The following is a 112,160-nucleotide window of genomic DNA, read 5'->3' as shown; positions in this document are numbered from 1 at the left end:
CTTTTTTTCATTTATATTTCTGTCTGCTGTTCTGATTGGGTGATTTCCATTATTCTATCTTCCAGATCACATGTGCATTCTTCTGTGTCATTTAGTCTGCTATTAGTTGCTTCTAGAGTGCTTTCTATCTCAGAAATTGAATTATCTGTTTTTAATTAGGTCTTCTTTATAGTTTCTTATTCCTTGTTAAAATGATCTGTGCTTAGATTCTCTTTCTTAATTCCATTGACATTTTTATTACCAAATTTTTAAACTCATTGTCTGGTAGACCGATTATCTCTTTCATTATTTTTTTTCAGAGTTTTTCTATTGCTCTTTCAATTGAAAAGGCAAGTAGTTCCTCTGCCTCTTCATTTTACTTAACTTTATCTGCCTTTATGAATTTAGGTGAAACAGTTCTTTATTTTTGTCCTGAAAGAGTTTTTATGTGATAGCATCCCTCTGTAGACTGCTTGTGACTAATGACATTGGTGTGAGGGTTGGATTTGACATGGATGCCAGCCATGTCGTTTCTCAAGGTGTACTGTCCACTATCACCTTGATAGGAGGTGTGGCTGGTGTTAGAGGAGCTGGAGTGTGTTCAGGGTCTCAGGAAGGACTTCCTCTCTGGTCAGTGGCATTTGCCACCCTGTCAGGAGTGGGGTCTGCTCCCAAGTTGCTGGAATGGAAGTCCTGAGGGTCAGGCTTGAGCTGACTCTATTCCCTTTAAGTGTGTGTTTTTCCTTCTCCCCACATTGGGACATTTGCTGCAAAGGAGGGGAGTGCTGAAACAAGTGGGGCTTGTGCACTTACAGAGTTCCAATGCACTGCCTGTATAGGCATCTGCAGCTCCACTTAGATGCAGCCTAAAGTTGCATCTTTTCCCGTTATGGTCATCTGACATCGAGTGTAAGGTTGCAGTGTAGAGCGGGTAGAGCCCGAGGATTTGCTCAGCTGAAGGTGGGATCATGGTGTGTTGGTCACAAGAGTTCACGCAGCCGTGCTACTTCAGAAGTCTGGGCTGCTTCTGAGGCACTGTTTGAGAAAGTGTCAACAATGGCCATGGCTGCCCCACCTGGACCACTCCCTGGGCCCCCAGGTTGCCTCTGCATCCCTAGATCAAGTCTTTTCTCAGGTCTGGCTGCCCTAGATCCAGTGCCAAGCTGTGCTGTGGAGTAAGTGGGGCCCGGGTATTTGCTCAGCTCAGATTGGGGAGTGCAGCAAAGTGGCAGCCACTAGGGCAGACCTCTCTCTGCCATAGCTGGTGGCAAGCCAGCACTCACACACTTCTCACAAGTGGAGTCTAGGCTTCTCCAGCCTTTCTCTCTGTCCCAGCGGTTCCCCAAGCAGCCGAGGGTGCTTGTCTCCTCAGCATAGGGCCCCAGGACTGGGGCTCGACCCACTCACTCCCAGGGTGAGTGTCTACCCCATGTGATCACCCTTTTCCTCTTAGTTCCCTTGCAGGGACACAGGTCCTGACCCAGTGCTTTTCTTCCCATCCTACACGATTATGTGGGAATCTTTCTTGCAACCTTGGTTGTATACGTGTTCTTTTGCCAGTTTCCAGTTAGTTTTCCATGAGAATTGTTCCACGTGTAGATGTATTTTTGATGTGTTTGTCAGGGGAGGTGAGCTCCATGTCCTCTTACTCTACCGTCTTGATCCCCCCTGCCCAAAAAAAATTTCTTATTATACAATCACTATTAAAGGATCTGTTTTTTTTAAAACTGGCTCATTTCCAAAATACTTAACCATTGTTTCAAAATGTTCATTTGAAAAATATAAGCCTTAGATTCTTACTTTTTCATTTTTAAATTCTGTGGCTCAGTAGCTTTTTTAATTTTATTTTATTTTTTAAAAAATTGATGATTTCATTGATTTTATTATCTCTAGCAAAGGAAAAACACCTCACATAATATTTGTCATGATGGTAATGGAATACATAGTTCTATGAAACAAATCTTCAAGAGATCAGAAAGGGAAAGTTCTTTGAAAACAGCATTTGAATTTAAAGAAATGATTGATTAAATTGAGGTTAATCACAAACAAAAAGTAATTACTAAAATGTAGTTAGTCACAGTAACTAACTCTAATTAACAAGAGTTAATTAGAGCATGAGCAGCATTTTAAAAACAACTGGAAAGTTTGACTTGTTTCTGATATATAAAGGTAGGGCCAAAAATATACATTGTGAGAATTCTTTCTCACCACTGTCTCTTGAAGCCACTAGTGAGGCTACAGGGCAGTTGGCCCTCCATCCTCAATTTGTACCCACATATTCAGCCAACCCATCCAGAAACCAAGCCCAGATTTTTTCTCTGTCAGCTGGTCATAGGTATTAGCCAAAGGAGGGGCACTGGTCCAACATTATCTAACATTGCTGGCTGAAATGGAAGTCTGGGCCCACTGTCATGCAGCTTGCCTTCTGATACTGTTCATGCTGTCTCTATGTACCACTTTCATATTATGCTGGATTGCTGCTAGGCCTGACCAACTTTATGACATGATGAATCTGACCCATCCCAGCTCATGACTGGCTTTTGTGGATGCATGATCAATCTATTGGTATCTCATGGTCAGGGGCTCCATCTCTATCACAGCATGCTGTGAGTTGTTTTCCAGAAGGCAAATTTCATGGCCTTGCTCCAAAAACCTCAGGAACCCACATATGATTCCCCCATGTGGGTTTGCCATGAGTTACACTGGTCATCTGTATCATCACCAATACCTCTAACACCTCGAGATTGCGTGACCCTAGCAGCAGAACTGCTTACATTATACTCTAGACCTGTAGCAGAAGTCCTTCCTGCTCTAGGTCCCACCAAAGCTGGTAGCCATTAGTGTCATCCAGCATGTGGGCCACCAGCAGTATTCTCAGGTTTGGAATAGTGGAATATGCTGTCTCCATAACTCAGAGATACTGACCAGGTTACTTAAGCTTCCTTTTTTGTTGTGCAGAGTGCAACATGTGATAATTTGTCTTTTATTTTGGAGTGAATATCCTGGCATGCCTCTGTCCATAGGAACCCTAAACATTTTACTAATGAGAAGGCTCTGAATCTCTTTCAGTTTATCTCCCATCCTCTAGAACACATGTATCTTACCAAGGAGCATGATAGCAACATCTTGCTTATCTGCCCCAATTAACATAATGGCATCGATGTAGTGAATCAACTAGTAATGTTCTGCAGAATGTTCAAATGGTCCAGAAGGCAGGAGAACTAACATTGCCCTAGAGCAAAAGAAGAAATGTATATTATTACCTATTCCATGTGGATGAGAAGTCCTTCTGATCCTTTTTTCTCTCTGGAAGAGAAAGGATGCATTCACCATATCAATGTCTTTATATCATGAACCTGAGGACATATTGATCTTCTCTACCAAAAATATCACATCTTGGCATGGCCATGCAATTGGGATTATGACTTTGTTGAGTTTGCGGTGGCCTGCTGTCATCTTTCCAAGATTCTTCCAGTTTTGGCAAGGGTCATAATGGTGAATTAAATGGAGATTTGATAGGGACCAACACCCCTGCATCCTCTAGATTCTTAAGGGTGACACTAATTTCCACCATCCCCCTTGGGATGTAACATTGTTTTTGTTTTATTATCTTGGCTGAGTTTGGGGAGCAGTTTTAGAAGCCTCTACTTGGGTGTAATTATCCTTATCCCATAGACCAAGAACTCAAAGTGGAGCTTGTGCTAATTATTTATTATGTTATTCTCAATTATACTGTCAGGGACAGGAAAATAACTGCTGGATAGATCTGAATAGTGGACCCATCACAAGCCAGATGTTTTTCAGGACTCAATTAATTACCTGACCCCCATGTGCCCTCACTCTAATAGAAGGACCATAATAGTGCTTCAAGCTTCCAGGTATCGCTGTCAGTTCAGACTGTGTCCAACAGTTCTTGAAATATTGGCTATTCCCCTTTCCGCAACATATAGTACTGAAGTGACCAGCTCATCCCAGCTTGCTCTTACCAATTAAAAAAAAGAAATGTTCAATGTCCCAAGAAACCCCTGAATTCTGGGAAAACTGTGATTGTTAGCCACTCTAACAGTCACCCAAGTAAACAATTTGGGGGCAATAGTGGGGAAATCATGACTGAGTATATTTTCTGTGCTCTTGCAATTTCCTTCCTATTAGGGACTTGGCCTCCTCTTCAGTCAAGGGGTTCTGGGTCTGAAAACAACCTCAGATCCAGAAACTTGGCACTAGATTGTAACTTTTAATTAAGGCAATTGCCCTTGGCCTCTTGGTCATCTGTTCTTCATTTCTTATGATACTGCAAGCTGATTAGGATACCTTTGTTGGATTCCCATCTATTTTGCCCCTAGTGACAAAACAGACATTTAATCTGATTAACCATCTCCAACTATTGTGTCAGGCCTCCTGGCTGCTACTTTGATGCTACCAGTTATTACAATATTTTTATCCACCTGGATTTTGGCAGTTAAGTGCTACCACCTGGCCTTTATTTGGGTCCAATCATCCCCATTGCTATAAGTGATCCTAACAGTAGGAGCCTATCCTACCATCAGCCTTGGGTTATAGAAGAGAACCACCACTGAACTCTTAGTGATTCTAGTGCCCCACACCAACACATTATTTATGGCTTTGGTAAATAGTGTATTGCCTTCCCGTAGAACATAACCATCTGGTAGGGCTCCTAGACTTACAAAGTATATTCATTCCAGCATGCTGGCTTCCATGGGTTTTTTAATCCCCTATTCTATTGTCTACTATGGCATTCTAGCATATCAACTTCAATTAGCTTTGGCCATTGCTTTTTCTAGGCCTCTAGGAGTCACCTCAGTAGTGAGTATGCACCATCAGCTGGAGCCCTCACCAAACTGTTAAATCCAAAATCAGTAGAAAGCTCCTAAGTAAATAAGCTCTCTTGACCAATCTTATTGTCTAGTCCCCTTAATTAAGCACTCTTAGAATTCAGACCCACAGGTTCTCCTCCAGCACCTGAAAATACACAATGGCTAAATTTTGTTTCTTCTTTAGGATATTAGGTATTATTAACACCAGTGTATCACTGGCTGAGTTATGCTATGACTTAACGCTAATTATATACACTAATGGCCGTAACAAAAGGTAAAGGCAAATCCTGAAAGGCAGGAGGCACATGATATTTCTTGGGGAGAGAACTCTGCTTTGCCTTCAAGCAAGGGGGGTGGGCAGGCTTGCCCTCAAGACAAAGGAAGGAAGGGTGGCTCACTTCTGCATTACAGAGAGTTCAGAAGAGTCTGGAGGTTCAGAATGTTCAGGATCTTCCACCCAGATGTTCTCTTTCCAAATGTCAGGATCCCATTTTATCCCAGCCAGGCCCTGATCTTGTCATAACCAACCTGCCTTGATTGGGCATTTAGTCTTATCTGAAGCTCTACCACTCCATTAACTCCTGGTTCTCAGCTTCTTCTGCCTTCCTGCCGCAGGAGACTGTTTTCGTAAGCTATCAGGAAGGTTACTGCACTGACTTTCACGCTTGGTGATCAGTTGCCCACACCTTTCCATGATCTTTTTCTAGGGTTATCAATGGGCTTAACAAGAGCCGTTCATTCCCATTATTTTTAAAGTTTGTTTCCCACTTCTTCTCAGAGGTCTGATACTTTACACCAGCTAATGCATACTCCCCTCCCCCAGTGGTATACATCATAATTCATCAATGGAGAGAGTTTTAATAACTGGACATCCACCTTATGTCCGGGCATGTCTGTGTTCCCCTTACCAATGACAGGGTCCTCAACGCCAGCTGGGCTGAAAGTCATCTTACTCCCAACCCCCATCTTATCATCTGTTTTCAGACACCTCCCATTACCAACTGGCATAAGTTATTCCAAAAACAGGTGCTTAAATAGAATTTGATGTACAAGCTACTTATTAAGCATTAACACCTGTGGAAAGGGAGAGCCTGATTCTGTTTTTATTTAAAACACTGTTGTTTTGTTCATCATCTTTCCTCACCCTAGTCCCTTCCCTGGGGAAAGAAAACCAAATTTGTTGGAGAAAGAAGTAGAACTGTAAAGCCTTGGTCATACTCCTGCCACAATCAATCATGGGATGTTGCCATAGCAGGAAGGGTGTGCTCTTGGCCTAGGTAGCGCTCTGCAGCTGAGGCAGATTCGGGAGATGCTGACAGCTGCAGGCTGTCTTCTAACTGCAATCCCAGCAGCCCGGGCAACAAGTCCTTCCGGGAAGGCCGATCTGTGGGCAGTGCGTCTCCTGTTTACCGTAAGTATAGATGGAGAAATTACTGAATTAAAGAAACATTTAGAGGTTGTTGGTAAAGGAAAGGAGGAAAAAGAAGTCTAAAATAATTCTTTTTGTGGTAGATATTACTCATGCTCGTCAATATCTGGTTCCTTTCTGGGCCTTTGGGAAACCACACTCCCTAGCCCCATTGTAGTCAGGTAGAGCTCTGTGACTAGCTCAGGACAAATGAAATGTGAGACAAGCTGAAGTACCTCACTGCCAGCCAGAGACAGTGAAAAGCTCCCTCACCATCCAGTCTCTCTTCCCCAGCTACTGTATTTGGGAAGACGTATTCCAGGTGGTACAGCAACAAAAGAGTGGATCCTCCAGCAGCCTGAGTCCTTGAGGTAAGCACTTAAATGTAAGTTTGGAGCTCAGAAGAGGTCTGGGGTGAGATTTTAAATTTAGGCGTTATAGGCATGTAGACGAAAATTGTGTGACATCTAGTGTGTCAGGATCAGCTATCAGCTAAGGAGAGAATACAAGTAAACAGAGGGCATTGGACAGAGCTCTAGAGAGCTCCAACATTTAAAACCTGGGAGAAGACTGTAGCAAAGGAGGCTGAGAAAGAGTGATAAATACTCTAATTTGGGATCTAATATAACTATTCTACTATTTTCATAACACTTTTGAAGACTATATGACATTACTTAATCCCTCCTCCCTTAAAATGTAAGGTACTCAGGGGCAAAGACCTTGTTTTTTTCGCTGTTAACATGCTCAACATACAGTGCTTGACATACATGGATATTCTATAATATTTGTTGAACTATTGAATTATAAAGAAAAATGGCCAGATAAGAAGTGGAGGGGAAAGAACAAATATGTGGTATTAGAAAACCAAAGAAAGAAAGTGTAGTCAGCTAGCAGGGACTGGTCAATAAGAACAGCACTGAGGGATGCAGTTTTGCTTTAGCCGTAAGCAGGGCATTCCTGATCCTGGCTAGGAGACTTTTAGTGGAGTGGTGGGAGCGAAGTCCAGGTTGGGTTGGGGTGAAGACAGAATGGCAGGTGCGGACACAGAAACAGGATGTATACATAACTATCATTATGAATAAAGGGATAAAAGTAACTGGAAGAGGGTGTTTGTTTCAGGGGTTTTTTAAAACTAAGACTCAAATATGTTTAAGAGTCACTAAGATACAGCTGGTGATAATTGATACTAACAAGGATCTAGAGCACAGGTGCTGGGGGGTAGCCTATGGTAGGATGCAGGGACATATCCCCTATAACAGAAGGAAGATGGGGGGCCAGGGGAGGGTATTACAGATGTAGGCAGGTTTGGATATTTGCTGGCAGGAGGTGGTAAAGTTGTAATCTAGGTCAACAGAGAGTGAGTAAAGAATTAAGAGGTTCACAGTCATCGAAAAATATTAAAGAACCTTTTATTTTCCTCAGAGAAAAAGAAAGTGAACTGACTACTGACACATGACAGAAATTCAGGCAATTTTAAAGTCCTTTTAAGTTTGTTGGCTATGAATTTATATAGTTACCAATCTGACTTCCTTGGATGATTTTTAGCTGCCAAAACAATCTTTGTGCAAGCACAGAGAAGTTGAAGAGTTGGATTCACTCACAGTTGCAGTTTTGGTAGGCAGTAGGAATTAAAAGAAAATGGACAAGAAAGTTTGGGACCTCAACAAGGGAGTGATTGAAGACGGAGACTCAAAATCTAAACTGGATTAGAAGAGAACCCAGAAGAAGGCTGACCCATAGGTAAAATAAATGAGTAAATGAATCAGAGGACAAAGATTGGTCAAAAAAGAGTACTTAGGCAGGCAAGCTTCAAAAATAGGAAGTTTGGATCAGAGAAGGTAACGCCTGAAGAAGAGGTTTCAGAGGTGGGGCAGGTTTGAGTGAGGTCCCAGGTGTGGCCATGGGTTGGGGGAGGTAACAGAGAGAGGGCTGCTGGGGTGAAAACACAAAGGAAACTGAGCAGCAGTGGCGATAACTGGGTCAGCCTCTTAGACATTACGTCCGTCTCGATAACAAGAGTTAGGGAGGAAAGAAAGTTTGTAAACCCGTTGCCAAAAATCCTCAGTGATGGAATGTCTATAATGTCTACAGATGAGGGGATATAAAGGGAGAGACATAAAAAATGGTAAACCCCTCAAAGGAACTGGCATTTTTATAAGAATGTCTGGAGCTGTGATCTGAAATAAGAGGAAAGAAGGTGGGACTTAACTTGAGAAGTGACGGAGAAATGGGAATCTGAGGCAGAGAGAACAGGTCATTTCAAAGATTATTAAGAGTTTTTGTCCCTGCTGGGTTGTGGCGAGGTGGAGAGATCCACAGGTGGATGTGAGCTTTAGCACTGTATGCTCCCGATCCTCAGTCTTTCGGCAGCAAATTTGAGGCCCAATCGTGTTGCCAAGTGTTACGGCAGAAAAACATATAGAGAGGCAGCAGGAGCCTAAGTGAACAGGAGGCTGGTGGTCAGCGGGGCTGAGCAACAGTAAAAAGGTCCAAGAGGGGATCACAGTAGGAGACTTGGGTGAAAGGAGACTGGAGGCCAGCGGCTGGCTCAAACCCTTTTCTGTGGTCTCCTAATTTCCCTTAGCCTTTCGCCAGAGTCACAAAGTTTAAGAGCTGAAAGAATTTTGGGAAACCCTGTTTTCTTTATGAGGAAAATGAAGTTTAAAGGGCTTTAATATTTTACCCAAGATAAGGAGCCAAAGCTATACCCCAAAAATCCACATTTCCTTGCTCCTAGTTTGACGTTCTCTCTCTCTCAACTTTTTCCTTCTCCCTCTTTCAATCTCTCGCAGCTTTAAATTGAGGGAGTGTTGTATTATCCGATTTTAAACTAATCTTCTTATTATGGCTAGAGAATGTTTTCTGGAGTTTGTAAAGGCAAAATTTTGCTCTTAACAGTGGGGTGTAGTTAACTTTTATAGAGTCAGTATTATAGTGAATAAATACCTTCATGAGTATTATCATGATTAGTAACTACATATATATATATACATATATATATATATATGCTTGTACATATGGTAATAAGTATTTTATTCAAATAAGCCATTATAATGAAATATTCAGTGACATGATTGCAGGAACATTTAAAAAAGCAATTAGAGGATTCAAAACTGATGGAAATGCTTTTTTCTAAGTGATGACTACTGTGAAACAAGTTCTACCTTTAATGTGCTCTTTAAAGAAGATGACCAATTTCTTTTAAGTTAAAATGTCGTTATTATTGGGTGAGTGACTGATCTCCCTGGAGTAGAGGAAGCATTTTCAAATTTGAATAGAAAACACTGTTTCATCTAAAAGACAATTTGACATACCACAGAGGTTTAAATCACTGAAAAGGCTCTCGTGTTTAAAAGTTGGATTTCAGTTTCTAAATAAATTGTACTGTTTTGTGGCCATCTGTTTCATAATTAAAATACATTTCCAAAATGTATGCTTGTTCAAACATTAAAATCCTGAGAATAAGGGCTAGAAGATGTAACACTAAGGATCAAATTGTGCTTCAGATACAACTTTAATTTAGTAGTTATGTACTAGTCTATTATTCTTATAGTATAAAGGAGCAAGATAAGAAAGAAAATGTAAATTTTTTTAAGTAGTTGCTTTTATTTGAAAAATGCCAACCATGGACTAGAGGTATGTTTCAATGATATTTCAGTAATATCTGAGTAAAACAATCAAAGTAAACTAACAAAAATTCCTCTCTCCAAAAAAATACTACCATATGAGTTATAAATTTAGGAGAAACATGTTCAAGCTAGAAATAATAACATATGTTCCTTTTACACCTTATAAAAATACTAGACTATAATAGTTAATTTTCCAAAAATTTACATGCCTGTCACTGGTTAATTAAAACAGAAATGATTTGCTTATTAATTTTTTCTCATTATGAATAGTAACTTTAAAATGCTAAAATTCTAAATGTTCATTACAGAAGAAAAATAGAATAAGAATCTAATAGTCAAAGTTTTCAAATGCAAAATTTCAAATATCAGTTATTTTGAACAAAAGAAAATTATTAAAATGACTAGATGCTGATTATTTCAATTTGTAGTACTAATTATATAATTACTTTAAAGTAAAATAGTAAAACCATTATAAATGTGACACAGATTTTGAAAATAAAATATGGAAACAGCACTAATTTGTATACTTTTGTTTATAAGAAAACTTTCAAAAAAATATAATTTAAAAAAACCCAGTTCCTGATTTTACTATACACTGTAGACTGCTATGGGATCGTGCGTTAAAAAAAAAAAAAAAAAAAAAAACAAGAATATGATCATGATAATTCTCAAATGTAATATTTTTAACCTTCCATTGATTATTTTGGCAATAGGGAGTTTTAAAATGTATTATTTTTCTGAAATATAGTCAATTGATTTACAATATTATATCAGTTTCAGATGTACAACAAAATGATTCAATATTTTTATAGATTATAAACCTTTTAAAGTTATTATAAAATATTGGCTATGTTCCCTGTGCTATACAATATATCCTTGTAGCTTATTTATTTTATACATAGTAATTTGTACTTCTTAATCCTCTGCCTTTATCATGCCTGTCCCCTGCTTTCCTCTCCCCACTGGTAACTACTAGTTTATTCTCTATATCTGTGAGTTTGTTTCTGTTTTGTTATACTCATTCATTTGTTTTGTTTTTTAGATTCCACACATAAGTGATAACATACAGTATTTTTTTTGTCTTTCTCTGTCTGACATATTTCACTAAGTGTAATACCCTCCAGGTATTATGTGGATGACCACATTTTTGCAAATGGCAAAATTTCATTCTTTTTTATGGCTGAGTTGTATTCCATTGTGTACATGTGTATGTGCCGTGTGGTATGTGTATCTTTATCCATTCATCTGTTGGACACTGAGGTTGTTTCCATATCTTAGCTTGGCGATCGTAAATAATGCTGCTATGAACATTGAGATGTATGTGTCTTTTCAAATTAGTGTTTTCATTTTATTCAGGTATATATCCAGGAGTGAAATTTCTGGATCATACTGTAGGCCTATTTTTAGGTTTCTGAGGAATCTCCATAATGTTTTCCACACTGGCTGTACCAATTTATATTCCCACCAACAGTGTACTAGGGTTCCCTTTTCTCCACATCCTCGCCAACATTCGTTATTTGTGTTTCTCTTGATGATAGCCATTCTGATAAGTGTGAAGTGATATCTCATTGTGGTTTGATTTGCATTTCTCTGATGATTAACGGTGTTGAGCATCTTTTCATGTGCCTTTTAGCCATCTATATGTCTTCTTTGGAAAAATGTCTAGTCAGGTCTTCTGCCCATTTTTTGATTGTTTGTTTTTTTGATATTGAGTTGTGTGAGTTGTTTATATATCAAGGATATTAACACTATATTAGTTATATCATTTGCAAATCTTTTCTCCCATTCAGTAGGTTGTCTTTTCATTTTGTCAATGGTTCCCTTTGCCATGCAAGCTTTTTTCAAAATTTTTATTGAAATATAGTTGATTTACAATGTTGTGTTAGTTTCAAGTGTACAGTAAAGTGATCCAGTTATACAAATATATATAAATATATACTTTTTTACATTCTCTTTCATTATAGTTTGTTACAAGATATTGAGTATAGTTCCCTGTGCTATACAGTAGGTCCTTTGTTGATTATCTATTTTATAGATAGTGTGTATATTTTAATCCCAAACTCCTAATTTAACACCCCATTTTGGTAACCATAAGTTTTCTATGTCTGTGAGTTCTTCACAACTATATGATTTATAATCTGTCATTTTATAATCTGACCTTAAACTACTTGTTCTGCCTACATTCCCATCACTCATTTTCTCAATCAGCCTTTATTCCACTCCTGTTTGACATCTTAATATTTCCAAATATTCATTGTTCATGTTTTAGCATGTGCTATTCTCCAGGGTTTTCACTGCCCTTTTTGTTTTGTGTGTATATTTTAATCCCAAACTCCTAATTTAACACTTTCTACCTCCCCTTTGGTAACCACAGTTTGTTTCTATGTCTATGAGTCTATTTCTGTTCTGTAAATAAGTTCATTTGTATCCTTTTTTTAGATTCCACATATAAGTGATATCATATGATATTTGTCTTTCTCTGTCTGGCTTACTACACTTAGTATGATAATCTCTAGGTCCATTTGTGTTGCTGCAAATGGCATTATTTCATTCTTTTTTATGGCTGAGTAATATTCCATTGTATATATATACCGCATCTTCTTTATCCATTCATCTGTTGATGAACACTTATGTTGCTTCTGTGTCTTGGCTATCGTAAATAGTGTTGCTATGAACATTGGGGTGCATGTATCTTTTCAAATTATGGTTTCCTCCTGATATATGCCCAGGAGTGGGATTGCTGGATCATATGGTAGCTCTATTTTGACTTTTTTAAGGAACATCCATATGGTTCTCCATAGTGGCTGCACCAATGTACATTCCCACCAACAGTGTAGGAGGGTTCCATTTTCTCTGCACCCTCTCCAGCACTTACTGTTTGTAGACTTTTTGATGAGGGCCATCCTGACTGGTGTAAGGTGATACCTCATTATAGTTTTTTGTTTTGTTTTGTTTTAATTTTTATTTATTTTTGTCTGTGTTGGGTCTTCATTGCTGCACGCGGGCTTTCTCTAGTTGTGGCGAGCAAGGGCTACTCTTCATTGCAGTGTGCAGGCTTCTCATTGCAGTGGCTTCTCTTGTTGCAGAGCATGGGCTCTAGGCATGCAGGCTTCAGTAGTTGTGGCTCGCAGGCTCTAGAGGGCAGGCTTAGTAGTTGTGGTGCACAGGCCTAGTTGCTCCACGACATGTGGGATCTTCCCGGACCAGGGATCGAACCCATGTTCCCTGCCTTGGCAGGCAGATTCCTATCCACTGCGCCACCAGGGAAGCCCCTCATTATAGTTTTGATTTTCGTTTCTCTAATAATTAATGACGATGAGCATATTTTCATGTGCCTTTTGGCCATCTGTATGTCTTCTTTGGAGAAATGTCTTTTTTAAATCTTCTCCCCATTTTTTGACTGGGCTGGGTTTTTTTAATATATTGAGCTGTGTGAGCTGTTTGTATATTTTGGAGATCAATCCCTTGTTAGTTGCATTGTTTGCAAATATTTTCTCCCATTCTGTAAGTTGTCTTTTTGTTTATGGTTCCCTTTACTGTGCAAAAGCCTTTAAGTTTAATTAGGTCCCATTTGTTTATTTTTGCTTTTGTTTCCTTTGCCTTAGGATACAGGTCCAAAAATAATTGCTGCAATTTATGTCAAAGAGTGTTCTGCCTATGTTTTCTTCTAGGAGTTTTATGGTTTCTGATCTTATGTTTAGGCCTTTAATCCATTTTGAGTTTATTTTTGTATATGATTGAGCAAATATTTTAACTGCATTCTTTTACATGCAGCTTTCCAGTTTTCCCAGCACCAGTTGTTGAAGAGACTGTCTTTGCTCCATTGTATATTCTTGACTCCTTTTTCATAGATTAATTGGCCATAAGTACCTGGGGTTATTTCTGAGATGTCTTTTCTGTTCCACTGATCTATGTGTCTGTTTTTGTGCCAGTACCATGCTGATTTGATTACTGTAGCTTTGTAGTATAGTCTGAAGTCAGGGAGCATGATACCTCCAGCTTTGTTCTGTTTTTTCAAGATTGCTTTGGCAATTTGGGGTATTTTGTGGTTTCAAAAAAATTTTAGAATTGTTTGTTCTAGTTCTGTTAAAAATGTCTTGGGTATTTTGATAGGGATTACATTACATCTATAGATTGCTTTGGGTAGTATGGACATTTTAGCAATATTAATTCTTCAAATCCATAAACACAGGATATCTTTTCATTTCTTTGTATCATCTTCAATTTCCTTCACCAGTGTTTTCAGAGTATAAGCCCTTCACCTCCTTGATTAAGTTTATTACCAGATATTTTATTCTTTTTGATGCAATTTTAAACAGGATTGTTTTCTTGTTTTCTCTTTCTGATATTTCATTATTAGTGTATAGAAAAGCAACACATTTCTGTATATTAATTTTGTATCCTGAAACTTTACTGAGTTCATTTATTAATTCTAATAGTTTTGGGGTGGAGACTTTAGAGTTTTCTACATATAGTATCATGTCATCTGCAAATAGTGACAATTTTACTTCTTCCCTTCCAATTTAGATGCCTTTTATTTCTTTTTCTTGTCTGATTGCTGTGACTAGGACTTCTGATACTATGTTAAATAGAAGTGGTGAGAGTGGGCATCCTTGCTTTTTCCTGATTTAAGAGGAAAAGCTTTCAGCTTTTTACCATTGAGTATGATGTTAGCTGTGAGTTTGCCATACATGGCCTTTATCATGTTGAGATATGTTCCCTCTATACCCACTTTGATGAGAGTTTTTTTTTTTTTTTTTGATGAGAGTTTTTATCATGAATGGATGTTGAATTTTGTCAAATGCTTTTTCTTCATCTATTGAGGGGATCATGTGATCTTCATCATTCCTTTTGTTAATGTAGTGTATCACATTGATTAAGTATACTGAACTATCCTTGCATCCCTGAGATAAATCCCACTTGAATATAGTGTATGATCCTTTTTATATATTGTTGAATTAGGCTTACTAATATTTTGTTGAGGATTTTTTGCATCTAAATTCATCAGAGATATTGGCCTATAATTCTTTTTCTGTAGTGTCTTTGTCTAGTTTCGGTAACAGGGTAATCGTGGCTTCATAGAATGAATTTGGGAGTCTTCCCTCCTCTTCAATTTTTTAGAATAGTATGAGAAGGGTAAGTATAAGCTCTTCTTTATATGTTTTGTAGAATTCCCCTGTGAATCCATCCAGTCCAGGCCTTTTGCTTACTGGGAAATTTTTTATTACTAATTCAATTTCACTACTAGTGATTGGTCTGTTCAGATTATCTGTTTCTTCCTGATTCATTCTTGAAAGGTTGTATATTCTAGAAATTTGTCCATGTCTTCTAGTCTGTCCAGTTTGTTGGCATATAACTGTTTGTTTTATTCTCTTATGATTTTTTGTATCTCTGTGATATAAGTTGTTATTTCTCCTCTTTCATTTCTTATTTTGTTTATTTGGGGCCTCTCTTTTCTTCTTGATGATCCTGGTTAAAGGCTTATCAATTTTGTTTATCTTTTCAAAAATCAGCTCTTGGTTTCATTGATCTTTTCTATTTTTGGTTTTTTTGGGAGGAGGGGCATCTCTATTTTGTTCATTTCCTCTTTAATCTTTATTATTTCCTTCCTTCTGCTGTCTTTGGGCTTTGTTTATTCTTCTTTTTCTAATTCCTTTAGATTATATGTTAGGTTGTTTATTTGACATTTTTCTTGTTTCTTGAGAAAGGCCTGTATCATTGTAAACTTCCCTCTTAGAACTGATTTTTTTCACATACCATAGATTTTGGAAAGTTGTGTTTTTATTTTCATTGTCTCAAGTTATTTTTTGATTTCTTTATTAACCCATCAGTATTTTAGTGGCATATTGTTTAGTCTCAACATGTTTGTGTTTTTCCCATTTTTTTTTTCTGTAGTTGATTTCTAGTTTCACACCATTGTGGGTAAAAAAAAACGCTTGATATAATTTCTATCCTCTTAAATTTATTGAGACTTCTTTTGTGGCCTAGCATGTGATCTATCCTGCAGAATGTTCCATGTGCACTTGAAAAGAGTGTGTATTCTGTTGTTTTGGGGTGGAATGTCATGTAGATATCTTTAAGTCCAACTGGTTTAATGTGTCATTTAAGACTACTGTTTCCTTGAATGTAAATTGATGCAGCCACTATGGAGAACAGTATGGAGGTTCCTTAAAAAACTAAAAATAGAATTACCATATGACCCAACAATCCCACTACTGGGCATATATCCAGAGAAAACCATAATTCAAAAAGACACATGCACCCCAATGTTCATTGCAGCACTATTTACAATAGCCAGGTCATGGAAACCATTTAATGCCCATTGACAGAGGAATGGATAAAGAAGATGTGGTACATATATACAATGGAATATTACTCAGCCATAAAAAGGAACAAAACTGGGTCATTTGTAGAGACATGGATGGACCTAGAGACTGTCATACAGAGTGAAGTAAGTCAGAAAGAGAAAAATGAATATCATATATTAATGCATATATGTGGAATCTAGAAAAATGGTACAGATGAACTGGTTTGCAAGGCAGAAATAGACACACAAATGTAGAGAACAAACATATGGACACTAAGGGGGGAAAGCGGGGGTGCGGTGTGGTGGGATGAATTGGGAGATTGGGATTGACATATATACACTAATAAGTATAAAATAGATAACAAATAAGAACCTGCTGTATAAAAAAATTTAATTTAATTTTTAGAAAAAGACTACTGTTTCCTTGTTGATTTTCTGGCTGAATGATCTGTCCATTGACATCAGTGGGATATTAAAGTTTCCTATATTGTTATATTATTGTCAGTTTCTCCCTTTTTGTCTGTTAATATTTGCTTTATATATTTAAGTGCTCCTATATTAGGTGCATATATGTTAACGAGTGTTATATCCTTTTCTTGTTTTGATTGCTTTATCATTATAGAGTGCCCTTCTTTGTCTTTTTTTATAGCCTTTGCTTTAAAGTATGTTTTGTCTAATATGAATATTGCTATCCCTGCTTTCTTGTTGTTTTCATTTGCATAAAATATTTTTCCATCCCCTCACTTTCGTGTGTCTTTCTCTCTGAGATGAATCTCTTGTAAGCAGCATATAGGGTCTTGTATTTTTATCTAATCAGCCACCCTATGTCTTTTGATTGGAGCATTTAGTCCATTGACATTTAAAGTAATTACTGATAGCTTTATACTTACTGCCATTTTGTTACTCGTTCTCTTGTTTTTTTAATTCTTCTCTGTTCTTTCCTTCTTCTTTTAGTTTCTTCCCTTGTGGTTTGATTATTTTCTTTAGTGGTATGCTTCTGTTCCTTCCTCTCTAGTTTTTGTATATCTATTTTAAGTTTTTGATGTGGTTAACATGGGGTTTATATATTTTGCCATAAAACTAAATTTGTTTTAAACGGGTAGTCATTTAACTTCAAGCATATTCTAAAAGATCTACATGTTTTTACTCATTTCCCCCACGTTTTGTGGTTTTTATGTCATATTTTACATCTTCATTTTTGTCCCTTCACTGTTTATTGTAGTTATCGTTGATTTTCAATTTTTTTGTCTTTTAATCCTTATATTAGCTTATTTAAGTAGTTGATCACAGCCTTTACTGTATATTTACCTTTTCTAGAGGGATTTTTACCCCTTATATACATTCTTCTTGTTGTAGCCTTTTCTTTTCCACTTAGATAAAACCCTTTAACCTTTCTTTTAGGGTCTGTTTTCTATTGATGAACTCTTAGTTTTCTCTTGTCTGAGAATTCTTTTATCTCTCCTTCAATTCTGAATGATAATCTTGCCAGGTGAGTATTCTAGGTTGTAATATTTTCCCTTTTTCACTTTAAATATATCATACCACTCCCTTCTGGCCTTCAAAATTTCTGCAGAAAAATCAGCTGATACCTTCTTGGGGTTCCCTTGTATGTGACTCATTGTATTTCTCTTGCTGCCTTTACAATTCTCTCTTTAACTTTAACTTAGCCATTTTAATTATGAAAGGTCTTGGTATGGGTTTCTTTGGGTTCATCTTGTTTGGGTCTCTCTCTGCTTCCTGTACCTGGATATCTGTTTCCTTCTTCAGGTTCAGGAATGTTTCAATCATAATTTTATCATATATATTTTCAACCCCTTTCTCTCTTCTCCTGGAACCCTTGTAATGCAAGTGTTGGTATGCTTGATATTGTCTCAGATATCCCTTGAACTGTTCTCATTTTTTTTTAATTTGTTTTACTTTTTGCTATTCTGATTGGATGATTTCCACTATTCTATCTTCCAGATCACTTATGTGTTTTTTTGTATCACCTAGTCTGCTGTTTATTCCTTCTGGTGTGTTTTTCATTTTGGTCATTGTATTCTTCAGCTCTGACTGATTCTTTTTCATATTTTCTAGTTCCTTATTAAAATTCTCACTGTATTTATCTATTCTTTTCCCTGGTTCAGTTAGCATTCTTATTACTAATGCTTTGAACTCCTTATCTGGTAAATTATCTCTGTTTCATTAGTTGTTTTTCAGGGGTTTTTTTTCTTTTATTTGAAACAAACTCCTTTGTCTTCTCATTTTGTTCCACCTTCTCTCTCTCCATGAGATTAGGTGAAACAGTTACCTATCGCAGTCTCAAAAGGATGTCCTTGTATGGGTACATCCCTATACAGTCTGAAAGTGCCCAGTGTCTTTGGTGGGAGAGCTGAATCTGAAGTGAGCAAGAGACATGTCTTCCCCCAGGGTGTGCTAGTGGCTATCACCTTGCTGGGAAGTGGGGTTAGAGATGGAGGGGCTAGAGCCAGAACCAGGTGTGAGTCAGGACTTCTCCTATGCTTAGTGACTGACACCATCCTACTGGGGACAAGGTCAGGTCCCAAGGAGCTGAAGCAGAAGCCCTGAGGGTCAGGGACTGGCTCTGTTCCCTCTAGTTGTGTGTTCTCCCCCATCCCAGCATTGGCACCTTTGCCCCAGAAGAGAGCAACATCTGGAGAAAGAGGGGCTGGATCGGGCACCCAGTGCATGCTACTGCACATGCTGGGGTGGTCCCAGCACACCAGTCAGAATTCCAGACTGCTCCTGATCTGCTGCCTCCTAGCATGCCAGCAATGGCCACCCCTGCCCCCTTCAGATGTACTGCCAGGTCCTAGACAGCACTGTCCCTCACAACTGAGCACTCTCATCAGCAGTGACAACCTTCACCCTAGTGGGGAGCTGCATCATGGAGCAGGAGGGGCAAGACTGAGCACTTGACATCGGCAAGAGCATGCACTGGGGCCATCACAGGAAACTGGCCAGAGTCCCAGGCACTCTCATTCTGCTTCCTCCATCTTGTTTTGGAAGCGAGCAGGCATGTGTATGCTCTTTATGAATGAAGTTCATGTTGCTCAAGCAACACTGACAATCCCACTAGTTTTCAAACTAGCCAAGGGGACAAGTTTCCTAGTGTTGAACCCCAGGGCTTGGGTACCCCATATGTGTTTCAAACTGCTCACTCACCAGGGAGGATATCTGAGCCTGTGTAATCCCCCCTTTCTGTGTCCCCTCCTAGAGGTGCATGTCCCTACGTGATCACTTCTCTTCCCTTCCTACCTAACTCCAAGTGGATATTTCTTTACAGCTTTCTTTGTATAAGAGTCTTTCTCCCAGTTTCCAGTTTGCTTTCAGTAAGAATTGCTACATATGTAGATATATTTTTGATGTGGTCATGGGGGAAGGTAAGCTCAGCATCCTCCTACTCTGCCATCTTAATCTCCTCCCCTAAAATATATTAACTTTATGTTGTAACCAGTGTAAATTCACTCATATTACCTTTAGACAATTAGTATTTTATCTGATGTTTAAAGCATTTTTAAAAAATTAAATCTGAAATGCATCATATCTGCATGTATTCTCTAACTATCCAAATGCCTTCAGTATTTTTAAAGGATGGTATAAAAATGACAATACCTGATTTCCTAGAAGCCAGGGAGTCCTGGACTTTAATGAGAGAGTATTACATAATTTAATGGGAAAGAATGTTGTCTAGAGAAAAATATAACCAAAGGAATATGCAAGAACGTATCTTTAATATTCTGTATGAGAATTTAGCTATACAACTCCTAGTAGTTCTCCACATAATTCACTAAAGATTAACTTTCTTATTTTTTTCAGCTTTATTGAGATATAATTAACAAATAAAATTGTAAGATATTTAAAGTGTACATCATATGTTTGTCAATGTATATGTATTGACAGACATATACATTGTGAAAGGATTCCTCTCATCTAGTAATACATACATATATATGTATGTGTACATATATATACACTTATGTGTATTTACATATACACATACATATATATATAAACATTTAAGTTCTACTCTCTTAGCAAATTTCAATTATATGATACAGAGTTATCAACTATAGTCACCATAACATGTTATTTTTGAGGAACCTCCAAACTGTTTTCCATAGGGACTGCACCCGTTTAATCCGAAAACAGTGCACAAGGGTTCCCTTTCTGCCACATCCTTGCTAACACTTGTTCTCTTTTTGGTGATAACCATGCTAATAGGTGTGAAGTGATCTCTCATTATGACATTGATTTGCATTTTCCCTGATGATTATTGATGTTGAGTCCCTTTTCATGCACCTATTGGCCATCTGTATGTATTCTTTGGAAATATGTCTATTCAGATCCTCTGCCCATTTTTTTATCATATTTTTTGTTTTGCTCTTGAGTTTTGTGAGTTCTTTATATATTTTGAATATTAACCCCTTATCAGATATATGATTTGCAAATATTTTCTCCCCTTTAATAGGTTGCCTTTTCATTTTATTACTGGTTTCCTTTGGTGTGCAGAAGCATTTAGTTTGATGTAATCCCACTTGTTTATTTTTGCTTTTGTTGCCTTGTCTTTGGTATCAAATGCAAAAAATCATTGTCAAGATCAATGTCAAGGAGCTTACCACCTATGGTTTCTTCTAGACATTTTATGGATTCAGGTCTTACATTCAGGACTTTAGTCCATTTTTGAGTTGATTTTTGTGTATGGTGTAATATGGTGTAACATAGTGGTCGAGTTTCATTCTTTTTCCCAACACCACTGATAGGAGACACTGTTATTTCCCCATTGTGTATCCTTGCCTCCTTTATCATAAATTAATTGACAATATATGCATAGGTTTATTTCTGGGCTCTCTGTTCTGTTCCACTTATCTATGTGTCTCTTTTTATGCCAGTAACAAACTGTTTTGATTACTATAGCTTTGTAATATACTTTGAAATAAGGAAGTGTGATACTCCAGATTTGTTGTTCTTTCTCAATTTTGCTTTGGTTCTTCAGGGTCTTTACTGGTTTCATACAAGTTTTACAGTTATTAGTTTTATTTCTGTGAAAAACAATGCCATTTAATTTTTATAGGGATTGCATTGATTCTGTAGAATATTTTGGGTAGTATGGACATTTTAACAATATCCTTCCAATCCATTTGCCTTATCTTCAGTTTCTTTCATCAGTGTCTTATAGTTTTCAGCATACAGGCCTTTCACCTCCTTGGTTAAATTTATTCCTAGGTATTTTATTCATTTTGATGCAATTGTAAATGGGATTGTTTTCTTAATTTCTTCTGACAGATTGTTATTAGTGTATAGAAATGCAACTGATTTTTGTATATTGATTTTGTATCTTACAACTTTACTCAATTTTGTTATTAGTTCTAACAGTTTTCTGGTGGAGTCCTTAGAGTGTTTATACATAATATCATTTCATTTGCAAACTATGGCAGTTTTGTTGCTTCCTTTCTGACTTGGATGCCTTTTATTTCTTGCTTAATTGCTCTGGCTAGAACTTATAATACTGTATTGAATAAAAGTGTTGAGAGTGGGCATCCTTGTCTTGTTCCTGATCTTGGAGGAAAAACTTTCAGCTTTGCATCAATGAGTACTATGGTAGTTGTGGGCTTGTCATGTATGGACTTTATGTTGAGGTATGTTGCCTATGTATCCACTTTGTTGAGAGTTTTAATCGTAAAGAATGTTGAATCTGATCAAAAGGTTTTTCTGTATCTATTGAGATGATCATATGATTTTTATCCTTCATTTTGTTAATGTGATGTATCACATTGATTTTGTGGATGTTGAACCAATCTTGCACCCCTGGAATAAACCCACTTGATCATGGTATATCATCCTTCTAATGTATTGTTGAATTCAGTTTCTTAATATTTGGTTGAGGAATTTGTATGTTTTTTGTCCAGTTTTATTGAGATATAATTGACATACAACACTGTATAAGTTTAAGGTGTACAGCAAAATGATTTGACTTACATAATGGTGAAATGATTACCGCAATAAATTTTGATAACATTCATTATCTCAGATACAATAAGGGAAAGAAATAGAAAAAATATTTTGTGCCTTGTGATGACAACTCAGAATTTACTCTCTTAACATTTTTCATATATACCATACAACAGGGTTAACTTTAGTCATCATGTTGTACATTATATCTCTAGTACTTTTTAATCTTATAACTGGAAATTTGTACCTTTGACTCCTTTCATCCAGTTTCCCCTCCTCTCACCTCTGGTAACCACAGGTCTGATCTCTTTTTATGAGTTTTGTTTTTGGTTTTTTTTGATTATACACATAAGTGAGATGACACAGTATTTGTCTTTCTCTTTTAGACTTGTTTCATTTGGCATAATGCCCTCTATGTCCATCCATGCTGTCACAAATTGCAGGATTTTCTCTTTTATTCATGTTGGATTAATATTCTGTCATATATATATATATATATATATATATATATATATATATATATATCACAATCTCTTTATCCATTCATTTGTCAAAACACTTAGGATGGTTTCATGTCTTGAAAATTGGAAAGAATTTTCCTATAAACATGGAGGTGCAGATATCTCTTCAACATAGTGTTTTTCTTTCCTTTAAGTATATTTGCAGAAATAGAATTGCTCGATCATATGGTAGTTCTATTTTTAGTTTTTTAAGGAACTTCCATGCTGTTTTCTATATTGGCTGGGATTGGCCACTTTTCAATACCTCCAACAGGCATAAGGGTTCCCTTTCTTCCCCAACCCCACCAGCCATGTTATCTCTTGTTTTTTTGATGTTATCCATTCTAGCAGGTATGAGGTGATATATCACTGTGGTTTTGATTTGCATTTCCCTAATTTTCAGTAATGTTGAGCATCTTTTCCTGTATCTATTGGCCATTCATATAACTTATTTGGAAAAATATCAATTCATGTCCTTTGCCCATTTTAAAATTGGATTATTTGGGGGGGTTTTGCTATTGAGTTATATAAGTTCTTTTTATATTTTGGATGTTAAGCCCTTATCACATATAGGCATAACCCAGAGATATTGCAGATTTGGTTCCAGACCACTGCAATAAGGCAAATATCACAATAAAGCAAATCACACAAATTTTTTGGTTTCCCAATACATATAAAAGTTATGATTATTATCCAGTAATCCTACTCCTGGGCATATACCTGGAGAAGAATATGGTTCAAAAGGATACATGTCCCCCAGTATTCACTGCAGCACTATTTACAATAGCCAAAACACGGAAGCAACCTAAATGTCCATCAACAAAGGAATAAATAAAGAAGATGTGTTACATATATACAATGGAATATTACTCAGCCATAAAAAAGAATGAAATAATGCCATTTGCAGCAACATGAATGGAATTATCATACTAAGTGAAGTGAGTCAGACAGAAAAAGACAAATATCATACGATATCACTCATATGAGGAATCTAATTTTTTAAAAAATGATACAAATGAACTTATTTACAAAAGAGGAAGTAGACTTACAGATATCGAAAACAAACTTATGGTTACCAAAAGGGAAATGCATGGGGAAAGTGTGACTCAGGAGCTTAGGATGAACATACTCACACTACTATGTATATGATAGACAACAAACAAGGATCTACTGTACAGCACAGGGAACTCTACTCAGTATTCTGTGACAACCTATATGAGAAAAGAATCTGAAAAAGAATGGATATATGTATATGTATAATTGAATCAATTTGCTGTACACCTAAAATTAACACAACATTGTAGATCTAAAGTCCAATAAAATTTTTTTAAAGTTATGTTTACACTATATTGTAGTCTATTAAGTGTACAATACCATTACGTCTAAAAAAGTATATACCTTAATTTAAAGATATCTTGCTAAAAAATACTAATCATCATGTTAGAATACAGGGTTGCCACAAACCTTCAATTTGTAAAAAAAATCCATATCTGCTAAGCATAACAAAGTGGAGTGCAATACAATAAGATATGTATGTACATGGGTTGCAAATATTTTCTCTCATTCCATAGGATGTCTTTTCATTTTGCTGATTGTTTCTTTTGCAGTGCAGAGGCTGTTTGATGTATTTCCAGTTCTTTATTTTTTATTTTGTTACTTGTGCTTTATATGTCATGTCTAAAATATCATTGCCAAAACTAATGTCAAGGAGCTTTTTTCTCTACGTTTTCTTCTAGGACCTTCATGGTTTTTCATCTAACATTTAAGACTTTAATCCATTTTGAGTTAATTTTTGTAAATGGTGTACAATAGGGGTCTATTCTATTTCTTACATGTGAATATCCAGATTTCCCAGCACCATCTATTGAAAAGACTTCTATTGAGTATTCTTAGTTCCCCTGTCAAATATTAGTTGACTATATATACATGGTCAACTAATATTGACTAATATTATTTCTGTGCTCTTAATTCTATTTAATTGGTCTATGTATCTGGTTTTGTACCATTACCATATTGTTTTGATAACTGTAGTTTTATAATATAGTTTGAAATAAGGAAGCATGATGCCTCCAGCTTTGTCTTTTCTTAGTATTGCTTTGGCTATTCCGGGAGCTTTGTGATTCCCTACAAGTATTAGAATTGTTTGTTCTACTTCTGTGAAAAAAATATTGGAATCTTGACAGGGATTGTATTGAATATATAGATGGCTTTGTGTAGTATGAACATTTTAACAATATTAATTCTTCCAATCCATGAACATGGGATACATTTTCGTTAATTTTTGTCTTCTTTGATTTCTTTCATCAATGTCTTGTAGTTCTCAGTGTAAAGTTTTCACATTCTTGGTTAAATTTATTCCTAAGTATTTTATTATTTTTGATGCTCTTTTAAATGGGATCATTTTCTTTATTTTTTATCAGATTATGTATTGTTATTGTATAGAAATGCTAATGATTTTTTTTTGCTAATGTTGTATCCAACAACTTTACTGAAATCACTGGGTAGATATAACACTTTTTCCGTGGAGTCCTTAGAATTTTCTCTAATAAAAATCATGTCGTCTGCACATAGACACAATTTTACTTTTTTCTTTCAAATTCTGACCTTTTTTATTTCTTACCTGATTACTCTGGCAAGGGCTTCTACTACTATGTTGAATAGGGGAGAGTAGGCACCCATGTCTTGTTCCTGATCTTTGCAGAAAGGCTTTCTTACTTTCACCACTAAATATGTTAGCTGTTGGCTTGTCACATGTGGCTTTTGTTATGTTGAGGTGCATTTCTTCTATACATAATTTTTAAGAGTTTTTACATTAACCAATCTTGAATTTTGTCAAATTTTTCTTCTGCATCTATTGAGATGATTATATAATTTTTTTCATTCATTTCATTAATGTGATATCACATTGATTTTGTGAATGTTGAATCATCTTTACATTCCAGGGATAAATCCCACTTGATCATGGTGAATGATCTTTTAAATGTGTTGCTAAATTCGGTTTGCTAGTATTTTATTGACAATTTCGCATCTATATCCATCAGGGATATTGGCCTGTAGTTTTCTTTTCTGGTAGTGTCTTTGTCTAGTTTTGGTATCAGCTTGTCTTGTAAAATCAGTTTTGGAATGTTCCTTCCTCTTGGTGTTTTTCTATGTCTGTGAGTCTGTTTCTGTTTTGTAATTAAGTTCGTTTGTATCATTTGTTTTAGATACCACATATAAGCGATATCATATGATCTTTGTCTTTCTCTGTCTGACTTACTTCACTTAGTATGATCATCTCTAGGTCCATCCATATTGCTGCAAATGGCATTATTTCATTCTTTTTTAATGGCTGAGTAATATTCCATTGTATATATATATATACACCACATCTTCTTTATCCATTCCTCTGTCAGTGGACATTTAGGTTGCTTCCATGTCTTAGCTATTATAAATAGTGCTGCAGTGAACATTAGGGCGTATGTTTCCTTTCTTTTTAAAAAAAATATTTATTTTTTTATTTGGCTGCACTGGGTCTTAGTTGAGGCATGCAGGATCTTTAGTTGTGGTGTGTGAGCTCTTTTAGTTGTGACATGCGGGATCTAGTTCCCTGACCACAGATCGAACCTGGGCCCCCTGCACTGGGAGCACGAAGTCTTAACCACTGGACTACATGAGGGAAGTCCCACATGTATACTTTCAAACCATGTTCTCCTCTGGATATATGTCCAGGAGTGGGATTGCTGGATTATATGATAGCTCTGTTTTTAGTTTCTTAAGGAACACCCATACTGTTCTCCATAGTGGCTGTACTAATTTACATTCCCACCAACAGTGTAGGAGGGTTCCTTTTTCTCCACACCCTCTCCAGCATTTATTATTTGTAGACTTTTTGATGTTGGCCATTCTGACCAGAATGAGGTGATACTTCATTGTAGTTTTGATTTGCATTTCTCTAATAATTAGTGATGTTGAGCATCTTTTTATGTGTCTGTTGGCCATCTGTATGTCTTCTGTGGAAAAATGTCTATTTAGGTCTTCTGCCCATTTTTTGATTGGGTTGTTTGTTTTTTTAATATTGAGCCACATGAGCTGTTTGTAAAATTTTGGAGACTATTCCCTTGTCAGTCACATCATTTGCAAATATTTTCTCCCATTCTGTGGGTTGTCTTTTTGTTTTGTTTGTGCTTTCCTTTGATGTGCAAAAGCTTTTAAGTTTAATTAGGTCCCATTTGTATATTTTTATTTCCATTACTCTAGGAGACGGCTCAGAAAAGATATTGCTGTGATTTACGTCAAAGAGTGTTCTGCCTATGTTTTCCTCTAAGAGTTTTATAGTATCCGGTCTTACATCTAGGTCTTTAATCCATTTTGAGTTAACTTTTGTGTATGGTGTTAAAGAATGTTCTGTTTGTTTTTTTACATGTAACTGTCCAGTTTTCCCAGCACCATTTATTAAAGAGACTATCTTTCCTCCATTGTATAGTCTTGCCTCCTTTGTCATAGATTAATTGATCATAGGTGATTGGGTTTATTTCTGGGTATTCTATCCTGTTCCATTGATCTGTATTTCTGTTTTTGTGCCAGTACCATACTGTTTTGATGACTGTAGCTTTGTAGTATAGCCTAAAGTCAGGGGGCCTGATTCCTCCAGCTCTGTCTTTCTTTCTCAAGATTGATTTGGCTACTTGGGGTCTTCTGTGCCTCCATACAAAGTTTAAGATTTTTGTTCTAGTTGTGTGAAAAATGCCATTGGTAATTTGATAGGGACTGTGATGAATCTCTAGATTGCCTTGGGTAGTATAGTCATTTTCACAATATTGATTCTTCCAATACAAGAACATGGTATATCTTTCCATCTGTTTGCAGCATCTTGGATTTCTTTTATCAGCATCCTATAGTTTTCAGAGTACAGGTCTTTTGCCTTCTTAGGTAGGTTTATTCCTAGGTATTTTATTTTTATGTGATGGTAAATAGGATTTTGTTTTCTTTAATTCCTCTTTCTGATCTTTCATTGTTAGTGTGTAGAAATGCAACAGATTTCTGTGTATTAATTTTGTATCTTGCAACTTTGCTGAATTCATTGATGAGCTCTAGTAGTTTTCTGGAAGTATCTTTAGGATTCTCTATGTATAGTGTCATGTCATCTGCAAACAGTGACAGTTTTACTTCTTCCTTTCCAATTTAGATGACTTTTATTTCTTTTTCTTCTCTGATTGCCGTAGCTAGACTTCCAAAACTATGTTGAATAAAAGTGGCAAGAGTGGACATCCTTATCTTGTTCCTGATCTTATAGGAAATGCTTTCAGCTTTTCAGTGCTGAGTATGATGTTAACTGTGGGTTTGTCATATATGGCCTTTATTATGTTGAGATATGTTGCCTCTATGCCCAAATTCTGGAGAATTTTTATCATAAATGGTGTTGAACTTTGTCAGAAGCTTTTTCTTCATCTTTTGAGATGATCATATGGTTTTTATTCTTCAATTTGTTGATGTGGTGTATCACACTGATTGCTTTGCAGATATTGCAAAATCCTTGCATCCCTGAGATAAATCCCACTTGATCATGGAGTATGATCCTTTTAACATATTGTTGGATTTGGATTGCTAGTATTTTGTTAAGGATTTTTACATCTACATTTATCAGTGATATTGGCCTGTAATTTTCTTTTTTTGTGGTATCTTTGTCTGGTTTTGGTATCAAGATGATGGTGGCCTCATAGAATGAGTTTGGGAGTATTCCTTCCTCTGAAATTTTTTGGAATACTTTCAGAAAAAGAGGTGTTAACTCTGCTCTAAATGTTTGATAGAATTCACCTATGAAGCCATCTGGTCCTGGACTTTCATCTGTTTGGAATTTTTTATCACAGTTTCAGTTTCAGTACTTGTGATTGGTCTGTTCATATCTTCTGTTTCTTCCTGATTTAGCCTTGGAAGGTTATACCTTTCTAAGAATTTGTCCATTTCTTCCAGATTGTCCATTTTATTGGCATTTAGTTGCATGTAGTATTCTCTTATGATCCTTTGTATTTCTGTGGTGTCAGTTGTAACTTCTTTTTCATTTCTAATCTTATTGATTTGAGCTCTCTTGCTTTTTTTCTTGATAAGTCTGGCTAAAGGTTTATCAATTTTGTTTATCTTTTCAAAGAACCAGCTTTTAGTTTCATTGATCTTTGCTACTGTTTTATTTGTCTCTATTTCATTTATTTCTGCTCTGATCTTTATGACTTCTTTCCTTCTATAATACTAACTTTGGGTTTTGTTTGTTCTTCTTCCTCTAGTTGCTTTAGGTGTAAGGTTAGGTTGTTTGTATGTGATTTTTCTTGTTTCCTGAGGTAAGATTGTATTCCTATAAACTTCCCTCTTCAAACTGCTTTTGCCACGTCCCATAGGTTTCAGATTGTCATGCTTTTGTTTTCATTTGTCTCCAGGTATTTTTTGATTTCCTCTTTGATTTCTTCAGTGATCCATTGGTTTTTTAGTAGCATATTGTTTAGTTTCCACATGTTTGTGTTTTTTACAGCTTTTTTTCTTGTAGTTGATTTCTAATATCATAGTGTTGTAGTAGGAAAAGATGCTTGATATTTCGGTTTTCTTAAATGTACCTAGGCTTGCTTTGAGGCCTGGCATGTGCTCAATAGTGGAGAATGTTCCATGCGCACTTGAGAAGAATGTTTTTTTGGATGGAATACTCTATAAATATCAATTAAGTTGATCTGTTCCAATTTGTTATTTAAGGCCTGTGTTTCCTTAGTGATCTTCTACCTGGTTGATCTATCCATTGATTAAGGTGTGGTGTTAAAGTCCCCCACTATTATTGTGTTACTGTCTATGTCTCCTTTTATGGCTGTTAGTATTTGCCTTATATATTGGGCTATGTTGGGTGCATATATATTTACACTTGTTATATCTTCTTGGATTGATTCCTTAATCATTATGTTGTGTCCTTCTTTGTCTCTTGTAACAGTCTTTATTTTAAAGTCTTCTTTGTCTGATATGAGTATTACTACTCCAGCTTTCTTTTGATTTCCATTTGCATGGGATACCTTTTTCCATCCCCTCACTTTCAGTCTGGATGTGTCCCTAGATCTGAAGTGGGTCTCTTGTAGACAGCATATATATGGGCCTTGTTTTTGTATCCATTGAGCCAGTCTGTGTGTTTTGGTTGGAGCATTTAATCCATTTACATTTAAGGTAATTATCTATATGTATGTTCCTATTGCCATTTTCTAAATTGTTTTGGATTGTTTTTTGTAGTTCTTTTTTCTTCCCTTCCTCTTTTGTTCTCTTCTCTTGTGACTTGACGACTAACATTAGTGTTGTGTTTGGATTCCTTTTTCTTTTTGTGTGTGAATATTTATTGTAGATTTTCAGTTTGTGGTTACCATGAGGTTTTGATATAGCAGTCTGTATGTAAACAAGATTGTTTTAAGTTGCTGGTCTTTTAATTTCAAATGAATTTCCAATATCCTGAATTTGTGCTCTCCTCACAGTTGCTGGTTTTGATTTATTTTTGTGAAGATGATCTCCTCCTACCTTTACTTTATGTTTGCCTTTACCAGTGAGCTTTTCCATTCATAATTTTCTTGTTTCTAGTTCTGGCCTTTTCTTTTCCACTTAAAGAAGTTCCTTTAGCATTTGTTGCAAAGCTGGTCTGGTGGTGCTCAGTTCTCAGCTTTTGCTTGTCTGTAATGCTTTTGATTTCTCTGCTGAATCTGAATGAGAGCCTTGCTGGGTAGAGTAATCTTGGTTGCAGGTTCTTCCCTTTCATTACTTTAAATATATTGTGCCACTCCCCTCTGGCCTGCAGAGTTTCTGCTGAGAAATCAGCTGATAACTTTATGTGGGTTCCCTTGTGTGTTATTTGTTGCTTTTCCTTTGTTGCTTTTAATATTTTTTCTTTGTCTTTAATTTTTGTCAGTTTGTTTACTATGTGTCTTGCTATGTTCCTCCATGGGTTATCCTGTATGGGACTCTGCTCTTCCTGGACTTCAGTAACTGTTTCCTTTCCCATGTTAGAGAAGTTTTCAGCTATTATCTCTTCAAATATTTTCTCAGGTCCTTTCTCTCTCGTCCTTCCGGAACCCCTATAATGTGAATTTTGGTGCATTTAATGTTGTCCCAAAGGCCCCTGAGACCAGCAGTCCCTAACCTTTTTGGCACCAGGGACTGGATTCGTGGAAGACAATTTTTCCACAGACCAGGGTAGGGGGAATGGTTTTGAGATGATTCAAGTGCATCATATTTACTGTGCACTTTATTTCTATTATTACTACATTGTGATATATAATGAAATAATTATACAACTCACCATAATGCAGAATCAGTGGGAGCCCTGAGCTTGTTTTCACTTGCCACTCACTGATAGGGTTTTTATGTGAGTCTGCAAGCAATTGATTTATTATGGTCACTATGCAGTCAAACTTCTCTGCTAATGATAATCTGTATGTGCAGCCACTCCCCAGCACCAGCATCACTGCCTCAGCTCCACCTCAGATCATCAGGCATTAGATTCTCATAAGGAGCATGCAACCTAGATCCCTTGCATGCGCTGTTTACAGTAGGGTTTGTGCTTCTATGATAATCTAATGCCACCACTGATCTGAGAGGAGGTGGAGCTCAGGCGGTAACACGAGCAATGGGGAGCAGCTGTAAATACAGATGAAACTTCACTCACTTGCCTGCTGCTCACCTCCTGTTTTGCAGCCTGGTTCCAAACAGGCCATGGACTGGTACTGGTCCGTGGCCCAGGGGTTGGGGACCCCTTTTAGACTGTCTTCACTTCTTTTCATTCTTTTTTCTTTATTCTGTTCCATGGCAGTGACTTCCACAATTCTGTCTTTCAGCTCATTTATCCATTTTTTTGCCTCAGTTACTCTGCTATTGATTCCTTCTAGTGTATTCTTCATTTCAGTTACTATATTGTTCATCTCTGTTAGTTTGTTCTTTAGTTCTTCTAGGTCTTTGTTAAATATTTCTTGCATCTTCTCGATCTGTGCCTCCATTCTTTTTCCAAGATCTTGCATCATCTTCACTATCATTACTCTGAATTATTTTTCTGATAGATTGCCTTTCTCCACTTCATTTAGTTGTTCTTCTCAGGTTTTATCTTGTTTCTTCATCTGGGACCTGTTCCTCTGCCATCTCATTTTGTCTGACTTTCTGTGATTGCAGCTTGCATTCAGTAGGCTGCAGGATTGTATTCTTCTTGCTTCTGCTGTCTGCCCTCTGGTGGATGAGGCTGTCTAAGAGGCTTGTGTAGGCTTCCTGGTTGAAGAGTTCCTCCCCACTGGTGGGTGTGGCTGGGTCTTGTTCCTTTGGTGGGTAGGACCATGCTCAGAAAGACTTTAAGGAGCCTGTCTGATGATGGGTGGGATTGTGTTCTCACCCTGTTGGTTGTTTTGCTTGAGGCACCCCAGCACTGGAGCCTACAAGCTGTTGGGTGGAGCTAGGTCTTGGGAAGGAAATGGCAGCCTCCAGAGGGCTCATGCCAATGCATACTCACCAGAACTGCCATTGCCAGTATCTTTGTCCCCACAATGAGCCACAGTCGCCCCCCACCTCCACAGAAGACCCTCCAATACTAGCAGGTAGGTCTGGCTCAGTCTTTTATGAGGTCACTGCTTTTTTCTCTGGGTCCTGGTGTGCATGGGACCTTGTGTGCACCCTCTAAGAGTGGAGTTTCTGTTTCCCCCAGTCCTATGGAATTCTTGCAATCAAACCCAGCTGGCCTTCAAAGCCAGCTTCTCTGGGGTCTCTTACTCCTGTTGCCAGACCCCCAGGCTGGGAAGCCTGATGTGGGGCTTAAGACTTTCACTCCTATGGGAGAACTTCTGTGGTATAAATATTTTCCAGTTTGTGGGTTGCCCACCCAGCGGGTATGGGATTTGATTTTATCACAGTTGTGCCCCTCATACCATCTCATTGTGGCTTCTTCTTTGTCTTTGCATGTAGGGTATCTTTTTTGGTAGGTTCCAGCGTTTTGTTGTTGTTGTTGTTGTTGATGATGATGGTTGTTCAGCAGTTAGTTGTGATCTTGGTATTTTTGTAAGAAGGGGTGATCTCACGTCCTCTACTCCACCATCTTGCTGGCCAATGTAGCACATCTTCTTTATCCATTATATGTTGATGTATATTTAGGTTGCTTCCATGTCTTGGCTATTGTGAATAGTGCTTCTATGAACATAGGGGTGCATGTATCTTTTTGAATTACAGTTTTGTCCAGGTCTATGCCCATGAGTGGGATTGCTGGATCATATGGTAGCTCTATTTTTAGCTTTCTGAGGAACCTCCATACTGTTTTCCATAGTGGCTGTACCAATTTACATTCTCCACACCCTCTCCAGCATTTGTTATTTGTAGACTCTTAATGATGGCCATTCTGACCAGTGTGAGGTGGCATCTCATTGCAGTTTTGATTGCATTTCTCTAATAATTAGTGATGTTGAGCATATTTTCATGTACCTACTGGCCCTCTGTATGTCTTCTTTGGGGAAATGTGTCTTTAGGTCTTCTGCCCATTTTTCGATTGGGTTTTTGTTTTTTTTGTTGAGTTGTATGAGCTGTTTGTATATTTTGGAGATTAAGTCTCATGGGTCGCATCATTTGCAAATATTTTCTCCCATCCCATAGGTTTTTTTTTTTTTTAATTGTTTCTTTTGCTGTGCAAAATTTGTAAGTTTTATTAGGTCCCATTTGTTTGTTTTTGGTTTTATTTATATTGCTTTGGGAGCAATTCCTAAGAAAACATTCATACAATTTATGTCAGAGAATATTTTGCCTATGCTCTCTTCTAGGAGTTTTATGGTGTCATGTCCTACGTTTAAGTCTTTAAGCCATTTTGAATTTATTTTTGTGCATGGTGTGAGGGTGTGTTCTAACTTCATTGATTTACATGCAGCTGTCCAACTTTCCCAGCACCACTTGCTGAAGATAGTGTCTTTTTTCCATTTTATATTTTTGCCTCCTTTGTCAAAGATTAATTTACTGTAAGTGTGTGGGTTTATTTCTGGGTTCTCTATTGTGTTCCATTGATCCTATGTCTGTTTTTGTAACAGTACCACACTGTTTTGATTACTGTAGCTTTGCAGTATTGTCTGAAGTCTGGGAGAGATATGCCTCCTGCTTTGTTGTTGTTGTTTTTCTCTCAAGATTGTTTTGGCAATTCTGGGTCTTTTATGGTTCCGTAAAAATTGGGAGATTATTTGTTTTAGTTCTGTGAAAAATGTCATGGGTAATTTGATAAGGATCACATTAACTCTACAGATTGCTTTGGATAATATTGCCATTTTAACAATATTAATTCTAGTCCCAAGAGTGTGGGATATCTTTCCGTTTCTTTGCACCCTCTTTAATTTCCTTCATTAATATTTTATAGTTCTCAGCATATAAGTCTTACCTCCTTGGTCAGGTTTATTCCTAGTTTTTTGTTTTGTTTCATTTTTGGTGCAGTTTTAAAAGGTTTTGTTTTTTTACATTGCCTTTCTGATATTTCATTGTTAGTGTAAAGAAATGCAACAGATTTCTGAATGTTAATCTTCTATCTTGCTACTTTGCTGAATTCATTTATCAGCTCTAGTAGTTTTTGTGTGGAATCCTTAGGCTTTTCTATATATAGTATCATGTCATCGGCATATAGTGAAAATTTTACTTCTTCTCTTCCAATTTGGATATCTTTTATTTCTTTTTCTTGTCTGATTGCTATGGCTAGGACTTCCAATACTATGTTAAATAGAAATGGTGAGTGTGGGCATCCTTGTCCTGTTCCAGATTTTAGTGGGAAGGCTTTCAGCCTTTCACCATTAAGTATTATATTGGCTGTGGGTTTGTCATAAATGGCTTTTATTATGTTGAGATATGTTCCCTCTATACCCACTTTGGTTAAGAGTTTTTATCATAAATGGATGTTGAATGTTGTCAAATGCTTTTTCTGCATCCATTGAGGTGATCATGTGGTTTTTGACTTTTCTTTTTTAATGTGGTGTATTACATTGATTGATTTGCATATTTTGAACCATCCTTGTGAACTTAGGATGAATCCCACTTGGCCGTGGTGTATGATCTTTTTTATGTGCTGTTGGATTCAGTTTGCTAATATTTTGTTGTGAATTTTTGCATCTATATTCATAAAAGATATTGGTCTGTAATTTCCTTTTTTAGTGGTATCTTTGTCTGGTTTTGGTATCAGGGTGATGCTGGCTTCACAAAATGTCTTTGGGAGTGTTTCCTCCTCTTCAGCCTTTTGGAAGAGTTTCAGAAGGATTGGTATACATTCTTCTTTGTATGTTTTGTATAACTTGACTGTGAAGCCATCTTGTCCTGGACTTTTGTTTGTAAGGAGTTTTTCGTTTGTTTGTTCATTTACAGATTCTGTTTCACTTCTAGTGATTGGTCTGTTCAAATTACCTATTTCTTTTTTATTCCATTTTGGTGGGCTGTATGTTTCTAGGAAGTTGTCCATTTCTTCTAGGTTGTCAAATTTGTTGGCGTATAATTGTTCATAGTATTCTCTTACGGTTTTTGTATTTCTATGGTATCAGTTGAGATTTATCCTTTTTCGTTTCATTTATTCATTTTCATTTATTTTGTTTATTTGGATTCTCTCTCTTTTCTTCTTGGTGAGCCTGGCCAGAGTTTTGTCAATTTTGTTTACCCTTTCAAAGAACCAGCTTTTGTTTTTTTGATTTTTTTTTCTATTTTTTTTTACTCTCTCTTTTATTTATTTCCTCTCTGATCTTATTATTTCCTTCCTTCTGCTGAATTTAGGTTTTATTTGTTCTTCTTTTTCTAATTCTTTAAGGTGGTAGGTTAGGTTGTTTATTTGAGATTTTTCTTCTTTTTGAGGAAGGCCTGTATCGCTATTAACTTCCCTGTGCGAACTGCTTTTACTGCATCCCATAGATTTTGTATGGTTGTCTTTTCATTGTCACTTGTCTCAAGGTATTATTTAATTTCCTTTTTGCTTTCTTCCTTGACCCATTCGTTTTTTGTTTTTTTTAAAGCAGATATTCATTTTTAATTATTTATTTATTTATTTATTTATTTTTGGCTGTGTTGGGTCTTTGTTTCTGTGCGAGGGCTTTCTCCAGTTGCGGCAAGCGGGGGCCACTCTTCATCGCAGTGCATGGGCCTCTCACTATCGTGGCCTCTCGTTGCGGAGCACAGGCTCCAGATGCGCAGGCTCATTAGTTGTGGCTCACAGGCCTAGTTGCTCCACGGCATGTGGGATCTTCCCAGACCAGGGCTCGAACCCGTGTCCCCTGCATCAGCAGGCAGATTCTCAACCACTGCACCACCAGGGAAGGCCCTGACCCACTGGTTTTTTAGTAGCATGTTGTTTAGCCTCCATGTAATCGTTTTTTCTCCTTTCTTTTCCTGTGGTTGATTTCTAGCTTCATGTCATTGTGGTCAGAGAAGATGCTTAAAATAATTTTATACTCTTAAGTTTGTCAAGGTTAGTTTTGTGCCCTAGTATGTGGTCAATCCTAGAGAATGTTCCATGTGCACTTGAAAAGAATTTGTATTCTGGGTTTTTTTTCAATGTAGTGTTGTGAAAATATCAATTAAGTATAACTGTTCTATTGTATCATTTAGGATCTCTGTTGCCTTATTGATTTTCCATCTAGAAGATCTGTCCATTGATGTGAGTGGGGTGTTAGTCCCCTACTGTTATTGTATTCCCATCAATTTCTCCCTTTTTGTCTGTTAGTATTTGTTTTATGTATTTGGGTGCTCCTCTATTAGGTTCATATATGTTGACAAATATAAAATCCTCTTCTTTTATTGATCCTTTTATCATTTTATAGTGTCTTTCTTTATTTTTCTTTATGGCCTTTGTTTTAAAGTCTATTTTGCCTGTTATGAGTATTGCAACTCCCACTTTATTTTCATTTCCATTTGCATGAAATACCTTTTTCCATCCCCTCACATCCAATCTATGTGTGTCCTTTGCCCTAAGGTGGGTCTCTTGTGGGCAGCATATTGCAGGCTCTTTTTTTATTCAGTAAGCCAGTCTGTCTTTTTCTTTTTTTTTTTTGGCTGTGCCACATGGCTTGTGGGATCTTAGTTCCTTGACCAGGGAGCGAACCCATGCCCACTGCAGTGGAAGCTCAGAGTCCTAACCACTGGACTGCCAGGGAATTCCCCACTCTATGTCTTTTGATTGAAGCATTCAGTCCATTGACATTTAAGGTAATTATTGATACATATGTATTTATTGCCATTTCAAACCTTGTTTTCCAGTTGATTCTATGTTTATTCTTTGTTTCTTTTTCTTTGTTTCTTTTTGTGGTTTGATGATTTCCTTTTATTTTATGCTTGTGTTCTCTTATTTTTGGTTTTCGTGAATCTATTGCATGTTTTTGATTTGTGGTTGCCCTGTTTTTCAAGTATGTTAACCCCTTCCTATATCTCCTTGCTTTAGACTGATAGTCATATAGGCTCAAACACATTCTAAAAAAAAAGAATCTATATTTTCGTACTCTCCTTCCCCACAGTTTATGATTTTGATGTCATTTTTTTACTTTCTTTATATTAATTCTTTTGCTATTCCTTGTGTTTATCATTACTTTCACAAATGGTTTTTGGTGTTTTTTTTTCCTGATCTGTATACGGGCTTATTCAAGTGATTTACTTTCCAATGGTGATTTCCTCCTTCCTATATCTTCTTGCTTCTTTTCTATTTAGAGAAGACATTTCAATATTTCAACACTAAACCTATTAGGATAGGTTTAGTATTGCTGTATTTTTTTCAGTTTTTGCTTGCCTGAGAAATTCTTTATTTCTCCTCCTATCCTATTCTAAATGATAATCTTGCTGGATAGAGTATTCTAAGTTGAAGATTTTTCCCTTTCAAGACTTTAAATATATTTTGCCATTCCCTTCTGGCCTGCAGTGTTTCTGTAGAGAAATCAGCCGATAACCTTATGGGGGTTCCCTTGTAATTAACTCTTTGTTTTTCTCTTGCTGCCTTTAGAGTCATCTATCCTTAACTTTTGCCATTTTTATTATATGTCTAGGTGTAGGTCTGTTTGGGTTCATCTTGATTGGGACTCTCTGTGCTTCCTGTATCTGGATATCTGTTTCCTTCTTTACCTTTGGGTCATTTTCAGCCAAAATTTCTTCAAATACATTTTAAATCCCCTTTTCTCTTTCTTCTCTTTCTGGAATCCCTGTTATGCATAGATTGGCATGCTTTATGTTATCCCATAGGTCTCTTATATTGCTTTCTTTTTTTTTTTTTTAATTTGGCTTTCTATCTGCTGTTTTTATTGGGTAATTTCCATTATTCTATCTTACGGATCACTTATTCTTTCTTCTGCATTATTCATTCTGCTATTCATTGCCTTTAGCTCAGCTTTCATCTCAGCAAATGAATTTTCTAATTTTTCTTGGCTCCTCCTTTTAGTTTCTAGTTCCTTTTTACATTTCTGTTGATAGCCTTTCTTAATTTCTTCAGTATTTTCATTACCTCCTTTTTGAAATCAGTGTCTATTACATTGAACAGGTCTGTTTCACTGTTCCTTCAGGGGAATTTTCTTGGTCTTTCATCTGGGAGTGGTTCCTCTGCTTCTTCATTTTGCTTATATTTCTTTTACTCTGTGAACTTAGGAAAAACAATTATCTACTGTAGTCTTGTGGGGCTATTTATATGTGGGAGTGTCCCTGCCTAGCTTGTGTGGGTTTAATATTTTTTTCGCATGAGGGCTGTTTTTGGTTTGGATGCTGGCTGTCTCTTTCCTTAGCATGTGCTGGCCATTATTCCCTTGATAGGGGGTGTGCAGGTGAGTGGCCTGTGCCTTCCCCTGGGAAGGTGGGGGCAGCAAGTGACACCTACTCGCAGGACCCTTGGCAGTGGCAGCAGTCTGCACCCACCTTTGGAGTCTGAGATGGCAGTGGCATCTTGCACTCACCCCCGGAGCTTGTGTAGGCAGTGCCCTCCTGCCTGAGAGTGCACACACACGCAGAGAAAGAAACTCTTATGGTGGTCCCACCCCTCTCCTTGCACACCCTCCTCTCCTTGCTTCTCTGGCGGGCCCAGGCTTCCTCCTGTACTCCCTTGGTTGGGGCACCCCACACCCCAGGCCCCTCAGGCTGTCTCTACACAGCCAACCCCAGTCCTCTCCCCAGGTCTGACCTCCACAGCCCGAGCTTCAACACCCAGCCCCCACCCACCCCAGTAGATGAGCAAGCATCTCAGGCCGGGGGGGTGCCAGGCGGTGGCACAGACCATCTCTGCAAGTCTCTCTCCCCTTTGCCTTCTGCAAACTGGTTGCTGCACCCTCCTCCGAAGCTCCAAAACTCCCCCTCTGTCCTGGCTGATCTCCCCACCAATGAGGCAACTTCTCAGTGTGCAGAAACCTTTCCTCTTTCACAGCTCCCTTCCAGGGGTGCAGGTCCCATCACAATTCCTTTCTTTTTTTTTTTCTTTTTTCTTTTGTCCTACCCAGTTTCATGAAGATTTTCTTGCCCTTTTGGAAGTCTGAGGTCTTTTGCCAGCATTCAGTAGATGTTCTGTGAGAATCGTTCCACGTGTAGATGTATTTTTGATGTATTTGTGGGAGAAGGTGAGCTCCATGTCCCACTTCTCTGCCATCTTGATCTAATCCAAAAAAGAAATAATTCTTATTCCCACCTCATCTGGTGGCATCACAATGCCATCTCCCACAGTACTTGTCCCCCACTTGTACTAGGACAGGATAGCAATCCAATCATAGAAAGAGATGTCTGTGTCCCCTTATTGTAGATACCCCCAAACTTCACTGGTGATCCTCTTGTCCCCCACTGAAACTTCTGGGAAGAGTACCAGTAAAGTGCTCCTTTCACCACCACAGGGGGTGAGGTGAGGGGATAGCTCCCTTCAGTGACAACCTCTCCCCGGAAAGGGCACTTCTCTGCTTCCCCATCTTCCTCTTACATTAATGAAATGGGGGGTGGGGGGTGAAGTTAGCACCAATTCTGCAAAAAAGCTGCTCTCAACAGACACTTTGAAGAGATGGTTGACCTGATAACTGAGGATTCTCTGGACTGAAAACACACGTGTTTTATTCTTCTTCTATGGACTTGATTCTTCAGGCTACCAGGAAAGATCCTACTCAATGTTTTGGTCCATTTTTTTTACAAGTTTTAGAATACATTAAAAATATCAGTGAAGAGATCAAGAAAAAGTTTTCTAGAAACAATCTGTTTCTGAAGGAAACTGTATAATTAAATACTTCTAATTTGTATAACATATATTTCAGATTAATAAAAATGTAGGAGAAAACTACTAGGGTGAGGATGTTTAGAAATAACCCAGGTTCCTTTGATTCATGAATCACTGAATAATGGGTCCATAAAAACCCTCTTTTTTATGCCTGTTTGATGGTTGTTGCTAAATCATTCTAGATAGCTGAGCAGTTATTGAGTTATATGAGACAATATGAAGTATGGGAGGCAGGCTGTGCATGAGACCAGTACCCCAATTTATCAAATCCCGTAAATAATTTGAATGGTTCTCTTCTTTCCCCAATTCCTAATGGTCCTAATGAAAAAGCACAACAATAGTGGCTGTAAGGAGAACTCTGGCATCTGGAGGCTACACTCTGATAATAGCTATCAGTGATATAGGTGTTAGTGTGCAGTGATAATCAGCTCTTAATTGGAGATAATCCTATTGGTTAAACAGGATTGAATCACAAAAGTGACCCCTTGTAATTTGTAAATTCATCAAATGTAGTGCCATAGGTCAGTAACTAATATTTACCAGGTCTGTGCTTTTCCTTTGTACCACCTTCAGTCTTACAATATTACTGTTCTGAACATTGTCAGAGCCATGTAACATGAGGAAACTGAAGTTTACTAGAAATGTGAAGTGTCATGGCTTGAACCCAGATCTCCTAACTTTTGCTCCCTTACTTGTAAAATATTTATTGAAAATCTACATTGTGAAAATGCAAGATAGAAAAAAAGAACAAATTTAGTAATGAAGAAATTGACTTAAAAAATTATTTGCCACTTATTTTTAAATAAGATTCTACTTACAAAAATTAAAATTATATTCAACTTGAGATGTAAAGTGAAAGTCCTCTCTATGAAATATAAAAGGAGATGCTGAAGTCACTGTCTTTTTTACTTTCAACTTATATACACATCAGTTTGTTTGTAAAACCCAATATTCTTAAATAGAATTGATATTTTACTTATATTTTAAAGTTATTTTTTACATAAATAATTTAATGACATCAATGGGAGTCTTTTCTCACCGTACATACTCTTTCTTGACCATCTCACCTTCACCTGTAGTTTCAAACAACCATCTGAAATTCTCCAAATCTCTACTGCCTGCATATCTAACATCTGATGTGACCCTAATAGCTAACCCAAGATGGATTCAAAGGTGCACAGGAAATCTCCTAGATACCACACTGATCCTTTTAACTTGGACTATCCAAAAGAAAATGACAGATCTCCTCTCAAGCCTTCCTCCAGTCACCTCGTTACCCAAATAATCAGTAATAAACACCAAATTAAAAAATTAATAATGAGAATACAATATATATAAAAGTACATGTTAATAATTAAACATTTCTGTATTTAATGGACACAAGTCTTTCAGAAGTTATCTAAGTTAGAACTCAGGGTTTCAAGATAGTATTTATTTCAGAATGCTGGATATTAGAGATAAATTTAAGCTGAATAAATTTACTTTAAAAATATTTTCTACATAAAACAAAAAAAATCTTTATTTTCCAGACTGAAATATGGGGATATATAAAATAAAAATTATTTTAAGATATCTACTGCACATTGCTTAATAGCTACAATTCTACTTTTCAATACAGTATTTAGGAAATGTTCTTAACCAAGATGTTCAAGTGTAATAAGGCCAGAGACTCCTGGGAATGTAATTATCTGGTTTGTTTTGAATTAGAATGTCTGCAGTTAGCCTAGTGTTTTAATAAGGTCTATAGGGATTAGAACCAGTCAACATATGAATTATGAAACTTCTAGTCAACCTGAAGAATATAAGTAGAAAAAAAAAGACTAAATCATTTGGGAAACTGGAGTATCCCTACTGGATTGTGGAATATTATTTACAATTGTAGCAAGTGTAGGTTTGAAAACCAGGAAATATAGGGTTCAACCAAGAAAAGTTTTGCCACCAAAGATTAAAAAAAATACCATATGCTTCTTCTCAACACATGAACTTTCCCAACAGAAACAGGCAGATATTCACCTACTATAGCAAACACAAAGTGGAGAAAAGTTTTACTGCAATGTTTTGACAAACACCACAGGTAATTTTAAAATGTGATCTTTAAGCTTAGCTATCTTAGGAAGAAAGTATTTATCAAGAAGAATAGTTATTTTTCCCTTAAGAAATTTTCTATATATATCTAATGAAAATGTTTCTCCATCATTCATAATTGAGTTAAGTTTGGTATTTAACATTATAAATTGTGATTGTCTAGAAATCAATTTTTCTTTTTTTTTTTTTTTAATTTTATTTATTTTTGGCTGCATTGGGTCTTCATTGCTGCACGTGGGCTTTCTCTAGTTGCAGCAAGCAGGGGCTACTCTTTGTTGCGATGTGGGCTTCTCATTGTGGTGGCTTCTCTTGTTGCGGAGCATGGGCTCTAGGCACATGGGCTTCAGTAGTTGTAGCACGCGGGCTCAGCAGTTGTGGCTCACAGGCTCAGTAGTTGTGGCTCGTGGGCTCTAGAGCTCCGCCTCAGTAGTTGTGGTGCATGGGCTTAGTTGCTCCATGGCATGTGGGATCTTCCCGGACCAGGGATCAAACCCATGTCCCCTGCATTGGCAGGCGGATTCTTAACCACTGCACCATGAGGGAAGTCCTAGAAATCAATTTTTCTCTAGTCAAACTGAAAATGTTTTTATAACGAAAAAATACTAAGTCAATGGAGAGAAGTGCACAGTCCCAAATTAGAGGCCCAAAATAAAGGAAAAAGATAAGAAAACAAGTCAAAGGAAAAATATTTATTTATAAAAATTTATTTATTTATTTTTGGCTGCGTTGGGTCTTCATTGCTGCATTCGGGCTTTCTCTAGTTGCGGCGAGCAGGGGCTACTCTTCGTTGCGGTGCGCGGGCTTGCAGTGGCTTCTCTTGTAGCGGAGCACAGGCTCTAGGCACATGGGCTTCAGTAGTTGTGGCTCACGGGCTCTACAGTGCAGGCTCAGTAGTTGTGGCGCATGGGCTTAGTTGCCCCGCGGCATGTGGGATCTTCCCAGACCAGGGCTCGAACCCGTGTCCCCTGCATTGGCAGGCGGATTCTTAACCACTGCGCCACCAGGGAAGCCTCAAAAATATTTATTTTGATGGAGAAAACATATCCAAATCTAAGACAATAGGGCTGATTTTGCAAAAGAAATTAACTCCACAGTTTATTTAGAGAGAGCTTACTGTTGGAATTAAGCTATCTCACTGTAGCTTATGATAAAGAAATCCACCTATAAAAAGGCCAAAAGATGATTTTATGAAGTCTAGATAAAGCAACGCTACCATATAGTTTAACATTTTTCCAGCATGTAGGTCAAAGGAAGGGTCCCTGATTAGCTGTCACAATTATCAAGAACTGATGAGTGAAGACTTTTGATAAACTTTTAAAAATACCTACTAACTCCATTCACTTTCTTTCCTGTAGTTCCTATGTGTCTGTCTTCCCATATTAATTTCCCTTGAGAATGTGATGAACAGTTCATGAACTTCAGCCTGTTTGGAAGCTAAATTTCTGATTGTGATTTATGAAATCTCTTTTCTGTTACAACCAATTCCATGTGAGTTTGGGTCCTGCATGACTCTTCCACAGGCTGCATCATTTCTATTAAGACTCCAGACTCTCCTAGATGGAGACCAGTCCCTGACAAAGGTGGCCATAGCCTGGCTTGCACTTGGGGATCCAAATGGAAGTGTCTATTTCAACACCAGTGTTGAAGGTCATAATCTCCACTGTGTTTGTGAGTGGATTCAGAGCCCAATTCCCATTAGAACTGACCACAGGTATTTCTAGTACCATATTTATTTATATAAGTTGTACAAAATGTCTAAAAACATGGAAGTCAGGATAATCATTCTAAAAGACATTCTAAAGCCCCAAGATACAGACTGCATGAACTTGGGCATTGTTCAATTAACTGCGCAGAAGGGCTCTTGAAGGAGATCTAACTCTCTAAGTGTAAACAGCCTTTGTGTCATCATTTAGTCTTTGGTTTAAAGTCAAAAGAAATTTTTTTGCAAGGGCTGTGGGAGGGTGTATTGTATCATTTCTCCTTTAGAATATAAAACTGCAACTACCTAAATATCTATCAGATTATCTTGAAAAGTATTCTCATTGAATGGAAAAATAATTTGTCTATACTCAGCTTTAGTAGTAAAAATGTGAACCTTGGAGAATGTGAAATACAAAGAGAAATCAACTTCATTATGTAAACAAAGGGTATTCAAATATGTTTATTTTACTATAGGGAGTGTAACAAAGAAAAAATAATTGAGTATCTGCTAGATTAAACAACAGTTTAGGGAGGAATGTTTCATAGTTTACCAAAATAAAACAATGCATCAAGTACATTTTTAGATTTATTTTATTATCTTTACTGAACTATGTTTAACATTTTTCAAATCTTCAGATTGTTAACAGTTTTCAGCAGTGAATATCGTAGTAATGGCACTAAGTACACTGAAATGTGAGATTCCTCTGATGAAAGAATACAAAAGATAGAAACACTTGGAAACAAGAGAGCAAAATGTCAACTCTAGGTCTGAGATGGAAATTAACATAGTCAAATTCTTTACAACTCTAGTACATGGAGAAATGAGTAATTCATTCCCTATAAATGAATACATAACTTTGAGCTTCACCTTCCTGGGAAGTTTTGAGGGACACAATTTGACCCACAGATCCCTAAAACTCTATACTATGTATTGATACCAGAAGATTCAAACACATAGAAAGTGATCTGAAAATGACTGCCAAAGCAAAGTGCTTTTATTCCTCAATATTTGTGACCTTCGTGGTATACTGTGTATTATAAAAGGGTGTAATCCCTATACAACTGCATAAATGTCATAAAAATGGATTTTATAAATTCAAGATCATAATATGTATTCAAAAATACATATAGCTGTGCTTTAGTAAATGAATCCATCAGTTGATTAAGGGATAATTTTGCCTTTGAGATATATCCAAAGTATATATAAAGGATCCACAAATGTTAACAATTTGTGACCAAAATTCTCAAGGTTTTCATTTGCAAAAAACTGTTGGTTTTCAATTTAAAAATTTTAAGAAAGTTGTGAATATTGTAGGTTTATTATCATTTGGGTTAAGAAAAAGTAGATGGCTTCAGCTTTTTAACAGGAAATTTGTGAACTACTCACAAATGAGAAGTTACACATTTTGGATCATTAGAAAAGATAAATTGCCTATACTTCCCAATTGAGAACAGAATGTGCAGTGTATAAAAAAATAAGATTTTATTCTGAAACCAAAAAAGTATTTCTAGAAAAGCCCTTGGGGATACATCTTCTCATTTCCTTTACACAAGAATGAGTAAGTGGCATACCTGAATGGTATACCCTTATATCAATGTGTGTATTCCATTACCAAAGATGAGAGATTAAACATTTTTAAGGGTGGGGAAAATATACACTTAAAATATTGAAGTGCAATATATTACTATACAGTTTCTAACTTCATTCCAACATAAACAATGTATCAATATAAACTGGATTCAAGAAAGAAACACACAAAGAGATGTCACTGGCATGCAAAATTCATTGTTCCAACGTGAAACACGAGGTCTATATTTTTAATTAATAAAAACTGCACATCTGTTTAATTTGGCTAACAAAGAAAATGCATATTTAAGAAAGATGTTATCATATCCTTCTAATAAAGCAAGTCTATATCAAAGGCACTTCAGCAGAGCACTAACTCCTTAACCTTTTCCAAATCATTTTCATTTATGCCGCTTTTACTACATCTTTCTGTGTAAACCAATAAGAAGCCGCTTCTAATTTTGGATCTTATCACTCCCCCCCCCAAAAAAAGTAAATCTAGGTATTATCCAAAACATTTATCTCTTCCATGGATTGGGGAAGAATATAGCAAACTTTTGCCTAGGTCTTAAATTCTTTGGGTTAATACAGAAAGGTAGGAGTGTTATCTGACAGGTTAGATGCTTCAGAAATGGTTACAGGAAAAAACTGGCTGAAGTCTACTGTCTTGAGGAAAAAGCTGTTGTCTTTTGTTGTATATCTATATAATTTGGCTGAAGCTAATGTGGCTAATTTTAGTTCTTTCAACTTGTTTATGTGCCTTGGGTCTCTATGTTGCTTCCAAGTTAATTAGTAGGGCATGAGAAATAAAGCAATTGAGTTTCATTTTTTCCCCAAGGGAAAGGGGAAGCTGCTTCAGACATCTGTCTTTATGGAAATTAAGAAAAATGGGATGAGCTGATTTTAATTAACAAAGAGCTTCATTTTTAGGACATATGAATGATAATTCAAGAGTTGAAAACACATAATTAAAAACAGCTGTTGAATGTGTTCACACTGAATTCTTTGCTATGATGAAAAGAATATGAATATATGACTTCCAAACTTGGAAAAGTGTTATATTTATATAACTTAAAGCATTTAAGTGATTTAAGAAAAATCTTTTACTTTTCCCATGAAATTGAAACTTTTTCCCAAACATTTTTTATGAATGTCAACCGAAAAAAAAAATCTGGATATATACCTAGTATCATGAAGGTATTTTTGAGTCTCAGGGAAATGGCATTTTTTTTTCTGCTTGACATTTCAGAAAATATTGAAATATTTACTTCCTTTAGCTCCACATATTTTAATTTTGGGTGTTCATAAGAAACTTTCAATTCATTGATTTTTTTAAATCAAGTTTAATAGTGTTTAAGTGACTGAATTTTTTTTAATAGAAGAAATATCTTAAAACTGATTTTAGCCTACATGTATCAGTGAGTTTTAAACTAAAAATTGGGGAGGGGGAGGAATGTTTGGGTTTTTTTTTTTTAGATTGGTAAAAAGTTTTCCTTGACAGCTAAGCTCACTTCACTTTTGGTGATGAGGAAGGGGGTAAGAAATTTTTAAATAAAAATTCAGTATCAGGGCATTCATTTCTCAGATTTCTAAATAAACTAACACCTTTTTATTCTGTGACGCTGTATCCAAAAACAAGCAAAGAGCTGGCATTTCCCTCTCTAACAACCAAGTAGCTTCTTGCCCATCTTATGTGAGTATGGAATTTACTTTTGGGTTGATAACAATACACATGCTGTTTAAAAAAGAAAGAAAATGAGGTTTGGCCTTTGAACTCTAGAATAATATCAATCCAGAATATTAAGTTATTTTCAAGTATAGGCAGTGGAGAACATAATAGTAACATTTCACAAGAATATGAGGCCTGAAGAATACAGTTTCATTTCTAAACATTTCACAGGGGTAGCCATCAAAGCAGAAGCAATATTTTTGGAAGCAACTTTAGGAGTACACTCTTCACTGGTATTCTTCAGAGTCAGGACTCAACTTGCTGACTGAGCAACATTTTCGGATAACTAACATCTTGAAGCTATTTTACATTTTGAACGCTTGGATACTTCAAATTCGTCACCCAAAAATAAACGAAAAGAATAGGCCAGAAAAAGCATTCCTTGGTATCTTTCTCTCACTACTTAATTACCATTTTACTACTTACTCTGCTTGAGACATGTCCAGGGACCATGAGATTGCTCAGTCTCAACTTCTGCAGAAGTTCATACGGCAGTTTACAACAAGAAGCAAGAATAAACAGCACGAGACAGCAGAGACACAACCACTCTTGGTGTTAATTGATGGGAATCAGTGGGCGCTCCTCTCGCTTCTTCCAGATGTTAGTCTTGCTATCTTTTTTGACTAGTGGCGGTCTTCCCCTTTTTTTAGTGGGGGATATATTGGCTTCAGAATCTTCAACGGTGCTTTTTCTTCCTGGGGACTCTTCCCCAGGGTGCTCCATGATAGCTCCACTCCCTCCGTCTAGGAAGTGCCTTAAAGCTGGGTCCTCGGGGGAGCAGACGGTGGTTCCACTCTCACTACTGCTCAGGTCTAAATCTTCTAAGTAAAGGATCTTAGGCTGATGCATACTTTTGATGAACGTTTTTTCCCTCTCCAGTTTTCTACTTGAGTGGTGCTCATTCATGTCCACCCCAGAGTCCAGACTCGTGTCGTTGCTCTGGGCTCTCTTGCCCTTTTTCAGGTCTATGAAGGAGTGCCTCACTTGTGCGACTGGCTTTCCATCAAGAGACACAAACCAGGCTCTGGGATGGGGGGAGGGCTTTCCTTTGGACAGTTCTAGGAGGGTCTGTTCTGAAATTCCTTGAAGCTCTGATGAAAAGGGAGTCATTACAACAGCTTCATTTAGTGTTCCAGGAACAGAAACAGATTCTAGTAGGCTGTTTGAATACCGGCTCCAATCTGAAGTTTGGGATGGCAAGCTCTGTTGACCTTCGAGTGGGATATTCTCTTCCCTGGCATCTGGAGGCTGTACATGAGAATGCATTGGCATTTTGGGCAATGTCTGCGTAAAGTTCTCTCTATTTACTGGTTCCATCAATTGGCCATAGACTAACTGTCCCTTTCTTGGCAAAGTAGCTGACTTAGCAGTATGTAACTGCTCTGTAGTGGAGAAGAGGTCAGATGTCTGAAGGATGGCAATGGGCTGGCTGTAGATGTGCATAAGCTGTTCTGGAATGTGAGAATGCCCATACACATCTTCATTACCTGTGAGATACCTCTTTTCCTCTTGAGCATCACCTAGAGATGAAGATATATTGTTGTTAATATGTTTAGGTTGTTTGGACCCTACATTGGGCTCCAAACACTGAGCAGGGTTTCTTGAGTAATGATTTTGATTGACTGACAGAAATGAAACATCTTCATTGTAGACTTTTAAACTGTCCCGAGTTTTTACCATGGAAACTCTTTCTTCTGCTTCTACCTTTGATGGTTCCTTTTTCTGAGGGTTGTACGAGGAGCTTTTGGCACTGAATAACTGTGACTTGTCCTCGGTTTTTAATGCAACTTTGACTGAACTGATGTGATTTATGTGAGTTGTTGAAGTTGTCTGGTCTCTCTTGAGGACCTCAAGTTTAGTGATATTTCTTTCTCTTTTCTGCGGAGTACCACACTTATCCCTAGAGTAGAAGAGAAGGCAAAAAAATGTTTAAAACTTACCTAGAAGGTTTCATTTTAAAAAATCATCTCATAATATGTTTATTATATATGCAATGCTACTCTAAGAATATATCCATTTTTATTTTAATCTACATATTTTAAAGATCAAACCGTTGATTTCTACAAACATTGTAATACACAGAACTGACACGATACTATAATCTGATAGTTTCGTGTTCATACACATTAATATTGTTCTTACCTGCAATAACAAAGAAGTACAGCAAAAAATCCAATGACAATGACTATTGTTCCTCCTAATATGGCTGAAAGAAACACTGTGTGGTAGGCAGTTATGTCCTTTGAATCTCCATTTATACCTGATCCTAAATGGTTCAAAATAAAGAGAAAATATATTATTTTAGGGCAAATTTTCAACTATGTCCTATCCTGGGCAAGGCAGATTAAATGTGTGTATACACAGTTGTATTTATTTGCTCCCCTCCCATGGCAGGCTTCCCTGTGGGTGGAGATTACTTTCCCTACCCCCTTTGGGCTTAATCAGTTGACTTGCTCTGCCCACTGAAATGTGAGCATCTTAAATGAGGCTGCCTGAATGGCCTGTCCTCTTGCTAAGGCCCTCTATTATGTGAATAGTATATCCCAAAGTTTTGCTATTCCTTCAACCTAGGTTCTGGAACAAGAAAAAATGTTGAACTGAACCAAGCCAAGCCCAACGGTCATGAAGTGAAAGCAACAAACAAGTGTTTGCTATCGTTAGCTGCTGAGATAACAGGTTTATTTGTTACTGATGGCTGAGTATTGCAGAAAGTGGCAGCGAGATGCTGAAGTGCTGCTATAACGAAACCTGAAATGTGTGACACTGGCTTCCATGCCAGGCAGTGAGGAAACTGTTGCAGGAGGCAATAAAAATGGTGGCCCAAGCCACGTGGTAGCAAAATATTTGCTGGAATAAACTGGGAGAAAATATTTCTAACGAGAGCTTTGTGCAAAGAGGTTTTGAGATAGAATGTAGTGAGTGTTGACTGTGATTAGCTGCATTCGATTAAAAAAGAAATTTTAAAGATAAATTCAAAAAGAATTTGCCAAAGTAAGCAGGGATGAAAGGACCAAAGAGAATGCAAAAATTGGGGGACCTGAAGAATTAAAAGTTGCAACTTTTAATTGCAGGCTGGACTCCAGAACAAGATGACGCTATGATCCCAGCAAGCTAAGCCCAGCAGCAGCACAGGTGAGCCATTCTTCTTCATGAGAGCACATATATACAATGCTGTTGTAATTAGCTTAACTGCAGTAAAAGCAGACTAAGCACCGGGATGATCAGTGCAGGCTATGAATATTCTGCATGAAAATAAATGCAACTTATCTTGAGGTAATGTTTCAATGTCACTAAGACCTAATTTTGCTCAAAAATGTACATTAAAAACAACTCTACTGATCAGTATCAACTGGATTTTAATATGTATTCAAGGTGATGAGACGCCCGATTTTCTGGTCATCTTGACCTTGAGAAGATGTCCAGCATGAAGCTTTCAGCTTCACCAAGGACACTGGAAAGACTAAGGATCATGAGGCCTTTAGATCCTTTAACTTTTGCATCATCTAAGTTGATTAAAGTAATAGTAATATTAAAGGAATTGGAGAAGCGGTGTTGTGGTTATGCATTCAGACTTTAGAGCCAGAGTGCCTGAACTGGAATCCTGGCCTCACCCTTTCTTCCTGTGAGGTAGCGGGCAGGCTTCATTTACTTGTGTCTCAGTCCATGACTGTCATACCTCACCCATGTGGGCTGTTACGAGGATTAAATGGGTTAATACGTGTAACTATTTAGAACAGTGCTTAGCACATGATAAGCACTCAGTAAGTGTTAGCTATATTATACCACTGTTGTTAAATGAAACATCAAGGTTATAGAAGAACAGGCACTTCAGTACTGACTACACTTTCCTATATGGTAACTGATAATAAAATGTTTATCACATTGAATAGGCAACCAAGCACAGCATCGCACAATATGAAATTTCTTCAAACAAAAAAGAGATAAGAGTAACAATTCTACCTACAGATTCTTATTCAGGATCCAGAGCTGCAACAGAGTAAAGTTCAGCTATTAACTGGGTGAAATTCAACTTCTTCTCCAAAAGAATATTGAATATATATTTCCACAATAGAGTAATGCTAACAATTTTCACTCCACAGAATTCCAACAGAACTCACTTTTGGAATTAAGAGGCTGACATTGTTGCATTTGGCCCAAATCTTATATGTATGACAATAGCAAAAAAGCATACATCTGCATGTGTGTGTGGGCGCACCTGGGTGTATATGCGCATGCCCAAAAGGGGTTAGAAAGGTAGAAAATTACAATATATTTTCATTCAAATATACTTGAAAATGCATATTTAAAAAAAGTAATGGTACTTGTTTAATAAATTCTATACTCAGCCACCTACTTACCTATAGCAATCTGTGAAAAACCAATTGATTTTAATTTCTTGCACTTAAACAGATTTCTAGAATTCCTTGAAAAAATATTAAGATTTACTTTAAAAACAGATTTAGTATATTATTAACCAAATTATAACTAAAGTAGCTCTAGCACACCAGAGACTAACTAGCCCATCATAGGACCAATTTTGAGTCTACGGTAACACTTGCATCCTAAAATGTTTAGGAACATTAGTGATCCTCATATCCAACTCCCACAATTTAGAAAAAAGAAAACTAATACTCAGATGGGTAAGTACCTATTTCAAGCTCACCCTGTTAATTACTGTCAAAGCCAGAACTACAGTCAAGTTATCAAGTTATCCATATTTCTCGTATGGATTTTTCAAAACCATCACTAGAAGGTATCTAATTCAAACTGAACGGGAACCCCACACTTCTATGTTAGTACTCTGATTCACACAAAATCGTTCCTGACATATACGCTAAAACAAAACTTCCACCTATTTTAGAAAATTATTTCAGCTTTTATAATTCATAATCATCTTGTATAAATTGGTTGCTTCAGGTATATTTTCAGTGGAAAGCACACTTCTCTATAAAACTCAAGTGCCCCTTAGGTCATTTTTATTAGAAATGAAATAACTTGGATTTAGTTGAAGTATTAAATATTAATTGTTCTTTTTCATCTTTTTCATCATTTTATAGTTGCAAATCTAGAATGGGATATGGTCAGACAGCTGGCAAGACTGCATGATATTTTGCACCATGAAAAACAAAAGTAATCACCCTCTGGTTTCTGAATAAATCTCATAAGCACTAAGTTCAAACAAAAACAGAACATCCTCTTGATCCTAATGGCTAATATTAATAGCTCATATTTCTTCTATTGAAATACTAAATTTTAGCTTCATTGAAAAAAAGTCTTGTTACCTTGCATGGTTTAAAATTCAAAGGTTGTCAAATATAAAATGAAAATATCAAACTATTTTTAAAATTGCAGAAAAAACTCAAAGCCTTCAAATTATTAATAGGCAGCCATAACAAAGTTAGCAGATAAATTGCTACAGAGAAATGTATGTAAAATGTCATCCACATCCTGGATCAGGGTGTGCACTGGGACTATTCCTGAACAGCATGAAAGAGCCAGGTTGCAGCTGCCTTTCAGCTGGGAACCAAGACACTAGATAAACCAAAAGAATTATCTCTGACACATGATTAAAGATGAAGGAGTGACATATGCATTCAGCTTTCACACTTTCCCTAAACGTTACTAAAATGACACTGAAAGCTTTGTTTTGTTTTTGTCTTATATTTGTTATTTTATTTTTTTTCATCTTGATTGGAGTACACTTGCTTTACAATGCTGTGTTAGTTTCTGCTGTATAACAAAGTGAATCAGCTATATGTGTATATATATATCCCCATATCCCCTCCCTCTTGCACCTCCCTCCCACCCTCCCTATCCCACCCCTCTACGTGGTCACAAAGCACTGGGCTGATCTCCCTGTGCTATGCAGCTGCTTCCCACTAGCTATCTATTTTACATTTGGTAGTGTATCTATGTCCATGCCACTCTCTCACTTCCTCCCAGTTTACCCTTCCCCCTCCCTGTGTCCTCAAGTCCATTCTTTATGTCTGTGTCTTTATTCCTGTCCTGCCCCTCGGTTCTTCAGAACCTTTTTTTTTTTTTTCTTTAGATTCCATATATATGTGTTAGCATACGGTATTCGTTTTTCTCTTTCTGACTTACTTCACTCTGTATGACAGACTCTAGGTCCATCCACCTCACTACAAATAACTCAATTTCATTTCTTTTTATGGCTGAGTAATATTCCATTGTATATGTGCCACATCTTCTTTATCCATTCATCTGTTGATGGACACTTAGGTTGCGTCCATGTCCTGGCTATTGTAAATAGAGCTGCAATGAACATTTTGGTACATGACTCTTTTTGAATTATGGTTTTCTCTGGGTATATGCCCAGTAGTGGGATTGCTGGGTCATATGGTAGTTCTATGTTTAGTTTTTTAAGGAACCTGCATACTGTCCTCCATAGTGGCTGTCTCAATTTACATCCCAACTAACAGTGCAAGAGTGTTCCCTTTTCTCCACACCCTCTCAGCATTTCTTGTTTGTAGATTTTTTGATGATGTTTTGTTTTTATAAATAGACAAAAACCCATAGGTGAAAGCAGACTGAGATAAGAGACAAGAGCAACAAGATGCTGACTGCTGGAAAGTTGACTTAACAGAGCTGGCAGCAGGGAAAGCCAAGAACTTATACCAGCGAACACCAGATGCCCTAGAAGGTGGTAGCAGGTCCATGATGCAACCAGTCTACACTACAGTAGGTTAGAGTATTTCTTTTTTTAAGATGACTTAATGGATGAAACATGCAATGTTTGAGTATTTTGGGATAGAAATCCTACATCTTGAGTTGTGTTTAAGTACAAAGTAAATAGATAATTTGATACCATGTTAAATCTAGGAAAAATGAAATACCTATTTCTCCTAGAATATGAATAGGCCATTCCTAGCAGACAGCTCTTGGTTTTCGTCCACCTTCCGTTCATATGTCAGGCCAATCTCCATTTGAGCTATCACTTGTCTTATCTCGGAAACAGTCTGGGGACACTATTATTCAACAGCCCCTCCTCCTCCTCACCACAGCCTCACCAAGGAGAATGCTCACGACCTAAGTCTGGGCCCATCTAAATTCCACATCCCTAGAAAGATCAGGAACAGTGTGAGGAAAGGACTGCAAAGGGTTAGTATCAGCTGTTATGAAGCAGCAGTCTTCCAAAGACAGTCAAGTAGGTCTGCTAACTGGGCCCTCTAGGATTCCTGCCTTTTACGATCTGCTTCTTCAGCTTTCCCTAGGATTCTGCAAACTCCCTATATCCTAACACATTTTTTTAATTATCTAAAATCTATTCCTATTTTTTGCAACTAAAAACTCTAACTGATCTGGGTAGAATTTATTCATAAAAAGTAAACTAAGGAAATTCTTGATTTGAATACATTTCATACTTCAGATTCATCAGATATTACAGCTATGAAGGACCTTAGAGTTCATGGAATTTAATCTTTCCTGATACACATGGAAAAAATTAAATAAAGCTGAGATCAAGAGACTAAAAGCTTTTTCCAGTGTCATACAGTAAGTGGCAATGCTTAGAATAAAATGGGAATCTCCTAATATCAATTTCAGCATGACTATTTGGACTTTTTAAAATTTACTCTTTGTTTCATTTTTTACCATACCTCTAGTTCCTGGAAGTGGAGCTGCTATCCAGTAGCCCAAATGAGGTGCCTCGTATGTCCAAATTAAATGATTGTTATATTCCTGGACCATTCCCCGGCCATGATTTACCCAAGCACCTAAAAAGGAAGGCAAGTAAAAAATACTAATCGATTAGTTTATATATCTTTAATGCTGATAGGAATTTGCTGATAGTCATGTATAGAATACTTTGCAGGACTTTTTCAAAGATTATGAAAACTGTGGCAATATATTATCATGGGATAATATATATCATAATACAGTACATATAATAATATATTAAATAGAATAATTTGATTTGTTATGACTAAAGGAAATAAAATCAATACTAATAAACTAAGGATATAGATCTATTTAGGGAAATCATGACTCCAAATAATGTCTACATTGTGCATATTGAGATATGTCTTAATAAGAATGTGAGTAGTTAAATCCAAATTTATCAACAGGTGGTTGTTACCTATTCTGGGATTCTGATTAAACACTTATAGTCTATGTTTTATGGCCTTATTATTTATTAAATACTGTTTTGTTCTAGTACTGCTGGCATAGCTCTTTTAGAACTCAATTTTTAAAAACTTTTTAAAAAATGCTATTCGGATTCAATTAAATGTTATCCACAGAAAAAAGCATTCAGTAAAGCCAGTATCTTTTATGAAGTCCAGCATAACAAAGCTATTTATAAGTTTGGTGTATAGTTGTATTTAGTTTATTGATTCCTTGTAATGATGTATATCTATAACATGTAAAACAGTGTTTTTAATAAGGTAGACAAACTTGAAATTATCAGAATAAGTCAACCTACTGCTTTTTAAATAGTCACATTAAAACTAAGCATTACATATGTGACAAATCAATTCAAAAATTCTGCCACTGGAAGGTACATTAGAGACAAAGCCCTTTTTCAGGAGAAACAATCAGAAAACAGAACTCAAAGCAGATATTCTTTTTAAAGTGTCTTAAAACAATTCTCTCATTCAACAAATTAGGAAATTGAGGCCAGAATAAATTAAGTGATTTGTTCAAAATCACACTGCTGGTAAATGGACCAGAAACCAGGTCTTAGAGCTCTTAATCCAGTGTTTAACAGTAGTATACCACTGTGACATTGTGATTTATAATAAGAAATATATATGTGGTCTTAATCCCCAGTCCTGGCACAGAGCTCCTAAAACCTCGTAATTTCCTATGTGATAAGGTCCAAAAAGGTGGAGAGTGTCTTTTGTTGTTCATAACAAGCCGCTTTCAATGACACCTGAGTTTATGTTAATGAGGTGAATTTTGGAAAGTCCCTGTGGATAGGAGCCTGGTTGCCAGGGGAGCCAACCACGTGATCAGAGTGTTGGACCTTTCATCCCCAGCCCCACGCACCCCTGTAGAGAAGGAAGAGGGGCTGGAGCTCGAACTCAATCACCAGTGTTCAATGATTTAATCAAGCATGCCTACATAATAAGGCCTCCATAAAAATCCCTGAACTCCAGGGTTTAGAGAGCAGAGTTGGTGAACACGTGGAGGTGCTGGGAGGGTGAAGCACCCAGAGGAGAGAGCACTGAAGCTCCAGGCCCTTTCTCCCGTACCTTGCCCTATGCGTCTCCTCCATCTGGCTATTACCAAGTTGTACCCTTCTATAACAAACTGATAATCTAGTTAGTAAACGTCTGTCTTCCTGTGAGCTGTTCTAGCAAGTTATCAAACTCGAGGAGAGGGTCATGGGAACCTCCAATTTATAGCCAGCTGGTCAGAAGCATGGGTGACAAGCTGGACTTGCAACTGGCCTCTTGAGTTGAGGGCTGTAGGACCGAGCCCTTAACCTGTAGGATCTGACACTAACTCCAGGTAGAGAGTGTCTAAATTGAATGAAATTTTAGGACACTTAGCTCGTGTTAAGAGTCCTGCTTGGCACAGGAAAAACATCCTCACATTTGGTGACCAGAAGTGAAGTTTTGAGTGTAGAATAGAGTTGAGAGAAGAAGAGTTTGTCCCTTACAACTACCATTGTTATTTATATAGTTTCCAGTCTTTCTTAAACAATAATATATCCATGTTTTTATCTTCTATAGTGAACATGTGTGTGTTTGTGCCTCACTACCTACCCTTCCAGTTACAGTGAAACCTCATTCCAATCTCCTTTGAGGATCTACTGCTCCCTATTCTCAGTCCACATGATTAGTTTAGGGCTCCAATCCCAGTTCCAACACATAACTTAAGCCTAAATAAATTTGTGCAATCTATTTGCAGGCCACACAGATTGGTTCCAAGATGGGCATGCAAACCCCATTCTACAAATGCAGTGAATCCAAGGGCTTATGTAATAGCTACTAGGAAAAGAATTTCTCTTTCCGTTGGACTTTAACCTGGGTAGTATAAAGTGAGAGCACCTACAGCCTTCTTGACACTCAGAAGGTAAATCCTATTCCAGAAAGTTATTAACACAGGAAACAGATGAGAGAGAAATTAAGCCCTGCAAAACTGTCTAGGCTGTGTATCATGACTTAACCCAAGGCAGTTCTACCCCTGGACCCAGTTTTGGACTGATCATCTTTTCTTGTTTTTTTTTTTGGTAAAGATTTCCACCTTATTTACATGGAAACACAAGAAAACCAAGAGAAGCAGAAGGGAAAAAAAGTTCATCCAGCTGTTATTTAGGAGGCTAAACTCAGGAAACAAAATTGGTACGAAAGATTTTTTTTTTGAAAATAATCTCTCTTTCTACCCTCTCTCTATATATATATAATACACATACATATATATACACACATACATCTAAAACACAGTGTTATTTATTTTCATGAAATTAGCATACATTTATCAATTGCTTTAGCCAAGCTTTTAGATATAACTTCATACTGCCTATCAAAACAAGAACAAACCCATAAGAGCAGAAATAATTTTAAAAATTTTATTTCTGCTCAAAATATAAAAACATGGGAATGTGAGTAAATAATGCTATCTTAAAATGTAATAGTGATATCCTTTTCCCCGCAATTGTATTATATTAATCAAAGTAGGGCCACTTTTGGTCATTAACAAAGTGCTTAAAATTATAATATTACTGATTTAGTACTCTACTAAAGATAAAACATTCAAATATAAATATTTTAATGTTTTAAATAAGGTATATTAAAATTTAATATTGTATATAAAATATAGAAATTTTATTTGTCAATTATACCTTAATAAAGCTGAAAATTTTTAATAAAAATATAGAAACATATTTGTAAAATATTCAAATATTCAAAATATTCAGAACCTTTTCACCTAGCTCACATACCTGTGTTCATATCAAATGTCCAGGCAGGTATGTTATCCCCTGCACGTATACCTTTTGTACGTAGAAGTGGGAGAGAAATTTGAATAGAGCCATCCACCTTTAATTCTTTTCCTCCAGAATATATTTTCACACATATTGCAGCAAGAGGAGTCAGTTCATTGCCTTCAAAACCTAAAAACAGAAGACAGTTCATTAAAATCATATGTAAAACACAAACTGTAGTTGTGTATTAACAACAGACTAATATTGGCCTAAAATATCTAGCTCCTCTATTTCACCCAGGGTTATCCATTTTAATATCAAATAGATACTGGATTCTATTTAAGGATTTTTAAACTATAAAATATATCATAAATAAATGCTATACTTATGTAATATTGACAAATCAGTATGAGCCTAAAGATCGAATTCTCTCTGAGTCCTCTGATTTAACGTCACTGCAATCTAATTCAGTGTTTTTAAAAACCTACAAAACCAACAGGAAGGCTGCCTCTCTGAGGAGGAGACATTTGAGCAGTGGCCAAATGAGAAGGTGCCATCCATGCAGAGACCTCAGAGAAGAGCTTTTCAGGCATAAGAAACCAGTGCAAAGCTCCCAAATCAGAAGTGATCTTGGCACGTGTAAGAAAGAAAGAAGACTGGAGGTCAGAGAGAGGTGGAAATAGCATAGGGCCTTGGAGGCCATGGAAAGGAATCCTTATTATCGCTGCCACCGAATCTGGTATATATCTTCAGTTATCAGACAGGGCAACCACTGGCTTATTGGAAATTTTCTGTTAAATATAAGAGAATTAACCTTTGTAAACTTCCTGAAACTCTAACCATAAGGTAAGCAAAGTAATGCCATACAAATTCTGTAGACTAGTTGCACTGGTCAGTAATGTACTGTAAAAAGTACTATGTAATCTGTAAGTAATTATAATCTCTTGTATCAAACTATTTATAAAGCTAGCTGGCTTTCTTAACTCCACCCCTCAGTTCTACACAGTCGGTGGCTTCACATAGTGAATGCAGCTGAAACTGATGAAATCAGCATCCCACCATTTGGGATAAGGCCAACTCAAAGAAGAAGGAAAAAAGAGTCTGAAAGACAATGAGGAGGAAACTTTCACAAAGAATTTTCATACTTGTAGAACTCTAGAACTGTACAATCCAGTAGAGTAGCCAGAAGCAGCATGCAGCAATTTAAATTTAAATGAGATGAGCAATATAGTTTCTCAGTGCACTGGTTATGTGTCAAGAGCTCAACAGCCACATGTGGCTTAGCAGCTACCATACTGGGCAGAGCAGAACATTCCCATTTGTCAGCACAGCTCTAGAACTTTGAAAATGTTAGCAGCATTCTCAGGACAATTGAAATGTTTAATGAATAATCTCAAAAGCAGGTAGTAGAAGAATGCTGAAGGGCAGAGCACATTATGGCTCCTTCCCACTGAATCTAATGAGTTTTGTTCATAAGAACCCTCCAATGCAACATGAGCTTCATTTGCAATAGTGTATATATTGGTACCATTCTTGTGATGCTTTTATTTTGAGCATCCTATAACTTACAACTGGAAAACTTTGACAGGTATCTTAGATTGGCTTCCTCAAGAAGCAAACCCTGAAATAACAATATGGAGGAAGCACCCACCACTGAGGGAATGGAGGAGTAACACAGAAGAAGGAAGCCAACACAGGATGTGTTAATGAGCAGGTGTGTATGCGTTATGTGCTCTTTGTCTGTCATTGGTTGAGACCTTGCCCCTTGTGAGGGCCAAGTCTGCATCCTGGACCAGGGAATGCCCTTAAGCAGAGATTTGTGCAGTAGGAAACACAGACTTGTAACAGAAGACAGGGTCATCTGGCTGGGGCATCAATAGCATCAGCTACAGCAGGTTAGAAAAAAAAAAAAAAAAAAAGCCTATCTAACCATAACATCTATATGCTTATTACTCTAATTTCTGACTACTCCCCAAACGACATGGACCAAAAATTTGACTCAAGGGAAACCATAAAAATTACATATTATCTGAGCTGATTTTAAAAACAGTGGAATAAATAGAAGTTTAAAAAAAATAATTGCCAGGGGACGTTCAAGATGGCAGAGGAGTTACGACGTGGAGATCACCTTCCTCCCCACAAATACATCAAAAATACATCTACATGTGGAACAACTCCTACAGAACACCTACTGAACGCTGGCAGAAGACCTCAGACTTCCCAAAAGGCAAGAAACTGCCCACGTACCTGGCCGTGTGGCTGACAGGGTCTTGGTGCTCTGGCCGGGTGTCAGCCCTGAGCCTCTGAGGTGGGAGAGCCGAGCTCAGGACATTGGTCCACCAGAGACCTCCCAGACCGGCCCCACATATCAATCGGCAAGCACTCTCCCAGAGATCTCCGTCTTAATGCTAAGACCCAGCTCCACTCAACGACCAGCAAGCTCCAGTGCTGGACTCCCCATGCCAAACAACTAGCCAGACAGGAACACAACCCCACCCATTAGCAGAGATGCCACCTAAAATCATAATAAGTTCACAGACACCCCAAAACACACCACCGGACGCAGTCCTGCCCCCCAGAAAGACAAGATCCAGCCTCATCCACCAGAACACAGGCACCAGTCCCCTCCACCACGAAGCCTACACAACCCACTGAACCAACCTTACCCATGGGGGGCAGACACTAAAAACAATGGGAACTACGAACCTGCAGCCTGTGGAAAGGAGACCCCAAACACAGTTAGTTAAGCAAAATGAGAAGACACAGAAATACACAGCAGATGAAGGAGCAAGGTAAAAACCCACCAGACCAAACAAATTATGAGGAAACAGGCAGTCTACCTGAAAAAGAATTCAGAGTAAAGATGACCCAAAATCTTGGAAGTAGAATGGAGAAAATACAAGAAACGTTTAACAGGGACCTAGAAGAACTAAAGAGCAAACAAACAATGATGAACAATACAATAAATGAAATTTAAAATTCTCTAGAAGGAATCAATAGCAGAATAACTGAAGCAGAGGAATGGATAAGTGACCTGGAAGATAAAATAGTGGAAATAACTACCACAGAGCAGAATAAAGAAAAAAGAATGAAAAGAATTGAGGACAGTCTCACAGACCTTTGGGACAACATTAAATGCACCAATATTCAAATTATAGGGGCCCCAGAAGAAGAAGAGAAAAAGAAATGGACTGAGAAAATATTTGAAGAGATTACAGTTGAAAACTTCCCTAATATAGGAAAGGAAATAGTCAATCAAGTCCAGGAAGCACAGAGTCCCATACAGAATAAATCCAAGGAGAAATGCGCCAAGAGACATATTAATCAAACTATCAAAAAATTAATACAAAGAAAAAATATTAAAAGCAGCAAGGGAAAACAACAAATAACATACAAGGGAATCCCCATAAGGTTAACAGCTGATCTTTCAGCAGAAACTCTGCAAGCCAGAAGGGAGTGGCAGGACATATTTAAAGTGATGAAAGGGAAAAACCTACAACCAAATTTACTCTACCCAGCAAGGATCTCATTCAGATTCGATGGAGAAATTAAAACCTTTACACACAAGAGAAAGCTAAGAGGATTCAGCACCAACAAACCAGCTTTACAACAAATGCTAAAGGAACTTCTCTAGGAGGAAACACAAGAGAAGGAAAAGACCTACAATAACAAACCTAAAACAATTAAGAAAATGGGAATAGGAACATACATATCAATAATTACCTTAAATGTAAATGGATTAAATGCTCCAACCAAAAGACATAGACTGGCTGAATGGATACAAAAACAAGACCTGTATATATGCTGTCTACAAGAGACCCACTTCAGACCTAGGGACACATACACTGAAAGTGAGGGGATGGAAAAAGATATTCCATGAAAATGGAAATCAAAAGAAAGCTGGAGTAGCAATTCTCATATCAGACAAAATCGACTTTAAAACAAAGACTATTACATGAGACAAAGAAGGACACTACATAATGATCAAGGGATCAATCCAAGAAGAAGATATAACAATTGTAAATATTTATGTACCCAACATAGGAGCACCTCAATACATAAGACAAATGCTAACAGCCATAAAAGGGGAAATCGACAGTAACACAATCATAGTAGGGGACTTTAACACCCCACTTTCACCAATGGACAGATCATCCAAAATGAAAATAAATAAGGAAACACAAGCTTTAAATGATATATTAAACAAGATGGACTTAATTGATATTTATAGGACATTCCATCCAAAAACAACAGAATACACTTTCTTCTCAAGTGCTCATGGGATATAATCCAGGGTAGATCATATCTTCGGTCACAAATCAAGCCTTGGTAAATTTAAGAAAATTGAAATCATATCAAGTATCTTTTCTGACCACAACGCTATGAGACTAGATATCAATTACAGGAAAAAATCTGTAAAAAATAAAAACATATGGAGGCTAAACAATTCATTACTAAATAACCAAGAGATCACTGAAGAAATTGAAGAGGAAATCAAAAAATACCTAGAAACAAATGACAATGAAAACATGACGACCCAAAACCTATGGGATGGAGCAAAAGCAGTTCTAAGAGGAAAGTTTATAGCAATACAATCCTACCTCAAGAAACAAGAAAAATCTCAAATAAACAACCTAACCTTACACCTAAAGCAATTAGAGAAAGAAGAACAAAAAAACCCCAGAGTTAGCAGAAGGAAAGAAATCATAAGGATCAGATCAGAAATAAATGAAAAAGAAATGAAGGAAACAATAGCAAAGATCAATAAAACTAAAAGCTGGTTCTTTGAGAAGATAAACAAAATTGATAAACCATTAGCCAGACTCATCAAGGAAAAAGGGGAAAAGACTCAAATCAACAGAATTAGAAATGAAAAGGAGAAGTAGCAACTGACACTGCAGAAATACAAAGGATCATGAGAGATTAATGCACGCAACTAATTATATGCCAATAAAATGGACAACCTGGAAGAAATGGACAAATTCTTAGAAAAGCACAACCTTCCGAGACTGAACCAGGAAGAAATAGAAAATATAAACAGACCAATCACAAGCACTGAAATTGAAACTGTGATAAAAAATCTTCCAACAAACAAAAGCCCAGGACCAGATGTCTTCACAGGCGAATTCTATCAAAGATTATAGAAGAGTTAACACCCGTCCTTCTCAAACTCTTCCAATATATAGCAGAGGGAGGAACACTCCCAAACTCATTCTACGAGGCCACCATCACCCTGATAGCAAAACCAGACAAAGATGTCACAAAAAAAGAAAACTACAGGCCAATATCACTGATAAGCATAGATGCAAAAATCCTCTACAAAATACTAGCAAACAGAATCCAACAGCACATTAAAAGGATCATACACTAGGATCAAGTGGGGTTTATCCCAGGAATGCAAGGATTCTTCAATATATGCAAATCAATCAATGTGATAAACCATATTAACAAACTGAAGGAGAAAAACCATATGATCATCTCAATAGATGCAGAGAAAGCTTTCAACAAAATTCAACACACATTTATGATAAAAACCCTCCAGAGAGTAGGCACAGAGGGAACTTACCTCAACATAATAAAGGTCATATATGACAAACCCACAGCCAACATCGGTCTCAATGGTGAAAAACTGAAACCATTTCCACTAAGATCAGGAGCAAGACAAGGTTGCCCACTCTCACCACTATTATTCAACATAGTTTTGGAAGTTTTAGCCACAGCAATCAGAGAAGAAAAAGAAATGAAAGGAATACAAATTGGAAAGGAAGAAGTAAAACTGTCACCGTTTGCAGATGACATGATACTATACATAGAGAATCCTAAAGATGTTACCAGAAAAGTACTAGAGCTAATCAATGAATTTGGTAAAGTAGCAGGATACAAAATTAATGCACAGAAATCTCTTGCATTCCTATACACTAATGATGAAAAATCTGAAAGAGAAATTAAGGAAACACTCCCATTTACCACTGCAACAAAAAGAATAAAATACCTAGGAATAAACCTACCTAAGTAGACAAAAGACCTGTATGCAGAAAACTATAAGACACTCATGAAAGAAATTAAAGATGATACCAACAGATGGAGAGATATACCATGTTCTTGGATTGGAAGAGTCAACATTGTGAAAATGACTATACTACCCAAAGCAGTCTACAGATTCAATGCAATCCCTATCAAACTACCAATGGCATTTTTCACAGAACTAGAACAAAAAATTTCACAATTTGTATGGAAACACAAAAGACCCCGAACAGCCAAAGCAATCTTGAGAAAGAATATCGGAGCTGGAGGATTCAGGCTCCCTGACTTCAGACTATACTACACAGCTACAGTAATCAGGACAGTATGGTACTGGCACAAAAACAGAAATATAGATCAATGGAACAGGCTAGAAAGCCCAGAGAAAAACCCACGCACATATGGTCACCTTATCTCTGATAAAGGAGGCAAGAATATACAATGGAGAAAAGACAGCCTCTTCAATAAGTGGTGCTGGGAAAACTGGACAGGTACATGTAAAAGAATGAAATTAGAACACTCCCTAACACCATACACAAAAATAAACTCAAAATGGATTAAAGACCTAAATGTAAGGCCAGACACTATAAAACTCTTAGAGGAAAACATAGGCAGAACACTCTATGACGTACATCACAGCAAGATCCTTTTTGACCCACCTTCTACAGAAATGGAAATATAAACAAATGGGACCTAATGAAACTTAAAAGCTTTTGCACAGGAAAGGAAACCATAAACAAGAAGAAAAGACAACCCTCAGAATGGGAGAAAATATTTGCAAATGGAGCAAATGACAAAGGATTAATCTCTAAAATTTACAAGCAGCCCATGCAGCTCAATATCAAAAAAACAAACAACCCAATCCAAAAATGGGCAGAAGACCTAAATCGACATTTCTCCAAAGAAGATATACAGATTGCCAACAAACACATGAAAGGATGCTCAACATCACTAATCATGAGAGAAATGCAAATCAAAACTACAATTAAGTTTCAGCTCACACCGGTCAGAATGCCCATCATCAAAAAATCTACAAATGATAAATGCTGGAGAGGGTGTGGAGAAAAAGTAACCCTTTTACACTGTTGGTTGGAATGTAAATTGATACAGCCACTATGGAGAACAGTATGGAGGTTCCTTAAAAAGCTAAAAATAGAACTACCATATGACCCAGCAATCCCACTACTGGGCATATACCCTGAGAAAACCATAATTCAAAAAGAGTCATGTACCACAATGTTCATTGCAGCTCTGTTTACAGTAGCCAGGACATGGAAGCAACCTAAGTGTTCATTGACAGATGAATGGATAAAGAAGATGTGGCCCATATATACAATGGAACATTACTCAGCCATAAAAAGGAATGAAACTGAATTATTTGTAGTGAGGTGGATGGACCTAGAGACTGTCATACAGAGTGAAGTAAGTCAGAAAAAGTAAAACAAATACCGTATGCTAACACATATATGTGGAATCTAAAAAAAAAAAAAAGGTTCTGAAGAACCTAGGGGGCAGGACAGGAATAAAGACACAGACGTAGAGAATGGACTGAGGACATGGAGGGGGGAAGGGCAAAGTAAGAGAGTGGCATGGACATATATACACTACCAAAGGTAAAATAGATAGCTAGTGGGAAGCAGCCACATAGCACAGGGAGATCAGCTCAGTGCTTTGTGTCCACCTAGAGGGGTGGGATAGGGAGGGTGGGAGGGAGGGGATATGGGGATATATGTATACGTATAGCTGATTCACTTTGTTGTGCAGCAGAAACTAGCAAACCATTGTGAAGCAATTATACTCCAATAAAGTTGTTAAAAAAAAAAACAAACCTTGTAAAGTTTTTAAAGTTTTAGCAAAATACACTGCAACTCAAAGTGAAAAAATAATAATAATAAAATAAAAATAAAAACAGTGGAGTTTGTTAATTGCAACAACTGGTAGAAATGGTAGAACAAGTGTGGATGTACAGAGGGAAGATACAGTTTTTATAGGTGTCATTCATAAGTTAATTGTTAAATAAAGTGTAAAATTCCATCATCTTTGTAACGTAGGTCATGACAGCCTTATGTAAGCGTACTAGTGCTGCTGAATATAAAAAATACTTTTCAATATTACCGTTTTACTCAGAGGATATCAAATATATTTGAAAAGAAAAATTTCCAGTTGCTTACTCTAATCTATAAACTTTTTTATATCTAACAATTATTGACACTTCTGATCAATTTGATAAGAATGAATAGGTCAAATTATAATATATGTGTAAACTTCTTAATCAAATTTCTACTTTCAAATGTATTTTTTAATTTGCAAAATTATACAATAATCATTACTATTTTCTATAACTTGTTTACCTCCTTTGGATAAAAATATCCTGTAAATTAAACTCTCCATTAATTTGAAATAATGTATGCAGAAGACTGGTATAATCTTTCTTTCATTGGATCAAAGGGACTGCCTATAAACACTTTAATAACTATATTTATGTTTCAAAAGTGACATGTCTCCTCCAAAGCTTAAATGAATTTCAAACATCTAAATAAATAGTACTTGATGAGAGATTTATGTACTGTTTTTATAAATAGATTAGATTATAAAAAATTAGAAAATACCTGACTTATTGAGAGTAATTCCAGTCGTATACAGAAAATTATCCACTTTCAAAAACTGTTGTAGGACTGTAAGGTAGCCTGTAACGTTGCTAATGTGATGGCTGTTGGGTAGTCTAATTAAGGCTTTTGAAAACTGAACACTTGGTTGAGATTTAGCATCTGGAAAAAGGAAACCTCATTAGCAAACAGACAAAACAAATGCATATTAAGCAGAGCACTATTAGTCAGGACATTTTACTCTAAGTGAACCAGTTATTTCTAAAACATTACTGACATCTCCTAATTATAATTATTATTTTATATTCAGATCTGAATAAATAAGAAATGCCCCTTTCTTTAGATCATACAAGGCACCTTTAGCCTAGAGAGTGCTTGATTCGCCTGCCCAGAATTTCTTCACCCTTCGAGTTTCACTCTAGGGAACCACACATTGACCCATGTGGTTCACTTGGGGCTTCATTTCTGTAACAAGAGTAGAGGTAATGGTGCATGCCAGAATGGGCTGAAACCAATCAAAAGCATCTCATTATCCTGTTGGCCACAATGATTTGTTGAACTATGGGACTTGTGACAACCACAGTTAATGAGATGCAATGTGAGTTTTGCTTGGACTTCTAGGGGAAAAGACCTGCTATTCCCCACTAGATTTTATGTGAGCAGATATATGTCTGGGAGCTGCAAAAGCCATCTTGTGATCAAAAATGAAAGCTCGTTTGAAAATGAGACAATATTTAAGGACTGGAGAGTTGAGAAATGGAAAGAGTAAAACTAGTTCTCAATTATTTCAACTGAAGCCCTGATCAAGCCATGTCTAAAGTTGGTCCCATTCCTACACTTATCAATCATTTGAGCAATAAATAAGTGCTTCCTTTGGGCTTAAGCTAGTTTTGGGTTGGGTTTTCAGCAATTTGCAACAGAAGGTATCTTTGATGATAAGCCATATACTTAAGTGGGTAGGTTTCTGCATCAGGCAATTAAACATGCATTAGAAGTTTTTCAAATGCCAGACATTCAATTTATAAATATTATCTCATGTAAATAACTTTGAATTGACTATCCTCTAATTTATGGAGAACCCAGGGACAATATTGATTTTTTTCTGTAATCAGCAGATCTTTAACAATCAAGGGTCAACTCATATCATTAAAACTAAAAATTATCAGAAACAATCAGTTAAATTCTTAGGATGAAAAAAGTATCCGTTTTTAAAGAGTTACATGACAATAAAAAATAAACTATACACTGACTGAGAATTATCTTACATTGTTTTATTTATCATTTATGTATGAAGCTAGAAAAATGGTACCTGGAAAATAAACAGTTAAGGGATATAAAGAAAAACAACACATCTATATTATCCTTGTTAAATTGCTTTGAGGGCACAATGTAATACCTTTTGATCCCTTACAGGTACTATCTACAACTTACTTACTCTTTTAAAATGTGTGGCTTAATTATGATGAAAATCCAAACTTCTTTACAACTGAAAACATGTACACTAAAGAAAATGTCTAAGTGAACTTCTCTAAGGTTTTACACATTCCTGAAGTTTCCAATTTTTCCTGCTCCTTTTACTACAAATATATTTACATACAGGCCTAACACATTTTTCACTATACAAAATGAACAACTTCCTGATAAAATCTTAGAAGGAAAAATATAAACGTTTTTTGGAAGTTAAGAAGTGAGGATGTGTACTTTCTAAGGAAAGATTTAATATCATCAGAAACATCCATCCTTTCTCGGTTGGCCTCACCAATAGGTCAACTCTTAGGGAAACGAGGCAGTAAAAGGAATTCCAGAGGGCTCACAGTGTTCTCACAGAGATGGGCACGTGGCATGGGCAGTGCCACCCAGACAGACGAGAGCTCACCACTGCTTGGTACAGTGGCAAAGGAGTGGTACATGAATATGCTCACGCCGATCCTTTTCATACAACCCAGCAGAAATTACAATTTGTAATGGGGTTTGAAGAATCCAGTAAGGAGTAGGATGTGTCAAGAGAAAACCAAAACAAACAAATGAAGCAGGACTGTGGAGAACCTGATTTCACTAAGGCCCCAGCAGCATAAAATGTGGCCTCTCTCTGCAAATATGTAGCTTCTATTTACTTTCCACCCTTCACACGCAGCGCTACATCCACCCATCCTGCCATGCACCGGCAAACTCAGTGCAAGAGTAAGAGATTCTACTGCCTTGCTCAGTAAATTACTCTAAGATTAATCAAGCCCTAGTTAATTTTTTCCAAATGATAGTGTTAGGCTTTCTTTTTTTTAATACATTAGGACTAAACAAGATAGCTTCTGAAGATGAAGAGAACTTCAAAAACAGTCCTTTTTACCTTGACTCTTGTATTGGACTTTGAGGTTTTCTGCCTTTACCAGTCATTCTTATTATGCTTTAGTTCTCAACATTAATTTCCCAAAAGAAACAAAAAAGCCAATTATTGTCACTTATAGAGGTTTTACATAATATGCAGTAAGAGTCACAAAATGCTGGGACTAGTTAAGGGGGTGAGGAGGTGAGGTAAGGATAAAACTATCATCTTCGTGGTTGGTAAAGCAGAGCTGGAGGACACAGCTTGAATCAGACCCCAAATCACGCTTCCTGTATTCTTGCCCTTGGGATATGTGAGTGGGGCAAATCATGTCTGCCAAGCAGATACTTAACTCCCCAGCCTCAGACCCTTCCCACACAGGCAGCAAGATTAATGTCAGAGGCAGGAATGAAGGTGACCTGCAAACTAGAAAGCCCCAAACGTCTGAGTCCTTTTCCCAATTTCACCAACCACTAAAGCCCAGTGAGAGATGTGATTTGGAAAGCAGTTCAGGGACTCTTTCCAGTATTTCTGCAAGTCAGATGTTCTACTGGGGGTGGCTAAAATGGTAAAAGAGAGAATGATTCCCACTACACACACAAAAAAAACTGCTATAGTTTGGTAGTGAAATAAGAATCAGTTCAGATCAACTTATAGTCAGTACTAATCATCCCTGATCAATTTAGATTTTTCCCACCTTATAATCAACACTGATCCACTGGTGAAGAAGCACAGTTATACAATATAGTCACAATATAGTCTATTTACTTACTAGCTAAGTAAGAAGTGGTGTACTTACCAGCTAATTTTCCAGTAATTAAAACAGTGTCTTCAAATAGCCATATATTTGCTTGGCTTTGCGGGAACAGTGAAAGTGTAACTGATGAATATACTGTGAAATATAGCAAAATTAGGATATTTCATTAGACATGGGGGGAAAACTGGGACAAATATAGTTCTGCTCCAGCAGGTCCTAAAAATGTGGGGAAAAAGAAATTCTGTGATGGGAAAAGCAATTCAAAACAAAGGAAGAATGCATGTAAAATATGATGGAGGAAAAAAAGGAACATAGTAAAGTGAGACGATTCGGCATCACTATTTTACTAATTTTTTAAAATTTTATACGGTAGTTTGTACCAAGGTGACTAATGATGTTCTCTAACTAACCCCAGATATATTTGGTCAAGTTAAATGCTTAAACAACCCTCTGCTATTTTCTCTATGTACTCGTTACTTATTTCCTTCTTATATTGAATAATTTTTAAACCGTTTTTCCTGGCCCCATGATTCAAGGTTCTCTCAGGTGGGGAGTACATCACTCTTCTTTTTTAACTTCCCATACAAAGGTGCAGTGCTCTTCTTCACAGTGTGGTTCGCCAAACAGACTGTGCTTTGCCAAAGGAAGAAACAGTTTAACACGTGAAATGATCCAGAGGCAACATTTAGTAGTAGGGAGGATGGGGCTGGACCTGCCTACAAGAGTAGGCACCTGAAATGCCTGGTGCGATGAGTAAGTGCAGATCCCCTGAAAGATAACTAAACTCTTTCAAGATCAGGAACAAGAGGCAGGGACAAAAGACCATCGTTTTATAAGCAAGACCAAATCAAACAACCTGACCAATCCTGCAAAAGAAAAATAAGTTCTGAGGCATCACCTAAAGTACAAGTTCTCACTGATCTCTCTCCTCCATGCAATGCAAGTAAATATCAACAGAAATGATACAATATCCCTAAATCACTTAAGAAAGGATAAAACACACTTGCATGAGAATACTTTTAAAATCTGGAGATATTTCAAAGAGCTGTAAAGGAAATACGGAAAAGACAGGATAAAATATTAAAAGTATACAATGATGTATGGGTGGATGTAAAATAATATACTTTTTTCTTAAGTAGGAATAGAGGACTACCAAATGAAAGTAATTTTAATTCAGAATACACTAACATTTAGATGGACTGTTAGACTTATTAGATTGGAGAGAAGGTGGTTAGGGTAGTAGCTTGGACCCCGAGATGACTGTATCCCATATTTGGATACTTTCTTAGTCCCAGGTAGGTTAAAAAGGGCTACCCTGGGGCTTCCCTGATGGCGCAGTGGTTTGGAGTCTGCCTGCTGACGCGGGGGACACGGGTTCGAGCCCTGGTCTGGGAGGATCCCACATGCCGCGGAGCGGCTGGGCCCGTGAGCCACAGCTGCTGGGCCTGCGCGTCTGGAGCAGGAGAGGCCGCGATGGTGAAGAGGTCCGCGCGCCGCGATGAGGAGTGGCCCCCACTTGCCGCGACTGGGGGAAGCCCTCGCACGGAAGCGAGGACCCGACACAGCCAAAAATAAATATAATAAATAAATAAATAAAAGATTACTATTAAAAAAAAAAAAATACTGTGCAGCCATTAAAGTTATAAAAAAAAAAAAAAAAAGAAGAGGGAGGAACGGGGAGTGACTGCTAACTAGGATAAAGATAAAAAAAAAAAAAAAAAAAAAAAGGGCTACCCTGACAGCTTTTTCTATTAAACCTGAGGAGAATCTTTCAGAAAGTCACTTAAACTTGGATTCAGATTTCCTCTGACTTTAAAAAATGTTTCTGATTATAAACGGGATATATACATCCACTCTGGAAAAGTTGAGAAATACAGAAAAGGAAAGAAGAAAATGATGGTCATCACAATACCACCACAGAGACAACCACTATTAGTATTTCAGTATAGCTCTTCCTGGATTTTCCCTGTGATTTTTTTTTTTAAAAAGAGGGAGTATGATATTGTATACAGAATATTTTCACTGAAAATAATATTGTAAGCATTTCTGTCCCTCAATAGAAACTTTCATAACATTTTCAAGGTCACATATTTCTTAAAGTATCAAGATTCACTTAACCACTACACTGTACAATACTGTATATTTAGATTGCTTCCATTTTCACTATTACAAAATAATATTTGACTCAACATCCTTGTGCACAGATATCTGTCCACTTTATTTGTATGTTTGTTTTTAGGATAGATTCCCAGCAGTCAATGATGATGCAGATTTCGAAGACACTGACACACACATTTCAAAGTTGTTATCCAGATAACACTGCCGACTTCTCCCACCAGCAGTGTTTGAGGATGACCATCTTGCCCAGCTTGTCAATATTGAGTATGTTCACTTTTTAAAAATGTTTCTAAAGTGAAAAAATCTAAGAAATGTGTATTTGGGGGGCATACTTAGATTATTAGGAAGGTAAAATATTTTATCATATTTACTAATCATTTGTATTTCCTGTTTTGAAAACTAAGTCATGATTTTATCCATTTACCTTATTTAGGCAGGGCCTTGGTTTTTTTACTGATGTGTATGAATTCTTAACACATTAAGGATATCATTCCTCATTATTTCATATATTTCTTTACTACTTTTTAAAATTATGGGGAAATCTACCTTTTAGGACATCTTTCATTGCTTTTCAGTTTAAAAAGACCATCCTAAAAAAATAAGATAGTTTATTAAATTTAATGTAATTTAATTTTCCATATTTTAACTTTTTGAGCAATATATTTTGGAATATGGATTCAAATTAATTTACTCCAAATAGTTAACCAAAGTATCCCAATATTACTTATTGAATATTCAGCTTTTTCCTCAATGATTTATGATTCCTATCATAGATTATATTTTTTATGCCTACTAGTATCTGATTTGTACCACATTACAAATCATAGTACAATATCACTTAATTCTGTAGCTATATATTTTAGTTATCTGGAATGGCAAATTGCCTCTAGTAAATCGTCTTTTAAAACAAGATTTCAGGTATTTTGACAATGTGTTCTTTAAGGGTTATTTTGCCAAGTGTTTTGTTAATGCATTAAATCTATAAATTAATCTGGGAAGAATTCAAATCTTTACAATATTCAAGCTAAGAAAAAATATTTTTCCAGTTATCTGGTGTTTTAGTTGATTTTTTTTTTTTTTTTTTAGGTCTATCAGTAACATTTGGTAGTTTTATTGTCCCTCCCCACAGTTACTTCAGGTTTTTTTTGTAGGTTTCCCTGCATATTTTGTTTGTTCTTGTTGTTCTGAGAGGGATTTCTTTTCATTACTTTTCCTAATTGGTTATTACTTCTGGTATATAAAAACATGTATTGATTTGTAGCGATACTAATTTGTAGTTTTCCAGGGATATGATCATAACTAGAAAAAATGGTTTTGATTCTTCCTTCCTAATAGCTATCCCCTTTTTGTATCTGTTAATATCTTTTTGCTCTGATAATAACTTCTACTACAATGTAAAATAATATAGACATCTGTGTTTAGTTTGTTATTTTAGTAGGATCACCTCTAATATTTTACAGTTAAGTATGATTTTGAGATACCTAAGGATATCTTTGTGGTCCTAGTTTTTAAAGAGTGTGTTCTTGGTTAGGCATGAATGGTGAACTTATAAAATGCATTTCAGGCAACATTTCAGGCAATTGCTGATATTATCACATATTAGTTCTAATTTGTTCTACTAATATGATACATAAAATTAATGAAGTTTGACATCCTCATAGTCCTGCAAAGAAGAAAAATCCTACTTGGTCTTGACAGTATGCTATATTTAAATAATGGTGAAATTCTTTTCTGTATTGTTTAGGAATTTTGCATTTAGAGTTATAAGTATGACTGGTCAATAGAGAGGTGTGTGTATATGAGAGAGAGTATGCACACATGAGGGCATTTAATTTTGTATTACCTTTGTTAGGTCTCAGAATCAAGGCTGTACTGATTTGGTAAAATGATCTGGGGCACTTTTCCTTATAGCCTTTGAAATTATTTTTACCCAGAACATTTTACCCATGGTTATTAATCTACCTCATCTAAAATCAATATACCATTTATATTATCACAAAATTGTTTGTTTTATTGGATTTTTAAGATTATTGCCAAATTTTTTGATAATTTTTATGATTTTTAAAGCTTTTATGTATTTTTATCTTTTATTTCCCTCATTTTTGTTTAAATTAGCTAGATGTGTATATAATTTACTTCAAAGAACTGACATTTTGTCAATTATTTCTTTATATTTTTCTAATATATGCCAATCTACTTCAATCTTTTTATTTCCTTTTTCCCATTTTAGTTGGTTTCTTCTTTCATTATTTTTCTCACTTTTGTTGAATGAATAGTTGTACTTCATTTCTGTCTTTAAAAAAATTAAAGCATTTGAGACCATGAATTCACCTCAAATACACCCCTATCTGGATTTTCCAGTCATTTTATTACAATTTTATTCACATGAGTCTTATTAAATTATCTAATTCATTTTTCATTTTCTTTCTCATTCTAAATTTAAATAGTTCAAGAATTCAAATGTTTCCAATATGAAACTAAATAAAATATCTAAAACCTAACAACAAGAACCACCACAATAAAAAATAAAATTTTTAGAAAGATTGATTACCTAATGTATCATCCTTCCAGTCAATCAGACTTGTATTCTGGTACCTTGTATGGCCAATTTTCCCAGTATTCAATTAGTTATAATAACTCCTACCAATTTTTTTCCAGCTTTATTGAGATATAATTGACATCTAACATCATGTAAGTTTAAGGTGTGTAATGTGATGATTTGATATATGTTTATATTGTGAAATGATTGCCACAATAATTAATAATTCTTTCTCCAGTATGCCTCTTGTACTCTCACCTCTCCTTTCCATTTCCTTTCTTACATCAGGCTACTGTCCACCAGCACAACCACAGCTTCATAGCCAGGCTCCTTGAATCCATTTTAGCCCTGCTGTTGCCCTGTTCTTTATACACTGTAAATTCAGTTTCTAAACAACTTACCTGCATGCGCTCAAGAATCTGCGAGAACTGCTTTATTATTCGTCATGTAAATCTAAACTGTTCATCTTATCTTTTGAGACTGTCCTTTAATTATCTGGCCCTTTACTTTACTTTGGCCCATCCTGCTTCTAACTAATTCTTTGGGCATGCCACACCCCTCTCCGCCACCTGCAGACAAGCTTTGTACCAGAGCAGAGCTTTCGCTCGGGATTCCTTCAAGCTTCTGTAGAAGGAAAAAGACCTTCATGTTTTCTTCAAACTGGCACGCCTTTCTAACCTCCTTATATTGGCTTCACATAGTCTCATTTTCGGTTTATCAGAACAAGAGAAAAAAATCATTTACATTTAGTGAAGGCAAAACATTGTTTAACTGCTTACTTGGCATTCTTCCACTCTTCCAAGGCAGAGGTGTCAACACATAGCCATCTTTGTAAGCAATAATGGTTAGGCTGAGTCCTAACTTGTAGGGTACTCTTATCAACACTGCTCCATTGTTTCTAGTTACTGTGGAATTTGTCTTCGTGTAGTTTACAAACACTTCTACAACTGCTTGACTCAGGTACTGACGACTGATGATGTCATTCACCTGGACTTTCAGCATAAATACAGACACTGGAAGAGAAAAAGAAAATCGCAGGACGTTATATCCTAGAAAGCATATGTCACTACACTTTAAAATATCATTTAAGACACCTGAACCAACAGTACAAAACTGTTGAAAAATTTAGGAAATACATACACATGGATGGATAGAAAGAGGTGTTAAACATTCCAACAAATTCATTATTCTTCCTAAAACTGAATAAATTTGAATTTATTATTAATACGGCACAGTATTATCACTCCATTTTCTCTGCCAATTAGAAGGAGAAGAAGGGAGAACACTGAATAACGGAAAGAGTTTCTGGCTTCAGGAAAATAATTTTTACTTTATGTTACTAATTTCTAATATTATCAAGTTATATAGATTTAATACTAATTTAAAATACAGTCAAAGGTCTTAGAATAAAATGCCATCTCACCAAACCCATTAGTGCATGGCTAGCTCCTTTATTTTGTTCTGTTGTCTGGAAAGCAGGGGATGTGTTTTAGTTCCAAATTACAAAATATCAAAACAAAATCTCAGATGGACCTAGAGAATATTATGCTTAGTGAAATAAGTCAGAAAGGTAAATACTATGATGTCACTTATATGTGGAATCTAAAAAATAACACGAATGTATATGCAAAACAAACACATTCACAGACATAGAAAATAAACTTAAGGTAACCAAAAGGGAGAGGGAAGGGGGAGGGACAAATTAGGGGTATAGGATTAACAGATACAAACTACTATCTATAAAATAGATAAGCAACAAGAAGATATTGTATAGCATAAGGAATTATAGCCGTTACTTTGTAATAACCTATAATGGAACATAATCTGCAAAAATACTGAATCACTATGCTGTATACCTGAAACTAATATTGTAGATCAACTATACTTAAGTTAAAAAAAAAAAAACAAAACTTTTTCTAAAATATAAAAAAAATTATCCATTAAATATATAGACACAACATGTGAAAATAATAAAGTCAAGAAAATAAGAATTAAAGCTCTTTCTACTTAAACCTCCAGCCTTACAGATCTTGACAATGTGTTCATGCATTTACCAATGATAATATCTGGCTACAAAAGAACTTCTACGATCATGGAAATGCCTTTGCAAAGCCCGTATCGTAACACCTTTCCTAAGATGCCTTATCTTCTACCATAAATGGGCTCTGCAGCCAGTCAAGGTCAATCTCTGCCATTCCCGAGACATGTGACTCTGGGTGAGTTACTCACCTCTCGGTCCATTTGCTCATCTGTAAAATCAGGAGATAGCAACTATTTTGAGCTAATAAAATAAAATAATGCAAATAATGTTCTCAGTACAGTGTTTGGTTGTCAAATCTAATGTTAGTATCGTTATTTATAACAAAAATTATTACTTCACAATTGGAGACCACTTCATGAACATGAGTACATCAATAAGAAACATCTCATAAGGATTAATTATGCTGTTATGCATTTGTGTAAACCCATTTTTTTAAAAGAATTTTTAGCAAGAACATCACATCAGGTAAAAAATCCTAGTGAACAATGATTGAGTTGCAATATTGCTACAAAACTGTTGTCACATCTTATCTATTTTTTGTTAAGATAAGCTAGACTTTAAATTGCTTTTGACCATAACAAAGACATTTTAAATACAAATAGAACCACTGTAACTGCCCAGTCCTAGGAAAGGTACCATTCAGCAAGTTATAAAACAGTCTTGATCCTTTTAAGGATCTAAAAATGAGGTTAGGGCTTCCCTGGTGGCGCAGTGGTTGACAGTCTGCCTGCCAATGCAGGGGACACGGGTTCGAGCCCTGGTCTGGGAGGATCCCACATGCCGCGGAGCGACTGGGCCCGTGAGCCACAACTGCTGAGCCTGCGCATCTGGAGCCTGTGCTCCACAACAGGAGAGGCCGCGATGGTGAGAGGCCCGCACACCGCGATGAAGAGTGGCCCCCACTTGCCGCAACTAGAGAAAGCCCTCACACAGAAACGAGGACCCAACACAGCCAAAAATAAATAAATTTAAAAATGAGGTTAAATGTTATCCAAACACAATTCTTTATATATTCAGACACAAACATATTTTTCATATATTTCCTCACACATGATAATAATTAAATCTAATAAGAAATAAAATGTGTTGGCAGTTAATGAACCAGGCATTGTGTTAATTTTTAAGTGCATCATTCCATTTTCTCTTCAAAACACCCCCATTAGATAGATACGATTGTCTTCATTTCATATATTGGTAACTGCAGTTTAGCACGGTTTGTAAGTCGGCCATGGAGGAAACCAGACACAAACTCGCCACAGTCTCTCCTCAAAGCTTGTGCTCTTACTGCACTACAATTGCCTGATTATACCCTTAAAAGCTACTCTAGTCCCACTTTAGATCATGGAAATGGGAAGAACTGGGGGAAAAAATGACTCCTGTAGAGTCACACCTTAAAATGAGGTTCCATTAGTATATCTGAAAAATGGTTAATTTCCAAAACAACTTTGTTTATATTCAAATGTAAATATGGAGAATAGATTACAAGGCAAAATATAGATAACTGATGTTCATCCACACCTCTACTTTCTCGGCATTTTTAATAATAAAAAGCCTTTGTGGGAGGTTAAATTATTTGTGAGCAGTCATTACTATCATTACTTTTAAAAGAAAAATTCAGGAGCATCTGGTACTAAAAGGTCAACTAAGCCTTGGGCCGTAACTCCAAGCTTTCCTCAAATTATTTAACTACCTCCCCATCATATCTTAAATTCATCCCACTACTATGTTTTCACACTAAAATAAATCATGTTGCTAACAATTTAACATCAAAATATGAAAAAGGGCTAGGAATACATACATGTTCCTGTTGCCAAGCCTTGTGTGTATATTATCACAAAAATCTCAATATACCTTTGTAAAATATGTAATATCAAGTCCATTTTACTGATGAAGAAGTGAGATTTCAGACATTCAGGCAGCAATGTAAACTGCCTCAAATCTCACAGTCATTAAGAAGCTGTGTCCATACAGCAGAAACTAACACAATATTGTAAAGCAATTATACTCCAATAAAGATGTTAAAAGAAAAAAATAAAAAGAAGCTGTGTCAGCCTTCAAGTGTCCCCCCCCCCCCCCATGAATGACTCCAAAGCCATCTTTACATCATGTTATAGTGAGTCCTGGGGTCACATTACTCAAGTTAATTCAAGGAATGTATGATTGCAATCATCACTGAGAACTTAAATTCTTATACAACATCAACTAAAAAGAAAAAAAGTAATCATACATACATGCTGATGCCAAACCATGGCTTCAAATTCAAATGGGAAATACAACTCTTAGGCAAAAAAGTAAAAGGTTGCCATATGTAAATAGGGCATGATGGGCTTCTAAACCAATGTCCTTGAATAGATCCACCTAGTACAAAAAACTAGTTATGTGTAGAGGACAAGTAGCTGCTGCTCAATTCAAAATAATTCCCCCAGTCACCTGCCCCTAATCCCCTAGACAAAATTTGTTGAGCCACTGGCATAAAGCATCTAACTAATGCAGGCCAGACAGTCTGTCAGGCCCTCAAAATGTGAATAAAGATACACAGAGGCTATCAGTTGCTGGAGCTGAATCATCTGAGAGATTCTATGAACACCTACCCTCTGTGATTTCCAGTATTTTCATGTCCCTCTCCTTCCAGAAGCTGGGTTGTACTGTCCCTCCTGCTGATCTGTGAGCTATATCAAAATCCCTCCCCCGAATCTTGTAGCCAGAGTTGGGTTCTGTTGCTTGCTTCCAAAGCAAGTACCTTAAATGACATGGGATACAACTGTAAATATATGATATTTTATTTAATAAGCTACCCTATCTTTTAAAAGAGAAGGCAAAGGAGGGAAGGCTAATGTACCAAAAATATGAGAAATCATATAAGAGGGAGACTGCACATAACTAGAAGATAAGAGAATTAACATTCCCTATTAAAATTTGGTAATGGGTCTTATTCAAATCAAATGTACCTACAATGGTTCCTTCAACAGCATTTTCAGGAATGGGACCCAACAGGGAATTTTTATTAATTTGTTTGCTCCAAAGATTTCAGAAATTCTCAGAGCCTTTGGATTTATAGACAAAGTCCAATGTGTAGTAAGATCTTAAGCTAAACTCATTAAAAAAAAAAAAAACTCTGCATATTCCATATGTTTCATCTTTGTAAAAGTACAGTTTCCAAAATAAGACACCCTAAAACCTCCTGGCATTCTGAAGCTGGGTTTGATTCATAAAATGTTTTCTAATCCAGAATGGATGATTTTTTTCCACATGTGCTAATAATGTTAATGTAATAAATTTGATGAGAAAGTGAGTATCAAATTCAGAAAAAAACAATTTGCAAAGGTCAAATCTTGGCTATCAAACTCATAGCCTCTCTGTCTGTGGAGATCCCCTATATCTGTACCTTAAGATTGCCTAACAGACTTAAGACATACTGTAGGCCTGACCAGCACTGTCCTCTCTAGCTCAAATGGGAAAATGGGAAAAACTAGTTATTTGTATAATACACACACATGCACACACACCCTGCTCCCTTACGCCCAGTGCCAGAAACTTTACACGTTGTCCAATTTCATCCTAATACAAATCTGCAAGACTTCCTCCTTTTAAGGCAAGGAAATCGAGGCTAAAGTTGAGCAGCTTATAAATTACAGGCAGGATTAACAGGTTCATTTTACTCCAAGTTCCATGTGTTTTACTCCACCTTCTTTCTCATTGAAAAGCCTTAGGAATTTGGTTTCCATCATATTCACTAGCTCACTTATTTCCTCCCAGCCAATGCAGAGAAGGAAGTGCTCATTTGCTGACTCTCTGAGCTGCTCCTCCCCTCTCTCAGCCTGGTTTTTCTGGCCCCGACATAAGCAGCAGCAAAAATAGCATTAAAAAAAACAAAACCTGAAAAACAAAATCTTGGCTGAAAGCCTGGTTACAGCAAATAAAGAGGCACAAACAACTCTTTTTCCTTCAAATAAAAAGTTATAAAGAATTACCTGCCATTGACTTAAACAGGATGCCTCTGACTTCTGTGATGTCAAGTTTGACCAGGCAAACAGCACTGGCAGCCAGAAGTAATATATATCCATAATAATCCCCCTCACTAGCTCTCTTCTCCAAAAAAAATACTCTGGCATTTAGACTGGGCAGATTGTGTGATTAAATATATGGTTTTCAACCAGAGGTGCTTTTGTCTCCATAATCTACCTACTCTTCTCCATTGTATTTTTCGGCTTTCCATGCCCATATTATTTTCTCTGTCACGTAATTATAATCATTATGTCTTGCCCACATAATTTTCTTTTCAGTATGTCACCATTGGTTTAAAAATAGTTCAATATCAAATGATTTCAACTGTACCCTAAGAAAACATATAATCTAAATGTTGAGAGAAACAAGGAAAAATAAAATACACACCCATGAGCAAGGTCTGAGGTTGCTGGCAAAGATTTAACTATTTAGTACATGATTAGAAGCATTAAGTAATGAGAATCACTAAAATTCAAAAGACTACTAAATAGGTATAAAGAAATGTTCTTGAAAAAGCATATTAGAATCAACACTGTATTATGGTTTTGCTACAGGATATAGATAGGTAAATCAAAGTCCAGAATAGCTATTTATTTGATGACATCTGGAGTGGGGTAGGCTGAGAAATTACAACCCCACTTCTTTTCAAGAGAATCTGACATCATCTTATTATGTTGTTACTATTAGGTAGGTTACAACTATACCCATGGAGAAACTTTTTCAGATTTCTCCAGTACAAAAACTAGACTACTTCTTTTCAATTATGTTTCAAGCATCTACAATAATTTAATATACAACTTTTTTCCTCTCTAGGAATATAGTGCTAAAAATATACTAGGTAAAGTTTTTATAAACAGATCACAGATAAAATTTAATAAAATATTTTAACAATGAAAATTTTAAAACTTTGAGGTTTATGCATTCTAAATGAGAGCTATAAAAAAATAAAGAACACAAAAATATAGTGAAATTAAATAATTGGTTGGGAACAATTAGAAATGTTTACCTACATTGATTCATTCAACAAATATTTATTGACTGCCTGACTTTGGCCAGATCTGCACTAGCTAGGTAATGGGGTTGCAAACATTAATAGGATACATTCTTACCTTGAGGAAGATTCTAAGGAAACGTGAAAAAACAGTACTGCAGAATTATCTGATATTACTATAGAGGAAGTTTTAAAAAGGCAATATTGAAACAAAGAACAACTTTCTATAGTACCTAATAAAATCTTCTACGAAATTATGTAGAAATTCAGAATCAACATGTGTAACTATTCCTGTAAGTATCAGTCTCAAAGAGAGATGCCTGCACTCCCATGTTCACTGCAGCATTATTCCCAATAGCCAAGATATGGAAACAACCTAAACGTCCATCAGCAGATGAATGGATAAAGAAAACTGGTATATACATGCAATGAGATATTATTCAGCCTTTAAAAAAAAAGGAAATCCTGCCACTTGCAACAACATGGATGGAGCTGGAGGACATTATGCTAAGTGGAATAAGCCAGACACAGAAAGAAGATAATGTATGATCTCACTTATATGTGGAAACTAAATAGTCAAACTCATAGAAGCAGAGATTAGAATGGTAATTGCCAGGGGCTGAGAGGAGGGGGAAATGGGGAGGTGATAGTCAAAGGGTGTGAAGTTTCAGTTATGCAAGATAAATAATACTAGAGATTTAGTATACAGCACAGTGCCTATTGCTAACAATACTGTACTATATACTTAACATTTTCTAAGAGGATTGATCTTACTTTAAGTGTTCTTACCACAAAATAATAATAATAATAGGAGCAGGAAGAAACTTTGGGAGGTGATGGATATGTCTGTGGTTTTGATGGTAGTGATGTTTTCACAGGTGTATAGTTATCCCCAAACTCATTAAGTTACATACATTAAATATCTGCAGCCTTTACATGTCAATCATGCCTCAATAAATGGTTTTTTAAAAATGTGGATCTCATATCCATTTTGGAATCAGTTCACATTATCATTTTTTGAACAGGGAAACTGTTGGCATTTTGAGCTCAGATCTCCAAAGGGCCTGCCCATTCATTCTCTCCTGTTTTCCATGATCTGACTTTTCGATCCATTCCAGTGGAGACTTTATGGTGAGAACCCAAAAGATGTTATGACTCAAATCAAACTTTACTGGGGGCATTTAGAGGCCTAGAGTTTGTTCTCCATCCACCATTTTCATACAAAATATTTAGTCAGAGAAATCTTGGTATAGAGCTAGCTATACAGATATCTTAGGATGTAAATAGAAAACATCTGGTTCCACATTTAAATGTCAAGGTATTTAAAGCCTTTAGTAGAGACATCATCATGGTTTCACTAAAGAGAGTTTCAGTTAATTCCCAAGTCTTTAGCCTAGCATTCAAAAGCTGACATCTGGCCACCACCTTCCATTCCAGCCTTATTTCCCACTAACCACTCTTTTATGGGGATTAGCAAACTACAGCCTGCAGGCTAACTCTGACCTGCAGCCTGTTTTTGTAAATAAAGTTTTATTGGAACACTGCCAATATACTCATTTATGGATTACCTATGGCTGCTTTTGCTTCAACAGCACAGGCCATATGGTCTACGAAGAAATTATTTGCTCTCTGGCACTTTACAGAAAAAGTTTGCAGAACCCTGCTCTACATCATCACATGAATGGGTCACTAGTCACTAACCAAGACCAACCCACTCTCCTGCTACATCATTCCTTTCTTCTATCTGAAAAAAAATCTTAATTTTAATCTCTACCCATCAAAAATCCTAATCTATCCTTCAAAGTTTAGGTCAAACGACCCTCTTCAAATAAATGTGGCCTTATCCCAGTTAGATGGGCTCTTTTCTTCTGTACTGACTCGTCTGATAGCACATAGTATATTATGGTGTATGTTTTACTTTCTGTGCATTTGTCTTTTCTGTGAGAACAATCTCCTTGACAGCCAATACTGTTTCAAACTCAGCCTTGTGTTTTGCCAGAGTTTAGCATGTAGATTCTAGATGAATGCAACAGGGGTGGGGAGGAAGGGAGGGAAGATGAGAAGAGCAGGAAAAAGAAGAAATGAAGGAAGAGAGGAAGAGGTGATCAGAAGTGACCACGAACCAGGGAAAGAATGATAATTGTAGGATTTCTACAGAATTCACTTGAAATTACAGCCAGCTTTCCAGCCCCAGTATTTGGTGAAATTTTGAGCTTAATCCCACAGTTGCCAATGAGAAATATTTTACATTATTACAATAATCACAAAAACAAATATTAAGATTCCTTTTCCTTTTGGAAATTAATACGACTTTTCCTTCCTTCTAAGAAAATTTAACTTGGAAATTTTGACTAGAGAACACATAAGTAGCAAAACTTGCTAAATAAATATAATGCAATTGTATTACATCAAAGATTAACCTTACTTTCACTATTACAAAACAATACGAACAAAGTAGTTTTAAAATTCTTTCTCCCGGGTACCAGCACAATTTCCCTATTTAATTGGAAGGAGGGCCGAAAGTTTAGGAAAGAGTGAGGACAACAAAGGGGCTTGTGAAAGAAAGGAACATATTATTCCACATTCTGTAAAGCAGGGTGGAAATGGCTTCAACAGTTTAATCTCTACAGCATTTCAAATATGGACACACAGCCTCCTTCTTTTAAAGGAACAAAAGGGAGCTGAATTAAAGAAAAAGTTCAATAAATTAGAAAAGCCTCCTTTTCATTGCTTAAGCATCAGATTGGATCCAAAATTCTTACTGGCTGTGGAGTTAAAGAGAAAAAAAAATCTGTGCCTGTTTGAAGGAAAAACAAATTTATTGCACTAATATTCATTACAGAGAAAATGTCAAATCTAAAAAGAAATTACAGAGACAAAATAAGGACATGATCGCCAAAGGTGAAAAATGTTATAGACCAAGTAAAATGCACATTTTCTCCATTAGGACCAGAATCTTAAATGAGTGTGATTCACCAAAACTAATGAAATGAATGACATAAAAAAGAGTCCTTGTAACTTAAGAAAAAGCACATTGCAGATGACTGAATAGGGAACAAATGAGAAAGTGAACCATTAGTACTTGGACTCAGTTCCTTCTTGCCTACCCGAAGGGCCCCTTCCCTCCGTAGAAATAAATCAGTCTGATAAATAAACAAATCAAAATCCTTAAACATATTGTCCAAGCTCACTCCACAGGCATTTCTCATCCTAACTTTTATCTTGTCTTCTCAATTTTTCATCCTGCCTCAGAATCACAATTATTCATTCACTCACAAATTTCACCCAGCATGCATTAATTACGTACACTATATACGAAGGCGCTAAGTATGGAGTGACAGAAGAACTGACAGCCCAGTGGCATCACAGATGAAAAGACTGAGAGAAAAAAAGTGAGATTTCTTTTCCTAAGAAAAATCAGCAAAAAAAATTTAAAGACTGAGGAAAGAACAATGAGGTTAAACAGAATATGTGAAGTCTCCACCAAAAACAGAAATGATTGAGTTAAGAAAATGTGAGAAGCAGATATTCCTCTTTAGAGGAAAGATGGGAATTTAGTGAATTTAATTCTCATGAATCCTACCTTCCCAGTCCTTCTTGCTCTATGTCTCGGGGGTCCCAAGACCACTTTCACGTTCAGTGATTCGGCAGAAGGCAAAAGGTACCACTTACTGGCAGGTCATACTCACAACTAAGATTTGTAACAGCAAAAGGATAAAGAGTAAAAAACAACGTGAAAAATAAACGCATCAGCCAAGCCCAGAGAGGTCAGGCATGGGCTTCCAAGTCCTTCTCCTGCTCAGTTTACACAAGACACAATTCTTCTCTAACTGTGAGCGGCAGTGACACATGCGAAGTGTCTGGATTGGCCTTCCCTGCACAGAATCTTAGGGTCCAAGCCTGCCTTGGGGGTGCTGGTCACATAGACACGTTCCTGTTACGTAACCAGCCATGGTAGCTGAAACACAGGACCCCAGCATAGATACCAGGTGTGTATCATAAACTCGCTAAATAATCCTGAGAAGCCTTGACAAGCTGGAATAGTACGCCCCTTTGCTCTGGGCATATAAAACATCATCATTCATTAGTAACATAAAGAACATTCCAAGGGCCTTGTCTCAGGAGCTGGCCAAGGAACAATCATGGTTCCAGGCTCCCCTGGAGACATGCAAGGATTGAGCAACCAAACCTGCTGTGTTATCACTTTTCTTACACCCTAAACTATTTTTTCCATACTATCATCTTTACATACTGTTTAATTTACTCATTATGTTCATTTTTTTTTTGTTTCCCCTACTAGAATGTTAGCTCTATGAGGTATTGAGATTTTTCATTTTATTTATTGCTGTATCGTCAAATATCAATCCTTATTTTTGAATGGACGATTGAATTAATGAATGAATTCCTTACTCTGAAATCATGAAGTGAGACTACTGGCTCAGGACCACTTAATAACTGCAAGGGAGGATGCAAATGTGTGTTATGAGGTAGATAAGCCTTGCAGTGGAGGGAGGGGCAAGGAGATAATGTGTAAGCAACCATTTCTGTGCAGAGAACATTCATAAGTTATATACTTTAAGCAAAGTACAGATTCTTTGATTCTTTACCAGTTCTTCCTTCAATAACTTCTTCAACAGATATGTTCACTCTTGTGATGTTGAGAAAGAACTTTAAAAAACAAGATTAGGGCAACCATTGTGGCTTTTCCTTAGAAAAGCAATTAAATGAAGATTAAGTTCTACCAATTATTACCCAATTCTAAATAATTAATTGGAAAAAATCTCTGTAGCAGGTCATCAAGGAGCCAAAATTGAAGTTGACAATAAAAATGGAAACAAGTAATATGGGTGAAAACAAGAGACTGCTATAAGGGAAAAAAAACCATTTGGGAAAATAATTAAAGAATTTAAAAATATAAAGTTGTTACAAAATCTATTTCACACAGACTTAGGTTTCTTAATAAAATGCTATTTAAAGGGAGCAGTCCATTAGGAATCTGTGAGTGGTAAATATTTTTCCCTTAGGTATTTCAAATATATTAATGATAGTATATAGGAGAGAAGACATTTAGAGAACCAACAATCAATGAACGTTCCCTCTCGTGAATGTAACAACGGAAATCAGGTTAGATGTGTTAGCTGGGGTACAATACCCACTTGGGGATGAATTAAGTATGAACTCTTTGAACTGAACACAGAGTACTCTAGCCTCCTTTGCAACTTAATGACTCAATTTCCTTAAGTATCCCTAATTTAGTAAAATTGATGGATGAAGTCTGGAAAGGACTATGTCATCCAGGCCAAAAGGAGAATCAAGCTATTGCTATTTATATAATTAATATCCTGAAAAAGATTTAGCTTACCAAACTAAAAATGTCTCCCTCAAATTATCCCCCCAAAATATTCCCCACCAAGTTTCCAGAAAGGACGTAATACTCCAAAGAGCAAATAATTGTAAAGTGTGATTATGATTTTGAGCTGCACAACTCCAAGCCAGGGGACCTGGCGTAAGAGAGAACTCATTCCTGGAGCCCACGTTAGCACGTTTCTCCAGAATGGGCTTTACGGTCCATCTCAACTGGAATGGCCAGCACCCTCCCCCTCCTGCCGAGAGAACAGTCAAGCACTGCCCAAAGCCCACCATCTCTAAACCCGACGCAACAGGACAGACAGCCTATTCCTCTCTGTCCTGCAGCAGGGAAGTTTTCTTTACCATTGTCTGTGAGATCGTTCAAATTTCAAAAACATGATAGAATCAAAGAACATGGTACTATAAAGTACTTATTAGTGCAATGCCTTGAATCCAAGTGCTTTTTTTAAGTGTCTATTTTTAGTGGTTCCACATCTTAAGGCTATAAAGAAAGACTATGATTAGTCTTCTGTTAGAATGTATGCATAGGCTTAGCAATTGGATTTCTAAAGCAAACAGCATAATCAACAAAAACTTAGTAGACAAATCCTCTGTCGTGCCTATAACAGAAAAACATCAAAAGCCCCAGATTTGGGGCCACAATAACCTAAACTATGCTCGAAGCCACCAAAGGTGACACAACAAACTCAGAGGTGTCAGAAGATATTTTAAATTTTCATGAAAGCAAACTAATTTGGGAGTCCATAATTCAACATTCTACACTCAAATCAATGACATGAGATCTTTGTGAAGTTGAGTGCTCAGTGATTGTTCTGCTAAAAAGTAAACACTGCATGAAAACCAATGTTGAACAGGAAATGAGGATGGCAGTGTTCCGTCTCACTCCAGGGTCAGAGAAGTTGTGCAGTGTCTAACAGACAAGTACATCCCGTTAAGTAATTAGCAAATATGTATTATTTTTTTCAAATGACTACTAAGTTGTTAGAAGCTGCTGTCCGGCCACAAAAAAAAAATTACTGAGGCACTAAAAGGACTGTGAACCAAGAAAGTTCCAGAGTCTGGTTTTAAGCAGTCATTTTATGCTACACATGCACCTACAATATGCATGATCTGTACTAGTCACTGTGAGAGATACAAAGAAATTAGTTGCCTTCAACATGTACCTGAGAGAATCAAATGAAAAGAGTGATAGTACCAAAAAAAGTGCACATAAGATGTTTGAGTTAAGAGAATTGTATGATTAAATTATTCTGGTTAACAATGTTAGGCAAAAAATGAGTCACATGTGAACTCTTAGCATCCATCTTTCTAAAAGTGCCTGTTCACTTTGTCTTAGTAAGAACATTCCAGAAAACAATTGTTCTTTGGAAAAAAAACACATTTAGAATTGTAAACATGCATGTGTCTACTCAATTATTTTCTGAATGTGTGACTGATTGCTTGAATAAACAAATACATGAAATATTAAATGAAAATCTAACAAAACCTCAAAATTATCAATTTGCATGATGTGTTACTATTGTTATCTTTTCCAGCATGTGCAACTCTCTTGGCCTGGACAGTGGTTCTCAACCCTGTGTAGACATCAAAATTACCCGGGGAACCTTTAGTATATTCCCAGGCCCCACCCCAGTCCAATTAAGTCAGAATCATTGCAGATGCAGTCCAGGGAATCAAATTTTCATAAGGTCCCAGATGGTTGTAATGTACAGCCAAGGTTGAGAACCACTGACCTAAAAAATAAGTATATCCCAAGGGGATAGGGTCATGACCTAAAGCCATCCTCTTCAAGTATTCTGTTTCTTTTACTATAAAAGAATTTAAACTTCTTATCTTTGAAACGGGCATGCACATTTATTCCATGGCTTGCACGAGCACCCGAGAGAATCAGAGACGTGGGATACTGACATGAAAGAAAGCTGACCTTGGTGGCTATGTCTACTAATAGTTATTGTTGGTTGTTTTGGGTATTTTTTAATCACTGATATCTGTTATTTTTTAATCATTTATCTCTGTGTCCTTCTCACATTCAAAATACCTGGTTAACTCAGGTATGGCTTCACTCAGTGTTTTTTTAATGTTCTATATGGATAATTTGGAAAATACAGAAAAATAAAAAAATATTTCCTAATCCAATTTCTCAGAAATAACTTGGATTCCATCCAAGTTACTTATAGATTTTTAAAGTACTGGATTCCATACAGTACTGGATTCCACCCGGTACTTTTAAAATCTATAAATAGATTTATAAAATTAAAAACATATTGTATATATGTATATAATTGTGTATATGTTTATATAAGCATGAAGTAAGGTGTGAAGGAAACTGACCAAATTGTTAACACTGACTATATTAATTGGGTCATGGGGTGATACTATCTGACTTACTACAACATGCGATGTGACTTACTACAGTGAGCATGCATTATAGTAGGAAGAAAAAAGAAAATAGATAAAGAATGTTATATGCTGTGTTTTTCAGTTAAGATTGTGTTGTGAACATGTATCCATGCTATTAAATATTTTTCAAAATTACCATATTCATTAGTGAAGAACATTCTGTGGGTTTTTATTCATTTACCTATTCTCCCATTAGTGTATGTTTAGTCATTTCTAATTTTTCACATTTGCAAACAATGCTTTAATTAAAATCCATGTACATATATCTCTATCTGAATTTTCAATTATTTCTTTGGGAGGAAAAATAATAGGCCAAAATGTATAAACTGTTTAAAGCTTCTTGATATGTATTATTAAACTGCTTTCCAGAATATGATACCAATTTATAGTGTAAACAGAAGAGTATTCATATTTTATTTTGCTGTAGTCGATATATCAATATGACTGCTCCTGTCTCCCCAGGGAGTTACCATGAAAAATATTCAGTAAAGTTTTGAAATCATTTATTCTATTTTCCTTTTACTTTAAATTGCATTCCTATCATTGTTAGTTGGTTTTTTTTTTTTTCTTCACACCCTCTTGATAGGTTGAGAGAGCTTTCTTATGAACAAAACTAAACAGACAAACAATAGCCTGACAAAGAGCCCAACATATACTACCTATTTTGTTGTCTGGGGATGGCACTGGTGAATTCATAGACTTTATTCACGGTAAAATTAAGTGGAAAGGACTTAATAAAACATCCATTTTCCCTTTTTCAGAAGACATCCTCCTTGTTCTCTCCTTGTTCTTTCTACATGCAAAATATGTCTAAATCAGTACAGAGAAAATGGAACTTATTTAGAACCTGCCAGATACATGCTTCAGCATGGCTTTTTTAAAAGGGTCTTAAACTTACTGTCAGCATTTCGTTTAAGCAGATGAGACGCACCCTGTGGGGAGAGTGGTGAGATTTAAACAGAATGAGTACCAGAATTTTCTCCAATGCTCCTCTGACAACTTAGTAAAATGTAGCTAGTAAAATGTAGCAATTTCCCTTTAATTAGACATCTGAAAGGAATACTGACCAGTAAACAGAAATTCAGGTGTTTGAAGAACGAGTGCCTAAAGCATGACCATAGCATGACTACTACAGCCTGAATGGGATGCAGTTTACAGTATTAGCAGAGAGGCAATATATTGGCCTGGAAATTTCAAGCAAAACAAATCATTCATTAATTTCTTTTTTCAGTGAAAAAAATAACATGAAATCAAAAGATCTTAAAAGATAAAGCAGTATGCATTTTGTATGAAAGAAAGGTCCGTAGGTAGCATCACAATATTTTCAAAAATCCAGATGAAATTCACTTGAGTAAACAGTAAGATAAAGCAGTATGCATTTTGTATGAAAGAAAGGTCCGTAGGTAGCATCACAATATTTTCAAAAATCCAGATGAAATTCACTTGAGTAAACAGTTACTGAATATTGACCAGGCATCAGGTTAAATGCCAGATCCAGTGGAGCACATATCATAACCTTTATTTATTCAACACCATCTTTGTATCAGAAACTATGCTCTGCTAAATTTTTATGTTATTCTATTTAATAGTACCTAGTTTCAGGTCTGAAACAGTTCAAAATCCAGCAGGAAAGGCATACAAAAATGATATGAACAAAGTATTATAGGTATGCAGAAAAGGGAAATATGAATTCTAAGTGAGAGAATGTGAGGTATTTTCAAGGAGGAATGAACTGAGGCTAAACTCGAAAGAGTAGCTAAATTTTAAAATACAGACTTGACGCAAGGACACATCAGGAAGGACTAGCATGAGAAAGGGCACCAAAGTTAGGGGCCTTCAGTTTCACAGAATTGGTTTGAAACTCCTTTAACCAATCAAACATTGACAAGTTGCCTCAGTGACCGCGCCTCTGTACGGCAACCACTCAGCGACCAACACTCCTGCGCACCAGCCAATCGGGAGCAGACTCAGTCCACCGACTGTGCCTCTGCCCTGCCACCCAAACAGCAAAAGCCTCACCGGAGAAGCCAGATTCCACCGTCAGTGTCATCCCACAACACCTCTGAAAGTCCGCCAATCCCAGAACTCAACACTTCCTCAAAAACCTCCACGTAAGGTCAGTTTCCTGCTCTACTGAGAAAAACTGTGCCCGACCAACATAGCTCTCCCTATCAAGCATGCAACAAATTCAGCATCTTGCTTTGGTCTCAGATATCGAATGGGGGTCTCATCCTTCGACACAAAGCATGCTGTATCAGGCCTAAGCAAACATCGAAAGCAATATTTACCACATTAAAAAATAATTTTGCTAACACCCTTCCAAGCCTAGCACCGCAAACTTCACACCAATACTAGGTATGACATGAATCGTTTTCCTTATGAATTGCTTTCATTTTGAATGCTTTGAAAGCAGTATTACTTCATAAATAGAACAGAATACATATTTAAATAATTATTATGCACCAAATACAAATAACTGTACATGTTGAATAAAAAGTATAGGTGCTTTTTAAATTTTCTCATATTTCTTGAAGCTTATTGAAAACTGAAAAAACACTAGATAAAATCTAACTGCCCATCAGTGTGGCTTTTTTATACAATGGAATATTATGTAGCAATTAAGCTGAATTAACAAGATGTTAATGTATCAACAATGAACATGATACTGAGTAAAAAAAATCAAACTGCTAAAGGATATGTATAATAAGTATGCACATCGGTTACAGTTTTTGAAACAGAAAGATTAACACCAGTTTCAGGAGAGTGATGAATTCTGGATAATGAGGGAAAGGGGATGAAAGTGCGGCTTGATTTGATCTTTAACTTTTATTTCCTAAAAAGACGGAGAGAGAAATCTGAAACAAATAGAGCAAAAAGCTAATATTTGATTAATTTCAGTGATGAAACTATATAGACTATATTTCTATATGTTTGAAATCTTTTATAATTAAGATGAAATTTTAAAAAATAAAAACAGAATAGAAGTGGGAAAATGTATTCCTACAGTGAACAGGTGAGTAAATATAAAAACACAAACCAAAATCTTAGTTTCTATTTCCTCCTTCTACCAGCTGGCCTTCTACTGAGAGACAATCAGCACAAAAAACCTTCTCCTTATTCCTTTCCAGCCACCCCCTGTAATGTAGGCTCTAAAACTGTGGTGACGAAAAAGCAGGTAATTAAGCCATAAGCAGTTGGGAAATCAGTCCCTTAATGATTGAAAGTTTGTCTCTCCTTCCCTTAGGTTCCCACAGCACTTTGAAACTCTTAATGGGGCATATTATGGCATCTTACGTTAAATTATATTTACATATGTTTATGCCCTCTCCATCGATTAAATGTTAAGTATCTTGAGAGCAAAAACCTTACTTTTCAAAGTTCCTTCAAAAAGTCAGAGACTTTGCATAGTAAACATTCACCTGCAGTTGCTATATTGACTTTGAGTGTTATACTATATGCCCATCTCTCTATTTGACTGTTTGAATAATTTTCCATCTTAGAATTTCAGTATATCATATTTAATTTTTAACTGTTGGACTTAATAGATTAAGAAACTACCACTTCTAAACTAAGTGCTTCTAATTCTTTCTCTTACGACAATGCCTGAGAAGACAGCATAAGCTGCTTTAGGTTAAGAACTGAGCAGTAGAGATCAAATCTTATATTTAGCCAGCCATCAATTTAGACACAGCTGCCTTATTAGCCTTTGCCACACCAGTCAATCAATTCTACCTAACCCATCAAGAAGCATACATTTATCCACTGATCCAACCATTCAGGAAGCTATTACTGTGAACCTAACACAAGTCCAGGGTTGACAATGCCTTCCTGCCACTTGCCAGGCTCTGAAAGTACAGAGAAAAAAAAAAAAAAAATCAGTCTGACACGGCTGAATCCTTTGTTTCCATGTACATTCAAAGTGGACTAAAAATAATTCCTAAACTACTTGCTCTGATTTATTTTTGTCCTACTAACTTTGTAAACCTTCATCTGGTTTACTACTTAAATTTGAACACAACTGTATCATCATGACTAGGAATTTTCAGTAAACTCCTGATGAATCCTATTTGGCCTTTACAATTCATGACTGTCTCCTGCTTCCTACTTACAGAAAGAAGAATGGCAAATAATTTCTGAATCCTTTTCTCTTAATGTGTAGTTTATAATAATTCTATTTCATTCTTTCATCCCATCTTTTAATGAAAACTCCTTAAAATGTTGTTTTACTTGTGAATATTGTTAACATTAGAAAATTTTAAACTGGTTAGATCCAACTGCCACACCAATCGAGAATTCAATCAGCCTTTAATTTTACAGAACACAATCTTCCAGATCTAATCAATATGTTAATCAATCAGCTGGCTCCACTAGGATGTCAATGCCCTTCTCTGCTGTGGGGTAGTCACAGGAATACTACAAAGAAACATAATTTACTACTCCTCTGAGACATGTATTCAAAAATAAATTAAGATTTCATCTGCTTTGCAGAATTCTTTTCTAAAGAGAATGTTTCAAGACACACCATTTTAATGGACAGATCTGACTCCCCAACACAGTGCCAAGGCTAGCAAAAAGAGAAAGGAGGCGAGCTGCAAAACATTCCTGTTTGTTCCATAAAGAAGAAACACTATCTTTTCCATACAAAGTTTTCCAAAGGACCACAGCCAGTATTCGTTGGCTTATTTGTATGCTGAGAATATTCCAGCTCATGTTAAGATTTTCTAGACAGAAAAAAGAATAATAAAAACTACTGTTTGAATTCAGCCCTTCTTAAGAGCAAATTTGTCTTCTCAGCAAAACAAAAGGAATCAATATAGTAGTGCAAACATGAAGCTCACAGATGAATACCCTCCCTCTGATTTTTGGCTTTCAAATATATTTTGCTTGCTTGCCTGAGGTAACGTTCCAAAGACAATGTTGTTTCTAGGTTGTTTTAAAAGAAAAACAGAAATTTTATTCCACGATATGTTTTAATACTGCTTACTACATAAACATATTCTCTTTAGAGTCAATTTATAGGAAACGCAATAAAGCAATGAAAAGAAATCCAGCCTCATTTACTAGAAAGTGGTAAAACTGACACGTTACCTTTTCCGTCTACTTATTCAATCCTTACCACCACAGAATATAAATCAAGACAGAATATTCATATTTCTGAAATATTTAACTTACTAAAAATCAGATCTAATACTAGCAGTAATTGATAGGTGTCTTTTAAGTTCTAGGTATTTCACATACATCAACTCTAATACTTAACAATGCTGCAAGGTAAGTATCATTATCTCTGTCTCAGAGAAAGCTTAATTAGTTTGCCCAAGAGCATACCTAAGAAGAGGCAGAGCAGATTTTGAACTCCAGTTGCTCAAACTCCAAAGGCCATGGTCTAGCCACCAAACCACGCAGCCCTAGAAGGATTCCTCTTCTGGTAAAGACATCAACCACAGAAGCAAGTAGGAGGGCACGGAAGCCAATGTGCTGCCATAACCAACCATACCTGAGCCCTGCATCCCTTTTCCACCCCATCCCCCCACCCTCTCCCCAGGGTAGCCACACAGGCCTTCTTCCACGGCTCAAACTCACCAAGGCCTTTCCCCTCCAAAATTACAATCATGAACCGCAATTCAGCTAGTCGCCCAGTTTTTTAAAGTGCCAAAAAAAGTCTTTAATGACTGCCCTCAATTATTATGCTTTTTGTGACAAAGAACTTTTATTTGATAATTATTGAGGACTGATTAATTAAATGTACTTGTTTGCAATGTAGATTTAGAAATTTGCTTCTGTGAGTCAGAGGCCTGAGGGCAATATTCGGAGGAGAAAAAAAGATCCCTTTATGGAAACCTAAGGACATCTAAATTAGTACTGTGAAGTGAGGGGGAAATGTAAGTGAGAAAAAATGGGGAGCGGGAGTGAGAGGCATGAGGTTTTCATCATGGACCAAAAAGTGACAAAACTAAGTGCTAATGAGAGAGAAAAAATAAAGGTAGAAGTAAAAGGAAACAAAAATATAGAAAAGGGAAAGAAAAGGGCTCTGACAAAGTACTCTGGGTTTAAGAACTGTACATGGTTGACTGAGTTCACAATCTTAAAGCATCATATAGTATTATTCGAATCATCATCTGCAAATTCATTTTAATATCATCAGCATTTACCCCAAACTCATAAATCTAAGAACAAATATTTTTTAATTAACATGAATTTTAGAGCACCTGCCCCGTGTCTAGCACCATGATGGGCCTGAGGAGTAAATGAATAATATGAATAACAAAAGATCCTTGGTTCTTAGATAGTTCTCTTAATATATACTTATGAATCAACATGCCATGCTTTTATTGAGCACTTACTGAGTGTTAGGTATTCTGGAATGTAAAAACGAATGAAGGAATATATCTATGCTCTAAAGGAATTCAGAAGTGCAAGAAAGACAAAATAAACACACCAGAAACAATTAGGGACTAATTCTAAACACCATATTATCAAGTACTGAATCACCAAATAGAGACTGACTGATGTAGTAAGAGAAAAATAATTGTGGACTGAAAAAGCTTCATGAAAAAAGTAGAGCTAAGTTGGTTTCTGGTGGAGTTAGAGATAAAAAAGAGGTAGGGCAGTGCCAGTGGGGAGGGAAAAGAGTCAAAGGATTTAAAATTTCCTTGGAGCTAGGACTTGGCTCGGGAAATAACACATTAAGCTAGTTATGACTTTTTCGATTAAAGTTACAGAAATCCAACCAGAGTTTCCTGAGGCAAAATGGAAATTTATCAACTGATGGATACAAGAAAGGGTTGTACAAGAAAACCACAGGGATGGCAACTGTCCAGCTGATCTGGAGAATGACAGGGCCCAGGAACTCCATCTCTGTATGTTGGCTTCATCATCTCCATTCATAGGCTGACTGGCTTTCTCCACATGGTGGGCAGCATGGCTGATGACAACTCCCAGGTTTTACATCTTACCATTTCCAACATCAAATGTGGATGGATAAGGGCGGCATAAGCAGAAGAAAGGGGAAGAGAGGTACCAGACAGACAGTTCTATATACGTCCACCATAAAAGTTACAAGTAAAAATTTGATTAATGGGAATTGATCCTAGATTGGTGGGAAATGACCAAAAAACAAAGTAACTTGAAAGCCTGGCAGAACCTCCCATTCTGGAGCATAATGCAGCTAAAATGCTACCTTTATACAAAACTCAGTCTTATCACAACCTGGTGGATGTGTAATATGTTATTTGCACAAATATAACAAGCCAAAGTGAAACCTTCTTAAAAATTCCACATACAATCTATAAGATTCATTTACTCATTCATTCTTTACTTGAAGCTCTATACCTTTTCTTCACTGATTTTTATACAGTTCAATTAAAAGTTTTTAATAATTGTTTTACCATTTCAAAAAAAGTGTTACTTGCCCACTGAATGTTCCCCAGATCTTAAGAGAAGCATGCTAAAGTTTTAGGGATGAGAAGTCAGGATGTATAAATTTAAGTTTCAACTGGTTCTGCAATACCGTGTGTGTGTGTGTGTCTGTGTGTGTGTGTGTGTGTGTGTAAAGACAGATAATAATAGAGATAAAGCAAAAATGACAAATTTTAACAACTGTTGCATCTTGGAGGATATATGGATACCCATTACACTAACTGAATTTTTCAGTATACAGTATTTCAAAGTATTCATTATAAAAATTTGGAGGGAAGTAGAAGCCTGACAGAAGACTTCAAATTTTAAATAACAATATAATGAAAGCATAAAAAATGAAAGTAGTGTTTCAGGAAGATACATGTAGAAAGGGTATGGTTTGAATTAGAGGTAGTAAAAAATAGAGAGGCCTAAGAGATTACTGTATAAGTCCAAACAGATGGGGGGTGGGGCGGCAATGGGCTGGACTGAGAAAGTGGCTGTGAATATGAAACAGAAGGAATGGATACTAAAGACGGTGATGAATACTTAAAAGAACCCAGTGAGTGACAGGTGAGTGCGGGAAAGAGAGAAGACACAATCAGTGATGATCCCGGGTTCCCCAGGTCAAATGATTAGGGAAGGGATAGATAAGGTCTAAAGCAGGGAACAGATGTGTTGGGTTAAGACAATGTCTTTCATTAAATAGGTTAATATATTGCCTCTTCCATGTAAATAGAGTTCATATGCTGACTGGCGGTGTATGTGGTATAATCTCCTCCTAGTCTGTGAAAGCCCAAAGACAACATACCACACAAGCACCCTAAGAACGAGAGGCAGACACACTGGGCTAGAGCCTGGGGGAAAACAGCCAGAGTCAGCCCATATGCTCCCCCTGTTAAGCCACCTGTTTCAGTGTCTCAGTTCCCCTAGCCTGGAAGATTTACAGAATTTCAGGGATTTTTTAAAAATGCAAAAACCGCATGATAGGGTGCTTTAAAGCGGTAAGAGCAAACTTCGATTGTAGCCACAAAAATACCGCAATTTATATAGCTTCAAGTAAATGTGAGAGCTTTTCTCATGCATTGGTCATTTCAGCTAAATGGCCTCTTGCTATGAGTACACCTCTAGATTAACCTTAATGGAGAAAAAGTTCATGAATACATAAAACTCCTATCTATTATTTTTCATATACTTTCTGATTTAGCAGAAAACCAGGCAACTACTATGTGCAATTACATTTTTTTAAAGTCTCAGTTCGGATGGTGCAAACACAATCATTAACAAAATAAATCATAAATCACTCACTGCCTTGTGGTGGGGTGTGGAAATGAAATTTGGGGTCACTGAGGAGGAAAGAAGAGAAGCCAAGTTGTTCCCATGATAGGGTGGGGAAATGGCCAACAGGCTGGCCCAGATGGGAGAGAGAGGTTACAGGAGACGTCAAGACACAGCTTTCTGTGTTGTGTTCATGTCGAGAACTGAGATGTTAAGAAAACAGCACAATTTGGTCAAGGTGGTGATACCCCACTGTTAAAGGCAAGGGAGAGTATTTCTGCTATATATCAATGTAAAGGCAAGACACAGTCACTGCTAATTCACAGCAGACCTAAATTGATAGAAAGGGGGCTTATGTTTGAATCCTGAATTCAATTCCTTTGTTTAGAAAGGAGAGTGCACATCTGGTGTCTTCAAGAAATGAGGAAACGGTGGAAGAACTACGTTATTTTTTTCTAACAGCATGGAATGATGCGCGGTAGAAGTATGAAATAAAGAGAAATTAAAGAAAAAAAGAATTCTAGAGGATACTAAAGATAAAAGGAACAGAATTATACTGTTAATCACAAAAGAAATCGAAAAAATAGATCTAAATCAAAAATAATAAATTATTTCCTTTTGCTTTTCTATATCACTTTGGGACACACTTTAAGTGTGCATTCTTCCAGGAAACAGGCCAAATTATTTCCCCTCAAACCTGTGTTCCCACAGTCTCCTATATACTCCTTGAATAAAGCACTTATCACACTCTGTTATCATTTGTGGTCTCTCTATGTCCCCACCAAGTGTTCTCTGCAATTAGTGAGATTTGTTTTAAAAAAAAAGAAAAAAAAAATGAATGAAATCATTTACTGTAGGAATCTTTATGTTATCTCTAGCCCCATATATAAACCAACATGTGATGTGTTAAATTCAAATAAATACCAGTTCCTCTTTCAGTATATTTTTTTCAAATCATGGAATTGCTCTTGCTATAAAACCTGCATACTTTGGCCACTTCATTCTGCATGTCTTATGGTCTTTTCCCTATATAATATTCTTTTCATATATATACTCTCTAGAGAAGCCCGCTCAAGCTTGGGGATGAAAGAAGATAATCAACTGCACAAATATTTATCTATATGCAGTCATTCATTTATTCACTCAACAACTATTTATACAGGAATACAGTCCCAACCAAAACAGTTATTGCACCTGGCTTCATCTTGCTTCCAATCTAGAGGTGAAGACAAATATGGAATTATGGAATAGATGCCTAGCTACAGATCAACTACAGACCATGAGCAATTCGGAGGTGCTTACAAGAGCACATTAACAGAGGAACCTACCTTAGACTGGAAAGCTAAAGAACATCTGTTTAAACGAAGTGGCACTTAAGCTAATACCTGAAGTTTAAATGAATTTAGCCAGGGCAGAGAGAGAGAGTGAGTGTGCGTGTGTGTGTGTGTGTGTTGGATCAGGGAAGTACTGCAAGCAGAGATACAGAGGAACAACCTATACAAAGGCCCTGAGGTACAAAACCTGTCACACTCAAGGCACAGAGAACTGGAGCTGAGACTGGGGTGGGAAAGCATGCAGGCCCTTACAGGTCACTGGTTCTCAATGTCATGGGAAGCCTGATAAAATTTGTTCTTAAAAAATAAACACTATTTGTAGGGTGTTGGGGGATGATCCCCATAATTGGAGTATGGATTTTTAGGGCACCAAGAATGGAACAAGGAGGCCAGTTAATATGCTAACCTGAACTAGAGTGTTAAGAGTGACCTGGGCTAGAGCAGGGGCAGTGAAGATGAAGAGAAGTTAACAGATGAGGAATATTTAGGAGATAGATTTGGTGGGTTTGGTGATGGACTAGGAAAGGAAGGTAGAGGAAGCGGCAAGGACAGCACCCTCAACTCTCCTTATTGGCCAGAGGCGCACTTTAATAACAGTGGGGTTTTTAGTAACAATAAGGAAGGATGAATGGTGAAGGTGGTCGAAAGGTGAAAACTGCCAGTTATAAGTTCTGGAAGGTAATGTACAGCATGGTGACCCTAGTTTAAAAAAAAATAAGAAGGGGATTTTTTTTATCCTGGAAGGTCTGGTGAGAAATGAAGAGTCCAGACTTAAACATGCTTAAACTGAAATACCTGTGATCTATCCACATAAAGATGTCAAAATAATTGGTGGATATATTCAGGAGTGCACGCTGGGAAGTCTTAGCATATAGGTGGTATTTAAAGCAACTGGAGTGGATGAGATCACCTTGTGAGAGAGGAGAATGAGAAGAGAGGATGTTAAATTAAATGGAAAAATTTTTTTTCTACTTTTAGAATATAAAGATATTTTAATTACCTACATATTACAGTATCAGATATTTTATGCCTATAATACTTAAGTATAATTTTACAATATAATGTAATTATTGCATAGCAAATTATTTAAGAGTTACAGACTTGAGACTGTATTACTGACAAAGAATATTGATAGGGAAGAAAGGGGAGTAAATTGGGTCACCATATTTTCATCTTCCTTTGTCAGATCCATCTCTAAGCTGCTGGATCCATGAAGGGCCCCATATACAGTTCCAGTCTGTGAGCCAGTCCTTACATACAGGAAACACAAAGGCCACAGTAAGACGGATTTGTCAGGGGGAGCTTATATCTTTTTTTACCTCCCTGTCTGTGCCCCCATGCCATTCTCTGAAGCTGTAGCTTTCCAAGTCTCAACACATGCTATTATTTATCTTTGGAACATCAGAATGTGTTGAAATACAAATTTTTCCATTTGGACTTTCAAATGAAAGAAAAATTTTGCAATATAAAGCCATTCCTCAAAACAAGGAATCGCTCTGCTATTCACTCTTCCTAGCATCTAGCTTTTCCAATGTAGTCAGTTATTAGTGAAACCAGGAGAGGTGTGAATCAAAAAAAGTAAATAAGGAAAACATGAGTTTCAATGAGTTTAGAGATGATATTAATTCTGAAAGTCGAGAAGTGCACTGGTGATGAAAAGAGCAAGTTCAATCACAGACTTAAATCACAGTAGCCTGAAATTACTATTTTGACCCCCAAACTGTTAAGAAACCAAAGATTAATAACTTGTTTCAGCAGGTGGGAAATGGCTTAGGTTTTTATAAATGCCTTCTCTGAAGGCTAATAACAACCAGGGCAGGCCCTCATCTGCTAAAATGCATTGAAGTTTATAATCAGGCCTGAGGGACTGGATGACTCACAAAGTAATCAGAGCCCTTATTAAGATTATTAATTTAATCTTAGTGACCCTATCCTTCAGTGCAAGAGCCAGGAGCCAAGATGCAGAGAGTTTCTGGGTTGACTGCCAAAAAATTCTGAACAGAGGGTTTTTTCAGGTATAAGATATCCCACTAGGTATAATGGGATATATATAATGAAACCTGGATATAAAACAATTCAAAGTCATGTGGTTTATCAAAAGATAATTATTCCATTTTGGTAGACATTCTACAAAAAGAATGGAAAAGCCAAAGGTTGAAAGAATCGACCAAGGTACGTGCATCCCACGCAATCAGTTTCTTCAAGGGTTAAGGCCTTCTGGCAGGATTGGTTATGTTGCTGTCACGCTTACTAATTTTACCCATCACATGTACACAAAAACAGAAACCTCACATGTTAAGAAAACACAAAAATGTTATTTGAGTCTGAACATTACCTTTGTTCTTTTCTTATTGAGTCCACTTACAAAGGCCTAATCAACCATGGCAGGTTTTCTTAACCTTTTGGGGGGTCAAGGATTCTTTTGAAAATCTTACAGATGATCTCAACACCAGATAACTGAGACTGTATAATTAATTTCAGGGTGCTCATAAACCCTCTACACCCTTCCACTGGTTCCCTAGAACCTCTGCCATATAGGGTATAAGGGACAGTCAGTCCCTTACACAAACAGGGGAGAAGAAGATTCACCATTTGTGAGTACTTTCTCTCCCCATGAACTTACTTGACCTCCCCTCAAACTTGTCACAGTGAATTATATTACCTCTCTCTTCTTTTCTCATGAGCCTCCAAAGTCTTCACCTTCTACACCTTGACATCCTATATTCACCAAGCTTTACGGATTCACAAGACTTCTTTCCTATTTGAAATACTATGGCACAAAAGCAATTTAAAAAGACACATTCTTTTGACTATTCTGATTCACAAAATTGAATCCATTGGTAGGGAAAAACTATTAAAAAGCTCACTTATCTTATGAAGAAAATCATCAAATTATCCTTAAGTAACAGCTTTACCAGAATTTGTAACTGCCAGGTGGTACCACAATTTCTTTTTTTTTTTTTTTTTTTAAATTAATTTATTTATTTATGGCTGTGTTGGGTCTTCGTTTCTGTGCGAGGGCTCTCTCCAGTTGTGGCAAGCGGGGGCCACTCTTCATCGCGGTGTGCGGGCCTCTCACTATCGCGGCCTCTCTTGTTGCGGAGCACAGGCTCCAGACGCGCAGGCTCAGTAGTTGTGGCTCACGGACCTAGTTGCTCCGCGGCATGTGGGATCTTCCCAGACCAGGGCTCGAACCCGTGTCCCCTGCACTGGCAGGCAGATTCTCAACCACCGCGCCACCAGCGAAGCCCACCACAATTTCTTTTAAGATGTGAATGTGGCACCTAGAGATTATCATACTAAGTGAAGTAAGTCAGAAAGACAAATATCGTATATCACTTATATGTGGAATCTAAAAAAATGATACAATGAACTTATTTACAAAACAGAAATAGACTCACAGACATAGAAAACAAACATGGTTACAAAAGGGGAAAGGTGGGGGGAGGGATAAATTAGAAATTTGGGAATAACATATATAGAAATTTAGGAGTAACATGTAAACAACAAGGACCTACTGCATAGCACTGGAACTATATTCAATATCTTGTTAAGAACCTATAACAGAAAAAAATCTGAAAAAGAAAAAATATATATATTCAAGATATATATGTATGTATAAATGAATCAGCTTGCTGTACACGAGAAACTAACACAACATTGTAAAGCAACTATACTTCAATAAAAATTTTAAAATAAAAATAAAACAAATAGTACTCCAGATATAGAGAACAAACTAGTGTTTACAGGGGTGGGGGGAAGACAGGGGTAGGGGATTAAGAGGTACAAACTACTATGTATGAGATAAATAAGCTACAAGGATATATTGTACAGCACAGAGAATATAGCCAATATTTAATAATTATTATAAATGGAGTATAATAACCTTTAAGAATTGTGAATCATTATGTTGTACACCTGACATTAATATAACATTGTAAATCAATGATACTTCAATAAAAAATAAAATAACTGTCTTAAAAAAAAAAGAAAATTTACAAATTACCAGATTAAAAAAAAAAAAAAAAAAGATGTAGATGTGTTCCAGCTTGTTATATACTTTTAAAACACTGGCAGAGCAAAGCACTTAGGAGAAGGTCATTTCTATCTCATCCCAATTCCAAGAGCCTATGATTCCAAGTCTTATTTTAATCTATGAAGTGAAAACTTTTGGTTTTTTAAAATTACTGCATATTTTAATTGATATTAGATATCATTTCATTATAAATAGCATTAGAAGGTCAGATTAGTTGTTTCATACATTAGTACAGAGATACTTTTCTTGCATATGATTATGAATGAGACTTAAATTCTGATTACTTTAAAGAAACACTGGAATTTGGGGAATTATTAAATCATAGCTTTTCTGCTAAAAGTCCAGAATCTAACAGCACAAAAATATTGTAAACTATATTTTGGAAAGTACTTATTTTATGAGGAGAAGTTATTTGTTTTTAAATGCAAATATTTGGAATACACCAATTCATTTAAAAATAAGTGACCAGATAGATTTTTTTTAACTTCAGGTACACAAACTCAATTAATCATAATCTGTGCTTCATGACACACTTATTGATCCATGCATGGTTCATTTTACTTAGTAAAATAGTTAAATAAATCCTACTATACCCATTATTCTTGGTGACATTTTTCCCCTTACGCAAAAAGTGTGGCCTTCCTCTACTTCATTTTTACAGTAAATGGATATTCTTTTGGTAATCCTGTCTCAGTCACCCAGACATTTATAAACAAATCCTACTCATACAAATATGAAAACATTAGCAGCATGTTTAAAGTTTTGAAGAAACATAATCCATTTAACTATATAGAGCCATATTTTGACAGCTTAATTTCTATCAGTTTCAAAAACACTGGCAGTGGGGGGAGACAGGCAAGGGTGGAATGGGTCACAAAATCCAGGACCTTTGCAGCTTCTATTCAACTCCTGGTTATAGATAACCCATTAGAAAAAACAAATAATCCATCTACCCATCCTGTTTCTGTTTGTGTCACATTCCTATTACAAAAAAGTTGTGGAACAGGTAGGTGTGAATAAAACCATGGACACTGGTCTTATTTTATTTTAGAAAGAACAATGAATATGGAAATCTACAACATCCCTGGAGCACTTACCCCCGAGGTAAGCCAAAGGCCTTACAGCATGAGCCCCAGGTGAGGCTGGACATTTCTACGAGCTTCCAACTGATCAAGTGGTCACTGAAAGCCCAACTAGTATTTAGGTCTACAGATATGAACTGCTAATGGCTTAGCTATGTATGTGTTCTACATTTTAGCAGAACTAACAAGTGGATTAAAACTATATAGTTTCTAAGTGCCGTTTCTCTACTGAATAGGAACAAAATTAAACTAAGGACAATAACTGATAATACTGGCAAATGTTTAATTTTAAATTAGACCCTCAAGTGTCGTGATATAGAAACCTACTTGAGAAAAAAAAAAACATTAAATAACAATTGAAATCTCTGTCACATATAAATAAAATTAATTTTAAATCTTGGTTTTTGTGCAAGACACAGAAGCTTAACATGGAGAAATTAACAGGCATTATCAACTCAAGGCTTCAGAGAAGCCCAAGACATTGCTGAGACATTTTACAGTCTAGGTTCACTAGGTCACAGATTTGACACGTTATTAATGTGGAAAGCAATTGCCATTTCCTTGACACCCTCTACCCTACATGAAAGGGCACCCAGAAATCATTCCTCATTTCAGGCCCAAGTGAACTCGCCTAATTATACTCCAAGACATTATCAACAAGTAGTTAAGAATACTGCCTAGGGCTTCCCTGGTGGCGCAGTGGTTGAGAATCTGCCTGCCAATGCAGGGGACACGGGTTCGAGCCCTGGTCTGGGAAGATCCCACATGCCGCGGAGCAACTCGGCCTGTGCGCCACAATTACTGAGCCTGCGCGTCTGGAGCCTGTGCTCCGCAACAAGAGAGGCCGCGATAGTGAGAGGCCCGCGCACCGCGATGAAGAGTGGCCCCCGCTTGCCGCAACTAGAGAGCGCCCTCGCACAGAAACGAAGACCCAGCACAGCCAAAAATAAATAAATAAATTTATAAAAAAAAAAAAAAAAAGAATACTGCCTAGTCCTCATAACATAGACAGTCATAAAAAAAAAAAAATTTAAGAGGCACAGAATCTGATATGTCTTGGACATATGGATTGTGCTTACACAAAAGGGCAATTAAAGAGATATCTCCAAACAGAATCTTCAAAGCAAACAGAAGCTGTTTTCTTAAGCCTATGATGTATTTCACTACAATGCATAGCTCTCATAGTTTTAGAATTTTCCAGGTAACTACTCCAAAGCATACTTTTTATCAATAGCAGATGGAAAATATTATGTCCATTTCCTAGCTAAGGCAACTTGGAGGAAAGGAAATTAAGACACATTGCACTAAGCCAAGTCAATGAATGACAACAATACTGCAGCTAGTACCTAGTCAGACAGAACACTGAAAGAGAATTAAGTTCAATATGTATATACTTAGGGGGAAGAGTTTTCTTTCAGAAAAATATTTGGTAGTTTCTGTTCAGGCACATTAAGAACAGTGAAAAACCACCACTGAAACAAACTGGACTGAAATTCAACACAATGGCATGTGTTTTTCAACCTGTAATCAACACCAAGAAATAGCTCCCTTTGGTTATTAAAATCCTGGAAAGAAATCATAATTACCCCATCTGGGAATACGGCCTTCAAAGCATGAGTACTTTAGATAAAACAGCCAATGTCTAGTCCCACTTCTATTGATTTTCAAATTCCTTGAACGGAAAAAAAGTAAACAAATGCTTTCATGGATGGGAGATTTTCAATCAGGTTTGCTTAAATCAAAGTTTAAATCAAGTTATTTGAATTTAATAAAAAGTATACAGTAATATTCTATACTGAATTTCAGTATTTTAAATTTTGTTAAGTAGGTCCCAGCTACATAGAATATGAAAAAAATCTTTAACTTTAAAAGTACAAGAATGTAGCAGCTTCATTTACGATAGCTAAAACTGGAAATAACCCAAATATCCATCAGAAGTGATAAACCAAACTGCAGTAATTGATACAATGGAATACTGCTCAGCAGTAAAAAGGAATAAACTACTGAACATGCAACAACATGGATGAAACCTATGGAAATTAGACTGAGCTGAAGAAGCTAGACACAAAAAAGTACATGCTATATGGTTCTATTCCATGAAGGTCTAGAAAACACAAAATTAATCAGTGACGAAAACAATCAGAACAGTTGTCAATGGGTCAGGGGCAAAGATTGCCTGGGGGCATGAGGGAACTTTCTAAGGTGATATAAATGTTCTATATTTTGATATGGGTAATGGTTACACAGGTATATCCATTTGTCAAGAGAATACAGTTTATGTTAATACCAGAATCTGAAGTACGGACATCCATTAAGTAGCTTTTACAGCTTTTTTTTCATTTTATGACTTTTATATTTTTAAACCAATACTTACAAAATGTATATAATCATAAACTCACTTGAAAATGACTTTTGAATATTTTTGTAAGGCAAACCTAGGGTGATAATAAAATTTTAACGTCAATTAAAATATATATATTTTTTAATATTTAAAAATATATATATATATATAATGTGGCAACTCTGTAAATCAAACACCACTTTCCCCACCCAATAAACTATAGTTTATTGTTTAAAAAAAAAAAAAAGAGTACAGTTTAGGTATGTACATTTTAATGCATGCACACTTTACCTCCCCGCTCCCCCCAATAATCCCACATAATGGAAATGGATGGAGATGTGAGTGAAACAGTCACAGGAGAATTTGATCATTGTTAAAGCTGGGTAATGGGTATGGGCTTTTTTTAATACTATCCTGTTTACTTTCTATATATTTGACATTTTTCAAGGTAAAAGGTTTAAAAATATAGATCAGTGAAACGTACAATCAAAAATGTTTACACTGTGAAAATTTATCCCTCAAGAGGCTTTCTCTGTATGCAGAAGACTTTTATAAAAATCCACGGAGATCCCCAGTGTCTGTGCTTCACACAGAGAATTTGAAATGGAGCTCGTTATTTTCTCCAGCTCCCCTTGCCCCCATCCCCAGCACGCCTCCCATCTAATGGGCCATCAGACTGAATATGATATGGTTGTCTCAGCTACCACCAACCCCCAAATTAATTCTTCCCTCGTCCCTCGAATATTTATTTCTAACAAATACTGGTGCAGATGGAGAAATCAGAGCTGCTGCAGACACCGGAGAAAACAGATCTCAACTACTCTCTGAGAATGGTGTTTTAGAAGTTAATGAGAAAATGAAAATTTACTTTTTTTACATCCAGATTTTTAAAAATCTCATATTCAACTTCTTTTAACCTCACCTTCTTATTTCTCAGCAATATGAAGAGACATAAATTTTCAAAATAATAAAATCTAGAGTAACCAGAGTCAGCAGTCAATTTCTCTACTATGGAGTTATGAGGCTCAATCATGTATCAGTCACTAAACAAGTCTTATTAGTTTTCTAAATATTGCCTGAGAAAAGTCCTATAGCTTTTCACAAAACATGTCCAAAGAATCAGAAGCACCATACAGAGGCAAAGGATGAATTCAGGCTCAGTCAGAGCTATTTAAAGGTATGTTAATACCCTCCTAGAGCTATTTAAAGGTATGTTAATACCCATAAGAGGATTATAAGTGCACCTGGGTAAAGAATCTTCTTGACAACCTAAAAAGTGGACTTAAGTATTGTACCTAGCAGTTCTCTGTAGTGAACATAAGATAAACACTGAAATTAGCTAAAATTAAAAGTCCAAAATATATATACTTTATAACCTCCACTTACAAATATTTCTACCTAACATTTCTTTATGTTTATATGACCCTGCTAAATTCCAGTGAAGAATTTCACAAGATGTGAAATAGCAAATACTCATAAAGTAAAGGAGATCCTTGATGCCAGCATTTTTGTTCATTCATTCATTAATTCAAAAAAATGTGTGCCTATGAGTAGCAAGTGCTCTTCTAGGTGCTAGAAATATATGTAATAATTCAATGTAATAATGAACAAAGCAAAGTTCATGCCCTCAGAGAGTTTACATTCTAGTAAGGGGAGACAGGCTTACAAGAAGGCCTGAGGATAGTAAGTGCCATGGAGGAGAATCAGTAGGAAAGGGCATGCAGATGGCTATTTAATACAGCTGTCGGGAAAGGCTTCTGTTAGCGTGATTGGAGCAAACCTGAAGAATCCAAGGTCCAGAATTCCAGGCAGAGAAAATGACAAGTGCAAAGGCCCCACACCAGAGCCCACTTGCAAACTGAAGAAACAAAGAGCCAGTGTGGCCCCAGCGCTGAGTTAGTGTCAGAGCTGAGGGAGCCGGGAGTGAGAGGGCCGCAGAGGATCTCAGCCTTTGTGGGCCATTTTCAGGGTCTGGGCATCTAGTGTGAGGGAGATGGGAAGCCATTGGAGGACTGTGGGCAGAAATGATCTTATTTAATGTTTTTAAAAAGATCACTAACTGTGTGAGGAGAACAGACAGTAGAGGAACAAAGGTTGAAGCAGGAAGACCAATTCAATCTAGAGATCACAATGTGCTCAGAGGAACATTTTAAGTATATTTTTTATAGGTTATGTTTCATTATACAACCCAAATACTCCTGTAACTAAAACAGCCGTCAATTGAATTGCTCTCTTGTTTGCCACTGGCTTGGCGGGTTAGAGTTTCTGAGGGAAATCCAAGAGTCATCTTATGTTACTTTTCAGGCTCTAGTTTGATCTGTTGGCTAGTGGTTCCTTTACCTCCATTAATCTAATAGGTAAATAAGACAAAAACTGCTAGCTTCCCAAAAAATAACCCTTTTCAAAAATATTACATCACAAATATCAGAAAGCAAATATTTTCACACGTACGCTGGATACAGAAGTTTCTCATATTATTTCCGTTATTCGTAACCCTCATCACAACCTATGTACATGGTAGTAGTCAAAACCCATTTAACTAATATTCCTGAAAGACAATAAATCGAAATAAAAATATACTGCAAATCATAAAATCCATCACCACTCTCAGACTTCTGTTTCATAGTTTATGAAATCCCTCTCATAATGAAGACAGGCTCTCGATCACTCTCCTATCTCTCATTTCCTTAAGTTTACCCAACAGCATATCTAACCGCTGTCTCGCCCATACCCTGTGGTTAGCACTTTCAGTTATAAAAAGCCAGGTAGGAAAACCACCACACACAGCACATCTTTCAGGACTTTCAGCCACGCTCAAGTGTTATTAAACGGTTTGAGAGGGTGTCAGAAACACATGCTTTCCGGCACACTTTGGTGATTTCATCCTATGCTCAGAGCACTCTGATAAATTAAATCATTCTGGCTGTGTCAGGAATCGCAGCTGGTGTACCTGAGTATTGCTCTCTGATGATGACAAGCAGTACAAAATAAGATACCGAATACTACTTTTCTAAAATCTCATTTTCGGCATCTCGCAAAATGTTACTAGGCAGGATTTTAAAGCGAAAACAAATGTTATAATTCACTTTGGTTTTGCAGAAACCTAAGCCCACTTGCCAAAAAAACCTGATGGCTTTTTTTCTTTCCAAAGAGCAGGCAGCTTCTACAGTAGGGAAGGGGACTGGGGGTGGGGGGTAGGGAGAAGCTATTAAAATGGATAATCCAGCTTTTTGCTTACCCGTGTAGCTTTAATGGAGGGGAACCAGGCGGGAACTGAGGGACTGTTACAGCCACGTATACCGAAAGGGCTTTCCTCACCCTCAGCTGAATCGTGTGGAGAATCTGCCTCATTACCTTCTACGAACAAGTAAAGGAGAATCCCCTCTCTGGGGGCAGGCTTTGCTGTACTAACATCCTCTACAGACTTGACCTCATCCACCCCCCTCTCCTTTTCCCTTTCCTTCAGCCACAAACTCCTATTTCGTTTTTGGTTTGTTTCATCTTATTATACTGAAGGCATTCTTGCAAACTGCCTTCAACCATTCCCGGGATAAGAAGAGATAGAAATAAATAATAAAATAAATCAAGATTTCTTTTCTGCAGAGCTAAATTTAAATATATAGGCGGAGCGAGATGGTGAAAAGGGGTGTGTGGGTGTCTACTGCAAGATTTTTCAGTCTCTAGGAGAGAAAAGGATAAAGAACAGAAGGCTAAAAGGATTTGAGAAGTGTGTGTGTGTACAATCATTCCCAGGGCGGAGGGAAAAATTCAGGAAGGGAGGGAGAAGCAAAAGATCAATCCAGGCAGTCACTCACTCCCATCCCTCCCGACCCCTCCCCCCCTCACTGCAGTGCTCTGCGCTTCCCAGAAAGCTCACCACCCAAAGGGCAGATTCCCAAAACCAAAGCAGAGCCCGAATCCTGGTCACGCAGGCAGGCTGGGGAGACGGGGGAGGTGGGGGGGGGGGGGTGGGGGGGGGGAGGGGGTGGGTAGAGACAGGCGATGGGAAACCATCTGGCTAGGTAAGCGGCGAGGAGGCCAGCAAGACCAGAGGAGGAAAGGCAGGGCCGGGCTGCCGGGACCTACCGGGAGCAGTGACGGTAGAGGATGCCCCGGGCACCTCTGGCCTCTCCTCCTCGGCTTCCTCCCGCTGCCGTTGCTGCTGCTGCTGCTGCTGCTGCTGCTGCTGCTGCTGCTGCTGGATGAGACTGAGGTCGGAGCGGCTGAGCTCAGCTCTGGCGGCCGCAGGGACCAGCCTCGCCTTCAGCAGCACGGCGGCCAGGCCGAGGAGCAGGGTGCAAGGGACGCGCCGCCTGAGCCTCGCCATGGCCGAGAGCCAGAGGGCCGCGGCGGCATATTGCGGCGGAGGTCCGGGCGGCGGCGGCGGGCGCCAGGGCTGCGGGCTCTCGCCCGCCCGCTCGGTCCCCCTCGCTCGGTCTGCCTCGCACACCCTCACCAGGAGGAGGAGGCTGGGGCGGCGGAGGAGACGCCGCGGAAAGAGGAGGGGGAAGTTAGCATCCTGGCGCACGTGACGCGCGGGGCGGGGTGGGGCGAGCCCCGCGCCAGGCGCCGCGTCTCCGCTATCACCCCGGGCTCAGATGCTCCGGACGCGCGCGCTCGGCGGGGTGCTGGGGCGCAGTGCTGGTGGTGGCTTCCTAGGGTAAACGAAAAAGGAGAGCCTTTCTGGGGGCTGGTAGACCTTCAGATCCTCTAGCCCCCACCGAGACACCGGGAAATTTTGCAGAAAGTGGAATAAAATTCCCTCCACCTGACCGCAAAGTAGAAGAGAAGGTGGTGTATTGATTACGCTCCCACAACACTTAACGCAGCACCGGCGGATCAAAAAAGCCAGGATCTCTTAACCATGTGGGCTTTAGGGCATCACGGCCATCACTGGTTAGCTAGAAATTAAACTGCGGCTCTCCAGATTTTGATTAAATTCCTCTTTCTGCCCAAATTGGAATTTCTTTCAATATCGTAAAATATTCTTAATTACGTTTTGTCTAATTATAGTCTATACTTTTCATTTGCTCAAAAAATATTTTTCTAAATTCCTGCTAGGTGCTTACCACGTGCCAGTATTTAGTCAGGTGCTTGGAATAAGCAACATACAATCCCTGCGTTCTAGGAGCCCATTACCTGTTAGGACAGAGGAACATACAAACAAATTATAATCCAGGGTGGTGCCTGCCACTGGAGAAACACTACAGCATGCAGAGATTGCATTGAATTGGAAGAAATTAACAATGTGGTATATGGAAGGGGGCTATGAAACACTAGGAAAGGTGGGGTTTAAAGAAGAATAAGAGTTCCACACATAGGTGGGTGTAACCAGGTCATCTAAAAAGTATAGCTGTGTGTGTGTATGCCCGTGCACACGCGCCGAGGTGTGTAACAGTACAGTGTGCTTGGAAAATTGTCCTGCAATGATTGTGACAAAGTGACAGTGTTTTAGATTGAAAAGGAAGGTGGAGATCAGGTCATTAAAAAAATAATAGCAGGAACTTTCCTGGTGCCGCAGTGGTTAAGAATCTCCCTGCCAATGCAGGGGACACAGGTTCGGGCCCTGGTCCGGGAAGATCCCATATGCCGTGGAGCAAATAAGCCCGTGTGCCACAACTACTGAGCCAGCAGGCCAAAACTACTGAAGCCTGCCCACCTGGAGCCGGTGCTCCGCAACAGGAGAAGCCACCCAATGAGAAGCCCGCACACCGCAACGAAGAGTAGCCCCCACTCTCTGCAACTAGAGAAAGCCGGCGCACAG

General features: G+C 37.0%; 1 protein-coding gene across 2 annotated transcripts; it reads right to left on the bottom strand.

The window, feature by feature from the left end:
* Window positions 1-44,151: 44,151 nt before the first annotated feature.
* Window positions 44,152-111,104, bottom strand: FAM171B (family with sequence similarity 171 member B). 2 transcript variants are annotated; one of them, XM_082466701.1, is made up of 8 exons: window positions 110,483-111,104; window positions 74,903-75,136; window positions 69,509-69,601; window positions 66,393-66,551; window positions 57,781-57,951; window positions 54,491-54,607; window positions 49,017-49,134; window positions 44,152-48,774 (listed from the first exon to the last, which is right to left on the bottom strand). In XM_082466701.1, exons 1-8 carry the CDS (start codon window positions 110,721-110,723, stop codon window positions 47,430-47,432), a joined length of 2,478 nt encoding a protein of 825 aa, XP_082322827.1. In that variant the 5' UTR covers window positions 110,724-111,104; the 3' UTR covers window positions 44,152-47,429. The 2 variants fall into 2 exon arrangements, with proteins under 2 accessions (XP_082322827.1, XP_082322826.1); XM_082466700.1 differs by having other exon boundaries at window positions 49,017-49,140; window positions 110,483-111,093.
* Window positions 111,105-112,160: the final 1,056 nt, after the last annotated feature.

Source organism: Balaenoptera physalus, assembly GCF_965194825.1.
Source record: "Balaenoptera physalus genome assembly, chromosome: 6".
Taxonomy (NCBI): Eukaryota; Metazoa; Chordata; class Mammalia; order Artiodactyla; family Balaenopteridae; genus Balaenoptera; species Balaenoptera physalus.
Note: the sequence above shows the minus strand (reverse complement) of the source record. Positions and strands in the feature narration are given on the sequence as shown.

Excerpts from the sequence above, each read along its gene's own strand:
- FAM171B (XM_082466700.1), bottom strand. The coding sequence starts at position 110,723 with ATGGCGAGGCTCAGGCGGCGCGTCCCTTGCACCCTGCTCCTCGGCCTG. Across the intron at positions 66,552-69,508 it reads AATTACTGGAAAATTAGCTG|ATGCTAAATCTCAACCAAGT; the intron begins GTAAGTACACCA and ends TCCTTTTTCCAG. Across the intron at positions 54,608-57,780 it reads GACATTTGATATGAACACAG|GTGCTTGGGTAAATCATGGC; the intron begins GTATGTGAGCTA and ends CTTCCTTTTTAG.